Below are 144,179 nucleotides of genomic sequence, written 5' to 3'. Positions count from 1 at the left end.
TTAAATACACATTTTGGGAGCTTAAAGATTTCAATGTGCTGACGACCTTTCTTTTTCTTTTGTGTGCTTTTTTTAGTCCTGCACCGTGTCCCCAACTAGGGTGCAATGTGCACACTATCCTCCCTCTTTGCTTTTATTTGTTGCTTCGTACGATAGTTTCAGAACAATATAAAATGGGCAAAACTAAAATATAAATAAGATTTTACATTATGGATTTAAATCCAACCTCTGTTCTCATCAGCATTTTCCTAATTTTTCATGGCATTTAACTTCAAACTTCCACTTTTATCATCATCATCGCACTTGGAAGCACTGATCTGCCTTACACAGCCTGAACGATGTACAACACAGCAGTACATTAGCGTTTCTTTACCTCCCGGGTCTAATGATGAAACGTACAAATAAAAAAATCAGACCTCATAAGATACACCTTAACCTTCAACTTTCACAAGCTAATATGTTGCTAATGTATACACAGCTCACACACATACAGTTAAACCCATTCAAACTCTGACTCCCCTTTAAAGTCTTGCTCCTGCCTGTAGTATTATGTAGTAGGACATTGCTGTCTCACTGTGTAATGCTGTGCAGCATTGCTGTAGATGGTGATGTCCGACGGTACTCATGATCCTATTTAATCTGACATCTTGTTTGCTTTGGGACTGCAAAAAAAAATAAAACTGCTTAACTAGCATATTGAATGGCAGCTGTCAGTTTAATTAAAGCTTCAAGCATCACATTGTAGCACCAGCGCACCCGACCTTTTCAGTTTGCAGCTTGCTGGGATTGGACTTGTGCCTTGATCCTTATACTGCTGCACTTTTAACACAAACCTGGAGCTCTGAGTCTCTCCCTGCGTTTTACAAGGGCTGAAACACATGGCTTTGTGGCTTGAGAGGGGAAAAAAGTGTGGAAAACACATTTGTGTGGAAAATACTGAAGTCCTTACACCTGGGTTGTGTCTGACACAATGACTATCTGTGTCTCCCACTGCTTTGTACTGCAGGGCAGGGCTCTGGCCCTTTATTAAGTCCAGTATTAGACTGGGATCATAGCTTTAAGGCTCCAATGAGCTTCGAAAAAGTTAATGGGGAAAATAAAAACATCCCGGCGTATCCTACTGCAGCTTAACACAACATATGCTGCAACACACTGCTGTAAAAGGAAAGGTCTTTTAAAAAAAAAAAAGCTGAGGAGTCACCACCTCCAAAGCTTGGTGAACATTCCCTCCCCCTCATTTCCCAACCCTTCCTTCTCTAATGATCTTTAAAACTGGACTGAAGTACCTGCACATGTGTGCAAGTGTGTGAGAGAAACGGAGGCAGATAATTGGATGAAGTGAGGTGTATATATATGTGTTAACCAAAAAGGCAAAGAAATGCCTGTGTTCTTTGACATTTTTAAAGGAACAGGTCGACCTTTGGGAAAATACGTTGGGGTTTTTTGCCCATAGTTGGATGAGAAGAACGATGCAACTCTCATGTTTGCACAGTATATCAACAACTAGAGCCAGCCGGTGGTTAGCTTAGCTTAGCATAAAGACTGAAATCTGAGATGTGACGTGAGCAAAGTTGTAAGTCTTCTGGTAGCTGTGCCAAGAGAAATCTCAGTCATTATCAATCTTGCAGAGACGGAGAGCGTAGGTATATGTAAGGAGATAACATAAGCACAGGCTAATTATTGCTACCTAAAATGCTAGTTAACATTAGTAATTAAACTTAAACCGCTAATGTAAGTCGAAACTGCCTGCAAGCTTATCCTGACTATACTGTAATTCCTCTATTATGTGACAGAAAGTCGCGTGGTTATGACACAATCGTTAGCCTATTTTCACAAAAGCGTCTGCTACGGAGCCATAAGGTGAGATACAAGGTAATGGAGCCTTTTATACATTGTCATGTTTCTTTAGAAATAAACAATGGACAAATAGAGTCTTTAAACGCTTCAGATGTAAAGTTATTCGCTGTCAAAGTGACGCCAAAATGAATGGCAGTCAATGGAATGCTAACAGGAGGTGATGGCTTGTTAGCCTACAATCTCCCCATAGGAGGTACGCTTTCCAGATGCTTGCTTACCCCCTTGGTATTAACATGTACAGTACAGGCCAAAAGTTTGGACACACCTTCACATTCAATGCGTTTCCTTTTTATTTTCATGACTATTTACATTGTAGATTCTCACTGAAGGCATCAAAACTATGAATGAACACATATGGAATTATGTACTTAACAAAAAAGTGTGAAATAACTGAAAACATGTCTTATATTTTAGATTCTTCAAAGTAGCCACCATTTGCCACACACATTGAATGAGAAGGTGTGTCCAAACTTTTGGCCTGTAGTGTATATCTTTTTTGTTTCTACACTGGTTGCCTGGCAACGTCACAGTGATGATAAGACTCCAAGGCCCTCTCTGCACCCGGCCAAGAAATAGTCCTACACTTCTTGTAAAACCACAGTTTTATTTGCGTACAGATGTAATCGGTTAATTAGTAAAATCTTCAGTTACTGGATTTTTTTTATTTCAGTTTGGACAGAGCCAGACTAGCTGATTCCCCCGGACTCCAGTTGTTATGCTAAGCTAAGCTAATGACCTACTAGATTTAGTTTCATATTTACCCCACAGACGCACAAGTGCTATCAATCTTCTCACCTAATTCTCGGCAAGAGAGTAAATACGTGTATTTCCCCAAATCAATTTACTTTGTAGTCCTTGCTATGGTTAACATAGAAAAAGTTATTATTTACAATCTTTCTTACATGTAGTTGATGGTGAGTTCTCACAAGTCTTGTCCAGGTCTAAAAAAAAAAAAATCCTTATTTCTAAATTTAAGTATTGGAATGTCCTGAACCTACCGCTGCAGGTGCTATTTTCACTGCACAGTGACAGGTGTTTGGACTTTTTATTGACAGTGCTCCGTTAGGGATTAAAAGGCGTGTCTGATCTTAAACAAAAGCTGTTTTGCCAACATTTTCTTTATTCAGAAGTGTTCAAATTGACCTTGAATTTAGTTCCGTTCCATGTCCTTAATTTGGAAATGGTGACGTATAGTAGAGCGTGCCAGTTAGGGAAGGCCCTAAAACCCTAAACATCGCCAATTTTTAAAGACAGTTTGAAAGAAAGCAGGCAAGGGCAGAATTCTAGGAAAGCTGACAGTGGATGAGCTGTCTGACATATTCTTACAGTAATTAAAGTGCCATCTGTTCCACTGGGGCTTGAATTAATATAAATCTCTGTGTCCACTGTGAAGGAGCACTCTGTTGAGGGAAAACAATAAGTTTTTGATAGCTGGATTAATTTTATTCACATTGAAGCCTGTCCAGATTCTGGAAGCCAGAGGAGGTGGAAACATTTTCGCTTTATTGCCAACGGTACTAAAATAGACTTTAGGGCTATAATGAAAACACCCCTTCGCCCACGATCTGACGCGTGGTAATGTGTATTACCAGGTAATGATGTGTTCCAGTGTCGGCCTATTTCTTAGTCAGCCCTGTCATTTCCTGACACTGACAGGCAATGAGTTTATTGCCGGTCAGTGGCATTCGGGGCAACTTGAGCCGGCCGGTGTGACAGTCACCATCACACGGGCCAGGAATGTCACGCCAGGTCACCCCACACAGCTGACAGCAGGGGGAATGTGCCCCACATGCGCACACACACACATGCGCAAAAACACACAAAGTTTCTCACTTCTCTTTACACGCACGCACGCACACACACACACACACACACACACACACACACACACACACACACTACACACTTTTGGGACTACAAACATGCCACAAGGAATAACTTGTTACATTCTACTCTGTTAGCAGATCACTTAATCTCTTTTGGTCTGAGATACCAAAGACGGAAGAGTAAAGCTTGTTAGCAGCTCCAAATACCTTCCACGGACGTATTGTCTTAGGCTTTGACAGAAGATGCAGTTAGTTAAAAACTACCCTAAATGGTGTGGCTGGCTTCACGGTTTTACCAAAAAGGGTTGCGCAAACTGGTGATGCATAAAAGGCATGATTTGTGTCGGAGATAAAGCTTCTGAAATGTTAAACTGCTGTTAAAACTAAACACAGCCTCTGGTGCGTTTGTGTGTCCGTTCACGCGCAGGTCTGTGAGTGGTGTGCCCTTTCTCCCTGCGACCATAGGTCAAACGACAACCCTGGAAATAAAAAAACAAAAAGCAAAGCTTGCCTGTTTGTTTTTCTTATCTCAACGTGGAAATCACTGCTAATTCTGGCCTTCCTGTAGTACTGTAGCTGCACTTTGACACAGTCAAACTCTGTTGTGTCGGGAAATAAAGCGTGGCCGTGCTCCAGCTGCTCCCCAGCAACCTTTCATCTAGTCATGGTTGTGTGTGTATGGAAAGTGCATTTACCTTTCGCCCCACTATGTTGTTACAGCTGCTATCACAGTTAAGGCAGTACACATGCAGTTGATGTGTAGCAGAACCGTGGAAGCTTAGGATGCCATGACCTCCGGTATACGTCGTTCATCTTTTGGACTTTACATACATTCCGTGAATTCACAGCTGAAGGCCAGGAGCGATGGTCACCAAAGGGGAAAACGCAGCTAAACTACTACAATGATTTCCAATCGTACAGTATGTCAGGGACATGGGGGTTTCTAATAACTTAAATTTAACCGAGTGGTTTACAGGAGGACAAAAAAAAGCAAGAAATACACAGAATATACACTGAAAAGTTCTAATTTGAACAGCTTTACGGACATTATCCCACACATACTGTATGATGTCAAGGCTTTCCTTTTATAATCGCCAACGTAGCCAATACGACCCTGAATCACAGAGATGCTGATTCGCACAGGACTAATCACGCAATCTCTGCGTTGGTCGAAATATGGTGGGTCATTTGCGGTGGAATTTTCACTTGACAAATTACAGACATGGCAGATTTGCAGGGGATTAAGATAACAGCCAACGTCTGAATTATTACAAATTACTAGAGGTCTCCAGGTAATACTAGTCGCATGCGAAAAGGGCTTAAGACACAGAAAGGTCTGCTGAATCAGTCAGTGACCTAGCTACAGTTTGTGGTGTGAGTTACAGTAGGAGGCAGTCTGCCGGTGTTGGAATAGAGACAGACTGATTGGTGTCAATTTTGGGAAAGCTGAAAGGTCTCTGGAAGAATCTATGTAAATCTGTCAGACACGCAGGACCAGTCCCAGCATCCATCCTGGGAGCAGAGCACAGCGGCCAGTAGCCAGAGTGGCGCCTCCACCAGAAACTCCCCGTCATGCATAGCAGAGACAGAAAAAGATGATGAGGCACTCCGAGTGTGTGGGAGCGCAGGAAGACAGGAAGTAGGGAGACAGAGTGCTGAAATGAAACCGAGACAAATAAGAGATGCACAGCAGAAATTTAGAGGAAGACAAAGCAGAGCTCGAAAGAAGCATTAATCACGTAGCATTGATGAGTTATGTGGCTGATTTCACGCTCAGCAGCAGTTTATGGGACGAGTGTAAGGTGAGATGGGAGGCCTGTTCTCACGGTGGGCCTCTTGACTCCTGCTGAGGGACGTTTTCATGGAGATGGCTTCCAAAACTGTCTCTGCCATGTCAATGACGATACCTTGACACTAGGGATTGACCAATAATGGTTTCTAAAGGCCGATACCGATTTATTAGTAGTTAATGAAACCGATAGCCGCTATTTGGAACCAATATGCATTTACAGTGAAAATGAAAATCTTTGGTGACACTTTACTTGATAGTATCGACATAATCGTGACATGACACTGTCATGAACGTGTTATAAACGTTATAAACAAGTCATAAATGTTTATGACTTCTCTCATGTCTCGTGTCATTTGGTTTTTGTCATGACAAGTTGACATTCTTTGGGTTGTCTTGATTATGACAACTTGACATTAATCAAAGTGACGTTACCAGAAGTTGTTTGGTCATGACAAGTTGACATTAAATTTGTTTGGGATGTCTTTGTAATGACAACTTGACATTAACCGGGATGACATTACCAGAGGATGTCTTTGTCATGACAACTTGACATAATGTCATCCTGTTTAATGTCAAGTTGTCTTAATAAGGACACTCCAAAGACATTTAATGTCAACTTGTCATGACCAAGACAACTTCTGGTAATGTCATCCTGGTTAATGTCAACTTGTCATTACAAAGACATCCCAAACTAATTTAATGTCAACTTGTCATGACCAAGACAACTTCTGGTAATGTCATCCTGGTTAATGTCAACTTGTCATTACAAAGACATCCCAAACTAATTTAATGTCAACTTGTCATGACCAAGACAACTTCTGGTAATGTCACTTTAATGTCAAGTTGTGATAATCAAGACAACCCAAACAATGTCAACTTGTCATGACAAAAACCCGAATGACACTTAATGACAGAAGTCATGAATCTTAATGACTTGTTTATAACACGGTCATGCCAATGTCATGTCATAGTTATGACAGTCTCATGTCACGATTATGTCGAAACCTTCAAGTAAAGTGTTACCAAAAAAAATCTTTTTTAAGATTTTGGAATGCTACAAACTCCAATACAAAACTTTGTTTAAATGCTTTAAGCAATTATTTAATAAATTAGAAATGTTCAACATAATAACTCAGTAAAAGACAGCCAGACAGTGTTGTGGGCGGGACATTTAGTCCGACTCTGTGGTGAGTGAAACCAAAGCAGAGGGACAGACACAGAGCTGTAGCGGACCCAAAGTAGACCACTTTTTAATTCATTAACTTTATCGGTTATCAGGCAAATAACACGCTGATACAGATAATACCAAGCACAAGTGCCGTTCTCCACCAGTAAGAACTGAGTGGTTTGAATGGTGATGAGTGTGTCATGCTTTTCCCTTCAGCTGTTGGTGTTTGTTGTACACACACTGCCTGCTCCGTGTACTTTCCCATCGCTTGGCAAAGTGTTCGCTGGAGGTATTCTGCCTCTCCCTGTAGAAGCACAGCGGGTTTAGTGAGTATCTAATTGAAAGGAAGTGGGTTCCATTTATTAAGTATGCATACCGCTAAGTGTACTCTCAATAATGGGTGGATTTTCCTTTTGTGTGTTCAACTAACACCTATTACTGTTCCTGAGAGAACGAAGAAGACATTATTAAGCATTTACTTTTTTGTTCATGATCTTATTTTCACTGTACTCAACTCGTCTTACTTCTCCTCATGCTGGTTGAGCTCATTCGGGCTTTACAGGGTAAGCACAGCCCCTAGTGGCTCATTGTCCTCATAACAACAAACCGGACAATCCAAAAGAAAAAGAAAAAAAGCACACAAATGGACTTTTGAGGAAAACTATTACGTATAAAAAGCTTTGAGCTAATAGAAATCAAAAATAGGAAGCTTCTGTTTTGTAGCAGGCACATTTTTAAGGTCTGTTTAACTGTAATTATTTTGGGGATTCTTACATCATCTTTTATTCAAAGGGTGGATTAGCCTCCTCTATCTCTCAGTAGCTCAGTCTAAATACAAGGGGAATGACAGCATCTCTCCAGTGATGCTGTTGGTCCAGTTCCAGGACACTGATTCTGTGTGTGTGTGTGTGTGTGTGTGTGTGTGTGTGTGTGTGTGTGTGTGTGTGTGTGTGTGTGTGTGTTTGTGTGTGAAAGCCAATGAGTCAGAGCGTGGGTGGGGGGGACCTTTTGGGACCCAGCTTTGCTCCTTGCCCACTGCCAAAATCTCAAAATCACACCCTCCTTTTCTCCTTTCCGCATATAGAATGTGACTTGGAGCAGAACCTTCCAGTGTCCGCCTCTCTGTTGTTAATATATACAAATCTCAGAACGGGAGGCTGTTTATAGCTGTTTCACGCAACTTGAAGGCCCCCATGGGACCTGGTCTCAGGTCTTTCAGGGTGGAGCATGGGAGGAAACCTGCAGGGGGTCATTTGCTCCGTGCCTCGTTTCCCCCTTTGCCTCAATTCCCAGAATTCCTCACCAGTCTTGCATGTATCAGTATTTTAGGAAAATCGGCTTCCTGCCGAGGTTTTAAACAGCTGCGTGTTTTCCTGTCAACATGGACAGATGATTTTTCAGCTGTGTACGTACAACAGATGGAACTGTTAAAACTTTACAGAAAAATGATCATTTACTAAACTCTGCGATGGTTTAGGTAAACTGAAAGCAAGCTGAAACTACAATGTAAACTTGGCTTGTCTAAAAAAAATAAAATAAATAGTAATACTTTCCCTTCACAGTACATCACATCCCTGATTGTGATCTGTTGTATTCAATCCAGTGGCTTAATTATTCTATCGCAGGCTAACCCAGAGACCGTCTCTCTCGGTGCGGGCGGCTGGTCTCCTGCTGACTGCTGCCCAGGGCCCTAAGCCGGTACATTGGGCCGGAGATTTGAGTGGCTGGGTGACCTCAGACAGATGGAATGTGTTGTCTGGATGTCCACAGCATGGGGCTACCAGTCGGATGTCGACAGAGCAGAGAGAGAGAGGCTATGAAACGCTCGTAGGTAATGAAGAGCATCTAAAAGAAGGGTTGGTAACGGTAGTTTTGTGCAGAACAATAATACCTCACGGCAAAAGAAACAGACAAGATGGAATCATTGCAAATGTTGCAAAACCCTTTAAGCTAGTTTGTATCCTTTCACACAGTTTCTCCCGCTTTTGTTGGCAAGAAACGCAAGCACGCATGCAAGCCTTTGTTTACACTGATCAGCTATGGACTTGCAACATTACTGGGTAGCAAACAAGGCTGGTTCAAATTCATTCAAATTCTCTACATATATTGTACAGTTTCTTAATATTGCCATACATTACATATTGTGTGGAAATATGGGGAAACGCGTACAAAACAATCACTAACCCTATTTTTATATTACAAAAGAGAGCAATAACACTCATTAACAGAGCAGAATACTTTGAACCAGCGTAACGTTATAGTTGACTAGCGTGACATGCAGCGATGCTTCTGTTGACTGTCGGTTTGGGAGCATCAGAGGGCAGCGCAGACATTTAAGTGGCACGAAGTGAGGCACCGAAATCCGCGTTAGATAATGCTCGTTAAGGCACTGGTGCCATATAAACACCGGATTTTAACATGCACCGTTCACGTGAAGTGAAAATTTCGTTGCCTGTATCTTTTCACGGCGACCCTTCATAGAGATTTTTCAGCTTACTTTAAATAACAGTGTTCACCTGATTGTACAGTAGCCTCGGCCACAGTGTATGAATGTCTGTGAATGGTTCCTGTACTATGTAAAAGTGCTTTGAGTAGTCGTTAAGACTAGAAAAGCGCTGTATAAAAACAATTTTTATTGGTTTAATTGGTCCATTTACATTTAAACTTTGCAATTGATCCGCGGTTCACATGCATTCCAAACCGTGGATCAACTACGGTCCGTTACACCACTAATCAACCCTAACAAAGCTACGCCGCTTTTAAAAACATTGCTTCATAGTTCTACCAGTGGTCCAAAACTCAACAGGGTACCTTCAAGTGTGCAACTTTGGTTGCATAATAACAGGTGGTTGTATAGCTGCTTTTGTTTCTGTTAGTTTTCACTCTTTGGTAAATATAGTGCATAATTTCAAATAACTCCACACACACACTTAGCTCTGTGTCTCTGACGCTTCTGAAAAAGGTAATAAAGAGACAGACAGCCAGCATTCTAGTAATCCAGCTGGCATGCCCTGCAGTGATGCACTTATCACGAAACTAGCCAAAGACAGCTTTGACTGTAAGTAAGAGGTTGAGAGAAGATTACCAAAGCAGGCCTTAACAAAGAAACCTCAGCAATTTACAGGCTGCCCGGCCGCTAATAAACTCTTGCGTGGATTGGCAGGTTCCTCCGATCACTCTGCACTGGACTTCCAAACTGCACAGAAGCAAATAACTCCGGCTCAGGCTGGCCTAGCATGACAAAAGCTCTGCTCCTCGTAACTCTCATTCCTCACAAGACCCAGTTATGAAACACTGCTACTGGCTGAAAGATCCATCCCTGTAACCTTGGGCAGCTGGAGAGTTACACTAGTGTTTGACACTGTAAGCTGTGTTTGTTGCAGTATGTAACCATACGATCTGCAGACCAATGGTGTGTTTAACATCTCTGTAAAACATTTAAAAAGCCTGACAGAGGACAGTGTCTGCACATTCCAAATGTCAAGCACACGGTAAAAATGAAATAGGGATTTAAGAAAAACATGCTACATACATAAGCATATTAGGGCTGGGACAATATGCTTTTTTTTTTTTTAAAGATTATTTTTGGGCTTTTCCGCCTTTTAATTGATAGGACAGCTATGTGAGAAAGGGGAGAGAGGGGGAAGACATGCAGGAAATCGTCACAGGTTAGACTCAAACCCTGGACCTCTGCGTCGAGTCATAAAGCCTCTCAGTATATGTGCGCCTGCTCTAACCTCTGAGCCAACCCGGCCACAGGGACGATACGCTTTTGTCCCAGTTTGATTCTTTCACGATGCACAGGTGCCGATTTGATTTGTATTGCAATTTTCATTTATTGCAATTCTAGATGTATTGCAATTTGCTAGTATTGAGTATTGGGATTTTCTTTTCCTTCTTTAACAAAAACAAAAGTTGAAAAATACACTTCTGGAGACAAGAGACATTTCTAAAAAAAAAAATTATTGTTTTCTAAGAAAAATGCACATCCCATGTCAGTCAGTCAGTCTGACATTTATTTCATTTGTAGAAGAAGAAGTACATATCATGGATTTTCTGCATTTTCTGTTTCCGGTTTGTTTCGCTGGAAACAGATATGATGTAGCCGCTTTTGGCAGTACCGTATAAAGAGAAAATATTTAGGTGATTACCAAAAAAAAAAGAAAAGAAAATAATCACAAAAAAAAAAATCACGATACATACAATTTTTCCCCCCACCACTAAACCATATGTTGCCATTTTAGAAAGCAGGTATTCCTTTAGATAATGACAATATTTCTCAGGATCTTCTTCAAGCATTTTACACAATATGTAATCCAATAAATACAGACCGACTGGAGAAATGTGACCAAAATATGCAACCAGACCTCCTTCTGGCTCTGCATCAGACACAGCTTACTCACAGCTTTTTCATCCAGCAATTAAGTCCCACTATTAGATTCCCAGTCTTCCCTCTAAGCGAGGAATTACTCCTGCAATTAGAGGCATTTTTCTGTGATTGAACATCCGGCTGCAGGCGATGTATTAATGCGTACGGTGTTGGCAAATCCGCTACGGCACAGCAGAATAAGTTAAATACTGAACAAGTAAACATGAGTCATGTCTGCAAATAAAACACACAAACATATTGCTCATTTCCTGATTTTGATAAGAGAGTAATTTCCCCCTTTCACGTAATTTAATTTGTTCAACTGAGATTAGTATTCTGACTGAAGCACACACTGTAAGCTTAGCAGCTTTTAAAACACTGATTATCATCACAAATACCTGCTATTAGTATTTCATTAATTTTTTTGTAATTAGATTTTGATGCAGGCCCACATATTTTAGTCTTTTAATCTGTGTTTTAGGGTCTAGTTTTCTTCAGGTTGTTCTTGTCCATTGCAAGGTTAGTGGAAAAGCCACAGTGTATTAGTTTATACCAGACTAATGGTTCCCACAGTGCTTAAGATGTTACCATTCCCAGACTTTTATGTCCGTTCAATCAAAGCTAATCCCACACTAACTAATGCTAGCTGTGTTCTCCATTGCAGAGCAAATGCTGCATATACTTGTTCATTATAAAAACAGGTTACTGTCAGAGTTTTGTTTAAGCTAAAATGTAAAATTGTTCCACTAGTGAACAACCGGGTGAAGATTTGGGTGGTTTTCAGCACACATTTATCCTTATTCTTATCGCTGGGTGGTTTTCAGCACACATTTATCCTTATTCTTATCGCTGGGTGGTTTTCAGCACACATTTATCCTTATTCTTATCGCAACACGAAAGGCAGCTGAGTGAAAGTTACGCCAATGTTTTCTTGATAATGTTACAAAAACATTAGCTGATATTTGCTAAATGTCGGCGTGCTGCCCCTAAATCTCTTGCACTTTTACTTCCGTTTGCTAACACTACTGGCAGAGACGTAACGTCCGAGCGTGCTAGTCAGGCAGCTAGATCAATTTCTGAGGAAGTAATAGTTCTGGGTGTCAGTCAGAAGTATACAACAGCAGACCGCATTGAAACAGTAATTAATGTCCATTCATCTTTCACATTATCATTTAGTTTTCATTCAGTGTGTTCAAATTGTAAAAATGTCATAGTTGGAGTTTCCATAGGTTTTTAGCACACTTACTTTTAGTATTGTTGGAAAAATGTCCTCAATTAATATTTTATTACTTGCCTGAGAAAACAACTCCCTAATTCACAATGATCAGTTTACACTCACCTAAAGGATTATTAGGAACACCATACTAATACCGTGTTTGACCCTATCCTGTCAATATGGGCCAACATTTCTAAAGAATGCTTCCAGCACCTTGTTGAATCAATGACACAAAGAATTAAGGCAGTTCTGAAGGCGAAAGGGGTCCCCCCACACCATTACACCACCACCAACAGCACCAGTCTGCCCAGTGGTAACAAGGCATGACGGATCCATGTTCTCATTCTGTTTACGCCAAATTCTGACTCTACCATCTGAATGTCTCAACAGAAATCGAGACTCATCAGACCAGGCAACATTTTTACAGTCTAACTGTCTAATTTTGGTGAGCTCGTGCAAATTGTAGACTAATTTCCCTATTTTTAGTGGAGATGAGTGGTACCTGGTGGGGTCTTCTGCTGGTGTAGCCCATCCGACTCAAGGTTGTGCGTGTTGTGGCTTCACAAATGCTTTGCTGCATACCTCGGTTGTAACGAGTGGTTATTTGAGTCAAAGTTGATCTTCTATCAGCTGGAATCAGTTGGCCCATTCTCCTCTGACCTCAAGCATCAACAAGGTATTTTTGCCCCCCAGGACTGCAGCATACTGGAGGTTTGTCCTTTTTCAGACCATTCTTTTTAAACCCTAGAAATTGTTGTGGGTGAAAATCCCAGTAACTGAGCAGATCGTGACCGATGTGAACTGACTCAGACCAGCCCGTCTGCCACCAACAACCACGCCACGCTCAAAGTTGCTTAGATCACCTTTCGTTCCCATTCTGACGTTCAGTTTGGAGTTCAAGAGATTGTCTAGACCTGGACCACACCCCACTAAATGCATTGAAGCAGCTGCCATGTGATTGGTTGATTCGATAATTTCCTAATAATCCTTTAGGTGAGTGTATGTATAAAATACTTGTACCGTCTATTGTTAATAATTCAAAATAATTACATATGCTGTATAAATGTCCTTGGTTGCATTGTCTGGCTGTCCTTAATGGAACATGTCACAGAGACAGGAGTCTGGCTTGGAAAGAGAGACGGGCACAGGTCCAGAGGGCTGCTTATGTCAGCCAAAGCAAGTAGACCAACACTTAAACTTACACAAAACACACACTGCCGTGTGTGTGTGTGTGTGTGTGTGTGTGTGTGTGTGTGTGTGTGTGTGTGTGTGTGTGTGTGTGTGTGTGTGTGTGTGTGTGTGTGTGTGTGTGTGTGTGTGTGTATTCTGTCGTGTAAGTATTGTCTGTTGTATAACAATTCCTCAAGAAGTACTCAAAGAGGCTGCCACAAGCTGTACGCTACACACACACGATTGAATTCTCCTTGACTGTGCAGAACAGCTAGACTTCAATTTTCCCTGCTGCCAAAAATGTGTCAGTCATTTCCTGTAGACGTCCTTTATTATGTACAAGAGGCCATGTAAGAGCTGCATTGAATAATAGCTCTGCAACAAGGCCGCCTGCTGTTTGGGCTGAGGGGGAGGCTAACTGATTAATAAAGGATGGAATGGTTGCCATATATTTGCTTAGATTTGGTACATTTTAATCCATTTCCTGTGGCCTGTGCTACTGTGGACAAGCAGCGTTTCCCTGGTGATGACAGGGCTTGAGCAGTGGTTGATGTTAATGCTTACAGTGCCAGCCACTCAGTACAAAAAAAAAGTAGGTTATTGACTAAGGATAGTTTGGGATTTGTTCACCCTAAGCCCAGATTGTTTGTTGACCAAGCCAAGTTTGTCTCTCATCTGAGTTTCATTCTCAAATCAAAAGCTTTTCAGCAGATTTTAGGAAATAATGAATGCTTTCTCTGCATCACATTAGGGGTACTGGAACCACAGTAGAATTTTTAACATACCTACAGATATGAAAATGTAATTCCCCTTCCTTTGGTCCAGCATTGTGGCAAACAAAGTGTTTATATGGCTTCTTATTAGCTTGTGATTGACCGAGCATGTCTGAAATGCCTGTGAAGGTTACGTTTATATTAAAGCTGCTGCTCTTGCTGATGCTTGTTTCCACATTTTTTTTTTTTTTTTTTTTTTTTTTTATCTTTTCACATTCTTTTGTCAAATCCAGTGGCTACAGGCTCCTTGTGCTCGGTCTATATTTTTTGCTCCCCAGAAGGGAAAAACAATCGGCCCAACAATATGCAACCAAGGGCTGAAATGCTAATACAATGCCTGTAGCTAGCTAAAAAGCATTAGATTTAGGCATGCCAAATGATTATTTTAGCAACCTATATCTACCAGAAAAGACAAGTTAGCTGTTAGTTATTTAATGTTAGCTATGTGTTAGCACGCTAATGCAAAACAGAATATTGCATAGCTTTCTGATTGATCCACATTCCACAACAACACCGGTTGTATAGTGTCAAAATGCTTTAACTTAACTTACAGAAATATAGTTAGCCTAAAACTAAAATACATATTTGATATTTAATGATTGTGTATATAGACTAGTGAGCGATGAAGGGTTTTCCCCCACCGGTGTGTGCGGGACTTAAATGTGCTCTGTCTCTATGTCAGTTACTGCCCTGGACTAAGCCTTGGTGCTTACAGTGATGTGGTTAGACGCTCACAGCTGGTAATCAGTGCTAAACTATAGTTTGTTTAGGGATCAGAGAGAGAGAGAGTTGTTGTATCTCCCCGTATGTTTGTGGTCGGTCTGTGGAAGCAGCAGGCTCATCCTGGGAATTACTGCAGGTATCTGGGTGTGGCACTGGAATTTTGTTTCTCTGCATTAACACACACACACACACACACACACACACACACACACACACACACACACACACACACACACACACACACACACACACACACACACACACACACACACAAACACACACAGGCAGCTAAACTGATAGTCTGGCTTTGGAAGATGACAAACTAGTCTACAATAGTGTGACAGTTGTCATTATGGGAGAATGTATGGCTGGCTCTAACTAACACAGGACTTATCCTCTGCTGGTTTTGGATGGAATGGGAATGATTTTGTCATGGTTTGAAAGTCAAGGGAATCGCTCAGTGATTATTCCCTTCCTTGTGTTTTACACTAACTTTGATTTATTTTGACCTAAACTGAATCTATGCTATTGTCAGAAGCAGACATTAGACTATGATTAATACCATTGCAAAGGCATTAGTTGTGCATAAAGTCCAGAAACCCTACGACTGGTGCTTGTGTTCAGTGTTTCAGCATTGAAAGGACCCATTTGAAGACATCTCCTCTCCTCCTCACACACACACACACACACACACACACACACACACACACACTGTCTTTTGCTCAACATATTAGCAGAACTTGCTTCCACCCTTTGCTTCCCATGTATTTTGTATCCTCTACAGACTCCTGATCCTCATAAAGAGAGTAGAGTGATCTATAGTTAATCTACTTTTTTATCCTGATTGGCTGGGATTAGCTGTTTGACTTAGTGACTGGCTGGCTTTGTGTTGCAGTGACTGACTGGAAACCAGTTTTATGTGAAAGAGTAGGTGGAGGAAGACGAGGGAGGAGCTTTGCACTGGGCTGATTCCTGCACACACAAAATGTTTGTGTGTGTGTGAGAGAATGTGGGCGAGTGTGTGTGTGTGTGTGTGTGTGTGTGTGCACATGGTTTATCACAGGAACCAAAACAGAGCAGAGTCCTGGCCAGCAGAGGAGAGAAGTGACCAAAGAGAGACAGAAAAGACTTTGCAGTAGTAACACTTGAGACCCAGGGATCTACTTAGACAAGTCAACACACTCACACCAAAACTGGAAGAAGGCAAAACTATTGAAGCGTCAACATCAACATTTATTTAGTATCATCATTCTTCCCAAGGAGGCCAGACAGTAACTATGGACAAACCCAGGTCTATCCAAAATGAGATCAACTCTCTGAAAGGTAATTTCCATGTTCTGATTTTGATTCTCAGAATGACAGATTTGGGTACTTGACTGTGCGTAATGTGAAATTGATATGACATTAACAGGCCGAACAGCAAAGAATAAAAGGGACATTTTATTGTGTCTGACACAGGCATTGTTTGAAAAGCAGCGGAAGCTCAAAATATCCCCCAGCCAGCGCAGACGCTTTTTACTCAGCTTTCACAATTAAATTTTTTTTTTTAAACAAAAGGTGGATTGTAGGTGGTTAGCGGCTAAAGATACAAATAGAGAATGACATCCTGTTGCCTGTGCAAGACTGGTGTGTTTAATTTCCATCTACAATACCATTGTGCTGCTGACACAGAAACGTGTGTCACTGTATCCCAGCCTGTGTAAGCAGACAAATACTGAAGGAGTGAAGCAGACTGGCATTTGGGTGACCTCACATTTGCTATGCAAAACCCACCATGCAAATTTGTCTTTGTTTCCACCTAAAATTAGCAGTGGAATTGTGCTTAATGAATAGGCAGCCCTGCTGTTACTCATCTCTATGTCTGTGTCAGTGTGTGTCTGTGTGTGTGTGTGTGTGTGTGTGTGTGTGTGTGTGTGTGTGTGTGTGTGTGTGTGTGTGTGTGTGTGTGTGTGTGTGTGTGTGTGTGTGTGTGTGTGTGTGTGTGTGTGTGTGTGTGAGAAAGGAAAGGAGAGATGTATCACGTAAAACAGAGAAAATGTCGTTCCTATAGTTACGTCATTTCATGTGATCCGTCAGGTTGTACCACTCCGAACTAGTTATGCGCACGTTTTTCTGTTCTCTGAAAAAGGATTGCTAAGAAGCAGATTGCGACTGTAAATTGTGAATGGCCTTGGCCCTTTGTTACACTAATGCTGATATGTGACAATGATGACCCAACAGATAAGATAGAGTTGATAATAAAGGCAATGCTAGTTGAGTGTGTAACCTGTATGAGCTACGTACATGAGCAACATATTTTGATTACACCAACAGGCAAAAGGGCCAAAGCAATTCGAGTCAGTTTATTTGTGCAGAACAGTATACGTATGTACAATGTATCGAAGCGCCATACAGGCTTCGCATTACTGGAACAGTTCCCAACCCAGTCCAATCTTTGAATCCACGAAGACATGGAAACATTTCTCAAAACCCTTAGCATTTAAAGCAATGCAAACAGAGATGTTGCCTTCTTAGGCAGCCGGTTGTTCAGACAAAGTGTAGCATTCAGAAGACGCAACCATCCATCAATACTCAACTCAACTTTATTTATATAGCATCTTCTGTGCAAGTATGTAGCCCAAAGTGCTTCACAGATACAAGGAAAAAAGATTGGTAACACTTTACCTGAAGGTATCTACATAAGAGTGACTTGACACTGTCATGAACACATCACACTGTCATGACACATGAACCCTAACCCTAACCCTAACTTGTCATGACAAAAACCGAATGACACTTACTAAAAGAAGCATTATGTCATGAACATTTATGACTTCTTTGTTTATGACATGTTCAATACAGTATCATGTCACTCTAATTTACATACCTTCAAATAAAGTGTAACCAAAAGATTAAGTAAGAAAAAAACAATAAGACCATAACATGTTAAAAGTTAACAAATGACCAATTACTTCATGTCCAATGGTCCTGTGATAAGGTCCAGGAATTTTGGACCGGGATAGATAATAACCTATGTCGCATTGCTGCGACTTGGGTTCCATTCAGGCCAAGATTATTTGTTCTGGGAGATTGATCAATCCTAAACGGAACAGATAAGCACATACGCAGCTGGGTCCAGAGTAGTTTAATGATATCCAGACAGATTATTTTAAGAGGATGGAAGAATGAAGGGGTGCCATCAATCCAGGAGTGGGCTTGTGAGATGGCTATGGTTCTCAAAGAACAGCTTAACTCCAAGTCTTCCAGAAGACCGCTGTTCCCAGCAGCAGCAGCCATAAGCCCGCCCACCGACTCTATACACGATGTGATTGGCCTGACCAGAGTTTGGTTTTTCCAGCTCGCAAGCCAACGGAGAGTGCCTAGACACCCCTGGCTGCAAAATAAATTTGCTGCCACTAGGGTGCGTCTAGATTTCTAGGCTAAGAAAATGGGGAAAGTACGTGAGCTTTCTGGAGGCCTCCTAAGAAGCTTTGTGCTGGGGAGTTTTGCCTGGGTGGGTGGTGATGATGGATGTTATATGTTTTGTATTTTGATTCAATAAAACAGTTGTTAATCACAAAAAAGATAACTTATAAATCCAACAGAGTAAATTAAACACCAGATATAAAAAAAAACAATGATTAACACTTCTAAAATAATGCTATAATATTACTCCAAATTAAAAGCCAGATTAAAAAGATAGGTATTTTGTTTCTTTTTTTAAAATATAGAGAGAGCTTGCCATTCTAATCTCCAGAGGCCGTGAGTTCCACAGTTTATAGGGGCGTAAAAGAAACCGAATGCACTGGGACACGTACTGTAGGGAACATTACAAATAAAAGCAGTGGAGGACCTCAGTGATCTCACTGGAACATGAAATGATCAAGTCACTGACGTATGGAGGAGCGAGGTCAAAAGCATTATAACCTAAGCCCAAAATTAGTGTAATAAATTAAATACCAAATGAAGTCCCAAAAAAGATGTGATGTGATGATATCATGATGCCACTCCCCAGCTCGGAGGCCTTGGGTGGGTCGGTGTTTGTGGCTGTCAGGGTGAAATAATGGTGGAGGATGGAGGTGGTCATATTGATTTCCTGTTGATAAATGAATGTTGAGTTAACAGACACCCCCCCCCCCCCCCCCCCCCCCAAGATGTCACCCACACACTTTTCCAGGAAGTGTGCTCAAAAAGGATTTTGAATATTGAATCACAGAATGAATTAATGAACCGACATGAGAAGGAGCCAAACAGTATTTATGATGAAGACGTCAGAGGTGATTGCATTGATCGAGCTTCTCAGGTCTCATTAGCGTAACCGGAATAACTCTGTGTAATGCAATTCCAGCGGTGTCAACGTCTGACACTTTTCTTGTAGACGGTGAGTGTCAGTCTTCACACATTCATGCTAATAGGAAACTATTTATTGGATCTCACCATGGTGCAGAAGTTGGACAAGGACCTCGGGGGACTTACGTATGTAGAAGGCACCTCAGTGTTTGATGCTCATACGTCAGAGAGCAGGCTTCTTCATGTGCAGGATCATTAGATAAGGCACGGAGGCCAGTGCAAAAGGAGGGTATGATTCCAGGAAGCTGTCAGATGTACATTGTGTGTAATTAATGTGATCTCTCCGGTGGTCTCGCTCTCGCTCAGCCTCTGCCTGTCTGTGTCTCATCCTCGGATCAATTTCAGTCTTGGTTGCACTTCCTGAGGGGAGATCTGCAGCCGTTAAAAATCCCTGAGGCTTTTCCCCTGTTTTACCTCATGACAGGCAGCTACTATATTACAATGGGAGCTTAAGCGTCCCGCTGTCACCCTGCATCCACGTTATATATTATGGCAACTATTGTATAGTTAGCTGGCTTAAGTAGAAGGGAGAAAAACATGCAGCTTTTCTGTATTCATCTCTGATCCGTCTGTTTTGTCGTGTGCGGGCCTAGAGCTGTAACAATTCCAAATTTTGCTGTACAATGAATTCTCTCAAATAGTTGCAATTTAACAATTTGATTGTCTCTTTTGAGTCAAATTTAAAAATATTTATCTATTTATGACTTTTTCAAACAAATTCAAGTTTTGAATGAATCACAGGATACATTTTTGGTAATATCACTGTTATGTGAAGCTGATAATGTAATAACAAAAATGCACAGCCTATGAACTAAACCACAACTCTTTTTTTATCATAAAAAAAGTGAAAGTGAGTGATGGTTATTTCATCAGCGGGTTTGTCGTGCAGATTTCGGGCCAGAAACCATTGACATATAGCCAGAAACACGGGAAAGTTCAATTTCTCAGGGTTTGAGGAAGCTGTCGGTACACGATCCGTTCTGCAAATGTGCAAGATATTACGGTTTACGACCTGCATAATCTGTTCCACGCTAGCCTGTGGCTAGCCTCCACCGGGAAGCTAACGTTAGTTTAGCTAACAGCTAATTCGGCTAACCGCTAGCTGACAGCTAGATTCAGTCTAAAATGACATTAAGTCAAACTTAATGGGAAAAGCAGGCTACAGCTACATTAAGACTTTACAGTAATAACAATAAAGACAAGTATTGAGTGATTGTATTTTAAATGAGCACAAGTAAAGTACAACTGACGTAACAGCTGTTATATATGTTAACGTTTATTTTTACGTTTTATTTTGAGGGTCTTTTTACAGTTATTACATGCTGTCTCAGCTAGCGGTTAGCCGAATTAGCTGTTAGCTAAACTAACATTAGCTTGGCTGTCGACCGGAAGCGTGGAACAGATTGTGCAGTGTCGTAAATCCTCGTACAACAGCGCATGTGCAGAACGGATCGTGCAGGCAGAACGGATCGTGTACCGACAGCTACAGCCCAGGATGTTTGGAGTTGCTATGGCAACAAGTGACAGCTGCCACTAGCATAACTTTAGTTCATCAGTCCGACCAATAATGACTTATATAATTACAATTTAGCATATCTAAGCAAAATTAACAATTGCCATCAACAGTCACACCCCTTAGGACTAATTGCGGTTAAACAAAGAAACCGCGATTCCGTAAAATAATTGACAATTAGAAGTATGTAATAATTGACCCTTCGCTAAGCCCCACCCTCCTTAGTTACTGTTGCTATGCCTGACAAGCTTTCTCGCCCGGCAAGTCTATTTCAGTATGTATGCACCTGTGTCAGACATTCCCAAGGAGATAATTAGTCATTTTTGGCGAAAAGGTGAAATATTCTGAGAGAGAAAGACAAAATGGACTGCAGTATGCATTCGAGGGATATATCCACAACATAATATGCAACCGATTGGAGAATAATTTCATCAAAACTGAAGCTAAAGCCTATAGGTCCCAGTGCAAGCAGCAGCCGCCTCATACGCTGACCATTCAAATGGGAAACACAAACATTGAGGAACAGCTATGTTCATGCACAGCAGGGTAAGTGAAATTTGAAAATAATCTAATAATTATAAATCAAACAGCTTATCAGTAAATCTTGTGGTATAAACAGAAGACATTAGCCCGACCACTTCGAAATGATATGACATTCTCCCCTGATGTTCCCTCCTTAGAAGTAACACCGGGAGAGCCATGATCGGATTGGGGTACTCAGGTGTAGGCCGTTGATTAACAAAATGCTGAAATATATTTGAAAGTATGTCAGTGAAGCCTCCGTCTTCCCTTTAATCATCTTATTTTACATTCAAATATATGCATTATGAACAAAGGACCGTCATTAATGCCAAGCAATGTTGTGCTGAGTTAGCTATCTAGCTAACATTAGCGTGTTCTTGCCTTGGAGCAAACATAGGTGTTTTTGTTAATCCTGTCGACATTTAGTTGTGAATGCCCCCCCCCACACTGCTTGATCCACACCCAGCATTTCTCCCCTTGGGTTTCGGGAAGGGAAACAATTCCACCACCCCGTCCAAACTTTTAGGATACCGCCTATCAGATTTGCACAATCCATACGCACAAAGCTTCGGCATGTTTCCCTGGCTTGAAAGCTTGCCAGACCTCCCGCGCCTAGTTACGTTTGCTAAGCCACGATTGGCCTGTGGCGGTTTTCGGGCGTGGCTTAGCGAAGGGTCAGTTGTTTCAGGCCTATGCATGCCGTGGAGTTGATGTATTACATGTTTCTGAATTGGTCTGATCTTGCAAGCATAGGCGGTGAATTGAATTCCATAACTCATTATGTACCCTCTAAAGTTTAAGGTGAACTGTGTGCTTTAGGACTACATTTAGCATGAAAGGCGTTAAATGGGCAACATTTTTAACAAACTCCGTACATCGCTTTTCTGTCAATGTGGCCAGAACCGTGATTTTCTTTTAGTTTAAGATTTTGAAAGCGGGACACTCTACTTTGTTCACAAATGGCCGCTGTCACTGCATTTTTAACAGGGGGTACAGGTTTGTTTTGTTCACCCGCCACTAGTGAACTGCCCCATGAGCAGCTCTTGTGGTTCTGTATTTTTTCAAACTTCCCTTAGCCAATTAGTTTAGAGAGTATTATAGATTCAAGATGAAACCGACAAAAGGGTGGGATTCAGAGAAAAAGTCGCAGTTACAAATCCGTCTGCTACTTTAGCACCACGGACAGCACCATGGATTTATCACTACTACAGTTAGACTAGACTATCCTGAATAAACCTTAAGTCAATCGAAAGACAGACAGACAGAGAGGCCCTTACATCTATGCAGCCTCCCCTCCACTACTGTCTGAAGGAAATCCCTTTTAAAATGCATGATATGCTCTTTGGATTGTAATGTGTTTGTATTGCAGTACAGCATGTTTGGAAGGAAAATTGGATATCAAGCCAGACTCTATTTGAACATTTGTATCCCAGCCTGCCAAAACACTGCAATGTAAGCTGATATAATATTCATTCTAAAATGAAGTCATTATTTTCTATGCTCCTACCTCAAGTGACCAAAAATCATGATCACCATTGTTAAAGACAATATTATCTTCACAGTGTCCGCATCGAGCTTGCTGTCTGAGTCCCTATAATCAATCACATACACTGCACACACATGTATGCACAGTCAGCACGCTTCGTACCGTACACACACTAATCAGAGTGTGAGGGAATTCCCTGACCCGTTTGTAGGTATTCGGGGACTTTCAGTCTCCTTTCCCCTCTTTCTGTGCCAAAGAATTTCAGCTACTGACCTGCCTGACCGACTGTATGCCCATTTCCCATATGTGGAGCACACTTCAATTTACTGTTTCCTTCTGTCATACTTTACTGCACCTCGGTTTCCTGGCCAGAACAATCCGTGGCAAAGGTGGCATTCTGTACCGTTTGTCATGTCTGATGTGAGGTAATGGTAAACAGAGAGTAGGTGCTATGGCTGGGACCATTTGCTTTTGTCCCGATTCGATTCGTATTGCAATTCTAGAAGTATTGCTGTTCGATAGTATTGAGTGTTGCGATTTTCTGTTCTTCTTTCACAAAAACAAAAGTTGGTGGTTTTTGCCCCCAACGGTGCCTTCCAGGCAGCGCAGCCTGGAGGCACTGGTTATGGTTAGGCTTAGGGTTAACGTTAGGGTTAGGTGCCTTGAGAGCAGTTGGGGGCAAAAAACACCATTGAGCCTTCTAGAGACAATATATCATGAGACATTTCTAAAAACTAATTGTTTTCTAACAAGAATGCACATCACGTATCAGTCAGTCAGTCTGACATTTATTTCATTTGTAAAGTAACTTAACATAGATTTTCTGCATTTTCTGCTTTTGGCCTGTTTTGACTTGTCACATTATCCTGAAATTGCAACTGATGTTTTTTTTTTTTTTTTTTTTTTTTTTTTTTTTGGATTCCTTGCACCCCTTTAAACCACACCAGAAAATATGTACACCATTGTTGTAAGGAACCCAGCACACAAGGTGATGTCGATGGTCTTTTAGGATGTGATTACCCACATAATCACAATTGTTGGGTCAGCATTTAGGTCTGCGTGATCACTCTTTGAAGTGTCTGCCTGTGCTGCCGTCATGGTGCATTCATGTGAGCGATGAGCAGTGCCAGTAACAAACTGGCCGGTCACATTATCACCGGTTTGCTGATTACAGAGAAACACTGTTTGCATTCAGGGCAGTTTGAGGCCTGTGTTTGCTGTCAGACATGAGGAGGCGCCACAGCGTGGGATAATGATGAATGCATACTCATTTGACAACAGAGTGAGAGGCAGTACGTCCTGCAGTATGTGTTTACCTCGCACCGTGGAATTTTATAGCGGCGTCACCAGTGTGTGGATATGTGTGTGAGGGTCTGATGTGTATCTGTGTGCGTGTCAATGTGTGAGAAACATGAAATATTTGATTCTCTAACCCTGCAGTGATATATTCCATCTAGTCATGACTGGGGCCTGGTCCTGATTATTGCCTCATGAGACAAACAGTTAAGTAACACATTTAGGTTGAGATCCAATAGGCTTGGATTGCAACGTGCAAACGTTTTTCCTATCACAGAGGTGTCACATGATTGAAAAATGGTTTAGTCTAAGTATTCTCTATATTCACTAAAGCTCCAAGTCATGTCTTCAAAGATTCGGTTTAAAAGATTTTCGTCAGATTTTGAGAGACTCTAGTCACGCTCATTCGCTCGCCATTTCCGGGTGAGTCCCGACTGCCCTGCCTCCGACTGAACATGTCAGGTCGGCCAAAATGAACGGCGACAGCCCCCCAGACTGACAACGGCACGGGACACACCGAACAGACTCAAGTCACTGACCTCGCCAGATTGTCCAACGGCCGATTATCGGCCCTGTGTGTCCCGGCCTTAATAGTCTGCAGTCATGCAGACTTAGGTAGTCCTTTGAGGTACTGTAAATGTAATGCATGTTAACATGCCAACCATGACAATGCTAACATCTTGATGTAAAATAAGGAATGCTGTTTGTGTTCACCATCTTAATGTTAGCATGCCAACATTACCTCATTAGCACTATACACAAAGCACAGCTAAGACTGTTGGGACTGTCATTTGTTTTGCATAAACCAAAGTATTGCACAAATGGAAATTCCAACATGAAAAAGTAAAGGGTCCTGAAGGGGACCTGACTTTCTGTGCAGCATTGTATGATAATGCATCCAATAGTTGTTGAGACAGTTTACTCAAAACTACAAATGTCAACCTCATGAGAAACCGTCTGGGGATGACCAAAGTCAGTGGGATAGTTCTTGACATCTTTAGTCTGGACCAAAGTGGTGCATGGAATTTAGGCATTTTGGAGATCTTTCCTCCCTTTCACCTTCTGGCATTAGCAGAATTTCAAACACACTTGTGTGTCCCAAGTAGTTACACAGTTCGTTTTGGCAGAAAAGGCTGTGCTCTTTGAGGGAGCTCTTAAAATATCTGAGAAGCAACAAGGAGTGTGTATCTACTGTATATGGCCATGCTGTGCATCTAGTGCATTTACTAGTCGGCTGGTAGCCAAGCAGCTGGTGAAGCTTGAATTATGCAGCTTGATGCTAATTAATTAAAGGACTAACGCTATGCTCCATATCATTAACCATCATTTACAGTAGCTTTAAGTGTGTTTGCAGAACAGTTCCCTCTTTCTGTTTTGTGATGTACAGCAATTTACCAAATCCAAGCCGACAACACAAAGCTACAGGGTAGAGGACTGTAGTTGCTGCCAGTCAGCTTACAAATGTCTTTTGTAAATTTACAGTAATTGCATGTTTCTGTCTAAATGCACGGAAAAAGAATTGACGGTACTGTAAATTACTCAGCTATAGTTTTACAGCCAGTATCTTTAGTGCTCTGTGAATTACATCATTTCCAGATACTGTTGTGAAATTTGCAGTTCAGCTTACTCTCTTTACAAGCAATTGTTTCTTGTAAGTGCTGCTATATTGGATCCATGTCTCAAGTCTTGGATCTGATAGAACTGAAGAAACAGAGAGCACAAAGAAAGGAAGGAAAAGTTGCAAGGGGCTTTTGAAAACTCAGGAAGTTGTAGCTGCTTTAATGGAAACTGTCGCAAAAGACTTAAAACGTGTCTCGAATGTGCTCCTGTGTAGCCATACTCCTTTGTAGTGGTGGAATAAGTACTCTTACTTAGGTAGAAGTAGCAATACCACAGTGCAGACATCCTGTTACAAGTAAAAGTACAAAAGTATTGCCATCAAAATATACGTAAAGTATCAAAAGTACTCAGTATGCATAATTCCCCATTTCAGGAAAATATATTTTATATGATTGGATAATAATTATTGATGCATTAATGTTTCTATCAATGTTGAAGCTGGTAAAAGTCCAGCTTATGTGTTTATATACTGCAGGGTAGTTTATTTTATGATAATACATCAAAATGGGATTGCTGATTATATTAAGTAACCTGAATCTGCAAAGTAAATACAACTTTGTAATAAATGTAGTGAATACAAAGTACAAAATTCCCTTCTGAACTGTAGTAGAGTAGAAGGATAAAGTATCATAAAATGGAAATACTAAAGTAAAGTGCAAGTACCTCAAAACTACTTGAGTCCCATAACTGTAGTGAGTGAATGTACTTAGCACCTTTAGACTACTCCTTATCTGTGATGAAGTGGATGTTTGTTTGTTCAGTATTTCAGTAGCCTGGATGAAATCTGCAGTTCTAAAGGAAGATATAATGTTGCTCTGGAAACACACATTTAGTCTTTGATCAGAGACAGCCAGCTGCCCAAAATGCCAAAAAAAGGCAACAAAATATTTGACAAAAGCCGCATGTCAGAGGAATGGAATGAGACCGAGGTTAATTAAAGCTTGGATGAAAATAAGATACAAATTTGGGAGGACAGTTTAGGATTTGACTCTGAACTTAAAGGAATCATCGGCAGCGAAGTGTGAAGATAAGTCATCATATGGGGCTGGTGTGTGCTTATCTCGCAATCTGCAGCCATGTCAGTGTTTGATTTTCCCATGCTTGGCTGGTGACTCAACAGCAGTTTTGTTAACTTTCGTTCGTTCAGACAGGAAGTGTCTCACTGACCAATCTCTGTTTATTTATTTTAATGTCTTTATCAAAAACAATGTATGATCAACGGATGACTCAACGTCTGATTGTCTACATTTCTGGCAAAATGGAAAGTGTAATGTCCTTGTGAATAATGATCTTCTTCCTGCTACTTAGGATCATGAACACAGAGATGAAATTGGTTATGTATATCAGAACCAGCTAAAAACTAACTCTGCAATGTTGTGGATAGATTGCAATAACTCATTGAATTTACACATTTGCACTCATGTATTTTCTTCTTAAGTTTTCCTTGTATTAAATGATTGGAACCTGCTCTACTGTAAAGAGAAAGAAAATTTGAATGTTGCTTTAAATGTAAATTCTAAGGACTCGTTTGTTGCAATGTTTTAACATGACATCACTTCATCATCTGCGTGTGATGTAATCAAAGGTGTTAAGATAATTGTAAAGATAATTTAAAATATCCAGCAGTGAATGTACAATATGCAGGGCAAATTTCTACCTGTTTTAGCTTGCTTTGGCTCTCGAGTAGAGAGCAACTTTAAAAAAGGAAGTAGGCAACAAAAGTACTTAGTTTGGGTTAGTAAAATATCAGGGTCAGGCTTAAAATGAGTCGCGTAAATGAGAATGTAAAGAGAGGTTATCGCCTAGCAAGAAACTTAATTGTGGGTTGTTATGAGCCGATTGCATAATGGACCTATACGGGTGTTTTCTGCGGGTGAACGAAACGAACAGGGTCCGTCCCCCTTGTTAAAAATAAACAAATTGAGATATAGTAACTAGAAATCCTCTTGGTGCACAAAAAGTGATCATTTCTAGTTGGGGGCATGATACAAAGATGTTCCCTCTCAGATTAAGTTGGATTCATCAACAATTCCTGAAACTCTTCCCAACCCCACCCAGATATTTACAAGTCTTCAGTGAGAATACATTATTCATTTTAGGCACAGGAGTAAAGTGTGATTATTATCAAGCTGTGGAGGTCAGTTGTCTTGGGTGTGGTCTGGTCTGTGTGGTCTATGTTAGAAGATAGGGCAGGACAATGGATTGTGTGACTCTTGTTACTGTTGACTTGTTGAATAGCTCTTCCCCCTGTTTTTCCTGGTAGTCCACCACATGGGAATTACATTAAATTCCTGTGCTGTTTATTCTGTGTTAGGCTTTCTCTAGCGTGTTCCAGCTGTTCTACAACAGCACGGTGTCCTCAACCTCTCCTACCGAGCAGAAGGGCTGTGTAAATATTCACATTTTAATCGTAATTATGATTTCCGCTCCTAACGATGACAAAAACGATGTAATCGGAAAAAAACTAAACAATTTTACACACTACATCTTGCAAATAAACTCCTATTTTATCTTGTGTTCTGAAGGTAAAATCAAAAAGGAAATTTCACAGTTCAAGATGTTTTCACTGTTAATTTTTGTTTAACTGTTTCACTGTTTTTACGTTCAATAAATGCAACATCTTTCCAAAAGTCAATTTGTAATCTTGTCAAATAATCACAATTTCAATAGTGACCAAAAATACCTATACGATTTTTTTTTTCAACAATCCAGCAGGCGGCCGCCCTGCCAAACAGTATACTTTCTGATATATATTGTATTGTATGCACAACTTCCACATTGTTATTCTCACTTCTGTAACCTGGCACATCATCGCCGCTTGTCACCGGCTCTCTATGTATCTGGTTTCACACCCTTGTCCACAGTCCCTTAAGCATTTTCTACACAATTCAGGACATTCCTGTGACCTAGTTATCCCCACATCCCCTGCTAGGAAATGCATCATGGGTAGTTTCCCCTCTCTGTTGTTAAGCTATTTTTGGTGAGACCCAGGGGAAATACCTTACAGTATAGTCAGGCTGATCCACAGCTGGGATTTGACTTAGTGTCTCCCTCATTGCAAACATGACCAGACAGAAACCAAGAGTCACCTTCACTATTCACTTCCTCATGTTGACTGGATTTGCTCAAGAAGTGAATACTGTGTGTGAGCTTGTAGCTTTAGGTCCATAGTGGGTGATGCCATTAGAGTCACAAAAGCAAGAGGGTGGCCAGTTACTAAGCGAGAAAGCATTCATTATATTGGTATCAGAAATTGATTTCTTAAACCTGTAATTATTAATATGTTTGGCCACTTGGGGGTGGCACAACAAGCTCTAAACACAACATTGAAGTATTCACAAACCGTTGCCTGTTAACACATCAAGTAGCCACGCAGCAACATTAGCATTCATTTGGAGTTTTGTTTCTATGGACCTGACAGATAATAATTCCAATTCCTTCTCCTTTTCTGTTTTGTTCCCCACAAACTCCTGAGGTAACTATATGGCTCTAAATAGCGCTAAATGCTACCCTGTGTTCTTCAGCTAGTTGCTAACTTTATCTGTCTGGTGTTTGGCGCTGCAGTTAGTGTAGAGGGGGTTTATCTTAAACCAAAACTCATAAAAACAGTGAGATAGGCCAAAACAGTGAGCTAAAAGATGCTTAGGTTTGTTCATGAGCTTTAAAGGTGCACTATGAGTTCCTGCATGGTTTCAGCGCAATTTTCATTTTTGTCTCAAATTGTGGGCATCTCTCCTTGATCCGCTAGCTGCCTGCCCCCTGAATACAGTGGGAAAAAGCCCGGTCTCGGGAGACAACACAGGGGTCGTAAACGTCAAACACACACAAGGGGCACAGGCTGTGCCCCAAAATACAACAAACCACGTTCCAGCCAATCACCGACAAGATGGTTGGGGGATGGGTGGGGGTTAGTGACAGTAGTCAGTTAGTCGTGACAGTTACGGAAACATGGGGGGAGGGGCGATCTTACTCTGTTTTGTTTTGTATTTAGTTGGAACGTCAACAGAAGTGACGTCATGCAGGAACTCGTAGTGCACCTTTAAGTCGTAATGTGAAAACAACATGGCCGCTACAAAATAAATTAGATTTTAGCGCTCAGAGTGTTTAAACAACACGTTGATAGCTGTTTTCATGACAATGGAAAGCATAGGAAACTGATCAGGGTGAGCCATGGAATACGATCGGAAGTCATTTCTTCAAATTACTCCGACACTACATTAATGCAGCACAAATGCCCTCACAGTGTTAACGAAAGTGGAAAATAATTTGGGTAACCACCCTGTGATTCGAATCAACTCCTAAATGTAATGGGTTCTTCTTTGGCCCATGCTACACCTTTTCACCAAGTTTCATTAATTTTCACGTATCAACTCCTCACAATGTCCAAGGAATCCGGTCCCGCATAGTCTGGAGTTTCCCTTCCATACATGTTGTTCCCAAATTTTTCCATTTAGACATTTCTTTTGCTATCTTCTTGTATATCACCCTTCTTCTTCCTCCTCTGTTTTGCGTGAGCCGCATGAAACATCATTAACACGCCAACTCGCTTGCTGTTAATTATCACACTTTGGGCTCAGTCGGAGATTATAGGGACCAAGTTCTAGAGAGCCGGCAGCGTAAAGACCGGTTGATTTCTGATCCAACTGATTCAGACATTTGCATTCTGAGATAATTTTAGGTTTGCAGTGCATCAGTTAAACAGGCTTTAGTAAAGCTTTATTTATAAAAAATAAAAAATGCTTTAAGCAGATACAGGCAGTAAAATAACACAAGAACAACAAAATAGAATTTAGTTAAGAGTAATATTGGACGGGTGCCCGGATAGCTCAGTTGTTAGAGCAGGCGCCCATATACAGAGGTTTACTCCTCGATAAAGTGGGCCTGGGTTTGATTCCAACCTGTGGTGCTGCATGTCACCCCCCCCCCCTTTCTCTTCCCTTTCATTACTTCAGCTGACTTGTCAATAAAGGCCTAAAAATAATAATAAAAAAAGAGAGTAATGTTGGACAAACAAATAAAAAATAAAATAGAAACAGTTTAGGAGCAAAGACAGCAAAGGCACGGTCAACCCTCATTTTAAATAGGGCTGTGGTTGGTGGACTTGTACCTCAACTCACTGAATGGATACAAAAAAAACACAAGACACAGATACAATGATACTGATACAATGGGAAGTAACACTGTATATACTGTACATGATTAACTGTTGAAGGACATTGATTAGCTGTTGGCTTTCCTTGCATGCTGTAAGTGTGCTGCCTTGTTTTGTCAACGCTCCACAAATGTAAACGTTTTAATGGCTTTCAGAGCAGGATTAGTGGGGCAGGTCAGACTCAGAAGACTTACGAAACAAAGAAAGGTCATCTTAGGACTTCACTTTCATGTCCAATTAAACTACTATTTAAGTAACTACTATTTGGATACAGAAAGAACATTATCAGACAACAAAAAACATAAATTCATCATCTATACTAAAGTGCCTATTAGGAACATAAAGCTATGGTAGTCTCTTGTAACTGAAGCCTTGTCCTTGGGCTTCATTCACAGTTGTCTCTCTTTGATCGACCTGATATCTCCAGGTTGGGTTAATGTGTGTGGCGCTATGATGCAATCTAAGACTATGTGTTAACCATTAACTCTGTCAACAGAACACATTAACACATGCTTGACTAGATAGCTTTTACACGACACCGCCATATACTGCTACAGCTGTTAGTCACACTACATGCAGGATATTATTTATTGTGCATGTTGGACTTTTAGTGGCTGTAATGCACCTGTCTGCACAAGCTTTAACCCTGCAAGCCTGATGAATGTCAGTAGACCTAATTAGATGGCCTGATTCCATTCATATACTATATATATCTTTGACACTCTTTCACTTACTGAGGCTACATCTACACTAATACTTTTTGGTTTAAACACAAATATCTTTTGCTACGTTTACGCCTCGCGTCCACAATACACCGGAGTTTCCGTGCCCCTAAAACAGAGACTTTTAGAAACACTGCTGACCCCCGTGTTGGTTTGAAACCTCTGGGTTTTCTTTGTAGTCTGGACGGGCACAAGCGGAGACCTTTGGAAGCGATGATGCAACTCATTCAGTCTCATCGGTTAGGGTTAAAGTATGTAAGCAGTTCCACCACGTCGTCGGTCCAAGCAAATAAGTGTCTTACCGTGTCTTACTCTTTCGCCAATGCTGTTATTTCTCCAAAGTATTTTCTGTATTTTTTTTTTACTTAAAAGAACCATGATGTTTTAAACGCAGTGTAACGTTAGACAATCTGCACGCCCAGTGAATGCGAATGGTCATGTGATATGCGCTCTCAGACATGCTAATATAGACAGAGATTAGTTTCGCTACTGGAGTTAAAACTCTTGTGTGGACGGAGATTGCTTTTGTCTCAAAACGCCGCTTAAAAATGAACACGTAGTAGTGTAGATGTAGCCTGACACACACAACCTCTCTTTACAGTGTATTACACTATGACTAGTCTCGCATTGCCAGACCTTCGTCCACAGCGCCGCAGAGGAGGGTCTGGCTAGTTTACACAGCATTCCGGGATGGGAGAAAAAAAACCTACTCTGGTTTATTGGCATTTCTTTAAACCAATCACAATCGTCATGGGTGGCGGACAGAGCCTCGGCGCCGTTGCAAAATATCCTCGGGAAGGAACTTGTTTTGGTGGAACGTGTGTACGTTCAAAGGTTGTTTTAGTCGTGCAACAGAAAACTCCGATTGGACAGATAGTCTAGCTAGCTGTCTGAAATTTACCCTGCAGAGATCTGAGGAGCAGTTAACCACAGTCCTCACAAATCCACCGGAGATTAAAATTACAACACAAAGACAGCGGAAGGTAACGGACATCAGGCCGAAAAGAGTCACATCCGGCGGCACCAGAACAGTCCCGGAAGTGGAACGTAGTGGATATAGACTACACTATGCCTATCAGTGATGGCACAAAGGCGTTGGTCCCGTGCATTTAATCGCTGCAGCCCCCTGTGCCTGTGTAATCCTGTTGCCGTTCTGAGCAGAAAAGACTTGTGACTTGTGTCTCTTTGTCTTTCTTGTGTGCAAGACAACTAAACACGCTATCCTGATACATTAAATGGAGAGAATATTTTTTTGTCCTACACAAAGATGCATGGAAACCTTGTGTTTAGCCTCATGCCCTAATGTGACTGTAATTTTTGAATTAAACCTCTCATCTGTTACTTCAGCAGAAACACAGAGTGCTTGTGGCAGATTTTAATTTGATCCTTTCCCTCATGTTCTCTGTTCCCTTTCAACTTCACGCCCTTGTTTGCCTTTGTTGCAGCTATGACATTTTTTTTTTTTTTTTTTTTTTAAACTTCAGCGCGATAAACACATACGCCCCAAACAGAGGTATTATTATGGAGGGCGGATCTGATCTGTGAAGGAGGATGGGCGGGGGGTGGGGGGGGTGTCCCATTCTGTTGATCCAAAGAGTGGGACGTGTGTGAAAGAGTGAGCGGAGAAGGAACTTGATAGTGAGAGAAAGTTATAGATCCGGCGTTACACGCTCAGATCAAAAAGAAGAGAGGGAATTAGCTGTGGAGGAAAGCTGCCTGGGGTGGGTGGGTGGGGGGTCGCTGAAGTGACTCTTGAAGTTCCAAAGGTCTTTACTGTAAATGTTCAGCATGGAGTCCTTCTGCACAAGCAAAGGTAAGCCACGCTGTTGAGTGCACTGCAAGTGAATAGCAGCTGAAAGGAGAGAAAGGAGACCGGTAACGCAGCCAGGAGGTAAAGCGATACAGGTGGAGGGCAGACGGAGAGAGACATTCTGCATGTGGGTCCGACTGTAAAGCAGCAGCAAACACAAAACAGGTGTCCGTCTGAAGCTGTGATTACCTGTCGGTTTGGATAATATGAAGATATACTGTACGCTGTGAGACGATGGGAATGTGTCAGTGGTGAGTTTTCTCCATAGCATTGAAGGCAAGCTATCCCTCAAGTGTGCCTCTGGTTGTAGTGCATGTTGCAGACCAATGAGCAGGATGCTTTATGGCAACATTGGATTTTTTTGGGTCAGTGCAGGACAGTTATTTGCTGTAATTATTGAGTCTGAAACAGACATGCCAATTCAGTTGTTTAATCATTAAAGACTTGTTTTTACAGTTTTTGGAACAGAATCTGGCGATACAATACGTATCACTATACATGGGTATAGGGGCGGTATTACGGGCGTAAGGCGATATATTGGGATTTTTTTAAAGTATAATCTTCGAAAAACTAATATAAAATAAAAGACATGATGTGCATAAAAGTCAGAAAATCAAACTGCCAGTTTGGGATCGTGGTTCAGAGGTTCTTAGTGAGCTAATTTTTATATGTTAAAGTAGGCGAAAGTTCAGCCATAGCTACAGCTTCTTCAAAAAGTCAGGCACTGCTAGGCACTGTTAGGCAAGGACACTAGTGGTGCGTCTCAGCATAGCCATCTAGCGGTAGGGGGTTTGAACACAACATCAAAGTGAACCACTGTCTTACATGAATATTTTTGCACGTAAACTAAAAAATAAAAAATCGATATTGCGTTTTTGAAAATCGAAATATTATTGCTAAATAAAATATCGCGATACTCAAGTGTATTGATTTTTTTCTTACACCCCTAGTTGCAAATTTGTCAGAATACACAAAGCGTATGTTGGAATTGATTCTGTTAACAAAAAAATGACAAAGAGACCCCAACCCGGGGCGCCTGGGTAGCTCACCTTACAGAAGCTCAGTCCTTGCCGCAGCGGCTGCAGGTTTCGATTCTGACCTGGGGCCCTTTGCTGCATATCATTCCCCCTCTCTCTTCCCCTTTCATGTTTTCAGCTGATGTGATAAAGGCCTAAAATTCCCCAAAAATAATAAAAAAATATGTATGTTGGGTCTATGCTTCTGTCAGTGCACCCTTGCCAAAAGGCACTGGCAAAAAGGACTGGAGTTAGTCCCCGGGTGACTGCATCTGCGCACTGCTTATATGTAGGCCTACAGGATGGGTTAAATGCAGAGGACAAATCGTATAATTAGGAATGACAATAAAGGGAACTTTAACATCAGCGGTGGCTAATACAGTTCTGTTGAACTCCACTGAAGTGTCTTCTACAATGAAGAAGACCCGTGAGCCTGAAACATGTCGGCAGTTTGAAACATTCCTTTTCTCCACAGCGTCTGCCTCTGTGGTTGTCACTTGATCAGTGTGTCTTTCACATTTTGTAACCTAGTTGCTTTTTTTCTTGTCTGTGCTTGCAGGCTTTAAAGCTGCTAATGGTTGTGTGTACTGTAGTATAGCGGGCAGAGGGCCCTATTTAAATGATCTAAGCGCACAAATCCACTTTTTGCTAGTTTGACGGCGGAAAAAAGGGTCCGTGCGCTTGAAAGGGTTGTACTTGGTGTCTTCATTAATTCATAGGTGTGTTTTGGGCGTAATAAAACCAATCAGAGTGTCATCTCCCATTCCCTTTAAAAGCCAGGCGCGTTTGGACCTTGGCGCATTGCTATTATGATGGCGGATTTGCACTGTAATATTTGTATTTGTAATCTTTTGCATGTTTGTGTGTGTGTGTGTGTGTGTGTGTGTGTGTGTGTAACAAGCGTAGTATGGGTGCACGAGCCTAGGCAAATTTTACTAAATCGCTGTTAAAATAATAGAAAATGAAATAAATAATGAAATGCTGCGCTACTGACATTAGACCAGGTTTTTGTTGGTCAATGGCGCGATCACTTCCCGCTACCTCAAGATATGCAGGACAAAAACGTCCCCGTGAACACATATCAATAGATTAAAAATATGTGACCATTTCACAAACTGCTGTGAGACTGGGTTGGATAGCAATATGCCAAGAATGCACCTGAACACACTTCCTTGTAAGACCAGCACGCCCATGGGCGCACAGATGGGCGCAGGTGCATTTGCTATTTAAATTACGCGGGTGCTGGACGAGAAATTGACAACTGCGTCGGTCTTAAACTAGCAAAGAGACTCGCGTCGGGCTTTGCGCTGCACCGGGTGCAATGTATGGCCTTAAAGATTTAATGTCCTCATAGCGCTCCTCAAAATATGTCATTTTCCTGGGATCGTCCCACAAACCAGGAAGGATTAAGTTTTAATAAACAAAATTCCACGAATAATCCACTTTGTTTTCTTACAAATATTATAATAATAATTGTATCATTCGGCCGCAGATTGAAAGCAAAGATTGTAAGTCATCCCCTCTGTATTTAATACAAGCTTTAGCATGCAGCACTTGTCCACAAAGGGCCCTGTTAAGGTGTCTAAACTTTTTTTCTGAAACTCTAGCCAGCATATGAACTGTTATCTGTTGAAATGTTGCACACCTCACAGCTTTGATAAAAATAATCAAACAAAATATGATTGTGCAATTATAGGATTTAAGCAAAGGCTATACTGTAAATATGTCAGAGTACAGAAAATCCAACAAAATGATATTGTCCTTTACTCGCTGTTTGACTGGTCTCCTGTGAGTGTGCTACTAAACCAGCACAGACCTAAACACTTGTAAATGACGCGCCACCACTCGCCGTTTCAATGTACTGCATTGACCTCTGATCTCGTAATGCCGCATCAAAGATGGATTAAACCTCTCGAGGTGTAACTCAGTAGTGAATGGATGCTGACTGTGGCCATGTGGGCTGAGAGAGATTTACTGTCTCGTCTTCACTTGCGGCTCCCTAATTTGCCAGTTTATGTCCCCTGTTTCAGCAGCCTGGGCAGTACAGTGTATTACCCCTGCGTTTGCTCTGCTGAGTGCGATGTTGCCGGGCTGCTGACTCTCAGTCCAGAGCCCACAGAGAATGGATTTTTCTCTCGCTCAAAGGGCCTTTTGGTGTCCCACTCGCTGAGATTACCGAGGAAGAATTTCCCACTGAGCTTCCATCGGGCCGCAGCACGATTCAAAGACCACCCACAGAGCGAGAAGAAGAAGAAGAAGAAGAAGAAGAAGTGTACTGTGTGTTACTGTCTGGCAGGGACCGGCGTTCCCAACACTGCGGCGCAACTGAGAGGAAAAGCCAGGGGACGATTTCTGAGGCTGGATTCACTGGTGGAACGTGTGTTAGTTTGTTGTTGTTGGACAGGGGAAGATCGCAGGATTCACCCCTAGAGGGCAACCAGAGTCTAATGCAGTGGCAGCTTTTACTGCAGAATCACACTATAATTGACTAAAAATGACTGAAACAGATCTTTTCATGACTTTCACTCTGGCCTATAATATCAGTGTGGACACACAGTAACCTATCATTTCTCTTTTTGTAGAACTCGGGTTTTTGACAAAATATTAAAGTTTCCCTCTAACTATCAATCCTTCCAGAAAAAGTTTTTTTGTGATTGTTGCGGGCAAAAATCCTTGATTATGCGGCACATTTTCTTAAAAAATGCAATGGAATATGCGGGATATTTATGCAATTTTATGCAATGAAATTGCGGGAACTTGCAAAAATTGCGGGAACTTGCAAAAACTGTGGTTTGATGAAAAAGAGAAAAAAAAGTGATTCCCCCAACACCCTGCTTTTCGATGATGTTCACGTCGCGTTACGTCACTTCATAACGTTCCTATGGCAACAGGGGAAAATGGCTGCTCTCGTGTGAAGTAAACGCAACATTTTTCAACTTTCTGTTAAGATATATGTGACTTTTTTGCAACGAAAGTGCGGGGATTATGAAATCATGCAAGCCCTGCATATTTTGTGCGGAAATCGGCAATTTATGCAGTGTGGCGTATTTGGAAAAAATTCGGCCCCCGCATAAATATGTGGATATATATAATATATGATATGATATATATATGTTCTATTCAGTCTGTGAAAACAATGTGAAATTGTCTTTCTAAAATCTGAGAAGTGAGTCTGATGATGTCACCAGGGTCATTTTGAGTTAAGGCCGTTTTACAGGCTCCACACAGAGCTCTCGCCGTAGCCTACGTAAGTTGTTCTGATGTTTATATTTGTGCGTTGGTGTGTGTGTGTCGAGCCGGCACGTGTGTGTGTGGGGAGTGGGTGATAGATGTTGTTTATGGAGAAAGAGAACCAGGAAATGAGTTAGGGGAAATGCAACGCTACCTAGCCACAGCCGAGCGACGTGTGTTGCTGCGACGTGCAGTTACATTTTTCGAGAGGTGCGTGTCGATTTTACGCACGACTATAAAATGGCCTTTAGGCTTAAAACTTCAAACGCACATTTATCAGAAAACCTGAGTTATAAATTGAGCTTGAACTGTCAAGGGGAAATCTATTTCCTGACTCTAATGAGCTGCATTATGGGAACTGTAGGATCCAGTGTTTAAAAATTTGACAGTAGGGACTTAAAGTCAGGATATCTTGACCTCTGCTTCTATGAATTTAACAACTTCTTTGTATATCTAACTCTGGTTCTTGCAAGTCCTTCAACTTGATACTAAATAGCTGGAGTACCCCTTTACACAAAGTCCACTTACTAGCTTTTTCCAGAGCTTTCAACCACATCTCACAGTCTTTATCAGCAGAAGGAGCTTGCCGTACACACTGCTTGCACACTCTTCATTGACAGACCATCTGAAAAGTAAAATGTGGCCTTAAAATAAAATATGTTTTATATCTAGGAATGATCCAGCCATGTTTCCTTTGACCCTGGCTGGATGCCATCCCATGACAAATGTAATGGCTTTATAAAATAATGCTTCCTTGACCCATGACGATCCTGGATACACATTAATACTGTATGTCACTGTCCGGCAGCAGACTGTCCATCCGGGAAATGTGACCATGGGATGTTCCAGAGGAGAGTCTGACTGCTCTTTCCTCTCACATCCTGTTGTTCTGTGTTTAATATCGATTTGATGAATTCCCAATCCTAAACATGAGACGTGATTATGGCAGCGCATGTCAGTTATCATTGGAGCACATTATACACAAGGCAACTTTTTACTTTTTCTGCAACAAAAGGTAGGCAAGCATTCAAGTAGACTTTTGAAACTGTGTTACCTATAGTGATGTGACATTACTGTATGTCTGTGACTATAGACTTCTCCATACTGAGCAGTAGAGATGCTGATGAGCCATTGTTAGTGTCTCCTGATTTTTTTAAGAGAAGATTTATTTTAGGGACTTTGGTTGTGATGTTTTCTGTCCATGCCATACAAAGCGCCAAAAGATTTCCCATGATGCACTGGGCTGAGTGGCTGCCTGTAGAGGGTCGATGCTGGAGGATTTGGCGTCACCTTTATTTTTTTTTGTCACTTCTGTGCACCAATTTCCCGAGATACAAACTACTTAATGTTGCATCTGTGGTTTGACATATTTATGGAAATACAATAGGAGATACAGTTATTGACTGATTAATTGATAAATAAAATTGTTAGTTGCAGCCAGGGCTTCAAATGAACTATTTTGATCACAAGTCAACATGGATAATAGATTTTTAAAGTTACCAGCCAATCAGATTTTCCACTAGCCAAATTTTACTTATTTTCCCCTCGTATTTCATCTTCATTGTCACCCGTGCCTTCCTCTTTAACTCTTCTGGTTTCTTAACTCCCGAAAAATATTTCCACTTTTTTAATTAATTTCAGCTCCTCCTGGTTTGTTCCGCGCTGTTCTGAACATCTTCTCCGTTTCAGCGTAGCTTGCAACCAACACCACACAGGCTGTAAGACACATCACAACATAGTGTTCATGGGAAATGTAGGATTAGTACTACAAGCAGTGTTGCCAGATAAAGAGTATGTCTCCAAGCAAAACACACAAAAAAGCCCAAATTTCTAAGCGGAAAACAGACCAATCTGGTTTTCTGGAGCCTGCTGATTCATACAAAGTCAAGTTTTTTTTCTTTTTCGTTTCATTAATCACCGGCTAAATTGACCAGTAACTTTACAATGTTACCTGCCAAAGGTCATTTTTATCTGCATTTGTCTGGTTGGCGGGTGTCTATTTAAAGCCCTGGTTGCAGCCCTATGCTTCATCATCGGCTGTGATTTCAACTGAAAATATTTGGCACTTTCACTTAAATATGGGTCTAGAATAGTTTTAAATATCTATATTCAAACCCCTTCCTTATTGTCCTATCTTCTTTTTCATTTTGTATGTTATTGGTCATATAGTATGTCTGGAATTACGTAGTTAGGTAATTGGATTCTTGTTTATCCAGGTGTAAAACCCTGCTAAGAAGACATAACGTTTTAAAATAAGTCAGAGAATTTAAAGCATTTATCAACAAGGGATAAAAAAATAATGTCAATCAATAAAACCTTAAAACCTGCCCACTAAAAGGTTATTATCCTCACGGTAACCCAATAATTCATGTATGATATTTACCATAAATATTCAACATAAACACTTGTGACAGTCAGCTGTTGAAATCCACTAGCAACAGTTAGACGGGTCCTTTTTGGAGCGTAATATTTCCAGACTGTCGTGAGGTGATGATTTAACCGCGTGTTGCTTACACATAAGAAACACTAGCGGGGCTGATGGTTGGTAGCCGGTGTTCACAGGAAACTACTTGTGCTTATGTGGGGCGTGTCCTACACAGTAGCGGGGCGATGTGGGTGGCCGAGTGGAAAGACCCCAGGGTGAAGGACAGCTGTAAAATCTGATCCTTTCATCTGAAATGCTTCCCTCACTGAAGAGGCCGGGACATATTTAACCCTTGTGTTGCTTTCACGATCGTCTGAACCTGGCATTCTGGGTCAGAATTGAAAATTGCGCTTTTTTTTATGCTTTTGGTGCTTTTTTTAACATTTTTGTCCCTCTTTTCAACGCTTTTTTAATTCATGGTAAAAAAAACCTAATGTAAATGACACTAGACCTAATTTTTGAGTTTGAAAAAAAAGCAGATATGAATTATTTTGACTAATATAATAGTTAAGATCAGAGGACGTTGAGTGAATCACAGTCTGGTTTATGTCAAAGTTTGGTCAGGATGCTGTCCATTTAAAACCATTTAAAAAAAAAAAAAATATCTTTTTTTCAAATGCTATGAAATTAAATAAATCAACCAAAATTCAGTGAATGTAATCATTCATTTTACCTGCAAAGAACATGGATGCATGTATGTATATGTTGTATGGGTTCCAGGGGGGAGCACCAGACCCTGGGCCCTATGCATAGGCAGTCCTGATATGCCCCCATGTTCCTCAACATATTGCTAATTATAGACATTATAGCCTATTAATTTAAAATTAATCATGTTTTAAATTAGGCTATTACAATGGTGTGTTATATGCAAACAGCATTGCTAGTGTAGTTTATTTATTTAGCCTTTACCTCAGATTACATGTATAACCAAATTATCATTTGAAAGTGTATGTTCTGCTCTTTATATGGGTTGTCTCAGTCTGTTTTTAGCACTAGCAGTTTAGCACCATGGATTTAATTTTTTTAGTTTGTGCTCACCTTAGAGATGTTCCGATACCAATACCAGTATCGGTATCGGCTCCGATACTGCCTAAAACGCTGGTATCGGTATCGGGAAGTACTGGAGTTTATGCACCGATCCGATACCACGTAATAAAGCCTTAAAGAAAATCTACATTAAAAGTAGTTTATTTTTGTTCTTTTTCCGTTATAACTGACTGTCAAACTGGAGAATAAAAGAAAGTTCTGTGGCATTCATTGTTTGTGTTTGTTCATGTTTCACAAAGAGTTTAACCTGAGCCAGACCAACAACAAAGATAGAAATCATATCACATCCATACAGGGATAGTAGTATACAGCTGTTAAAACATAATAAAATATATGACACACTGGTATCGGATCGGTACTCGGTATCGGCCGATACACAAGTTCAGGTATCGGAATTGGTATCGGGAAGCAAAAAAGTGGTATCGGGCCATCTCTAGCTCACCTTTCTTTGAAAAGAAGTCAGTTACCAATTGTTTCCCCTCATTTAGTTTTCTCTCCTTCTCCTGTCTTTCCTTTCTTTTTGGTAGCATGACTTGACTTTCTTTGCGAAAGACATTTCTACAGCAGAAGTTTGCGCTCCACCAGACGCTCAAGCGTGCAGATGGACTAAACCATTTGGTGCTTAGCAAGGGGTGGGTGATACCTTAGTCCTTTTTCTCTATACAAGATGTAGTCAGTCAATCAACCAAGTTTTTCAGCCAATACACTAACTTTACATTTCATCTGACATGCATTATGAAATTTAATTAGGAAATGAAAATATCCAGGTGAAATAAATATATTACAGACTTTTCAAGGGCCCTCTCTGCCCTTGGGCCCTGGTAATCAGTATCGGTTTTACCCCCAGTCCGACGCCCCTGATGGGTTCCATACAAGTTATTTTGGGGCAATTTGGTTGTAAGAAACCCATATTTCTCTTTATGAGTCTTTATATTCTGAATGTACAGTACACTTTGAGTTGTTTATCATGCTGTAATTGTTTCATGTGTGTACTATGTATTGCAACTGTATATTATATATGAATTACTATGTTCAGTCATTTTATATGTATTGCAGTTTTATATGCCATGCAATCAGGGCATCATTGGAAATGAGAGCTTGCTCTTAATCTTGTCAATGTGATGATGAAAAGCAAATATGGCAACTTCTAAAATAATCCGTTTAAACACCAGATCAGGTTTGGAATTTTCAGGACCAATTCTCCCTTAACACATATAGTGAGCCTGTGTTTGAGGAACCAGACACTGGCCAAACGATTATGATGTCCTGCAAATTATCAGTCATTGTCTCAGTTTGTCCACATGGATTATTGTGTATACCATAAATGAGTATGGACGATTTGGAAGGCAAGGAATTTGAAAATAGCATGGAGTATGGTGAGCACTTTATAATGGGCCGTCAAACTGGCTTTTGTTCCACTTGTCCAGCAGATGGTGATATTAGCCAGTTAACTTGAGCTCGCCTCCTGGATGTCTTCTTCATAGCCGGGGATTTTACTTGCTTAATCCTCCATGCAACAGGATTCACAAGATCACAATCTCTCTCTCTATCTCTCTCTCTCTCTCTCTGTCTCTCTCTCTCTGTCTCTCTCTCTCTCTCTCTCTCTCTCTCTCTCTCTCTCTCTCTCTCTCTCTCTCTCTCTCACTCTTGTGCAGACTTCAGCAGACATAAACTTAATGATGAATTTGTAACTCAGCTCTTTGGCAGACAGCGATTAATAGCGAGTGTTTCATCATGTGGAGAAAAATGCCCTCTGTCTCTGCTAATGCAACACACTTGGTTGGACCAGTTTCTCTTTTGTCTATTATTTAACCCTCCTTTGTCTATAAGAGATGTAATGGAGCATGAACTTCACCGATTTTTACATTTTGTTATGTAATGTGTAGCTTACTTAGATTTTTTTTTTTATATTATATACTGATTATACTAATTCTTTGTCTCTCTGTCTGTTTCTTCAGGTGAGTGCCTCTTCTTCTCTGGTGTCATTGTTGGAAGATGGTCTGGAACACCTGCTGATCCGAACCAATAAGTACTGCATGAATTAAAGCCTTTATGAAAAAGATGGCTGTTGAATGTTTGAGCTTGAGTGTCACATCTGTCCAAGTGGCTCGAGTGTCACATCTGTCCAAGTGTGTGTGTGTTTTTGCGGTCTTGAAAGAGATCTCATAAATCGGAGGGTCAAGACCTGCCCTCATAGGCCTTCCTCGTTTTCCTCACCGGTACATCTGGAACCCCTTTACACCCTGTTTGATAAAACCAGTGGAGGGGCTGGAACACCTGGCTGTAGCTTGGCCCCCATAACAGAGCAGGTCACTTCACAGTTTTGCTTTAGGTCTAGAACTCATGTGTCACAGAATGGATGGCCAGAGGCTGGCCCATTATTGTTCATTGTTAAAAGGATCCACCATTAGCTGTCACCAAAGTGGGACAAGCTAGCCTTCCTGGGCTCCATTAAGGGAACGTATGTTTTCTCACCGTGCTTAAAGAGTCGTTGAGACTCTGTTGGGGGGCTACTTACAGTATGTGGATATCTGCTGTGTGGTAAATGTAGAGTGAAAACAGTTGATAAGAGGAGAAATGCCATAAAGTGTTGCTGAAATGAATGTGTGGGGGTGTGTGTGTGATGAAAGGGTGGGGCGGGGCCAAACAATGCTAGCTCAGTTACTCTGAACTTTACTCTAAAAGCAAAAATGCCAATAACTGTGTGTGTCTGTGTGTGTGCGTGTGCGTCTGTGTGTATGTGTGTGTGCGTGCTTGTGTCTGTGTGTGCGTGTGTGTGTGTCTGTGTGTGTGTGTGTGTGTGTGGCGGTGGGGTGTGGGGAGAACAAAGACTAATGGCTAAAGGCTTATGTGATAGTAAAGACATCTCCCCGCCCTAGCTTTTCGGGCTCCACTAGTTCAAATTTCTTCACCCGAGGGTGAGTAATTACTACCGCCGAGACCTTGTCACACCTTTACAAAGCGAGCTAGATCATTGTTAAAGGTGATCCTGGCTGGTTTGCTTTTCTTATTCAAAGGACATGCCTACATTAAATTCATTTGATACCCTAATATGTCTAATTTCCTTGCAGCGCGTGCGTTTCTGGGAAGCAGGCTTCAGAATATCCAGAAGAGTGTACGGTTAAAGTGCCCCCCCCATGTTCCAAGTAGTAACCTGATATTCTGCTGTTTTTTATTCTGCTGTTTTTTTCCCCCCACATGGGCCACATGTCAGTAGGAAAAACTGTTAATATACTCTCTCCATGCCTGTTCTGTGGCCTTTCATATAAGAGTTCTTTGAGGATTTTTTTTGTGTGCCAGTAGTGGTAAATGACTGCACTGTACTGTACTGTTCAGTGTTGGAGCAGCTCCCGTCCCGCTCACTGGTTTTTATTACACTATTTACACTAAAGGGAAGCTGCCCCATTGTTTGGACTGTTATTTTCTCTTTAAAGGAAGCAGTTTTAGTTGTAGGTGTCACAGTGGGAAAAACAGGATGTGGAGCCAGTCCAGCCATGCTGATAAGAATAAGCAATAAGGAAAGCAAAATGCCATCTCTTGCAGCAGTGAGGACACTTGCTATTGTGGGTGGGGTTGTAACCCGGCACATGGAAAGCCTTTATAAAATAAGATTAGCTGATATCACGAGTTAAAGAGAAACTCAATCATGTGGCTTAGCGTGGGTGTTTATTATTTCTTCCAGTGTATTGTACTTTAAACATGCACCGTAATGGTGAACACTTGATATTTTATTAATCCGGCAGCGCTGGGTGTGGTGTAGTATTTCCCAGCGTTGGTGTCTCGGACTCCTTCCAGTCTCACAGACAATGATGTGCGACAAAACAACAACCCTGTGGGCATTATTAGAACTTAATATAAGGGAATGATGCAAAGTAATCCCATCTCAAATCTCACTCTAATCTCACTGGGGGAAGCTTTGTACCTGCGTGATAAATGATATCTTGTGTTGTTATTGTGGTTCAGTCTCATGCACAGCCTCACTATCATGCCATAGAAGTTGTTTAGCAGCTGTTACGTCCTCACAGCCTGAACCTGCTGCTGCTACGGCAGTGGACAAAAAGGAGGAGGAGGAGGAGGAAGACATTTCATTTTAAGACTTAGGTGCAGCACCTAAGCTGAATGAATGAAAAATCAATGCGTGCATAACAATAGACTAAATGGCCCCAGTCATTTAGTTAGGTCCCCAGTAGTCAAATATCTGCACCTAAGTCCACAAACCTAGGGAAAACACTGCACATAGGTGCATATTTATGTCACATTGTTGCATGAAAGGACATGCTGGGAACACGTTTTAGTGTTTTCTACACTCTAATAATTATACTCTACTTCTGAGGTGCTGTCATTTAGACAGCCACAGCATTCCTGAAGTGCACGGAGTACACAGTTGTTAGAAAGAGAAAAAGAAATCTCACAGGGAATGTGTTGATGACTTAAGTGACAGTTGGTCACATTCATGTTCTGATTGTGGTTGACTTCATACCTGTCTGCTAGGGCGGTTTCGGCCTCTTGGCGCATGGAATAACAGGATTTCAGGAAGTGAAGTCTTGCTTTTTCTGCATCCGATAAAACACACTTCAGACTCCCCAAAGGCCGAGTCTTGATACTTTCTAGCGAATGAAAATTCTTTTCTTTCAGAACTACAGTCAAAAATGCCATGGCTGTTGTGATTCTACCTGTGAGTTACAAGAGCCCTCTGGTGGGTGGTTCAGCTCAGTGAAACGCCGGTTTATGAAAAGTTACAGAGAACAATGACGATGATGAGTCACCGCTGTCTGAAACTAGACTTTAAAGCCGTGGGAGAATAGGCTTTTTCTGTCCACAGCCACAAACACACTAAGTAAGTTTACAGCAAGGCTTTCTTTTGTGAAAGGAGCAGCCCATGCAGTCGTTATTTTCTCTCCACTCTGAGGAAAGAAAGAATGCAAGTGATTCATTCTCTCCAGATGGAGGGGTTTTATAGGTGGAGGATAATAAATCACGTGTGTGTTTGTGTGTGTGTCTCTGTGTGTCTGTCTGTCTGCATGAGAAGTCACCTGTATTGTGTTTGCCTGTGTATGCTATTAGAGGCTGATCGTCAGGATGCCTATCTAAAAATAAAGCTCAGCCTCTTCAGGTTCCGCACATTGTGGCAGCCGGTCAGGAAAGCCAGAGTCCGGATCCCGTGTCAAGTTTAGTTGTTGTTTGATAGCTGGTTGCCCGTGGCAGCAGCAGTAAGCCCACGTTCTTCCCGAGACCTCAACCGTGGACAGCACATGGTATTTGCCTAACCTGTGGGCTGCGTCGCTACAGCAACCAAAGCCCAGCATGGCCACACCCATGTGTGGTTTGCAGACGCTGACTCATCGGGCAGATATTCAAACATTTTTTTTTTTTTTTTTTTTTTTTTCATTCCTTAAAATGTGACATTGTTCGTGACATTTTCATATTTGTGCAGCTGTTTCCTCTATTGTGTGTTTTTATTTTTTATACAAACACAGTTAAAGAGGAATGAACCAGATTTCCCATTCATGGCATAAGTCTGTGTCTCTGTGTGGCACAAACCGGCTGGTCCCTGCTAGCACTGCCTGGCCTGGCCGCTCCCTACAGCCATTTTATACCCTCCCCGCCAGCCAGACTGGACCTCCATTTTGTGAGGGTCGACTTTCATTTAAACGTGATTTCAAATCACCGGTTCTTAAAAAATAGGTTGACAGTTTTTCAAGTTTGTCATCATACAATATTCACATGCCTGTAAGGACATTGAAAATAGTCTTTTGGGTGGCTGGGTTGGATCAGTGGGTAGAGCGGGCACACATATACAGAGAGGTTTATGCCTTGATGCAGAGGTCCAGGTTTCAAATCCGACCAGTAACATTTTCCTGCATGTCTTCTTCCCTTTTTCTCACCTAGCTGTCCTGTCAAAATTAAAGGTGTAAAATTAATTATTCCTGGCCATGAAAAAGTCCTTTTAATGTGAGAAGTGGGACATAGTGTAACTTCCATAGTCCTCATTCAAAGCATGCAAAGATTACATTTAAATGTATCTATCTATACGAGTCAGGGTTAGCCAAATAAAGTTGGCATCTGAAGTCTTTATCTCATAATGTTTCCTGGACAGTGTTTATTTGTGGAATCTCGAATAAAAAGTCAGTCGTTTTGGGAGATACTTAAGAGTTTCAGCTGCACTCGCTGCATGCAGTTGTGCATAGAATGAAGACTGTGGATTTTGTCCCTCATCTCTTGCATTGGAATCACATAAAAAAAAAAAGGGCGCCTGGGTAGCTCACCTGGTACAACGCGCGCCCATATACAGAGATACATATACAGACGCAGCGGCTGCGGTTCCAACTCCAACCTGTGGCACTTTGCTGCATGTCATTCCCCCTCTCTCTCTCCCCTTTCACGTCTTCAGCTGTCCTATAAATAAAGGCCTAAAATGCCCAAAAAAATATCTTAAAAAAAAAAAACCGGTCTCTTCATGGCCAATATGGACAGGGGGAATCATTACAGCAAACAATAACTCTTGCAAAAGTACATATAATCAAGCAAGTATTGTATTAAGAAAGACTTACGTGTGAACCTAACCTTTAAGACAATGGTGTGTGTGTGTGTGTGTGTGTGTGTGTGTGTGTGTGTGTGTGTGTGTGTGTGTGTGTGTGTGTGTATGTATGTGTGTATGTGTGTATGTGTCTTGATTATCTTGTCATGTATGTCAAGACTCCTTAGGTCAAGGATGAAAAAAGGGTCATCTGTGTCATTTTTCACACAGCCATCAACAATGTATTGAAAGAAGGATTACGTTCTGACAGGTGACCAAGTGCTGCGGTGTATGCCTGTTCAGTCTTAGCTTTATCTCTTGGTCGTACCGTTCAGGGCCAACTGCACTGATGGGAAACAAGCCACATCTGATAAAGACCCAGCAGTATTAGTTGTTGTCTATAATCTCACAGCTCTTGATATGTGGTTGCACATTGAAAGGAAATTTGCATTGGATCTCTACTTCTGTTGTTTGCAGTTCACTAATACTTTGCTCCAGCTCTAAGATGAACTTGCACTTCTTTTACAACTTACAAAAAGCTTAATTGCTCCCCATAAAACCGAGGAATAAGTATGCAAGAGACAAAGCCGGAGTTGTTGTTGGGTTTCTTTTGGATGCCTTGGCAGTGCTTTTGGAAGGCCGGCTCTTAGTTCTTTTGTCTTCTGTCTTTCTCTATCTACTTTTCTTGTCCTCCCCCTTTTTTTTTTTTTTTTTTTTTTTTGCTGTCCACCCTTCATCTTAATCTCTGGGGCTGTAATTTGCGATGTTTCTTGAACAAGACGTCCACTGTGTATCTCCCAGTTAGCTGTTGGGGAAAAAAAAAAGTGTGGGCGCCTTTTTGAATGTATGGGACATGGAGCAGGGTATCCGGGGCAGCAGAAGAGGATGTGTCCAGCCTGGCAAGGCCCTCAGATTTATGGTGTAGATGTTCCTCTGCATGTATGGGCCAGAGATGAAAAGATTCCCTTGTTCTTTTCTCACAAAACACCCTCCCTACCCTGAATGTACCCCTCCAATCCCATTCCTTCTCTCTTTTAGACCCATTGTGTATGCCATGTTGTTCCGCTGGATTGGCAGTGGGTCTCACAAGAGGGAAAATAAAGGAGTAGCGGTGTGGTTTTGACTGGGTGGTGTAAGCAGAAAGGTGTTGTGTTTTGTTGTAGCCACTGAGTCCTTTTGTGAAGTGTATCAGATCAAAGCAGCATGGACAGAGGAGACCCTCTTGGAGATCGATTCTGGCTCAGTCCGAAAAAAGGTAAGTGGCGTATATGGATTGATCACGATGTCATACAGGAAAAGGAGGCAGGATGCTTGCCAGCATTGGTCAGATGAATGTTCCTGTCATGAAGAGGTGTGGCCGCATACGGTTTTTTTACACTATCGGGAGAGTTAAATTGGGCGTCTTACGTATCATGGAACGTTGCGCAACGTTGTATGCATAGTTAAGCTTTTTCTAGCTTCTAATTGGTGTAATACATCTATTGCATGCTGATTCTAAACCTGGCTGCCGTTTAGCTGAGCTGGCTCTCAACAGGAGAAAGAACAAGAGAGTCGAGGGCTGGTTTGAATTTTCCGTCCAGATCTCACTGCTGGAACTTGTTTAGAACACAAAGCGGTTTTGTAGTGATTGGCTGTTTGCAGAACTCCCACAAAAACCTGATTTCTATTACTCTAGTCAGAATGGCAAGAAACATATTGTGCTTTTTGGACTGCAGGAATGTACTGGTCTGTATATATCCGTGTCAGGAAGTGCTGGATAATAGGTGTAGAATGTTGGAGTGAGGAATACTTTGGCATCCTCTGCATCAATCATAAGGAACATTATCTGTCATCAGAGGTGTCAAAAGTATTCACATTCATTACTCAAGTAGAAGTATAGATACTAGGGTTTGAAAAGACTTTTGTAGAAGTTGAAGTATCAATTCAAGCTTTTTACTTAAGTAAAAGTGTAAAAGTACTGGTTTCAAAACTACTTAAAGTATAAAAGTAAAAGTAATGTAAGGCAGAGATCTTCAACAAGGGGTCCTCAAAGTCATTGCAGGGGCCCTCCAAATTATTGTAAATTTTTGAGTCTTTTTATTATCTTTGAGTCTTTTAAAATTAAAATGCCTTAACATAATTCCAACATATTATTAGCAAACATAAATTCCCACTGATGCTTACTGGCCTATAGGTAAGGTAGTCCCTAAGATATCAGCCCACAGATACAGTTAATCCTAGATTTACTGTGCCACATACAGTATGTCACATACAGTATGTAACATTAAAATATGATTTATAAAATCATGCCAACAATTAATATTTTAATAGCTTATGAAAAAAGGGTATGTAAGAACGCTTTAGGTTGCCCTAACTGTTATTGTAGGCCCAGTTTAATATGCAACTTAATTTCATACAATATGTAGTAGGGGGTCCCTGCTACATCTCACTTTAAGTAAAGGGGTCCTTGGCTTAAAAAACGTTGAAGACCCCTGATGTAAGGGGGAAACAATGCCATTAAGGACAACAGCTTAACCCCAAAACGTTAGGACAAAATCATATGACTATAATAATGTTATATTAAAATCATACTTGCAAACTCAGAAGGGCTGAAAAAGGTGACACATCTCTGTGTCTGTGTTTTTCAGACAACGGCAGCTACAGGCTGGTGTTACAATCCTCTCCAGTGAAATACAGACACACTTTACACCGTTTAGCTCTCAGCATTTTAACCGTGTTTACTCCAGCTGCTAGCTAACCGTAGGCTAACGTTAGCTGCTGCCAACTGTAGTGTTAACTAGCGTCCCGTGCGGCGATGTTCAGTTCTCTCTAATGTCAGTTTTCGGAGCATCAGAGAGAAGCGCAAGCATCTAAGTGGCACCTAAATAAGGCACCGAAATCCGCGTTGTTATTCGGTCCAGTAAATAACGGTCGTTAAAGCACCGGTGGCGTATTAGTACCGGGTCTGTGCAGGTTTGATGGATCGCGTACAAACCAATAGGGTGTCGGAATGACTATGTTTATACTTCTCATCCAACCACAATCAAATTCACTCTCTCCGGATGGAGCGATCTGGATAGGGTTTTTTGTGTGTGTTTTTTTTTAACGATGACGAGCCGGAATGAAAACAAGCCGAACTGAAATATGAGTAACGAGGCTATTTTTAAAATATAAGGAGTAGAAAGTACAGATAATTCCGTGAAAATGTAAGGAGTAGAAGTAAAAAGTATGCTGTAAAATAATTACTCCAGTAAAGTATAGATACCCAAAATTTCTACTTAAGTAAGGTAACAAAGTATTTGTACTTCGTTACTCGACACCTCTGTCCATCATTATCCACGGCCGATGCTGTTGCTAGTGTTCGTCCTAGCAACAGCACTTTGGCAAATCCGTGACATTGCTGCTGCTGCTGCTCGTCCTTGTTTACCCCCTCATGGTTGGGCTCCATTTCAAGTCTGAGAGGCTGCAGGGGGCGTTGTAAGGCTGGACACATACAGTAGAGACCCCAACACTAACACATGACCGACAGCTTGTTGGAGAGAGAGTGAGTAAGAATGAATGGGACTTGGCAGTCTTTTTAGGTGCTCCTGCTTATTTTTGGTCGGTAAAGAGGGTGAAGGGAGGCATACTCTGTGACTTCATGTCTTTCCACTCTGGAAAAGGAGAAGTCAGTGTGATTAGTGACTCGTGGAGTTGAGAACACAAGCAGGGCCTGTCATTTTTACCTCAAGCACACATCAGTTTATAGAGTTTCCTTGTACATTTATACTTATACTGTTGAGACAAAAGCCAAGAGTTGGCTTTTTTTCCCGCTCAAACAGTAGGCTATTCTACTTGTGACGTCGGTACAGTTTTATGTTACTTAGCTTAAGCTTCCCCCCCCAAAAAAAAACAATTTTTTCTCCACTTTTAAACAGTTCCACGGACTTGATTTTTATAAAACAAAGGATTTTACTGAGCCATATATAACTCCAAAGATAATTATAGGGCAAGAAATGTTTGTGTTGGCAAAGCAACACAAGTTCCTAAAGTGTCTTGATTGATTTCAGACCATTACTTTGTATATTGTTCTTGCCCCTCAGCTCTGAACACAGCAAAAACAATTCTTCCTTCTACTGTAAGTTGCCCATTGTTTTTACCTCAGTCCTCCTAGAACAGTTGATTATTTATTTTTGCAGCAGTGTGAGGAATGCCAAAGACACCTCTCAGTCTCCCTCCATGCCCAGCAGCTCCTAACACACAGTGCTTCTTTGTCTGAAGTCATTCTGTGGTTTAACACACTTCTGTGGGTTTTTGTTTGGCGGGATAGTATATAGAGTATGTTTTTGTACTGGCCCCCCCTCAAATTATCTCTAGTCCCTTTGGCTATCCATTGGACTCAGAGTTCCCTACAAATCATCAATCCTTAACCCCAGTGAGTCATCGCAGTTACGCCAAGAGTGGCCAGGGACTAGTCAGTGCCAGGGGTTAATCCTTGCAGCTTGATCCCTCTTGCATTTCAAAGGCTACTTTCTTTGCATTTACAAGCACGTATTGACACTGTTGTTCATGCTGTCACATACAAATATCAGTCAAGGTTGTCGGAGGCAGGGATTAAGGCCTCACATGCCGTCAGTCAGCATGTTACAATTGTCAAGTCAACAAGTCATGTTTATATTTAGCCCAAAACAAAAAAAAAAAATCTTTACCAAAGGGTTTTACAGTCGGTAAAATATGTGACACCCTAAATCTTTAGGCCCTGGACAACTATACATCTGAAATGATTATGTGAAAATAAAATCAGAAGAATATGACAAATCTAGCCATGCTAGCAGCTCTGTGAGGCTGTACTCAGGCACAGTGGCGCTTTGAGCTAAATGCTAATCACAGAAAATGTGTTAGTTAAGGTGGTAGGGTTGGGGGGGTTTGCCGTCAGACCGGGGGGTGCATTACAAACACCATACAAACTATACATATATCAACAGGCAGCAGCTAGCAGGTGAAGAACTCAAACAACAAAATCACCAGCTAAGCTTACTTTAAATTTGCAAGAACTATAGACTAATACAATAACAGGCTTAAATAAACCCAAAACGTAAGTTATACGACTTACAGTTCTCAGTTCTCACACACGCACGATATCAACTGGCTAGCTATCCTCTTACTCTCATTTTGGCCACGTCCGCACTACTCCGAGATGCACTTGATGGCCTTTTGTTTTGCTGCGGGAAACACTGCTAATGTCAACATGCTTCAGTAATATGATTATAGTGACAAGCTGCTGATGTTTAGTACAATGTTTACCATGTTAATTAATTTTGTGTTTTAGCATGCTAACATTGGCTAATTAGCAGTAAACACAAAGCAGCATAGGCAAATGGGAAATGTCTTTGAGCCCCCAGCCAGTTAACCTACTGGTGGCACCAGAGGAAAAGTCAAGGGGTCACATAAGTCAGGAAGCTTCATCCCTCCTCCGTACAAAATCCATCCCGCTGTTAAGATATTTCAGTTTCGACCAAAGGGATTGAACAACCAACTCTACAGCTGCCCAAAACGCAGACAGATCGTAAGCCCCACAGACCTAGCATGGCTAGAAAAACATGAACATGTTTTACTATTTCAGTTAATATACATTTTTAAAATGATGCGTTTCACATTTGGTTCACATATGATAGATATGTTGTCCGATCTTATATCAGCTCCAGAAAACTGTCTGTCTTAACTGTTATATTTACATTACATTTCATTTAGCCTACGCTTTTATCCAAATAATTTTTATCCTTGCAGACTAAAACCTGCAAACTGATATCAATACAAATGTATGTATGATTTCTTAAAGTGAACAGAGAAAATGTGAATCTCTCTTTTAACACGTAGTCATTTTTATTTCCCGTCGTAGTGCTCTTAACGGCTATGGAGGCACTTTCACTCTGTTTTGCAGTGTTTTTTATTACTTTTACTGTTACTGTTCAATGTAATCAATTGCTTTATAATTAGTTAAAGCAATTACAATTGACAACTGGGAAAGCCTATACTTATTGTGGTGACAACCCCCACCGCTATATGAAGCTGTTTACAACTAACTCCGTCAGGGGTCACAGCTGTCCCCGACTGAGGGGGTCACTCGCCTAACTATACCCAGCCAGGGGACAAGCGTCTCAAATAAAAATAGGTTTGTCGTCCAGATAAAAAGGGAGCTCTCATGCATTGCAGAATGCTTAGTCACAAGTACAAAAGTGCAAGTCATGACTTTTTCTAGACTAAGGGCCTCCCTTCCATTCATGATGTTTCTGCGTCTGTTTTATCCACATCCTGTGCTTTCACAGTAGGTGCTTCACTTTTTGAAATGTATATTCAGAGCAGCATGTAGCGCTTTATAGCAATGTGCGAAGATTTGTTCCAGTTACTACTGCTCACCCACAATCAGTCAGTGGCTGACAGATGGCAGATATTGCATTTGTCCCTGCTTTAAAAGCTAAATTAAACCCTAATGTTAACCGTGATAACTTGATTGTCATGTATGAAGCTAACCTGTACACTAGAATTACATGTGTCATTCGTTGGATGACCCATCATTCTAACATGTTATTAAGTTTCGACAGGTTTGACTTCACACTAACTTCTAAAGCACAGACATTAGTGGTTAAGAAAGGCTCTGCTGACCTTTGCTTTCCCTGGAAGTGGCTGGAGTGGCTCGGATCTGATATCAGAATGGAGGGCACGTGTGCACGCCCCACAGACCCCAGGGCAGCAGGCCTTTACAGTGGGCCAGTCGCCAGCCACCATCCGTTGGTGGTGACAAGTCTATTCTGGGACTTGAGGAGCTCTGAAACATTGTAGCAGAAGTGGACTCCCAACCAGGAAACTATTTCGATACTCTTTCCCCAAAGTCTTAATACTCCTTTATCTGCTTCAATCAATCAAATCATGTTTCCATTTACAGCTGTCTGCTGCATCTGTTTATAGATGGAATGAAATTAGAAGCCATTAGTTTTATCGTGAGCGTTCCCTTTTGAGAGTCTATTTCGGATCAGTTATTATGTTCATAATGTCACCGTAAACCTTCACACAGCTATTGTAACCATCAGGTCACAGTAAAAAACAGCAACGCCATGTTCATTTCCAGGATTTTGTCAGGCCCCGCGATACAGTATTTCTCTTGGAGCGGGTATATTTGATATTTGGATGGTTGAAGGGGACCGGGCCTCAAGCCAGAATAAGGTCACTGTGAGAAGTTTGAAGTTCACTGAACACTTTGTGCTTAAACAGTGCATGAAATCACACTGATTTGCGGCCAGGAGAGCAAAGCACCATGCATGGTGATGCATATTTCCCGAAAATGAGACAGCTCCAGGCTTGAATTTTAACACATTGTTAACTGACATGTCATTGGGTTGATTGGCAATGTATTTGGGTGTTTCTGTTTGAACACTTCCTTACAGTATATGTTGTTTTCATGACCTCTTAACTGCCAACTAGACATTCAGCAGTGTACCACAAAATACCAAATAGGTTGAGTAATACAATGCTTCAGAATCCTCTTCATCTCAGTACACACTAACACACACTTACACATACACTTACTTAAACCTGAGCGTGCAGATTCCCACATGCACATACACAGCCAGCTTTAACCTGCTGCCACCACCCTCATCAGGCAAACTGCAGCATGTTAAAGAAAAATCATTTGTTTCGTAATACAGAGGAATGCCGTTCTTGTACAATGCACGTGAGTATTCCTTTTTTCCTCCACTGAAAAGCCTAGGCTGAATCTTTAACTCAACATGCACCACTAAAGACAATAGAACACCATTAGGGATGTTTTAGAGCATATCTGCTGTAGGTGGAGTACACACATGGCCTTTGGCAACATCTCCTAGTCTGAGATGTCAAAGAATTGTTGCGGGACAGGTATTGTTTTGATGACAGCATTAGTGAAAACATAAGTGAGGTTAACTATTGCCAGAAATGATTTTTAACTTGTTCATATTAATGTTTGCTTTGGGCTTTAAGCACATAACACTTATCATTTTGCTCTGAGATTATTTTAAAAATGTTCTCGATTGGTGGTGAAAGCTTGACAATGTGCTAATGGTTTGTTCGGATTGCAGAGTGTCTTTGCAAATAATGGTCTGATAAATGACAGTGTAGTCCAGCTGTCCAGGACAACAGATTTATGGTCTGCTGCTCCACTGCAGCCCTGAAAACGGATATGTGGCTCACTCAGAACTGGCTTACTTCATTTGACTGTTGCCATGGCAAATAAAATAAAACTGTGTGTGGTTTCAAACAGCAGGCGGAAACCATCATTTTGTCGCTGCTATTATTTCGCAACTGGATCCGTGTGTTCCAGCACAGTACCGTGTTCTTACTCTACTCTACTCTTTTCCTCTGCTCTATCCAACCGTGGTCACTCTTCCTTCCAGTTTGACTTGAACACCAGCTGTGAGTGGACACTCTCACTGACACAGTGAGACGAACAGGAGACAGATGTACAGAAGAGAGAAGTGATCTAGGGATAGAAATCTGATATCATGTTCCTGGGAGCGCGGAAAAGGTTAGCTATAATGCACAGCTCTTTATATAGTTGTGCAAGACAGATTCTTGGTTGCCAGCTAAATAGAGGCATGCAGCCCAAATGTTAGCAGCAGCACAACTTTAAGGTGCATTTACAGTCTGTTGCATCACTTTAATGAGCTGGGAAACACTTATTAGTTTAGGTCATTTCCTTTACTTGGTGACTTGGTGACCATCCAACAAACACAGACATGAATAGAATTGAACTAATTTTGTCTCTCTCTCTCTCTCTCTGTCGCATCAATCTACCAGTGTGTGAGTTAAACTGTCATGCCAGTTTTGTCTTTTCCATATCTTGGAGACCATTTATGGTGATTTATGTATTCTTTCTTCACATGTCACCTTTGCTTTACACATTTACAAGACTATATGACATGACATCCGAAAGGCACACCTTGCGAAACTCCTTAGTGATACCTGATCGGGAAATGTGTGGAACTAGACACCTTGTACTTGATGCCCAGGGCAGGATAGATGTATGCCAACTGGTTGACCCTCTTTCTTCTCTAAACTAATACCTGTTTAGAACAGCTCATTGGCTGGGCCAGTATGTGTGTAACACGCCTAAGGGTGTGTATCTGCCAGTCGGTAGTTTAGAGGTGTGAGTGTACATTATATGGGAGGCGTGTGCTTTCGTGTATGGGTGGGTGTCTCCATAATAAGTCACAGAGCTACAGAGGATGTGTTCAAACGCACTTCATAGGTGTGTTGCTCCAGTAATTTGACTTTTTATTTCAATCAATTTATTGCATACGCCATTATTCTCTTACTTCCTACTTCCCGCTGTACTGTTTGCTTTAGTGAGGATTTTTTTCCATGCCGTTTTTTCCTAAGAAATAGAGAGAGAAGGTAGGAGGAGCCGTACTGAGAAGTGTGCCTCACTCTCTCTCTCTCACACTCTCTCACACACGCTCCCTCTCTTCCATTCTGTCATTGCCATCTCGGCAGAACGGAGACTGTTCATTCCCAGCCACGCTGAAACTAGCGGGGGAGACAGTACAATTTTGACTTTGTTTAAGTCAGATTTCACAGAGGAATACTCTTTTTCTTCACGATATCTAAAGGATCAGCAAGAACAAGAGGAAAAGAAAGTAAGAAACAGAGCTTACAAGTATTTTTTCTTCAGTTTTCTTTCTAATTGAATTGAGAAGCACGTGACAGCCGGTTTTGCCACTGGATTCTTTCACACAACAAGACGTGAGCTTGCCTTATTTATCTTTCTTTGATATTGTTTAATTTCAGTTTCAATTTGAGAGTATACTGACATAAAGAACAATGGTTGCTGGAATGCTAATGCCCCTGCGGGAACTGAGGGCCATCTATGAGGTCCTGTTTAAAGATGGTGTCATGGTGGCCAAGAAGGACAAGAGGCCTCAGACCAAGCACCCTGAGATAGAAGGTGTGAGCAACCTGCAAGTAATCCGTGCCATGGGGTCTCTTAAGTCTCGGGGCTATGTGAAGGAGACATTTGCCTGGAGACATTTCTATTGGTACCTGACCAATGAGGGCATTGTTTACCTGCGGGACTACCTGCACCTGCCCCCTGAGATTGTTCCTGCATCCCTGCAGAGGATCAGGAAGCCAGCTGCCACCCTGGTCGTTGCCCACCGTACACGGGTCCAAACTGTGGAAGGTCCTACATCTTATGTCCCTAAGCCAGGACGCAGGGGTGAATCGGAGAGCCAAGAGTCTCTGTCCGAGCGTCAAGGTTACCGCCATAGGATGATGGATCCCGGAGAAAAAGAGAGCTACACTGATAGGACACCCAGGTTTAGGGGTCGTCCGCGGGCTGCAGAACCACTCCGACCAAAAGCCGGATGGGAAATTGAGGACCAACCTCAGCCTTTGTCTAGGAGGGGGGACAACTTCAGAAGTGAGGCAGCGATGATGGAGGAGAGCAGGCTAAAACGAGTCTCTCGTCAACAGCCTGATGTGAGCAGTGAGAAGCCAGTGACAACATCACAGGAAAGAAGAGTATCTGAAGTCCAAAAGCAGAAGGCACCAATATCTGTCCAGAGTCAGACAGCAGCTTGGAAACAGGATGTGTCACAAACCACTGTGACATCAAAGTCCTCCAAAACAGACCTACCATTAACTGTGGCTGCTGTCGCTACGGCTACAGGTGCTGCGACATCAAAGATTCAAGCTGAACCCTCTAGTCCCAAAACGAATAAAGAGAAGCTCAAGATTGGTGATGAAAAAGCTTCCATGAAGCCACGCAAAATGGTAACAAGCAATTCAGCGATCACAACACTTCCTGCTACAGAGCTCAAAGAGGAGAAGACGCAAAAGGTGATCGTGGCTCCAATTAAATCTGCAGAGGTCAAGGCTACAGCTGAAAGAACACCCGATATCAGGAAGGCCCAGGCAGTTATCACAGTGGCTGCTGCTCAGGAAACCTCCAAACTCCTTACTGACACTGACACCTCCACCCCTGCCATCCCAAAACCTGCCAATAAAGATGTAAAGGAAGAGAAGACACAAAAGGTGATTGTGGATGCGGTTAGATCTGCAGACGTAAAGCCAGCTAAAACGGCAACTGATAACATGAAGGACCAGGCAGTTCTCACAGTGGAAACCTCCAAACTCCTGACCGACACTTCCACCACTGTCATCACTGTCCGTAAAGATGTCAAGGAAGAGAAGATTAAGACAGCAAAGGTGAATGGGGAGTCAGTTAAACCTGTGGAGGTGAAGACCCAGGTTGAATCCAAAATAGATCATGAGAAGGACAAGAAAACTGCCAAAGGAACTGTCACTAAGGAGACCACCAAACCCCTACTCGGCAGCACCACCGGCGAACCAGTATTGTCCACTGATGGGGTAAAGGAGATCTGTAAAGTTAAGGTGACTCAGAAGCCCATTGATGCTAAAGTGACCTCAGTGAATCTCTCAGCAAAGCCCAAAACTGATGAAGCGCCCCCGAAAACTAGTATGGTGGAGTCCTCAATACTTGAAGTTAAAACTAGTATTACTACCACGACTCTCTCAGCACCTATGACCAATGCTGAAGATGCAAAACCCGTCAAGGCGGGAGCTACAGTTACAGAGACAATTAAAAAACAGGAGATAACAGAGATTATTACAAAACAGGAGCAAAGTAATATTAAGGTGACTGCTCATGTTAAGAAAGATGAGAAAAAAGTGCCAGAAGAGGTCCTTAACGTCTCAGAAAAGGGCTCCACATTAGCACAGAACGACTCCTCGTCACCTCAGCTCAATCAAAAAGTTGCGGCCACAGAGGAGGCTATGGAAACCAAACAAGTGGTTGAGGGAAGCTCTAAATCCAAACGGAAGAAAAAGAAATCCCCAGGTGAGATACCCAAAAGTATCAATGCCGAGGAACTACCTGACTCTAAGTCGGAGAAGGAGAAACCCTGTAAAGACAAGCCCCCTGAGGAGGTGGCTGAAAAAACCCTCCAACCCACACCAGTGATTACCTCAGAGCCTTTGACCGTGTGCACCAGCATGAAGACTGAGGGACCTGTAGAGGGAAATAAGACTGAGGCCAAAATAGCTATTGATGGGGGAAAAATAAAGAAACAAACTCATGAAAAGCCAATAATGGAAATCCCTAAACAAACTGAGGACCAGAGAATTTCTGAAGTAGCATCACTACAATTAGATCAGATCCCAGCAGTGCCCCCGGTGGAGCTTCCAGAAGATGCACAAGTAAAAGCCAAGCTAGAGGAAAGCAATGTCAGCAAAATAACACATGGACCAATTTGCTCCAAGGACAAGTTAAATGCTAAATTGCCCCACACGGAGCTAGTGGAATCTGAGGAAATGACTAAAGTGGAAACAGTGACGGTGCAGAAAATAACTCAAGTGGAACTCATACAAGCAAGTCCAAAACCTGAAGGGAAAAGCCCTGCGTCAGCGCCAGAATCTCAGAACCCCACAGTTGAGACTAAATCCCCAACAAACAAAGGGCAAGCTGCAGAGGAATCTTCAAAGGGCAAGAAGAAAGGAAGGGGGAAGAAACATGCAGCAGCGTTAGACACCGTACACACAAAGCCTGAAGCAGAGGCATTACCGTCCACTAACGTGACAGCATTGCCCAAGGCTGCAGTTAAAGACAGCTGTGTCACGACCTCTGAAGTGCTAGAACTGAATGTTTCTCCAAAGATGACTGCTGAAAGAATGTGCAGTGAGGAAACCAGGCAGGCAGCAGCTGTGCTCTGTGAGGCCCCTGCAGACAAAGGGGAGGTGGAGCCAGCACTACCCTTTGCAGAAAAAATCAAGCGGGAGGTTCCGAAACCAAAAACATCCTCCACTGCGAGGGAAGCACCCGCAGCCGAAGAATCGGCGTCAGCAGCAGCAGCAGCAGCAGCAGCAGCACAGGCAGCTGTAGCTCCGGCACAGGCCAGCCCCCTCGACAAGCAAGAGGAGCCTCCCAGAGTTGCACAACATTCAGCCAGTCAGGCAGCAGAGCGCAGCACAGAGAAAAGGCTCTCTGTTTCTGAGGCCTCAAAGCAGAAGGAAGAGAAGAAGAGGGACTTGGAGGAGGACACACCCTCTGCCACTGCCACACCTGCCACTGCCCAGCCTGACCAGCTTCACCTGGGGGACACCTGTGAGTCTGTAAGCCCCGACACAGACGAGGCCGCCATGAAGAGGAAAATTGTAGTGGTGGAAGAGATAGTTGAGGTGAAGCAGGTTATTAGTCCCGAGGCGACTGGGGCACAGTCCCCTCCGCCGCCTGTACAACGTGAGGAGGAAGGAGAGGAACTGGACCTGGACGTTCTGGAACAAATCGCCTTAGAGCGGGCACTTTTGTCAGGGCTGTCCCGGGCCAGGGTGGAAGGAGCCTCACCTGAGGAGGAGTGGGACCACTCACTGGAGGAGCCAGAGGAGAAGTTGTGGCCTAACTTCATCGAAGGTATGTTTTGAATGTGTGCCAATACTCCATACTTCCTACCTCGTCCTACTCCCACCGTGCATGTGATGCAATTGCTCTCGGATCTAGACTCCCACCTTTCTTTGAAGCGTGGGAGGTCTTAGTTGAAGTATTTGATGACAGCTCAACATTGTCATGCTGTTAAAGTAATGCATGCTCCAAAGAACGTTGACATACTGTAATTGTCTGTCTCTGGCGTCTCTGCCAAAGTGTTATTTGGGGTGATTTGATTACAGTTTATGGCTTAAAGATACATGTTATAGAGCCCGGCCTTTTATTTATATATTTTGTGATGTGGACAAGAGGCAGTTTCTCTTTAGGAACAGTTTCAGTGAGCTGGTGAGAAGAGTCAGTTCAGATATGGCTGTGATTTAATTATCTGTGTGTTAAAATAGATTAAGTATTAGTAACACTGTCATAGCACACCCTTTCAGCTTTCACACAGGCATTATGATACACAGAAGCACATGTAAAAGTTATACTTATAGATATGTAAAAAAAAAAAATATATATATATATATATATATATATATATATATATATATATATATATATATATATATATATATATATATATATATATATATATGCTATACTTTAGCATTAAGTAAATCTTAGCTATAATTCACCAGGCTGTTTACATGCAGAACATGTGGCAATGGCAATGATTATTACATTAAACAAACCCAAAAATCACACCTTTTTTTTTTTTTTTTTTTTTTGGGTGGGGAATTCCATGCTTAAAAATGAATGTGAGTTTTTTTAAATGTGTCCGTGAAAACGGTAATCTCTGGAGCCATCTCTTACTGTGTAGTGTTTGCCAAATGAGATTCTGCAGACCTGCAGTCATTCCAACAAGGTGGGGCTGTTTGCTGAGATGCAGCCTCGCCTGCTCCCTACAGAGATAGTTGTGCGTAAGTTAAAGCCAGACTTACTGGAGGTGTGGCGCTTTTGGGAGCATTTCTCCTCTTTGCTCCACTAAGACTGTGTGTTCTTGGCGCCGATTTCGGGTTCTGTGGGTGTTTTCTTCGTTCTCTTCTCAGCCTGTCTTGTAAAGGAGATAAGCATGCCCCTTGCATACCATTATGTGCTGGTATGTGTAGGATATGGGAGTTATGTATGTGATAACAGTAGCATATGCTGGCCTTCTTTGCTGGATCTGGGAGAAAAAAAAAAAAAAACGTTCCAGTAAAAAACTGCACTGAAAAAAAGGTGCCATTTGATGCTGTGGTTGGTTCTGCTGAAGTGAAACAAATGAGTCATGATGCTGAAGTATGTTCATGTGACTCTAGATTTTCGGTGATATCTAATTTTTCACAACTTTCAAAAGTGTGTGTGTGTATATATATATATATATATATATATATATATATATATATATATATATATATATAAAAGAAATGTATCATGTGCATTTGGGTGTATAGCAAGGACTACACATCATGGGCGTTGTCTTTTGTGGGTGTGAGCAACGAACAGCGAGTCAGGAAGTTGGAATAGCTTGCTCACAGTGCACAGGGTGTGTTTGTTTGGTTCCACACGTGACAGCAGATCTGGATTCAATAAGCAGCGTGGTTCCTGCATTTAATCTGTGCTACTCATCAGGAAAACAAGTCCCTTTTGCACTTTGATACAACATAATTTATGACTCACGTATACATTAAACAGCATATGCAACCAATCATAAACAGAGCTTCTATTAAATGTATTGCTGTAAACTTTGAAATAAAAAAAAAAGCTGATAATTGGAATTGGGAACATTCACAACTATTTTGATTCTGCTTTTAATTATGGAGTTCTGTGACGCTATCCGATATAGAGACAGCAGTGTTTCAGATGACCACAGTGTTTGGGTGACCCCCTGCTGACATCTGCTGTCCGTTACCAACCATTGTCATCTGTCACACACACCCTCAAGCAACTATAGTCAGTTTTGATAAACTCCAAGTGTGATGGACAAGCCTTGTTTTGTTTTTGGTTATTAACCTTTGCAGGAGCAGGATTTATCCACAGTTGCCAAAGCTGTTAGCCAGCTTTATGCACTGTTGCCAAAGCAGTTGACTTTAAATTCCACCTCAGTATAGTAGTGTTAAGAGAGGGTAGTGGTTTACAGAGATACAATTTTCAGTGCTGTAAACCCACTGAGTGTGGTATTCTTGGTATGTTAGCTAATCAAATAGCTGTCAGCAGACTCAGTTACACCCTGGCATGTAGTTGCAGTTAGGTATGTCTGCTTTTGTCTGTCTGTCTTTCATTGCATCAGTGATGTGGAAACCAGGAAGAAGGAAAGTGTTTGGAAAATGCACTTACGCCACAAAAATGTCGCTTTCAAAACAAGGCCTCCTTATGCGGGTTTAGATTGCAAGGGAAGATTTTGACATTGCGTGTGCCACTTTTGATTTCTTGAATGGAGGGTGCCGTACGTGCTTGTACACAATGGACACTCTCGAGAGGCTGTTGCAACTCTGCCGACACATGGCGGCACCAGGGGCAATTAAGGCTAAATCACATCCCAGACATTGCACTGAGGCCCGCTCCATGTTTTTCATCTCTGAAATCATGCCCGATGCATACTTGTGTGATTTGGTTAAATGAAGAGCCACAGTACGCTGCAGCGTTGTGCCTTTCATTATGGTGGCACATCATTTTGATGTGATGACTCATCCGGACAAAATCTGAGAGCTTGAGTTATGAGCCTGACCTTTTTGAGGAGAGAAAGGGGAAAAAAAAAAAGAATAGGGCGCCACAACGAAATGTTCAATCTCACGCCATCTATCAATAGCCCAGTGTCGTGAGTTGGCAGCTTAAGTCTGCTGCTGCTGGTTCGGCTTGTAGACCACCAACGATGTTTTGCTCAAAACAGAGTCAATGTCCTTAGCTGCCGCGCCCTATCGTTTACTGCTCACTCCATCTGTGAATTCACTCCTAAGGATTGCATTGAATTGCACTCATGGGTGTCAGAACGAATCGGCCTACCTTTCATAAATTGACCAAACGTTTTGACAATGAAGACATGTCTGTGCCAGGGCTGAAAATACAGAGTCCCAGTGAAACTGTAGCAAGTCTTTTTGTTAAGTCATGATTTAAATATTAAACAAGTATCAGTCATTTCTACCTTTGTGGTATCAGTTTAAAACTGTGACATATTTTTAAAAATCTAATGATGCAGATGTGATTACACAGTATAATAAACAACCAATACATATCCTCTTTTTTAATGGGCCACGTGTGGGTTGATCCTCCCTCACAGGAGTTGGAGTTTCCAGTTTGAAGTTGCGCGTTGGCAAGCGTTTCATATCAAATTCAATAGCACTCCATTGCAACATAATGAGGCTGGACAGTGACGCAGAATCAGAAGTCTGTTCTAGCTGTATAACAGTTAACTAACTAAAGACCAAACCCCAGAAACAGAGGGATTGATACCATGTGGAATATATTGAGGGTTTGGCTGAGATGGTTATGATGTTAGTCATTTCCCAGGTTACATGTTGGACCTTATTACAGCGGCTCATGAGTCATGACTGACTTAACTTCAATTTTGCGAGTGAGTTAGGGGTGTTTTTAGCCTTATTTTAAATTTGACCTTCATGCTTACTTCATGCAGTGTTTTCTCAAGAGAGACCCTACCACCTGCTTAGTCAAAATTATATATTTAAATAGAGGAGAACAGTGTTTACAAAATGGAGCTTCATAAGTGCAGGGCTGTAGATTGACATAAGACGAATTCCCCCTCTGGACGCGAGCTTTGAATACCTGTCGGCTGTGTGTCCTAACATGAAAGATGCGTGCGTGAGGCTCAGTCTGTTTAGGCACATTAGGATGTTCATGGAGGAATTCCTTGCGATCCTCTCTAAGGACCCTACATGGTTTCTCAGTATAGCTGTCTTCGTTTCACACAGGGCATCCATCTATAGTGTGCATGAGAGAAGACAATCCCAGCTCTACTCTCCAGGCACTGGGTGGAATTGCTTTCAGCATTACGAAAAAGAGAAATGGAACCAGTTGTCAACACGGCAATTGACAAAGCCTTATGCATATATTAGGAGCTACTATATTTAGAGAATGTTGAGCATTGCTGTGATCCCAAAAGCTATAGGGGAAGAACATTAAGAGCTAAACTGGCTAACAATCTGTCCATCAGTAAACTCTGTGTGGCTATATGATTTAATAATTATTACATCAGTCTCTCAGTTTTCTTATTTACTGGTTTTGTTGCTATTTCTGTCCACTTAGTGTAACTGCCAGTGCTTTTTCCCATAATAAGATATCGAGCTCAACCCATCTCATTTACAGTTTAAATGTCAGACATTGAGTAAACACTCGTTATAAGTAGGGCTGGGCATCGCCAATGATTTCCCAAAACCATTTGATTCTGATTAACAAGTTCCCTGATTCGATATTAATTAGGTTAAGGAAATTTCAGTTGTAAGACCAATTTTGCTTAGATATGAAATAGATTTTCAGAGAACTTATGCTGTAAATTGTACAAGCAAGAAGCAGCCCTCAAATGTTTTAGTAACGCACCATGTTCATTTTTAAATTAAGAATTGACCCCCAACCATATTTTTAAAGTACTTTTTGCATACATCCATTATAAAAAGGCACATCGATAAAAGATCGATGCATCGATATCAGATCACTCGAACAAAAAAGCGATTTTTAAATGCAGAATCGATTATTTTAAGCCAGCCCTAGTTAGAAGTATTGCATCATGAGAGGAAATTCCTAGATCACCAGAAATTAGGAGTGCTGAAATCAGCATAAAAGTTAGACAATAAGAAATAGTTTTTTAGAGATGTATGACTGCATCACATTACTTCACATGTTGTATTGTGTTTCGTCATTATTGAGTAAACCATACTGTATGAGCACCAGTGCTTCTTGTCGTATAAAATTGTTGAGTCTAGTGCTGACAATGTTATGTCCAAATGATGCCTCTAGCATATGTTGAGATCAGTTTGTTTTTTGGCTGAGAGCTGTGACATAATATCACGAAATAAGCCTCATCATCATCATCATCATCATCAAAGAGAGCGGTAGGGAGAGAGAGAGAGAGAGAGAGAGGCTTGTGTTTGTACCGGGTGTCTCTAGGGGCCGAGTGTAGCCAAGTGTCCTGCCACGGCTCTTCCATCAGTTTCTAACTGTGACACTGTGTGATCATCTGGCTCTGGTGGATATTTATAACCCTCAGTCAGCTCCAGCCTGCTCCCCCCCTTTACCCCACACGGCCACCCACCCCTCTCAGCCCTCTCTCGCCCCCTGCCTTGGTGTGTCGTCCCTCCTCCCCTGCCCACGGGAGAGCAGGCTGACGGATCCGAGCAGCAGGCGCATGCCTGTCAAAATTCAACACAAGGGAGAAACAAGGCAGTTCAGAGCAAACAACGAACGGGAGCTTCTCCTGTCCTCTTCGTTGCCGCTCTGTACGGTAAAGCACTCTTCTTCTTCGCCCTCGTCCTCTATCTTCCGCCCTGTACCGTCTCTTTAGATGAAGATCATACCTGGTAGGTCCACCGAGTGGGGTTGCTGTGGCGTGTCTGTCTGTCTGTGTCTTACTGCATTTGTCTGTCTGTCTGTCTGGCTGCTGACCGTCAGTGAGTTTTTGGCAAACGCACCGTGTGAAATGTCGTTGCGTTTCCCCGATCGGTGCTCATACTCAAACAGACGCACACATTTAGAGTAACCTTCAGCTACTGCCGCGCGGATTGTAGTCCACATTTAAACCTGTCTACGACGTGACTGATTGAATTCGGGGTGAGGTCGGCTGCCTTGTATATTTCCCTTTATTTGACGGTATGTAGATAGAAGTGGCTGAGGCCAGGGGTTGAGTAGTGAAATGTCACCCCGCCCTCCCCGTTCACTTCCTACAGGAGGTGTCTCTCCTCTCAATCATGACATCTGATGGATGTCAACAAGCAGAGCAGACTAAAGAGTGTATTTTATTTAAAAACCTTTTAGTTTGTCTGCGTGTGAGAGACAACCGTGTGTGTCTGTCTCGGCTATTTCAGATTGCCGCAAAACCGCAACCACCTGCTATCGTAGCTATCCCAATGCATCTGCTGATGTGCGTTTGTTATTGTTGTCAAAAATAAAGATAGGGCTTTTTAAGTTTGTAGTTTGTATTACCTTATTGCTGTGTTCTTTTTTTTTATGTCATACATAGCTGCAAAGATGAATCAATTAATAGATACAAGGTCAACTATTAAATTAATCGTCAACTATTTTGATAATCGATTAATCGGTTTGAGTCATTACAAATTCTCTGATTCCAGCTTCTTAAAGGTGGATATTTTCCAGTTTCTTCACTCCTCTGAGACAGTAAACTGAATATCTTTGAGTTGTGGAAAAAAAAACATTTGAGACATTTGGGAATGTCGTCTTGGGCTTTGGAAAACCCTGATCGACATTTTCTGACATTTTACAGGCCCGACAACCGATCGATTAATCGAGAAAATAAATGAACGTATCAAATGACAATGAACATAATTGTAAGTTGCAGCCCTACTCGACACGGTCATCATTTGCTGCTTCAAGATATTTAATAGTAACACTGTTGAAGGGTGTTGTGATAACCGCAGAGGTGCTCTCAGATAGACTGTATCAAACAGAAGAGAAGAAAGTTGGACAAACGTGAGTATATTAATGCCTGTGATTGCTTCACTGGGTTAAAAACTATTCTCCAGAAATGAGTTATCTGCCAAGAATGCAAATAACGAGCCCATCCTACGTGACAACATCAAGGAGATGTTGCGGTTAGATGGGATAAGTCACAAAGGTGCATCAGATAACACAATAGTGCTTTTTCTTCCTGCTTAATTGACACAGAAAGATGCCTAACTTAATGGATGGAGATATCTATAACCTGGAATAACTGCAAACACTTGGATCAAGAAAATACCTACAAGATCATTTGTTCTTTTAATGCTGGGCTTTGGAAAAGAAACCCACATATTTTGTAATGCGACAAGTAGTCTGATTGTATAGAATACATCAGACAGGCATGTGTTTGAAAGCAGCCAATCAAATCAGGAGAAGCGGACCAGGAGTCTTTCAGTAATAGCTTTAGGCAGGAATTTCTGCTCGGGACGTCCTTTTTTTAAAAATGTCCCTGCCACACCCACACCAGCACACTGCCCCCTGCCCCCTCCCTGTAAAGGCCCACCTGTCACCACAGCCCGGACTCATCCCCTCATCCCCTCTACCTAATTTCTATCTGTCCCAAGTCCAACAAATGCCTTCCAGCCCCCTAGGACCCACTTTCCCCGCCCTGGTGGTTTTGGGGCACTTAGTCACTCTGATTGTGTTCTGGCGCTTGAGAAAACACAAGAGTCTAGGTAAGGCAGCTGCACGTTGCAGGATATTGAACCAGGGTGGTTTTGTGAAGGCTAAAAAAGCAACATCAAAGTCTCAGATTAGCTGGATGCTAGAAGCTAAATGCTGATTTAAGTGCTTATACTGTCTTAGCGGATAGGGATAGAGGATATGTTTGAATATATGGGATTTTTATTCTTTAATCTTATTTATTATGTTGATGTGTATGTGATATTACCAGGGATTCTGCAGAATTGTCCGCAGATTTTACACACATTCTGAATGCAAAGTCAGAATATTACCACATCTCCACCCCAAGCAGAAAAACAGTCCGCTAAAATCTTCAGATTTTCATTATGGATCACCGCTGTAAACAGTCAAAAGAAATCTGCAGATACCATGTGGGTCTGCATATTACTATAAACTCTGCGAGGTCACACACGGCTTCACGTGTGGTGTGTTAGCCCTGTGTATTAGTCACATCCATGTGTAACCTTGAAACCTGCTAGCCGTTGCCCACTGTGACCGGTCGAAGGTGCCACCGAGCCTTTCCGTGCCAGTTTCACAAAGTGGCTGTTCTTACCCTAACCCTAACCCTAACCCTGTTCTTACTTTGCAGAGGCACAGAGATTAGCCCTCATTTCTCATTGCTCCGACAGCGTTGGAGGCCTTCTATTTGGCCGACGGTCTGACATGTCACAGTGTTTTTATCCAAACCAGTCCAGGCTCCACCGAAGCTGAACTTGGCTCACATTCTGTGCTGCAGAAAGGCTGATTAGTGCAGTTGGAACAATGCCTTACTAGGTCCTCCCAAACCTGTCTAGGCAAGTTTGATTATGGATCAAAGGCCTGTCTGTGTGGGTGTGTGGGTGTGTATGTGTGTTCTTGCTTGAGGGTGTCCTAGTCTCTTCAGTACCATTCCCTAAACTGGCGGCCTGCCTTTGAATCAACAGACAGCTTTACAAAAGATATGCTTCCATGCGTCTGTTCAATAGCAAGACTTTGATGACTTCATCTTGGGTTATCCCTGGAGAAACATACAATGTACAGAACTCCCTTCCAACAAACGGTACATAAACAATAAGCTGCTTGTTCCTACTGTATGACTTCACATAAGTCTTTGATTGTAACAGAGTTTGATGTATCACTCACAAGGTTCTCAGTGGCTCAGTCTGTCTGCTGCTCAGCCCACTGCCTTGTTACAGACTGAAATATCTCAACAACTGTTTGATCGATTGCCATGGAATTTTTTGCAGACATTCGTGTTTCACAGAGGATGAATCCTACTGACGTTGGTGATCCCCTGACTTCTCCTCTCGCGCTGTCTTTAGGTCAAACTCCACATTTGACCAATGTGTTAGCATGCTAACACATGAAAACTAAGATGCTGAATGTGCTTAACATTATGCTTGCTAAAATCAGAGTGTTAGCATTGTCATTGTGAGCATTAATGTACAGTACAGACACACACACATACAGTATATAAAAAGAAAAGGGGTGTCACTTAGAGAAAGCATTGGTATGTTCTTACCTCAGATAGCTGCAATTAAAAGGAAGTTGACTGTGGTGAGGGATATGATTGGGCATCGTTTACATTTGAACAATTCTGATTCTTCCTTTTGATTCCGGTTCTTCTCGATTCCGATTCTTTGAGTGGTGGAGTTGAAACGGGTCACATGCTTATTTCACAAATAAGAGGAAAGTTTTATTTTGATTCAAAGGTGGGTTGCAGTTTGATGGGGCTTTTTTCAATGTAAAATAAAGCCACACTAGAGCACCGCTTACTGTGCTCCATGGCTGCAACACAACAAGTGCCTGGCCGCTACGGAAACCAAAACTTGCGCATGTTAAATTTGGAACCCATGATCAGATTTGAAACCAAATCCTCCAAACGATTCCAATAAAGAAACGATTCCGATGGAATCGTAATTTTTAAAAGTAGGAATCGGTTCTCGATGCCCAACCCTAGTGAGGGACTATGTATGAGGAAACTGGGCTAAGGCATAGTTTGTGTAACTCAGCTCAACTCAACTATTTTTGATAGACGTTTGGCAGTCTGTGTAAAGGCAATGATATGATCAGTGCTGACCGAAAATAGGAAGATATTGCTGTAGATGCGTTTTGACCCAGTTGAAATGATACTACGGGCAACGTTTACTATAAAGTGTACAGGACATCGTGCCATTTGATATTTTGCACACACATTTTTCCTAAAATGTCCACATTGAATCGCCCTGATATTCTAATCATCAGTCTAATCTGTGATGACTTACATTGGCTCCATATTAGCTGATGTACTGTTGTTTACATGACCCTGACATTGTCATGTTCTGTCCGCAAATGTTTTATTGCCCGAGATACTGAAGATTATAGTCAGCTGCCGTGCCTGGTGGTGATCTGTGCTCTTCCTGGGGCTTTCTGGTCTTAGCTGTCCCCTTTCCACTGGCATCCGTTCTGCATGATAACAACGCTGCCCTCTAGTTAGCTCCTCAGCTCGAGCTGTCACTTGTTAGAGCAGTGAGAGCCGCTCCAGCTTCTAGGCAGATGCACCACGCTGTGCTGTGCCTGCAGAGGTGGGAACACGGATCTTAACATACTCCTCCGACCATGTTGGAATTAAGTCCGTTCAAAGGTCACGAGAAAGGGGCCATGGTTGAGTTAGACTGTAAATACTCCCTCTAGGCAGACATACCAAATCATATTTTCGTACTCAATCTCACAGTCGTCAGTTCAAGTGTTACAGTGACACCATATCTGACTTCACATTCATATTAATTAATATTAATATATTAAGTGAAGGATGTTCAAGAACTCTGGGTTTTTCCCAGGCTGTTAATGGGGCGTTGCATTGCTTTGCATAATCCGTTGGGGAAGAATATCCATAGCCGGTTATCTCGGGCACAACAGGATGAACAGGTGGCTCTTTTATTTGAACTAAGATCACACTCTATTTCTCTTGTACAGGAGCTGAGAGTTTAGAATGGCCATTTAATCACACACATTGCCAAAAAAAAAAACTTATTTGAGAGATGAATGTAAGACACACACACACACAGAGCTGTGTAGGTTGTGGTGGTTGAGCTCTGGCTCTTCGGCGTGTTTGGTGGAAAAGCCAGCATTCTTCCTGGAAACTACAGCTACTCCCACTTTGAAACAATCCAGCTACTTCACTGTACACCAGAGTGTGTGTGTGTGTGTGTGTGTGTGTGTGTGTGTGTGTGTGTGTGTGTGTGTGTGTGTGTGTGTGTGTGTGTGTGTGTGTGTGTGTGTGTGTGTGTGTGTGTGTGTGTGTGTGTGTGTGTGTGTGTGTGTGTGTGTGTGTGTGCGTGTGTGCGTGCGTGCGTGCGTGCGTGTGTGTGCGTGCGTGCGTGTCTTTTTCCAGGACTCCTGAGTGTATAAAACAGCCTAGATAGCCCACACCACTGTGACTGCCATTGGTAGACCATGTGGACATGAGTCATAACATAAACAGTGAACTTGTGTCTTAAGGGCTCCAAGAAACCCAAAGGGACTTTTGATACAATTTGTACATCCTCTGGGAATAGTAAACAAACCCCTATGAGAGGAAAAAGACACATGGAGCCCATTTCATTTACTGGGACTGTGGAAACACATCCGGTCCTGTCCTGGGAGTTTATTTATACCCCTTGTGACCTCCGTGAGGGATTTCTCAACACTCCTTGGGCCGCATAGTATACAGTGACATCAGCAGTTTACCTAAAGATGCTGATGTATCTTATGCAAGTGTCACTTTGTGACTATAGTCTTTGTATGAAGTTCTCCTAATGAATAAACCACAGGAAACATCAGTTCTGAGTCAAATAAACAAAGTGTGATTGCAGTTACATGGCAAGGTTTCTTGAGTCATTTTTTTATGACTCCGTTTTTTTTTTGGTTCAGACTGTGTCTCAATCCAGTTTTCCTTTCTCTAGTCTAGAGCAGTGTTTCTCAAATGGGGGTACGTGTACCCCTAGGGGTACTTTAGAGAACTGCAGGGGGTACGTGACATTTTTTGCGAAATGTTTTTCAGTTACAAGGCTGTAGTTACTTGTACTGTCCAAGTTTGTCGCTTTTTTCAAAGTTTTTGTCGCTGTTTTTGAAGTCTGTCACCTTTTTTTGAAGGTTTTGTCGTTTGTTTTGACCTCTTCTTGCCTTTCTTCCTTACTTTTTTCTACTGTCTTTTTCTCTTCGAAGTTTTTGTCTCTTTTTTTCAAAGTTTTTGTCACTTTTTTCGAAGTTTGTCCCTTTTGGGAATTTTTTTTGTCGCCCTAGTGTTTCCTACTTTTTTTTAAGTTTGGGTCTCTGTTTTTTCAAAGTTTTTGTTACTATTTTCGACCTATTCTTGCCTTACTTCCTTCTTTCTACCGCCTTTTTTCGCCTTTTTCCACTAGCATTTAAATGTTTTCCAGGTACAAGGCTGTTGTTTAGTAAATCTATCGTTGACAAAAATTATTTGCGCTGGTTAGTGGGTACATGGCTTAAAAAAACTGTTCAAAGGGGGTACATTATTGAAAAAAGCTTGAGAACCACTGGTCTAGAGGACCAATCGGGTCAGTTCTGTTCAGTTACTGCTGTCAACAAATCATCATTCTGACTACAGTACAGCTTTGGTACAAAAACTCAAAGTAATATTTTGACATTTTGGGAAATTTGCTTATACACTTTGCTTGCTGAGAATTAGAGAAGAAGAAATTACTCGTACGCTCATATCTGTTCTTTCATTATAAAGCTACAGCCAGTTAGGTTAAGGTAGCATAAAGACTGGAAACTGGGTCAAACCGATAGCCTGGCTCTGTCCAAAGGAAATAAAATCTTGGCGGGCACAGTGTTTTTCTTCAGTGTCACCATGAGGCTGTAACCAGCAGAGACTGCAGACATAGTCGCTGCGCCTGGCCAAAGAAAAGTCCGGCACGTGGCCCTCTTGTGGAACAAACTATATCTAATGTTAATTAATGAGCTTTAGAGATGCTGGTAGGCTGATTGTGTTAACTTTGGACAGAACCAGGAAGTCCCTTCATATTAAACTGACAGATAGGAAAGCATATCAATCTTTGTGTCTAGCGCTCAGCAAGAAAGAAAATAAGCATATTTGGTAACACTTTACTTGAAGGTATCTACGGAAGAGTGACATGACACTGTCATGAACACGACACTGTCGTGACACATTCATGACACATGAACCCTAACTCTAACCCGAATGACTTATGACTTATCAATGACTTAATGACAGAAGCATTATGTCATAAACGTTTATGACTGGTATATAATGTTTATGACCCGTTCATGACCGTGTCAGAAACATTATAGTCACTCTTATGTAGATACCTTCAAGTAAATCATTTGATCATTTAAAAACTTCCTTCTATTTATTTTTAAAGTTTAAAGGAAATCAAGTGGCTCACATATATTCTAGATGAACTGAGAGTGGTAGAAAATATGATATATACTGTACCGTGAGACAATATGAATTTGTTAACCATCAGAGACTTTGGTATGGTTTATAGTTTTGCAGCTTTATTATCTATGGTTGTATTAGGCTATAATGGCGATATTGCAGTACAATAGGACTTTGTGACTGTACTTTGACTTTTGGGTTAAGGATCTTTTGTTTGCCATGTATTCAGCTCAGCTCACATTTGAAATTTCAAATATGAACATCAAACTTCAGCTCTGTCCATTTTGAGGTTGCATGGATTTGATGCCAATTTGAGTCCTGGCACTATTTAATACAGTGTCGCAAAGTCTTAAATGTGGCATTTTTTTTTTAACTCAACATGTATTGCATCAACAACCAAATTGTGTTAACTTTGAGTCCAAAAGGGTGATATTTGCTGTAAAAAAAAAAGAGTCCAAGCATCCAAAAGTGTAAGTGATTGTGGTCAGCGCAACATGTAAGGAGATCAGAGAGCATTCTGTCCGGCCCTGGGTCAGAGGGCAGTGTCCTGTAAGAAGAGAACGCAGCATATTTAGGTCAGCTGTGCCCTGTCGTAAACTGTCACATGCTAAAGTTGACTGGCGTCAGTAGGTGCATGCGCCAGCTGGAGCTGACTGCTCCTTGGACCGCTCAGAAAATCATTACTTGGTGATATTACCACAGTCAGGGTTTATTGTTTGTGGGTTTTATTGCAAACATATACTTCCTCATGCAAGTAGTACGGCGGAGAGTATGTTATGCTTGTAGATTTTTTATTTGGTTCCATAAAAAGCCCAGAGGAAAAAAAGAAATTATAATTATAATATCATAGGTGACTTGTCTATGTTGCTTCATGGCAGTCACGTAAACCAACACACCCCGAGCATCTCAAACACCTCCCTTTTATACAGCTTACTGCAAGAAAACCTGATTTTAACACCGACTCAGACAAATGATACAGGTCCAGGCGACAGAAACTATAAAAAGATTCTAATAACTGGAAAATAACCTTATTTTTGTTCATTCAGAGTCCAGTTTTAAATTGTAAATTAGTGAATGTAGAACAGGTATGCATCATTGGTTTAATGGTTTAAAATAAATATACTTTTGAAAATATGTAAGAATTAAAAATCAACAAGCTTCCTGTGTATGGATGGTCGAGTATGGAGGTTGATGCATTTTTTTTTAAATTTTTGGCCTTTATTTGTATAGGACAGCTGAAGATGTAAGCGGGTGAGAGAGGGGGAATGACATGCAGCAAAGGGCCGCAGGTCGGAATCGAACCTGCGGCCGCTGTGTCGGGGAGAAAACCTCTATATTTGGGCGCGCGCTCTACCAGGTGAGCTGCCCAGGCGCCCGGAGGATGATACTGTCGCCGTGAATGTATCAAAGGACAAAGAGCACGGGTCAAGTGAAACGAATGTTGAATTACCTGTCTGTTGTTTTTCCCATTAAGGAAACGAAACCCAGATAGTTGGCCCCGCCTCACCTCTAAAGGTGAGGCGGGGCCAACAATATGGCTTTCGTCTGTTAGAAAGTGGTTCCTGTTTCCTCACACCAGCTGGCAGCTGGTGTCTGGAACACAGAGGGCACAGTGAGGTTCTTCCCTCAGGCTCATAATGTCTGCATCATGGAATCATGAGCAAGAGAATTATCTGCATGAGATGGGCTCATATGGAGAAAGAATCAGATATTTGTACAGTAAGATGTGTTGTGCAGGTGAGTGGAGAACCCTGACGTGTACTGTATGGACCGGGTGCGGAGGACTTGGTGTGATGTTCTGTAGTGTGTTTAGCATAGTGCAACCACATGTTACTACCCGAGCCTTTGCACAGCACAGAGACACTGAACAGAGGGTATAAAAGAAATAGTTATAATCTGGTATATTTTATAATTAATATATTTTATCTTAGTAAACATGCAAACAAATGTTTCCTTTATAGCATTCATTCAATATATAGATACATATGACTGGCTTTATATTGAATTACTTTCAGCTATTCATGTCAGGGTACATTACATGCACCATCTCTCATTTATCTCTCTTTCTCTCTCTTTCTATTTGATGGTTCAGTAGAAATATGGTTTTAAAAATACAAGATTCATTTGTACAGATATTCCTACTTGTACCATGATCATGTTGTTTTATGAAAGAGGAATGAATGAACTGATTAGGTGGACGGAGAGGATGTCCATATTTGTGTGTGTCTGTCGTTGCGTTACCTTGGCTGTCATTGTCAAATATTTACAATACTTATGCATTAATACTTAAGCATTAACATTGGCAAACTGAATCAGACAGTCCATTCCATACCCGTGGAAGACGGAAAAAGAGATATAAAACAACACAGCTAATTGTTAGGTTAATACACTTTTACACACACTCAAACTCACGCATGTAAACACACAGAGAGCTTCTTTTTATACTTTATTTTAGTCCTGAGGGGGGTGCTCTCTCACCAGTTATATATAAAAAAAAAAACTGGTTGAATTCAGATATAGGGAATATGATAATGTTTCAAATGAAATAGAGAGGAATACTTTGAGAACTCGGAAGTTATGTCTAAAGTGCAAATTAAAGCGACAGAACTTCTTTCCTTGGAAAATGTTGCAATAGAAAGAGATGCAAAGAGATTTGCCTCCAGCTGCTGTTGCAATAAATCCAACAACAAATCAAACATGAGTCAAGAAGACGTGTCTCATGCAAGCATACATTACGACCATCATCAAGCACTTGGGCACGCTTGGGTTGTGATGGAGGGGAGACAACATACCTATGGGAACTATGGCTTTGAGGTGTTGTAACGTGTGTCTGAAGATAATAAAAAGTAGGTGTCATGTCAAAGAAAGGCAGTCCGTTAGATTGGCTAGAGGTAGCAGTTGTTCGATGAACCTCATAGTATTGTCTTGTTGTAAAAAAACTACAATTGCTATGAAGTGGCCGTTGAAGTGAGCATTATCTTTATTATGTAGTTGAAAAGCAACATCTCCACCCTGATAGTGTCAGCTTTTATCTAAGAAATGTTGATAACACTTTACTTTCTTCAAAGTACCCACCCTTTGCTTTTTTATTAATAAGGGAACAAATTATTAACGCTGACAAATAATTAACGCTGACAAAGCTCACCTGTGAAGTGAAAACCATTTCAGGTGACTACCTCATGAAGCTCATTGAGAGAACACCAAGGGTTTGCAGAGTTATCAAAAAGAGCAAAGGGTGGCTACTTTGAATAATCTAAATGTTTTCAGTTATTTCACACTTTTTTGTTAAGTACATAATTCCATATGTATTCATTCATAGTTTTGATGCCTTCAGTGAGAATCTACAATGTAAATAGTCATGAAAATAAAGAAACACATTGAATGAGAAGGTGTGTCCAAACTTTTGGCCTGTACTATATATATATATATATATGTGTATGTGTATGTGTGTATATATGTATATATATGTATATGTGTGTGTGTGTGTGTGTGTGTATATATATATATACATATATGTATATATATATATATATATATATATATATATATATATATATATATATATATATATATGTATGTATGTATGTATGTATGTATGTATGTATGTATGTATGTATGTATGTATGTATGTATGTGTGTGTGTGTGTGTGTGTGTGTGTGTGTGTGTGTGTGTGTGTATATGTGTGTGTGTATATATATATATATATATATATATATATATATATATATATATATATATATATATATATATATATATATATATATAAAAGTTTCCTTCCAGATTCTTATCTGGACATTGTTCTTCCGCATTGTTCACACACTAGCTTCATAGTTGCAGCATCCGCTGGGGGAAGAAGTTAGGGCGTGGTTGTGCTCTGGCTCCATCTAGTTGTGAGGACAGTGTATTCCTCTCTGGCAGAGGGAGAGAGCAGCATGTTGGGTGGAGGACGGTGTTTTCCTTTCCACGTCGAATCAGTCAGTAAGGGGAGACTGTTGTTGGAATTGTTGGGGCTTTGTAAATTATAGAGTGTGGTCTAGACCTACTCTATCTGTAAAGTGTCTCGAGATAACATATGTTATGATTTGATACTATAAATAAAATTTAATTGAATTGAATTGAATTGAGACTCCGCTGTCTGTGCGTCTAAAAATACAGCCATGAGTAAGAGTCACTCACAGCTACCCACTGCACATGTTTCTGTGTGTTTATAGCTGCTGTCATAGAAACATTGCTCAAGTTCTCATTTCCGCATTTCGGGTAACTTGGAAATACCAAATTTAACAATAATGGATTAAATCAAACACAAGATGAAAGGGGAGCCTACAATATGAGTTTATTATAAGGGCTGATGTTCCTTATAGTTGTCGTTACAGTTGAAGACCATCCAGATGTGTCTGTGCAGTTTGTCAGTCCTAAAGGTTGGAAGCAACACATTGCTCTTGTGACTGAAATTGAGTGGCTTTTTGTGCACTTTTACTCATTCCTTTTCTCTTTTTAAGATCAGTGTTGAAGTTGTATTTAAAGTAGTAAGAGCTAGTTGATTAATTGATAAGTCAATTTACAGAAAAGTATTTGATTAAACTATTTCGTTACTTGATTAATCGTCATTTTCAAGCAAAAATGACTTTATTAAAAACAATCATGGCCTCGTTACAGCTTCTCCGCTGTCAGGAGGTGCTTTGATGTATATGAAAACCTTTTTCGGGGTTTCCAGTTTGTTTGGAATAGGAGAAGAAGAGCGGTAATAGCCCACGGCTGAACAGCACAGCAGGGTTCAAACACACAGCAATGAGCCGTGAAGAAGGAGCCTTTGGTTTTTTTTTTTTATACATATTAGTTAGTATATATTATTATATATTCACTATGGAGTGGACTAAACAAGGCATTATCGGTAACAAACTTCCAGTTATGGCTATTTCAGTTTTATTGCTCTCGCTGAAAATGCCGTTTTGAGTATGACACCAGATCTGTTTACTAAACACCACTCATACAGTTCTTTTTTATTTATTTTTTTTAAGATAATTTTTTTGGCATATTAGGTCTTTATTTGATTGGACAGCTTAGACATGAAAGGGGAAAGAGAGGGGGAATGACATGCAGCAAAAGGCTGCAGGTCGGGATTGAACCCACGGCCGCTGTGGCGAGGACTGAGCCTCTGAACATGGGGCGCACGCTCTACCAGCGCACGCTACCCAGGCACCCACCCACCCCCCCCGCTAATACAGTCTTAAGTATTTGCTGACTCACACTTTATTTAGGCACGTCCCCTTGTAAACTGCTGATAAAAACCTATTGTTACAACTTCGGCTCTCATTCAAAGAAATAATAAAAAAACATAATGCGTGTTTTTTTTATTCAAAAAACAATGAGCTGACTTTTCCTGTTGCATGAGCTGAATTTATTTGACGTCTGCGTTTTCAGGAAAGCGACCGAGCTTAAACACATTTCTTCACTCTCACCTGCAGAGGGGGACACATGCGGCTTTAAGCGTTCTCCTCTGTGCCATCCAAACTGCAGCAGCTATTTCCCCATGGCCCTGTTGCATTTGAATCCACCAACTTCAACATTATCGGACACAATCCCAGATGTTGGGCTTTCCTCAGAGGCTTCTAGAGCTCCGCGCAGAGCTATTACCTGATCTGCTAAACGCAGTTGTCAGCCCAGCTTAACACAATTATATTTAAGAACAGCCTTTGTGCTTTCATTAGCTCTGCTTTAATGAAAAACAGGACATTCTTGACAGTGTATTTCCAGGGAGTGTTTTCTTCTGTTTTTTTTTTTTTTTATAATTTTTTTTTATCCAGGTCACATTTAAAAAAAGGCTTAAACATGTTTAAAAAGTGGTGCGCTACATGATGAAGTCTTAAGTCATGCTGAAGCTTGGATAATACTGCTTATGGTCTTAATGAACCCTTACTTTCAAAAGGACGTGTTGTCGTGTTGCCGTGCTATCTCTCCTTACAGGGCTAGAGTTTTTTATTTTATTTTTTTTTTCCAGTGGGCTCTGTATGCTAAGCACAGCAGAAATCTGATCCGTCAGCACTGTGACTCAGGTGGCAGCTATCCTGCCTCCTCCTCCTCCTCCTCCTCTTCCTCCTCCTCCTCCTCTTTACGGAAGCACTGAGGTGTTAATCCAAGGTGCGTTTATAGGCTGCTCCTTCTTTTATCAGCATTCCTTTCCGGTGTGGTGGCCAGATATTGCAGGAAATAATCACACTTTCACCTAGACTTGACCATGAAAGACTATGGGGTTAATGGGAGGGATGAATGCAAATGAGAGAAAGAGAGGTATAGAGCAAAATCCTCTCTGCAGCTTTTTCATCCTCTACAATGTAATGTGTTGTCCATCCTCCCTCCGTGTAAACCCTTGAAATTGCTCTGCGGCTCGGCACTTTCAAAAACCATAATTACATATTCTTAGAACTCTTTTGTGCTGTAATGTGTTTGCTTCGTTTGGAAATAGAGTCCCCAGCGTTTAAATGCAGGTTGTTCTATAGCCGGGAATGGCTGCAAGCTCAACAATGTGTTTGTCAGTATTAAAGGCTTTATGTAGCTGTAGTTTGATGCTACAGGATAGAGTCAAAACTCATTGGTTTTAGCTTTTGTTACTGCCAGTTCCATATTCTCTGCATAATAAGTGCGGACTGGATTTTTGTTTTTTCTACTCTACCTTTTCTGCAGTAGGCTATTAGCAATAAAGAAGTTGGTGGACATCATGTCATAGGCAGAAATTAGTGATTAGAAATACAGTTGTTGTAGATACATGTGAGATTACTTTTAGACCTTTATAGGATCTCTAAAAACAACTTTTTGGCACAAAAAATAAATAAATAACAAGAGAAGACAGCAAAATGGTTTATGGGGAAAATTTTTTATTGGTAAATATTTTTCTAAATCTTTTTTTTTTTTATTGAGCTACAGAGTATTGTACAGACAATGAATTAGTCAAATCAGTGCTCATTCATTTTTTCTAGAACAGTGAAAGTAAGATTACAATTATTAATCTGTATGCATAAAATATTCGTTACAGAAAATCACAGTTAAAGCATACCATGTAAATCCAGAAAAGAACTACTAACGAATAAAGGTAGAGATAAAAATAAAAATAAAAAATAGTGCATATAAGAGAGTTTCGTTCTTCTGTACCCTACCCAATCCCAATCTGGGAAATGTGGTTTTTCGGACCACAAGCGCTGGTGTGGGATAGAACCAAGCCATGATGTTGGTGGTCAGATATGCTTATGGTAATTACAGCAAACTATTTCTCACAATGATACAGTATCTCATTTTTTAACAAGAGTCTCCGGCCACACTAGCTGCTCTGTGGGGCTGCATTAATGCACAGCGGTGCTTTGAGCTAAAAGCTAACGTTAGCAAGCTAACATGCTCGCAAAGAAGGCGCTAACACGCCGATGTTTAGCAGGTATGTTGTTTAGCTTAGCATTTTGCTAGTTAGCAATACACTAGAGGTGAGGCTGATGGGAATGTCTTCAGTTTTATATCCATCTGAATATGACTAGAAATTCTAAGATGTGATCGTTTGATTTCTGAGGAGGAAGGAGAGGCTTCCTCAAATGAAATCCCTCCTTATTGGTCAGATGTCTTCAAAAGAAAAGGTGTTCCTTCCCAATCCATGTGTCTTGAGGCCACACCCGGTCACAGGACCTTACCAAGTCGGTGTCAATTGTTTCCAAACTACAGGAATACTCATTCTTTGTCTTAATCAAGTCTGGCTCAACAATGGATGGCTCTCAAAGCTGTTTAAACAATAGGTCTCTTTGTGTGGGGACAAGGAGCTTTCTACCTTTATGCTAAATAACAGACATGATCTAATTCATTTTTTAGAAGCTAGGTTTTGGGTGATGCAATCAAATGCTGATTAGGCTCAATCAGTAGTGAAACAATCATTTTCGGCTCAGTTTCAGTGTCCCTCAGTCTCACAGCAGTTTACATAAAATAAGTAACATTTTTGACCTAAAAGTATATTGCTCTAAAACATCACCAATGTTTTAACTTTTTTTAACTTCAACACTAGCAAGCATTCGGCATGTAAATAGATAGTAGCCTAATGCTACTATACAGTCCATTGTATCATAGTCCAAATGTCTGCTGGGTAATGCGACATCACTGTGGGAAGAAGAAACCCAACTTCCCTTTCGCTTCCATCATGAAGAAATGATCAAACCTCAAACTTTTTGAAAATACTTTCTCCCTTTTTATTTTCACCAAGCCGTCTCTGCTCGTATAAAAAGCCCAACGTGTTCCATCTGGTTTTAATGAAGCCAAATGAGGGAGCAGTGTAATAAGCATGTTGAGACCTCAATGATATGTCTCCTTTTCGGTTGGAAAGATCTCATGACTAAGATGTTCCACACTTTCTGCATCCTCCTCCCTTCTTCCCACTTGGGTCCCCCTGCTTGGGTTTCCCATGAGGTTTAGAAATCCAGCTCTAGTGGGCGTCAGTGAATGTTCCACTGCCAGAACGCCACCGAGTTCTCAGTTACCGTCTACTGTTGCTTCTGCATCTCAGATAACCTGGAAAACCATTAGTATCTTGTTCGATGACATTACAATATATCCTATTCTATGCTGTATATTGTTAAAGAAAACCTTTTAGAAATTCTTTAAGACCTTTTTGCTTTTCTCATTCTGTAAAGCCTGATATGTTCCATCTGTTTGAATCCAACTACTGTCTGTATAAATCCAGGCTGTATGGATAAATGGACATTTTTCAGTCCTTTAGAATAAATTCTGCATTTGTTATGATTCCTTTCCTTTTTCTGAGTTAATTGCCTACCCGAATACCACTCCTTAATTCCTCCGCTTGCCCAGACATTGTATGGAACTATAAAGGTGTGTCTCGTATTTGCTAACGTGGCTTGAAAATGACTCAACACTCTGACACACCCACACAAACACACTTACACTGATACATTAAGTACCTTCATGTTCATACAGGTCGTGTTGAATAAATACCCAGCACTCTGGAAGGAAAAGTGGGTTTAGATGTCTGATAAAGTGAAGTCAGTCAGGGTGGGGAAATGAGATGTATACTCTATATTAGGGCTAGAGGGGCAGGATTTAGCACAGGTAGGACACAACCCTGTTCTCCAGCTTCGTTGTCAGCACTTTCTAGCCACATAGGGACCATTATGGAGGGACATTGTGTAAATAAGCCCCAAACTCTTTGGATAAACTCTAAATACGTCACATAATGTGGGCTAGATCTTTAAAGCAAGAATATAGAATTAACACAATCTTTATTTTACAAAAGAAAAGTTAAAGTCATCATAAGCAATACAAATGCACCATGCTGCTACAGCCTCTCTTGGTCTGGTTAGCACTGTACTGGCTGCATGACTCCTTTCTAATCGTGCTATTCATTCAGCATTCATTTGGATTTAATGACTGACGATAACTTTTTTAAGGATCCAGGGTGTGATCATATTTATAAATGATCCTAAACGGTGTTCAGGTAATGCCTGTTGTATAGCATTTGCTGTTCTAAACACGGTCTGCCTGCCTGCACCTCCCTGGCAAAATCCTCTGGGTAACAGGATGCATTTGACAGTCTCCCAATTTGTTAGGATTACATACCACAGAGCAGCAAATGTGTAGCTATAGGCTGAGAAACAAGTGACTGTACAGCCAAAGAAAGGAATTCTGGCAAAAGGTTCCTTAAACTTTATCAAAGTGCAAAAGATCGTACAGAACTGGACATTAAAAAGTGCTAAATGCTTTGCAACAATAACAACTTCAACACAGCTGTAGACAGAAATCACAGTCACAGTGCTTCAGCGTCTGTATTCATTTCAGTCATGTCTTTAAACGCAAAGCACACGATCATTCTCAAACATCCGATCCAAGCTATATCTCTCAGTACATCAGTGATGTTCAGGGTGTGGTCATTCGTCACTGTCTGGAACCCACAGCAGCCCTTCCCAAAACTATCTCACCCCCCAATCTCTTCTCTTTTTCAGTCACAGTGAGTAACTCCTAAGGTGTAATGTCTGAGGAATGCTGTTAATAAGTAATGATTAACGATGCGGATGTGTGTTTGTGTGCATGTGATTCGGAAGAGTTTGACCTTTATAGGCTCTTGTTGGATATCTGTTACTTCTGGGTTCAATTGGATATTGTCCATTAAAGTTCTATTCAGTGCAATACGGTATTAAAAAAAATAACCCATACAGCCTTTTATGACGTTTCATTATCCCCAGTGACTAAGCTTGGGTGTTGTGCAAATGAAGCAATTAAGTGATAGTGCATGAAGGATACCACACCTCGTCCTTCCTCGCCTCAGCGAGGCACAGCATGTTGAGAGAGGAAAGGGGTGTGTTCAGAGCCCTGCCCACCATGTCGTCCACTAAATACACACTCGCTCATCACACACAAGGACAGGCCCAGACTTCAGCGCCCACAGGCACCAGTTTTCTATGAAAGGAATAGAGTGAGCGGCAGTAAAAAAAGAAAAAAGGAGAGAGAAAAAAAAACATCAGGAGGAGGAAATAGAAAGGCAGAGTCAAGCCCAGTGAGGGAGTGAGAAGAAGGGGAGAGAGATCATAGGTTTGTGAAGTGGATTGTGGCCGCAGGACTGCATACTCTGGGACGAACCGAGGGCCAGAGGGAGAGGTAGACGCGAGAAAAGCAGAAGTTGCTATCAAGGGGAGAAACTCGCCAAGGATTATTATTCTGTGCACGGACAAACGGTGACAATGAATTCTCAGCAGCAGAGGTACAGGAATTTCTCCTCTGACAGCGTGGGCAGAGTTAGGACGCCCTCAGACGAAGCCTATTACCAGGGGATGCTGAAGGCTACCGACGGCAGAAAAGGTACCAGTATGGTGGCAGTCGATGGGCAAGAATTAAGTGTTTTTCCAGGAAGATGAGAGAGCAGCGCTTAAAGTCATTCCAGCGTTTTGAAATTGTTCAGGTTGTAAGCTTTTCTGCCTGTTAGAGCTCTAAGAAGTGTATGTGGTGAGGCTTGATGGGTTAGCGTGTCTACAATGCATGATTTTGTACATCGCTCGTCAAGTTTGAATAACATAACCTGCAGCCATCTGACATATTTACAGACATGAAGCTATCCTAAATGCACTGTACTGTCCAGTGTGTCTGCTCTCTGTGACTTAAAGGAGGATACTCCCCTTTTCGAATGCATCAGCAGCTTCCTCACTTCGTATTGGTCAGCAAAGCACATTCACAATTCCTGTTGTGTAGCATGCATGTGTTTTGGGGTGAGTGAGTCACTATATAGCTGCAGTCTATTTGCCTTTAGTTGTGCTGTAGCCAGGGTGAATGGTGTGTTACAGTTTCTTCTTTCTTTTTTTCCTAAAAAGTATAATGCCCTGCTTTAACATGCAGCGGTATACAGGAGATGACTTCATCAACACAAATAGAATCTGTCATTGTGATTGTGTGTTTGCTCTTCCAGCCTGAAGAACTACTGATCAATAATTGTGGTGGACAAAGGTTAAATATTTATTTAGGTTAAATAGGTATTCTACCCAAAATGTACCTTATCATGCAGGGAAAATGAGCTTAAAGTTGGAGCTAATTTTAACAAGACTGTTGCATCATTTCATTGAAAACATTGGATCACATTTTATATGTTAATAATGTTTTTTGCATGTAAAATCTTAGGCAAGTAGTAACTAGAGCTCAGATAAATGTAGTGGAGTAAAACGTACAATATAAGTAATGTAGTATTGTAAATGGGTTGAAGTATAAGTATAAAGTAGCATAAAATGTAAAATGAAGAGTACAAGTACCAAGTAAGTAAATGTTCCTGGGTACACCGGTAACCAGTGTTTGGGCTGTAAATTCCACACCTCAGTGAAACGTATTTGTTTTCGTTCACTCATCCCCTTATCCACTTGCACGCCCGTCTCTAAAAAGAGCAATGGGTCCACAAAGAGCTGCAGTGGTTGAACCCGGATTAGGTTACATGTTGTTGACAGAATGCAGAGACCCAACAGGTCAAAGTTCAACACCTCTGGGAAACTGCTTTGTGTGTGTGTGTGTGTGTGTGTGTGTGTGTGTGTGTGTGTGTGTGTCTTGTTTAATTATATTCATGGGGTCCAAAAACTGGGAGTCCATTATACTTGTGGGTTCCCGACAGCTTTGTGGGGCCAAAATGCTGGACCACACAAGTTTAAAGGGCTGTTTGAGGGTTGAGATTTAGTTTTTGGATTGGGGATAGAATTAGGTTATGGTTAGGGTGAGGGTGAGGGTAAGGGTTAAGGTTAGGCATTTAGTTGTGATGGTTAAGGTTAGGGTAAGGGGCTAGGGAATGCATCATTATGTCAATGATGGGTCCCCACAAAGATAGTGCCACAGACCTGTGTGTGTGTCTGGTGTGTGTGTGTGTGTGTGTGTGTGTGGGTGGGTGGGTGGGTGTGTGTGTGTGTGTGTGTGTGTGTGTGGGTTTGTGTGTGTGTCACCAATCATCATGCTTCCACTCGGTGACATGTTGCCCCCTTGGCAGGAAGTAGAACCACAGAGGTTACGTATTAAAGCTTGGTCCCCTGTTGGTTTGAATGATATGAATGATTGAATGAGGAAGTTAAAGGTCTGTGGTGTCTATATATATATATATATATATATATATATATATATATATATATATATATATATATATATATATATATATATATATATGAGTTTCCATGGAAACATACAAACATACAGTAGTTGCATATACTGTAGCACATTTGCAGAAGTCGTTGCTCACTCCCTCCTGAGAAAACATGAACCTCTGGGCGCCTATTTTGTTTTAGCGTTGAATCACAGCACACGCTGGGTGTGTCACTATAGAGTTAGATCACTCCTTTAAAGCTGATAAGACGCATGACTCTTTGTTGATGTCCATAGTTCCCTCGACAGAACGATCCATTCCTTGTATTCAATGCAAATGAGGCTAAGAGTGTCATATCTGTTAAAGTTGGAGCTAATTTTAATCAAGACTGTTGCATCATTTCATGGAAAACATTGGATCACATTTCATACGTTAATCGTGTGTTTTGCATGTCAAATCTTAGGCAAGTAGTAACTAGAGCTCAGATAAATGTAGTGGGGTAAACAGTACAATATAAGTAATATAGTATTATAAATGGGTTGAAGTAGAAGTATAAAGTAGCATAACATGTGCCACACCTTGTGGGTGCATGCAGGTTTGTTTTCTTAGTGTGTGTTGCCAAGATCTTGTAGCTTCTTGTTGGGAAAATTGTTCTAATAGTTATGCCATGGCTTGTGCTAATCCTGCAGAGTATCTTCACACTTAAAGAGCATTTGGCCTTTACGGTGGAATCCTTTTTATGAATGTTTCTGTCCAAGAGCACAGATGGCAGTGGTGTCATATAGAGAGAGACTCGACCTCGACCAATACAAAGTGTCCTAGACAATAATGGCGCATCTGTGCACAATGAATGTGCCCTGATACGCCCTGACTCAGTGGCAGGTGTGAACAGTCGAGAGGCTTTTTTTTTTTTTAACCCAGTGATGAATCCGTTTGTCCTACAGATATCAAACAAGTCTGGTATCTTGGGGATTTCCTCTTTTATGTCAACTAAATGGAACTTGTAATTGCTATTCTGAAGATCCATCAAATGCTGTTATTTTAAACGACACCACGTGTGTTAAATGTTTAAAAATCGATTCCAATTTGTCCTTTTCATACGTATCTGACGCTAAACTGTGGCTTCTCTATGTTGCAGATGAACGAGATCGAGTGCAGAAGAAGACCTTTACAAAATGGGTCAACAAGCACCTGATAAAGGTAAGGACCCATCCTTGACTTTCACTGTTTCGTATTGTACTCTAAAGGCACATTCCTGCTCACGCATGCCTACAGTGTCGTCGTCCATTTTCATTTACACACGAACAAGGCACACTAAAATAATAAAATGTTCACCAAAAAGTGTTCACAAATGTCACTTTCTCTGAACAACATGAACATGTGGGTGACTGCTTTCTTACGTAGAAGCCACAGTGCATATCAAAAAGTAAAAGTCCCTAAAATGTGTGGTCCAGGACTGAACAATACTGTACAAGTGGCAAGTAGCAGATGTTCTCTCAGCCAATCATCACACTGATTTGCCATCAGCCACAGGAGGCTATGTGGAGTTTTTGGTAAATCAGTTGCTTTTAGATGTTACTTATGGATGGAATTAATGTGAAAATAAATTATTCTCTCTTTTGCTGGGGACCCCCTGAAAACCCTTTTAAGGACCCCTGGGGGGTCCCCGGACCCTAGTTTGGGAACTACTGTAATAAATGTTGCAAGTCCAATGGGCGATAAAACGATAACGATATGTATCGCGATAGACACATAATCAATATCAATAGAAAATGCGGTCGATAAAACGTTCGATAACTTGTTTTTCTTCATCAGAAGAAACCAGAGGTTGTGAATCAAGTTTGGTTGCATGAACAAAGGCCATCACTCTCTGGCAACCTAGCAACGTGGGGAGTGACACTCTAACAGCCAATCATGTAACAGTATCATGTTTGGTTGCGCCACATCGCTGTCTCGTGTTCTTCAATAACAGAACCGGCGTGGAGTGGAAAGTGAGTGCCGCAGCGAGCGAGGAAATCGTTGATTAAACAGGAAATGTCAGTCATGGCAGTTTTGGGGATTTTATAAGTCTGACCGTAGTCAGACCAATGTCGTCAGACCAACACTGGTAATACCATAAACTTGTTTTACCACTTTAGCCGCGCTCACACTTTGGAGCACAGCCGTATTCGCCATCAACGTCCAACAACATCTGCAGCTGCAACACGGCACAAGCAGCAGACCGCCATGGAGAGTAGGGCTGGGCAATATATCAATATTATATCGATACCGTGATATGAGACTAGGTATCGTCTCAGATTTGGGATATTGTCATATCGTGATATGACATAAGAGTTGTCTTTTCCTGGTTTTAAAGGCTGCATTACAGTAAAGTGATGTCCTTTTCTGAACTTACCAGACTGTTCTAGCTGTTCCATTATTTGCCTTTTCCCCACTTAGTCATTATATCCACATTACTGATGATTATTTATCTAAAATGTAAGTGTGAAGATATTTTGTTAAAGCACCAATTGTCAACCCTAGAATATCGCTGCAATACTGATATCGAGGTATTTGGTCAAGAATATCGTTATATCTGATTTTCTCGATATCGCCCAGCCCTAAAGGAGAGGTACTCTTCATCAGCGCCTTACTAAACGCTACAAAGAAATAACGAAGGCAGACATGCTGAGGACTGTCCAGAAGCCAGGTTACCAACCTAGCACTAAACCTGCAGAAAATAGTTCCTTCTCAGGTTTCTTATATTTAGCTAACACTTTGCACTATTTTATGACACTTTATTAAGCATTTCTTACTTATTCTTTAATTTTGCACCTTAATGTTAAGAGATAATTGTTAAGTGTTCATTGTGATTTTAGACCGGTTTACATTTTAATTATTTGAGTGTTTTCCATGGTTGTGTTGACATTTCTGCTTTTATAACTGAGGGGATTATAATGTCAGATTAAATATCAAATGCCCTGAGGACCTCTAATGGAACGTTTATTGTATGCGTGCGACGCACTTTTATGACCGTGGACTCGGATGTCCCATCAGATTCCCAGAATGCAATGCTATGTTGTGGATTATTTTAAATGACAGGCCATCATTAAAAATCTAAAATGTAATTTCCCCTCACCCCCTCCCCCACTCTCTCACAAAAACAAACATCAGCCAGTCGGTTATTGTCTCACACTTGGTCTCTATCATTGCACCGTTATGGGGAGGCTTACCAGAAGTCCAGTCTGTCATCAGCTGTGAGTCTGTGTGAACCATCCGTCAGCACACGTCCACCCTCACCTACCTCACTCTATTCTCAAACTAGGACCTGAAAGCCCTCCTGCATCACACCGTCAGAGGGGTAAACCGATGGATGGATGGATGGGGGTAAAGTCAACCACGCCATACTCCTCACTCTGGAGTTTCTCATTAGGAATGAAAAATGACTTCTTTTTTTTTTCCTTCCAGGAAAATCTCATTTACAGCCTTTATGACATTCAGTTGTTCCACATTATTTTGTATAACATTCATTCCACAGACACAGGGCCATTCATTTTTTTTTTTTTTTTTTTTTTTTAAGAAATGGAACAAGAAGGAAAAAGTAAGCACAACCAATGTTTTCCTTTCCATGAATGTGCAGTGCTAACCTATTCTGCTACCACAGTATGAGAACACACTGTAGTTTCTCTTAAGTGTTCGCTGTGATGTTTGGAGGGTGAGTCACAGACATCTGGACTCACTTAGCTCCTTCTGAGAAGGCAAATTCGGGTCTCGGCCCGGAGCCCATGGTGGTTAAGGCCAACGGTAGCACACGTGCTGCACCAGACTCCTGGGTCTGGGTGGCTACCTGCGTTCATGCACGGCCTAAACTGACGGGCATGCATTGATGCATGGGAAGTTTTGCACGTCAATATCCGTATCAAAAATGGATCTTTTAACTAAGAGGAGCATCACATAACAAGAAAAGGAACATCACCTCCACCTACAGTCACCTATTGAAAAAGTTCATCGAAGAAAAAAGGCACACGTTTGGTTGGGAAAGTGTTAACTCCGTGGCTGAATTCGCAAGACTAAGGTTAAACTGTTGTTAAAGTGATTTATTGGCTTAATGGTTGGCTTGACAAGGCCAGACTATAGGTGGGGTGCAGCCATGAAAAGCCGTAATGGCCCATAGAGTGGTTTCCCCGGCTCAGTAAATCTTTTTATACTTTACAACGTCAGAACAGCTGCAGAACAAAAATCGGTTTTCTAGTAGGATCTTACATTTGATTAGATTAAACATTTTAGGTCACTTAACGTAAACCCCGGTTCTTTGATAACAGTTGGTCACGCCGGGGCGATTCCCATAGTGAAACACCGAACGGAGTTAGAAAAAGAACTACAATTAGTGCAGATGGAATGTCAGTAGAGCTGCGAAGATCCATCAATTAATCACTGCACGTATTGTATAATCGCTGTACATATTGTAAAAGCCCTCCAACACTGTATAGTTATCTATTCTGTATTGCCATAGTTATAGCCTGTCCATACCTGTGGTAATAGACACTCATATAGACACATATGTATATATGTATATATCATTTATACCTTGCACTCTGTATATACTGTAGCATATGTTATTTATTCATACTGTAGCACGTTATTTAATATGTATTTGATCCCTGCTTAAGTACTTCTGGTAAGACACTAACTACATTTCGTTGCTCCGTACTTGTGACGTGCAGTGACAATAACGTTGAATCTAATCTAATCTAATCGATTAGTTGTCAACTATTGAATTCATTTTGATAATGGATGAATCGGTTTGAGTCATTTTGTATGGATTTATATGTAAAGATTCTCCGATTCCAGCTTCTTAAATCTGAATCTTGTCTAGTTTCTTCACTCCTCTGTGACAGTAAGCTGAACATGTTTTGAGTTGTGGACATAACAAGACATTTGAGGACGTCATCTTGGGCTTTTTGGAAAACACTGATCCACACGTTTCCCCCCCTTGTTCTGACATTTCTATAGACCAAGCGAGTAACCGATTAACCCGAGAAAATAATAGACAGGTGAATCAACAACGAAAATAATCATACCTTGCAGCCCTGTGTCAGATTATACCGGACTATTCATTTAAAGGATCACTTTGAGAGTTTAGAGGGAACGCACAACATTACGTTAAACCCAAAGCATGTTAAGTGTTTTGTTTCCAGGCAGTGGAACAGAAGCCGGCCGAGGGGCTGTCAGCCATCTGCGCTAATGACTTCCACTTTGAAAAGTTTACACAGCAGCTCTTTTAAACTCTGAGAGGGCAATTTGTCGCATAACGCCTACCTTTCAGCTGCAACAGCGTGGCGGATCAGCCTCCGAGACCACAGCCTCTTCAATACAAAGTAATTAAGGGGTGGCGATAGATGGAGTACACACTCAGGAGATACACTACAAGATAAGCACACAATTCAACATTTAAAAGGAAATGCGCAGTCAAAAATATGGTTAATATGTTTAAAGTTGTATTTAATTGTGTGCAACTCAAGAATGCAGATATGTCTAATACATATAGGGTTGTGCAATTAATCGACATTCGAGCATATATGATTTGGGCTCCTAATGATCACAAAAACAGATAATTTTGCACATGGATTGGGTTTTTTTTATTTATGTTTTTAAGTTCAACAATTGCAACATCTTTCCAAAATGAGTTAAATAATCGTGATTTCAACATTGACCAGAATAATCGTGATTATATGGAACGTTTTTTCCATATTCGAGCAGCCCTGACAGTACACAATGAAAGTTGAACTAGACCACACAACACACCCTCCTGAGGATGTTTTAAATGTGTAGACAGCGAGCCCTAGTGGTGGCAGTGTTGGTTACCTTGACTACACTCAGATCGCCACTGTGCTGTGCGTCTTCGCTCTGCAGGAAGGGAGGAGCATACAGTATGTCTAACGTTTGGATAACTGGGTTTGAAATTCTTGCCAACATAAATGAGACACTGTTGTAACTTGCAAAAGAAATGTGCTTTCATTCCATTTGAGGGCCATGGCCTCCTTCACCCACATGACCAAACACACACACACACACGCACAGACACACACACACACACACACACACACACACACACACACACACACACACACACACACACACACACACACACACACACACACACACACACACGGAGGACAGATGCGTGAACTGGATTTTGTTGAATTAATGAATCTGTTTTATCCTTTTTTGTCTCTAACCCTAACCCTACCATCATGTCCGTCCTCTAACTTTCCATTTCATCCAAATCACTGCTCTTCATTTCATTGTCCTCCTCTCCTCTCTTCTTTGTTTCCACTCTTTCCGTTTCTCCATTACTCATCCATCCGTTTTCTCTTTTTTTTTCTCCACCTTTCGTCCCTCATCACCCAGAATCAGAGGGCAGAGGTAGGTACTGGCACGTCCCAGCAGGACTGTACTAAATGTCTGGTCATGGGCGCTTTTTTTTTTTTTTTTTTTTGCATGGACACCTTTCTCTTATTTGTTTTTCTGTTTTCCTCCTCGTATCTTATCATCTGTTTCACTGGCATCACCACAACATCTTCCCTCACTGTCTGGGTGCAAGTACACCACACCACCGTCATATACTGTAAACATGAAGTATATATTAAGTTTTAGTTGATTTTATGATCCCCAGCACATCTTTTTTTTCTGTCTTTTTTTTTTTACCTCACTGATGTGGCTGTTATTCGTTCCCATCTATCACTTTTCAGGGATGACAGCTGACATTTGGCATCTGCATTAGGAGCCAAGTTTGGTTGCTCACGGCTATGCATTCCTGACCTGTGTAGAGTTGTACCAGCGGAGAGAACGCTCTGAGCACTGTCAAAAAAAACTAACCAACGCTGCTGGGTAGCAGTCTCAAAATTGGAATAAAACACGTCTGTTACTGAAAGCTGAACTAGTCAAAGTCCTCTTTCGCCATCATCTTTGACAGCTCATTAGCAGGGCCACACGAAATCCGCGGGCGCAGATTTTAATAAATAAATAAATCGGAATGTTAATTACATCTCCACCTCAAGCTGAAAATCAGCCAGCTAAATTTCATATTTTTTTTCATTTTTATTATGGATCACCGCTGACAAAATGTCCACAGATTCCGTGTGGGGCTGCTCATTAGGTTTCACAAAAAAAACAAACTGCACCACACGTTGATGCCGTTGATTTTTAATAAAATGCTTCTGAGAGCTTTTGTCACATAGAGACCAGCGGCAACAACGTTCATCAAAGAACCATGTGTGTCGACAACTAAACTGAATTAAATAGCGCAGCACTGCTTTTGTGTTCTGCTTCGGTTAGTACTAAAACAAATGCACCAGCTGTCAGTCCTGTATAGCTGTCCTGTGTATATAATATGGTTGTTTGTGTAAACCATGGTGCACTGCTCGCATCTTGAATCTTTGTGCCGTATCTTTCCTCTGTGACATGGCGTTTTTTTCCCTTTTGTCCCGGCAGTCGCAGCGTCACGTCACAGACCTGTATGAAGACCTCCGCGATGGACATAACCTGATCTCGCTGTTGGAGGTCCTCTCCGGCGAATCACTGGTGAGTATCGCCGCCGCGGTGTCTGATTTCTGACCCAACTCTGCTTCTTTTACCTGAGTCCATATCCACGCCGTTCCACCTCCGAAGTTGCCGCAGGAAATTCCGCCGGATGCGTGTATTTTCGCTGATGTCCGTTACCTTCCTCTTTCTTTGTGTTGTAATTTTAAACTCTGGTGGATTTCTGAGGACTGTGGTTAACTGCTCCTCAGATCTCTGCAGGGTAAATCCAGACCGCTAGCTAGACTATCTGTCCAATCGGAGTTTTCTGTTGCACGACTAAAACAACTTTTGAACGTACACGTTCCACAGTGTTGTAGTCTAGTTTTTTGTAGTGAGTATAGAGTAATTTTTTCCCCTCCCAGCATTAGACTCGCCCGTCCCAGAGCAACACGTTCCAAAGCGACAACCCCATACGTTTTTTGTAACGTTACCGCATAAAGCATCAGCCTCATCTGGCTCATTTTCTGTAGGCTAACGTTAAAGGAACACGCCGACTTGTTGGGACTTTAGTCACCGTAACCCCCAGAGTTAGACAAGTCCATACATACCCTTCTCATGAGATGAAAAGGGTATGTATGGACTTGTCTAACTCTGGGGGGTCCCAATAAGTTGGCGTGTTCCTTTTAACATCTGCTGCAGTGTCACTCGAAGCAGCAGTAGCTTCAGGGGCCGGCATACCAAAACACTGCAAGAGTGTAGTTTCAATTTGCTTTCATTTCATATCTGCTTGAGTAATTCACATTAGTTAATTTCAAATTTGCGCAGAGAATGATGGCCAATCAACTGTGTTGTTGTTCCCAGGCGATTCGTATCAAAGACAGTTAGGTAACGTTATCCTTGCATTTTTGTAAGTGGGTATACAGAAATCCTTGACCTTTCCTAGTGGGTATACTCTGTATACCTGCGTATCACGTAGACTACACCACTGACGTTCAACCAAAACCACTTCCTTCCCGAGGCTGTTTTGCAGCGGCTCCGTGCGGAGCTTAGCTCCGCCCATGACGATTGTGATTGGTTTAAAGAAACGCCAATAAACCAGAGCACGTTTTTCTGCCATCCTGGAATGCTGCCATCCAGACCCTCCTCCGCTCCGCAGTGTGTGGATGGTCTGGCAAAGCGAGAAAACACTTTTACCTCCACCATCCATCAAAACCAAAACCTTATCCAGACTATTTACACGAGGAGTACTTATCTTGAGTCAGCCTGGAATATCATCCCCGTGGCAACAAGCTGTAACCAATCGCTGCCAAGTTGTCCGTCAAAGGCTTAATCACCCTGAGCTGAACTCTGCTAAACAAAGACTTGTTATTTACTGACTTTGGCAGCTCTTGAGTCTTTGAATCCATATTTCTCCGTCTCAACTATCTATGAAACTTTCATTTATTTGTTTTTTAGATTTTTTTAATCAAATGTTTAATATTTTTTTATTTAGAGCATGTCAAATTCAACAAAACAGCAGTTGTTGAAAACATATCCAACACAATAGAAAAAAAAGGTCAAAAGGGGAAGAGATAACATAATTAGTTCCATTAGCGAATTCCCTTAATTTACATTTACACACGAAAAGGAGTAGGAAGAAGTATAAACTAATTTGATCCTACCTCTTAATAATTAAATCCGTAATGTGACTTCTCATACAACCTTTCTATGGCTTTAACCCTCCTGTTGTCTTCGGGTCAAATTTGACCCGTTTTCAAAGTTTCTGTATCAGAAATATGGTCTTTCTTTTAACCAAATTACCCAAAAATAACATGGATGGTTCCATCCACGCTCTTCGCATGTAAAATTTGGAAAAAATGGTTTCAAAACAGTATATCCCGACTAAACATTGACATACCAGTGATTGTCCACTCGGCATCCTCTGATCTTAACTATTTGTTGTCATAATTTCAGTTTTTTTTAACTCACAATTTAGACATAATATTATATAAATGACATTTATTGACCATGAATTTCAAAAATAAGTGTAAAACTAGTGGTCATAAGCTGGTGTTAGTGGTATATATGCTGGTGGTAGTGAGGGGAAAAATGTAAGAAGCGACAAAAATGTCTAAAAAAAAAAAGGATCAAAAACTTGGAAAAAGGCAACAAAAAATGTTAATAAAAAGTGTTCATTTTCTATTTTGACAAGTTGCATAGTAGATGGTAAGACATAACTGAGCCAGCGTTGTTTATTTGACACCCCGGGGCTTCAGATCTCCATACAGAAGCTTCTCTGCTGCTGTAGCTCATTGCTCCCTCCACCAGCTCGGCTCATCTTCTCCATAGCCTTGACACATTACCGTCACTGTGGCCTGTGTGTGCATGTGTGTGTGAACTATATTTCCTATCTGATGTACGGTTCTTCTTCTCTGCTGCTTCTCTTCCTCGCCTCTTATTTTCCTTCCTATTACCTTGGTCTGTGTGTGCTGATCTTTGGCCCACGGCCTCGGCCTCCTCCCTCTGCTCTGTCCGGGGCTAGCTGAGGGAGAGAGACGTGGGCAGGAGCGCTCGGTTGGTGAGTGGCTCCATAACTTCCAGTAGACATCTTTTTCTTTTTTCTTTTCTAAATTTTTTTTCTTTTTAGTTCATCCGCGCTTTCTCCGTGATCTGGCTGTGCATGGTATCCAGATTAAGCATGGGCCCGTGTGAAATTCTGACGGGATGATAGCCTTCAGCAAAAAAAACATCACGGTATCGCAGTATTGCGGTATTGCAATTACAGCTTTAAAATGTCTTATTTTGAAATGTCTGGGTAAAACAACAACAACTTTTTTTTTCTCCATTGAACACAATGTATTTTCTTTTTTAAACCCGCACTGGCAGGGAGAGGGATTTCTAAACTGCACTTTCTGCCCTTGACTCAAAAAAAAAACCCAGCTCACACCACAGGAAAGGTATGACGGAACATTTTAGTGGTTTTAAAACCGGGACTTTTTCAAACCGCTGTATCCCTTAAAACAGGTAACCGGACCATGCCTAATCCAGATCTCCATGGCTTGTCAAGTGTTTTGTTGCCTTTTTTCTTTTTCTCAATCAGTACGTTTACATGCACACCAATATTCCACTATTATTCAGAATATGACAATATTTCAAATTTGATACAGGTCATGTAAACAGCATATTCCGGTTGGATATTCCAAATAAGGCCTTTTTCCGAATATAGCATTTTCCCATTAAGACGTGGGATATTCTGGTATTATTCAGGTTTTGGAGGCATTCTTTGGACATGTATACAGCGCATTCGGAATATGCGTCTCAATCTGTGTTTTTACGGCCTCTTGCCTGTTTACGGCTTACGGTCAGATCTGAGCGTTGCTATGGTTGCTGTACACAAATCAACCAGCCATCAGTTTGCAAGGCTTGAGAGTTGATAAGAAGGAGAAACACAGCTACTTTTAAACATTATCAAAGACTTGGATATCAACAGGTTTGCATGTAAACGGGAATATTAGTGGAATACTCACTTTCATTAGCCATGTAAACAGCTTAGTCGGAATATCGTCTTTTTCGGAATTAGGGAAAAAAAACTGAATATTGTGGCTTTCTTTAGGCATGTACTGTAGCTGCTGGATATTTACACAAATATCCAGGCATCAATATGTGCCGCTGACACTTACAGGACCCTTTTGATAAGCTTGGCAGTTTTTGGTGCAAGCAGTACTTGATTGTTTGTATTTGTTAAGGAACTCTTTTTTTCTTTTAGTTCAGCATTTGCAATTCAAAGGACACGGCATTATGCATCATGAGGCTCTTCTTAGCTTGCTGTCCGATGACTTGAATTATACAAAACCGTGGCTCAGCCACTGCTAATTTCCTGCTGTAATTAGTATTATAAAGGATTTATTATTATTTCCAAAAAATATCACCCTTTTGTCCCCTTATGTGTCAGATAGTGGCGAACAATCGGTCTGAGGCAAAGAAAGCAGTAACCTGTTAGATCAAATATTCAGCACGGTATCTCTGTGGGCGTACTTTAAATGAAAAGACATGCCCACCAGAGTGAATTCCTTGAAAAACTATCCAAGATTCACCGGATATTACTACATTTATTCTATTCTGTTAAATGTCTTGCCACCTGATTTTTCAGTTGTCCTTTGCATTCATTATTGTGTTTGGATTGAATGCTTTCCTTCTCCTTCACCATGAGTCTACCAAAAGGGTCGTCTCTGACGGTCGAGTGTGTGTATATGTGTGTGTCATGTAACTAAACACGTCTCTGTCTCTTCCCTCTCCACCTCAGCCCAGAGAGAAAGGCCGCATGCGATTCCACAAACTGCAGAATGTACAGATCGCGCTGGACTTCCTCAGACACCGGCAGGTAGGACACCTAAAATCATACCTTGAACCTTAGGCCTGAAACAATTTTTACATAATCTCCCTTTCTTTGCTTAACTGCAATTGATTGCTAACATTAGCTAAGGTCCTAAGGGGTATGACTGTTGATGGTAATTGTCAGTTTTGTGTTCATTTAAGAAGAAAAAATACAACGTGTAATGTTAATAAAGAGGCGTGGTTCACTTCATAGGCTGATCTGGGTCACATAAAAGTGATATACAGTATTTCAAAAGATGTCATCCGGAATTCATTCAAAACTTTGTTTGCAAAAATAATACACCATACATTTTTTTTGTTTTGTTATTTGACTGACGGAGACAATTGCATTTTTAATCGCAATTATTTCTGAGACAATAAATTGTTCAGAACAATTTGGAGTCGTTACAGCTCTTCAAACAATGGCGATGCCTTGTCTCGCTGTGTCTGTGTATTCACGCGATGCTGTGGTCATTCAGGATCACATTACCGTTTTTTTTTTTTCTCAGGTCAAGCTGGTGAACATCCGAAACGACGACATAGCAGACGGGAACCCCAAGCTGACCCTCGGGTTAATATGGACCATCATCCTCCATTTCCAGGTCTCCTTCTCTGTCAGTGTTGTGTTTTATTATATTATCGCTCCATACCTCTGTCTCTGGGATCTGCACCTATCAGCTGATGTTTCTCATCTCCCTGGAACCAATCAGAATCGACGCTGCTCTTCAAAAAAATTAATTTAATTTCTAATCAAAAATCAAAATGAGGATACTTCTTAACCTATTTCTGGAAGCATTCACAGCTATCATAACACACTTATCACTGCAGTCAAGTTTTTTATGAATTTATGAACAGTATAAAGACCTATGCACCAGCAGGGTGTGTAAGTATGAGTCACTTCCTCGCTGACTCCCAAGAGGAGGGTGGGTCAGGCCGAGTGAACAACATGCTGTAAAGCTACACTCCCAACCGTGTCCCGGATAGCCAGGCCTTTTCCTGTGTATGCCAAGAGCTGCCAGGCAGAAATAGGCAGGGTCACACCTTCTAATATCAGATGTTTCAGGTTCGGGTTGCAAAAAGCTAAAGCCGAACATGGGAAATAAAGGAGACATTTAGTGGTGATATGGTGAAGGTGCCATTGTGCCCTGTAGATATAAACACTGTTCCCAGACTCTTTATACTTGTATATAATAGAGGGGATAATAGCTGGGTTGTGGTTGCTAGTGAGTCATAGAGATCAAAGTGGAGAGGAAAAACTCCCTCTTAATATGTAATTTAGTGTTCAATCTCACAATGTGATTATCCTAAATTCATTTAATTGACAGAGAAAAAAAGATTGAGTGTGCTCTGAAGTAAAAAAAAAAAAAAAAAAAAAGTGCATGTAGGATCTATATTTAACTAGTTGCTCTAGAATATTGTATGCTCGGTAAAAAAAAAATCGGCAGGAGGGGTGACATAACTCCATTTGTTTTCAATTAAGGATGTATCTAAACAGTACTCCTCGTTTAAAATTTTTTTGAAGATTTGCAGGGCAGAGGCGTGAGAAGAAGTGAATTTGAATGGCACGCACACTCGTTTGTACAGGCACACACAAAATGGATAACCTGATGCCTATGACTAATCTTTCCTAACCCCCAAAATCTCAAAATGAAAAGTGATCTGGATGCCACAGACGCAGCGGCATTTTTCCCAGACAGAAATCCTTCTGCATCCTGTGAGCCAAGTCCTAAACAATAACACTCCAGTCTACTGAACTCCTAAAAAAAATATGTGGCGTGCTAATAGACAGCCAGGAAAGATATTAAGTCAAGGAGTGATAAAGGTGTTAATCAGGACTAATGATGATGATTGACGTTTTTTAATTTGAAATTAACCACGGGTGTCATTTGATTCCGATCAAAATTGCATTTTATGGTTTCCACTGACAACTGATTTCCTCCACATTCCTTCAAAATAGATTCTTCTGTGATCCACCTTTCTGACACTGTATTTATAAATAACATCCCAGATCTCAGATATTCAGATCAACGGCCTGTCGGAAGACATGACGGCCAAGGAGAAGCTGCTGCTCTGGTCCCAGAGGATGACCGAAGGCTACCAGAACATCCGCTGTGATAACTTCACCACCAGCTGGAGGGACGGGAAGCTTTTCAACGCCGTCATACACAAACACCAGTGAGTGGGGCATTTATTGCTGATTAACTGTGTGATTGGGAAATGATAACAGCACTATAAAACAGGAGCAAAGAGTATATTGAAGTTATTGAGTTAGAGTGCACAAAGACGATGTCAAATATTAACCATTTAGAAAAATGCAGGGCTGTAATCTGTAATACGACCAGAGATGCTGGGTCTTGTCACGCCACATTATTGTCTTTGAGTTTTATTAAATATAAAGTGCACTGGCAGGGCCGATTCCAGGGCTTTTTTAAGTGGGGTGGCACAGAGGGGGACGGCATTTTATCAGAATACAGCATAGAAAATCTGCTAAGAAATATTGGATAGGTTAGAACAACATAATGTAATTCTGCTAAATAAAACATCACATGCACAGGCAGCCAAGTGACAGTACTCTGATCCAATGGAAATCACAATTGTCCGATTGTCAGCACTCTAGCTCAATGGTTTGGGGGCAGGGGGGAAATCATATTTGAGGGGGGGGCCGGTGCCACCCTGTGCCCCACTTCTAGCCCCTCGCACCCTGTGCACTGGAGAAGGAGCGGGACCTTGGCACACTTTCAAATGTCAAATTACACTCCATGATGCCAGTCTTAACCTGCTCTGTAATTAAATCCCACTCTTTTCTAGTCTAAATCATTTTAGACATAATAACCGTGGCATGGCTTTTTTTTCATCGGTCTTCTGCATCGTATTATGATTTATTTTAATGGAAAGACAATAAGATTTAATAGTGACAGCCTCCATATAGTTGCACTCGCAGTGCTCAAATTAATTTATGCACTCTTGTCTGTTTAATCATGTTTTAAAGCCTGATATTTTTGCTTTACTCTTACCATAAGGTCTCCTATTTTCTACTTGCTGCAGTTGCTGACAGTACTGCTGCTTTAATAAAAGCTGTATTAATGCATCTACATGAACATTTCAGGCCTTCAGGCTAGGCATACCAAAGGCAGGCGTTGGCCATGAGTATTGTACCACCTTAAGATGATAATTCCTTCAAACATGATTAGCTTATTAGATTGTTTGGGAACCTGGTGAATTTGATCCAGTCGCTGTTGACCACCAAATATGCTAATTCCCCTAAAGTTGTGGTGTGTATTTATAGTAGACTTAGTGGTTAAGGATCGCTTTGTGTGGTGGCATCCTGGGAAATGAATGGGCATTTATTTCTCAGGAAGATTTGTCAATACAATTAATTTCTTTTAAGATATTTTGACAAAGGGGTTCGTGCAGAGGAGTCCAGACAGCAAACCAAAGAAAAGTGGTATTAGATGAGACAAAGTTAATGTAGCTCTTTAATGCCATTCTGTATTGAAAGAAAGAGACGCCTGCATGGGCACGTTTCCTCTAACTTGAGCGTGTTCCTGAAACACATTTCATTTTTTTTTTTTATCTCTTCGCTCTCTGTTTTGGAGACACCTGAGGCTGGATTAGGGCTGCCTTTTCATAAAGGGCAGGGGTGTGGTGTGTGGGCGTAACTGTTGCACACTTTGGCTTCAACATGAAAACTGTGGCATTACTTAGTGCCTAGGCGTAGTTCAGGGCATCCAGAGAATCCTAGACTGTCCAGGGTTTATGTAGGTGTGTGGACTTCAAATCGACTTCACAGAGCTTCGGTCGAATGTAGGTTTCATGTGGCGAAGCGTGATGAAGGAGCAGTGACTTGGCTGTACCAGTAGGAGGCTTTTTCATCTCAGCAACCCTGCAAAAGGATAAAGGGGATCTTCACATGATGATTAACCCCTGAGACGATGCATTGGATGGATTTACATGCAACCATCGAGCCAATAAGAGATTTGTTAGCAAGAAACCGTAAGGCCAAGCACTAAAGTAGAACCTTTTTACTTGCTACTGGGACAAGGACCGTTAAGATGCTCAGTTTAAGGAAGAAGTCAGCGAAGAAGAAGGGAAGCCTCGGCTTCAGCGGTGGATCTAACAGCGACGTGGGCGACCGGGTGGTCATGTTCTGTGACGATATCCCATCCGAGGGATCCTCCTGGGACTCGGGGTGGGGTTCCCAAAGCTCAGGGGCTCAGGGCTCCAGCAGTGATGAACCGGGCCACAGTTGGAGGTCCCGTAGCTTTCATGGAAGAGAGGGACAGAGCCCGAGCAGCACCTCCAGGCCAACGAAGCAGTACTCTGTTGGAGAAATCCGCCATGTGGAGGCTCCTTCTGTTAATGCGCAGAATGGGGGCCGTTCTGTACGCATCACAGAGCTGTATGAAGATGCTCCTCCTTGCTTTGTGCACATATTGTATTTGCTTGCAGGGATATGCATTGCACGTTTGAATGAGTGGATTTGTGCATTTAAGACATGATATTATGACTGAAAGGATCTGTTATAGTCGAGTATGCATGCATTATAGATAGACAAGGTTTCTGTGGTATATTCAATCACGCTGCTCTGCACACTGAACTTTTCTGAAGTTGTGAGTGGCTGCCAACTTAAAAGATATCAGCTTTGATTAAGTCATTTGCTTTATAAATTACATTCCACCTTTAGGTGCTCTGACATCTGCCAGAGAGAGTCAAACGCCCAGAGGACAAAAAGGCAGGTGCTGTACAGGTCTGTCAGAAAGTGAACAGGTGGACTTTTTCATAGCATTTAGCCATTGGCAGAATGTTTTAAAAAAGCCCAGCCAGCGCTGCTACTATATTTAGTGTCATACCATATGAGAGAGCAGACCTGTACAGACTGCATTGATTATGTATATCTATTAATGTTATTGGCATTTAGCATTACATCCCATCCCAATTCTCAAGTTTTAACTTTGATTTCTGAGGCTGAAAATACAAAACAACATGCAGATAGTTACAAGGGCGTATTAAGGCTCTTGTAGGTGAAAACAAATATGGAGCTGTGGGAAAGGGGGTAATATTCTGAGATTAAAGTTGTAATCTCTGAGAAAAAACTTAAATATTCTCTGAGATTATGAAGTCCTACATTTAGTTCCTGATGCACACAAGCTATCCCGTCATCCAAAATCCGTAGTTGTTTTCTTCTAAATAGGCTCAGTTCATAGCAATGCCTCTTCAAAATCAGGGTAGTTATGATAATGGATATTCTGTGCTAAAATCACGAGTATTTACTTATTGCTAAATCTGATTCCAAAGTATAATTTGATTATTACAGCCACTGCAGGAATAATTCATGGCAAGTGGTCTGTGGTTTGATGAGGTTGATCCAAACTTGCAAAGTGAAGCAATGTGGCTCTTTCACAAAAAAAAAAGTTTTCAGTTGTAGCTTTACAATTGCACTTATACATTGCTATCAAATGTATAATGACAGTGTTGTTATGGAAACTCTAAATGTATGTCCCTACACTGCAGGTTGTAGTCAGTCATACTATCAAACTCTCATGATACGTTTCATTAGACCACCCCTGAAGATTTACCTGGACCCTGTTGGGGATTAATTGTGTATTTTTGTGCTCCCCTAGTCCCAGACTCATCGACATGGGCAGAGTATACCAACAGACCAACCTGGAGAACCTGGAACAGGCCTTCCATGTGGCAGAGAGAGACCTGGGAGTGACACGCCTACTGGACCCAGAGGGTAAGACTCATTTAATCTGAACCACCAGACTTGTTTTTGATAATAGATTAATTCAGTATTTTGCATTGTTTTTTGCAAGTTATTATTGGTTGTTGCAAATAATAATAACATGGCATATAATGCAAATAATTTGACCTTATCCTTTCAGATGTCGATGTCCCACACCCTGATGAGAAGTCCATCATCACTTACGTGTCATCCCTGTATGATGTCATGCCCCGGGTCGATGTCCATGATGGCAGAGCTAATGTGAGCAGAACAATGCGTCTTGGTTAATGCATGCCCTTTAGCTATAAATAAATGTCAAGTCTAGTCAAGTCAACTTTATTGTCAATTCTGCAATATGTGCCAGACATATTGCAGCATTGTGCTGCTCGTAACGAAAGTTTGCTTTAATTTGATCTGATAGAATGCTTGATCAGATTTAATCAAACCTGAAGAGGCTTGTGACTCCGCTTATAAATTTCTTTTTGTTTTCAGTCTTGTGCAATGCGTCCCGACGTTCAAAAAGAAATAGAAATCTTGTGAAACCAAGTATCACAGGAAATTAGCAACCTGTGGTGTTTACACCGCGTAAGCCAAAGGGACAGGCTCATATGCAGGGTGCGATTTGTGGAAAAAGCAGAGGGGGTATATACACACTCGTTATACTAATAGTATGCTGGGACATTTAATGTCCTGTATAAACCAAATCCCAATCTTAAACTCAACTAACGTAAAGGTGGATACTGATACATCTTTTCTAATAAATGTCTTTATAAACATGGGTACAACTGCACACACTAACTCTGGGAAAACTGAAGAAAAGAATATGCTTCTGTCTGTCTCCCACCATTGTTTATCCTCCCCCACTGTCTCCTCCACCTCTGCGCCCTTCATCAACCCTGTCTCCACTCTCTGCCTCCTTGTCCGCTCACACAAGACCTGGATTGTTCGGTTGCCTAATTGAGTTTAGCGTGGTGTGTGAGTGATGGATCATAGCGACGCAGTAGAAGAATCGCCCTCCTGTCTGTCTGTTGTTAAACCTCTTCTTTTTCTGCTGCGTTGGTTGCAGGAGCTGGAGCTACGCTGGCAGGAGTACTACGAGCTGGTGACTCTTCTGCTCCAGTGGATCCGCCACCATGTCGTGATCTTCGAGGAGAGGAAGTTCCCTGCCAGCTACGAGGAGATCGAGGTGAGCCGATATGCTGATGATATGTTGATATTATGCCTGTGTGCCAGATATTTGTCTTTGTTATGGGTATGTTCTAGTTGAGCAGCACTAAAGAGCACTAATATATAAAAACAAATGTTTTGCTTAATGCTCGCCATGAAAGTATTGTGAAAAAGAGTATTCCATTGTTAGATCAAAGAACATGCTTACATAATGTCTAGCTGTGGGCAGGAAGAAACAACTGTATTCACACACATTGTTGTACTGTAGGTGGGGCAGTGCTGCTGCTACATATACAGCCAAAAGTCATGGGAATAAACAAATAATACTAAAGAGGACAGCTGCAGCCCACATACAGACTTTTAGAACTGTGGCATGATCTGTTACCTAATGTACTTATCCTATTTAGGAAAATTAGGATTTCTAATTAATTTAACTGATTCAAGTGCATAGCAAGTCAAGCTCTAGCCATTTGTTCTGTAAAGGCTGATGCTGACTATTTTTGTCTTGGAACAAAAGTACATTTTTGAGAAGAAGAAAAAAATGAGGACATATAAAGAAAAAAAATATAAATTGCTAATTCAAACTTTTTTTTTGTGTAATTTTGCTTTAGCTTCTTTGGCGCCAGTTCTTGAAGTTCAAAGAGACAGAGCTGCCAGTGAGAGAGACAGACAAGAACCGGTCCAAACACATCTACCAGTCCTTTGAGGCAAGCTAACCCTCATTTTCTATTCTTTTGTATTTTATTGTATTCTGTTCTATTGAGTTATGACTTACGCATTCTGTTCCCGTCTGCCCACAGAGTGCCGTGCATGCTGGTCAGGTGAAGGTCCCCCCAGGCTACCATCCCATTGATGTGGAGAAAGAATGGGGTCGACTTCACGTGGCCATCCTGGAAAGAGAACGGCTGCTCAGGATAGAGTTTGAGAGGTTAGGAGGACACATATTCCTTTTTGATGGATCAGATTTGTAATAAACTAGTTAGTAACTAAAGGAGTGTAGTGGTAACAAGACAGAACAGTATAGTAATACATAAGTCAGCATCTAATATTATTAAGCTAATAACTGAAAAATGCCAACTAGCTAGTAGCGTAGTGGTAAGACAGAGAAAAGGATCACTTCTGTTTGGTGGTGGTTGAAAAAAAAATCACCCGGAAGAAGGCCTGCATGGGTGCCTTTTTTTACTCTTTGCTATGCATTAGCCATATCAATAAAGGCTTTTTAACTTTTTCTTCAACAAGAGTGCCTTGGTTTTCACACTGTTCTGTAGCTAGTAGCCTAGCTTTAGCCCTAAGGCCAGTGAGTTAGCTAGCCTGTTAACCTTCCAGCTTCACCAAAGCTGTGCTCACAACGGTATGACAAATTTGCCAAACATTGCCAATTACATTTTGACTAACGTTGCTTCAGTGTCAAACAACTCTGACAGTTATTTCACCATCATAGATTTTTAGTTGCCGTCTTATTGCTTCTTGTTTCGGTAGAAGATTCTTCTTAAAGTCTGTTATGTTTGTATCAAAAACGAGAGAGATATGTCCCTCATACTTGGACACGTAATAAATAAATAATTAAGTGTAATGAAATAGGATGAGACATTGGTAATTTTCTGAGAGTAGCGTGCCTGGAAAATGGAATGTCTCCATGTCACGAGATTGTCCGGTCAGCAGTCTGATAGCATTGTTTATGGTTTTGAGACGTGGAATGACTGAATGCACAGACTGGATGTCTTTGTCTCACTCTGCGCTGCTACGTGGCACCGTATTTCTTTAAGACACAATGGGAGTGTGAGAAGAACAGACTTTCTCGTAGCTGGAACTGTCATCTTTATAAAAGAGTTAAGGCATGGCATTTGTGAGTGACCCTCATAAATTGGAGTATTTGCTGCAGCGCAGGTGGCCGTAAGTTGTGATCTTTAGTCTAAATGCAGTGTGGCTGTCTAACACGGGTTTCTAGGCCTACAAATGTAAAGGAGGGAGTTGATACTGTGGAAGTGGGACTGGGATTGTCACAATTTGACTTTAGTTTATTGATCTTATTTTTCTTTATCGATCTTATCCAGACTCGAGAGGCTCCAGAGGATTGTCAGTAAAGTCCAGATGGAGTCAGTGTCGTGCGATGGGAAACTCAGCCACCTGGAGACCCTGCTGCAGACGGTGAGTCCTACTCAAGTCTTACATTAGAAATACTAAATTCTGGTGTGTGTTCACAAAAAAGAAAGCATACAAAGAATCCAGAAGATGATTATTTAGACCATTAGACTTTTGTTAATTTTATTGTGACCGAAGAGTTTGGGATTTAATTTTTTTCCCCCAAAGCTTTTTAAATACTAAATCCATCTTTAAAAATAATTCAGCAGTCTGGAGCAAGATATGGCTGCTGACATCCGCATACATAGCACTCATATGGTCTTATTCAGTTCAAAGTACAGACTTCTAAGCCTTTTTCCGGCAATTATTTCAAATCAATTGTCTCAATCACTGTAACACGCCTTTATTTTCCTTTCTAATTTTGTTTGCATTTAAAAAAAGAAGATGAGAATTTATATTTTCATTGGCTTTCATCCCTTCAGGACATTCGTCTGCTGAATGCAGGGAAACCAGCTCAGCACACAGCAGAGCTGGAAACTGAGCTGGACAAGGCAGACAACATGATCCGCCTGCTCTTCAACGATGTGCAGATACTCAAGGATGGGCGCCACCCTCAGGCTGAAGAGATGTACCGCAGGTGGGTGCGACTGGTATTGCATTCAAGTGAACGTGTAACCCTGTTACGAAACAGTTCTGAATACAAAAAAAGCAGCAGTAAAAAAGTACTGTGTTTCTTTTCTCCACAGGATTTACCGCCTGCATGAGCGCCTGGTGAACTTGCGCACCGATTACAACCTTCGCCTGAAGTCCTCTGGGACCACCATCAAGTTTACCCAGACGCAGGTCTCCCAGCAGTCCACCATGAAAGGTCGGCCTGAGAAAGATGATGTAACCCTTCGCTATGTCAAAGACCTCCTGGCCTGGGTGGAGGAGAACCAGCTTCGCATCGATGGAGCAGAGTGGGGCTCTGATCTGCCCTCTGTGGAGTCCCAGCTGGGCAGCCACAGAGGCCTGCACCAAACGGTGGAGGACTTCCGCTCCAAGATTGAACGGGCCAGGGCTGACGAGGTAGCAGCCTTATCAGAACCACTGGATTGGATTACATACTGTCCGACGTTGTGCTGTCGATTTTAAAAGTAACCTCTGTTGCATCTTTTGTTTTCTGCAGAACCAGATATCTCCTGTCAGCAAGGGCTCGTACAGAGAATACATGGGCAAACTGGACCTTCAGTACGGCAAACTACTGGTAAATATTTCTAGATTTCAAACTGCGCTGAATGGGAAAGCTTTACGTTGTAGGTGTGGGTATCTTCGTGCTGATTTTTTTTTTTATCAACTGTTCAACTTTCCTCTTTCAGAACACTTCCAAGTCCCGTCTCAGGAACTTGGATTCCCTCCACGCCTTCGTCAGCGCTGCCACTAAAGAGCTGATGTGGTTGAACGACAAAGAAGAGGAGGAGGTCAACTTCGACTGGAGCGACAGGAACACCAACATGACGGCTAAGAAAGACAACTACTCGGTGCGTTTTAGAAGAAGATGTTTAGATAAATTAATTAAATGAATGCACATGGTTTTTTTTCCCCCCAAGATTGCCATTAACTGTTTCATGATTCAAATGTTCAGGGTCTCATGAGAGAGCTGGAACTGAGGGAGAAGAAAGTCAATGATCTCCAGGTCATGGGGGACAAACTGGTCAGGGATGCACATCCTGGCAAGAAGACCGTTGAGGTAATTACTCTAGTCAACCCGAGCTGAGCAGTAAACGTCCACGTACTGTATAAAAGCTACTGAGTGAGCCGTCAACTAATGTCATCATCATCGTCACGTCTCTTGCAGGCTTTCACAGCCGCCATGCAGACTCAGTGGAGCTGGATCCTCCAGCTGTGCTGCTGTATTGAGGCTCATCTCAAAGAAAACACAGCCTATTACCAGGTATGGAACATATTATATAGTGATATTAATGAAAAATTATCTGTGGAATTCCAATTACCAGGGTACAAAATTAGCCCCATCCACCATCCAAATGCTGGTAAAATATGCACGTGGCCGGTAGATTTGATTCGCTTGCCAGCACCAAAAAAAAAATTCGCTAGCCATTTGGCTGTTGGACAAAAAATTTAATTTTGCACCCTGACAATAACCCTACAATAAACATCCTCCAATGTTCATAGAGCACAGATTCAAATGTTCTGTCCCCCATGGTGTCCTTTCCTCGCAGTTCTTTGCTGACGTGAAAGAGGCTCAGGACAAGATGAATAAAATGCAAGAGAACATGAAAAAGAAGTACAGCTGTGATCGCTCCACCACGGCCACGCGCCTGGAGGATCTGCTGCAGGATGCTGTGGTGAGTGAAGACTATGCACATGGCTATATCCAGCTGCACATGCACTTAATGATGCCAGATGAGAATAAGAAAGAAATTCAATTTTTCATATTCAAAAACTGGGAATTATTTTATTCTCTTGTTTGTGTTATTTTGGTTTTCATCAGGAGGAGAGAGAACAGCTGAATGAATTCAAGAACCTTGCGACCGGCCTGAACAAGAGAGCCAAGTCCATCTGCCAGCTGAAACCACGCAACCCCACCAGCTCCATCAAAGGCAAACTGCCCATTCAGGCTGTCTGTGACTTCAAGCAACAGGAGGTGAGTGATTTGGGATTCGTTCGCAGCCCAGAGTGGCCATACGCGTCGCAGAACCTCAGTATCTCTTCTTTTAATGTGTGTATTTATCAAATCGTGGATTGTCTTTCAGATCACCGTCCATAAAGGAGACGAGTGTGCGCTCCTCAACAACTCGCAGCCTTTCAAGTGGAAGGTCCTGAACCACTCTGGACACGAGGCGCTGGTGCCTTCCGTCTGCTTCATGGTGCCTCCAGTCAACAAGGATGCCATGGACAGTGTGTCCAGGTGGGAAAAAAAATGAGTCACCTATGTGGCAGCCGTGTATATACGTAAACTGAGTAATGTAGCAACTTAGCCACACGCTGGCTCTTAAACGCCACTTCTTTTCTTATACAGTGTCAAGAAACACTGAACCCAATAGTGAGCTTAATTCATACGGAAAATCATTCACAGATGTTATTGACAGTGGTAGTGTTAACTAGGGCTGGGGTCAAATAATTGATTCTCCAAGGTAAAATTGATCTTTGGTGGAGTGATCAGATATTGATTCATAAAATCCAGAAATCAATTTGTTTTTAATATATGCCTTTTCACCATGGTTGTATAAGTAAAAAGTACTTCAAACATAAACTCTTTGTGGGACAATTTTTAATGTAAACATTAACCCGGTGCATTGTAAAAACTATTTGAGTGTTGCTTCTTGCTTGTAAAATATACAGCATCAATTCAATATTGTAACTGAAATTTCCCTAACCTAATTGATATCGAATCAAAATGGGAAATGTCATCGAATCAGACTTTGTGACTCGAATCGATTTGGGAAATCATTGGCGATACCCAGCCCTAGAGGTAACCACATTTTTATATGTGTCTCGAAGCAGCAGGGTTTTTTTAGTGTGGGGGGAATATGTAATGCTACAGATAACTTTTAACTGGTAACCAATTCAAGAATGCAATTATGTTTGTGTCAACCAATCCAATCTCTGATACATGAAACCAAGTACCTAGGGGTTTAATACTTTGTAAATAGCAAGGTATAATCTCTAGAGTACTGCCTGTTTCTTAATTCTTGCCCTGTCTGCGTTCCTCTCCTACTCCAGTCTGGATGCAGGTCATCAGCAGATGGTGTCTATGTGGCAGACGCTCCATATAGACATGAAGAGCTTGCTGTCATGGCAGTATCTGATGAGAGACTTCACACAGATACGCTCCTGGAACATCACCATGGTGAGCGTTAACACTTTGATGCAAAAAAAAAAGAAAGAAGAAGAAGCCACTATTAATCTCAAGCTAACCTGTGTGTGGAAGATAAAAGAACGATACAAAAAGCGTAGTATTTCATTTTTTTATGTATTATTGAACAACATACAATCTTAAGCCAACTGTACTTATTAGAAAATAAGACCAAACCTTCCATTAGCTGTAAATAACTAATCAAGGTTTTGTCTGTGCTTTAATGATTCTGTACATTTTGGTCCATGAAATAAACCTCTGAACCAAAACTACATCGTTAAATCAAATTAGAGCATCAAGCTTTTCAGAATTCGCACTGGAGCCCCGCCTCCTAATCCCTCCCCCATTCTTCTCCCCCCTGAGCAGTTCAAATCCATGAAACCAGAGGAGTACAGGCTGCTGATGAGGAACCTGGAGCTCCACTACCAGGACTACATGCGTGACAGCCAGGACTCGCAGCTCTTTGGCCCTGCCGACCGCATGCAGGTCGAGGAGGACTACACCAAGTCCACCCAGCATTTCGACAACCTGATTCGCTCCATGGAGAAAGGTAAAGCAAATGTCTCTCAATAACAAACTGGCCTTTTCATAATTCAGGGATATATAAAGGGAACATACAATAAGCGAATAGCAGCCTTACAGTATATATAATTGTTGTTCACCTTTCAGGACTAAAGGTTGTTAGGCTCAAAGGTGAGTGATAGCAAGCCAGTCAAAGCTACGGCTCACCGAGATAGTGTGTGTGTGTGTGTGTGTGTGTGTGTGTGTGTGTGTGTGTGTCGGTGTGTACACGGTTTTCACCCTTGTGTTGTCTTCGGGTCAAATTTGACCCGTTTTCTGAATTTATATTTTAGAAATATGGATTTCTACCTACTTTTATTTACCCAAAAATAACACAGATGGATGATTCCTTTACAACGCCCTTCGCAAGTACAACAAGAGATAGGAGCTCTACTTTTAATGGATTTTGGGTGTTTTGTTAAATTTTTTAGCATTTGAAAAAGAAATGGAAATGTTTTTGAAACAGTATCCTCTCTGAACGTTCATATAACTTAGGTTGATTGACCATGAATTCCAAAAATAAGTGTAAAACTAATAATAAGTGTTGTTTATACATAGTACTGAAGTAGTGAAAAGAAGCTTTTAACGGCAAAAAAAAGTTACAAAAACATTGAAAAAAGGGACAAAAGTGTTGAAAAAAAGGACAAAAACGTCAGAAAAAGTGTTGATTTTCAGTTTTGACCCGGGAGGACCTACTTGCATGGTAAAATGGAAGACAACACAAGGGTTAAGCGTTGGATGAGATGTTCAAAGATAACCATTAGTGTTAGAGTAGAGTTCTGAGTGACTGCATGTTGTTTTGGTTCCCACGTTGCTTTTCTTTTCTTTTGCAGCTCTGCGCAAATCCATATTTTGTGCGTTAGGCTACGTTAGGTTTGTTGTGCTTTTTGTCATGCACCTATATCATCTCATGGTGTGGTTACTTAGGTGGAACTTACTTGCTATGTCCTTAATTCCCTAAAAAAATAATAATTTTGTTTTTTGTTCTAAGTCTAAACAAAATAGACATATAGTATCACTACAGAAATACGTCAGTTCTTTACATCATCCCGAGTGGATGCAATCCTCGGAGTCGGCAGGGATGTAAAAGTCAGCAGCACTTTCATGCATTGTACCTTCTGTCATCTAAATTATTCTAACAAAATACAATGTCTGCCATAAGCCTTGCGTGGAAATATTTCAAAAGATTGCACCAGCAGCTTCTGAACGCTAAAATAATATGGAATCTGTCTCAGCTTAATAGAATGGCTTTTAAAACGCCAAATGACTTGCTTTAGCAAATTGTGTTTGTTTATACAATGACAAATTGTCAAATATCACTTCCATGAGGCTGATCACAGACAATGAATTTGGCATTTTATATTCCTCGCAGCTATTGCGAAGTTCAAGCTGCATGCAGAGTATATGTTATGTATATTCTAATGTTGATTAACAAAAATAGTGTTTTGCCTTAATAATTATTAATACCAGCAATGCGGTAAGGTTAGAAACCCTTAGGTTTATTCCCAGGAGAGTGTACCTCTGCTCTCGGGACAGAAAATGTTAAGCCCTACTATATACTGTATGCTATAACAGTAGTGTATATGGAGCTGCGTGTGTTTGTGTCACAACACACAAAGAGCTGCATGTATGACCATGCTTACGTGCACAGCAAATATGTCGTCGATGTCTAAAGTCTAAGATGGCTAAGGTGTTTGATAGTATTTCTTAATCTATTCTATAATCTTAATCTAAAATCCCTCCAAACCTTGCCTTTAGTCTTCATACATAGTTTATTCGTCTGTTTTAAACTAAGACATATGCTGCTCCACAGGTCAACAGGATGAGTCTCTGTGTAAGAACTACATCTCTGAGATCAAGGACCTGCGAGTGCGTATAGAGGACTGTGAGGCTGGGACTGTGGCTCGCATACGCAGACCCATGGACAAGGAAGCTCTGAAAGAATGTGTTCAGAAGACAACAGAGCAACAGGTACTGAACATCGCAACGTGGCCATATTAATTACACTACATTACCATATTAATTAGACATTAGCAACCATAGGGAAACTGCTACTACCCGTCTCTGTATTTGACTCTATATTGTGTGCCACTAGGCTTGAATCAGATGGAAAGTTCAGAGAGAGTTGCAGATAATTAAAATTATAAAGGTGCCTTGTAACACCTTTTTTTGGAAACAATACCAGTTTGGTTGGGATTTCTCCAGTCATTTTTTTATTTTTTTTACTCTCATGTCTTTGACTTCACATGTTGCTAACTCTTGTTGTCTTCTTCTGCTGTACAGAAAGTCCATGTGACGCTTGAGGGCCTAAAGAAGGACCTTGGTAAGGTATCTGTGAAGACACAGGAGGTGTTGGCCTCCCCTCAGCAGTCTGCGTCAGCTCCTGTCCTGCGCTCAGAGCTTGACCTCACTGTGCAGAAGATGGATCATACCTACATGCTCTCCTCGGTTTATCTCGAGAAGTGAGTCCCCGGCCGATCGCTCTTGAGAGTTCAGAGAAAACGCACTAATGACCCTACTGTATGCCTTGCTATTTTATTTACTTTTTGTTTCTTGCCCCAGGCTGAAGACTGTGGAAATGGTCATCCGTAACACTCAAGGTGCTGAGGGAGTTCTCAAGCAGTACGAGGATTGTCTGCGCGATGTTCACACCGTGCCCAGCGACGTCAAGGAAGTAGAGACTTACAGAACAACGCTTAAGGTAAACATAGAATTATTTTAATCGGTGTTTCGGTTCAGGAATACAACATCTGTTAGAGGAGATCTTTAGAGGAGTCCCCTAGGACGAGCCTGAAATTATAACAGGGTTGGGGGGGGCATGGCGACACTAAATATTAATAAATAATGCATGGTTCTGCTGCAGAGCTAGAAAAGCATGGACACGTTTGTGAAAGGACTGCCAGGTAAACGTAAGGCAGACGAAGCTACTCCAAACACCACTACTACCAATTCTGAGGCAAGAAAATATTTACACAATTCAATCTAAGGAGCCTGATTCGACAGTATATCTACCTGTCAAATCGCATTGGGTCTCGTTGACTATCCTATCGTGGGAAAAACATGTGATTGTTGCGTACCTCTCTCTCTCTCGCCCCTTCACGGAGAAACAGCTGATTTCAATTCAAAGGCGCTTTATAGGCATGGGAAACAGATGTTTTAAGTATAGCTAATATATACATATAGGCCTACAACATGATGGCAAAAGTTTGGGAACGACTATAGCAGTGGTTGCATACGAAGAAAGAAAATACAAATCGTCCCATAAACCAATTGGGAATTGTTTCCATTAAGTATTACCATTGTAGTCACTGTTCCATTATCTTTGTTGTGACTATTACGACACTGTTCATCATAACCCCAACCGGCCCCGTCAGACACCGCCTACCAAGAGTCTGAGTCTGCCGAGGTTTCTTCCTAAAAGGGAGTTTCTCCTCGCCACTGTTGCAATAGCCACTGCTAATGCTTGCTCTTGGGGGAATTATTGGAATTGTTGGGTCTAGACCTACTCTATCTAACTGAATTGAATTGAAGTAGTTCAGCCTGGTGTTAACTGGTGATTTTGACCTCGTTTGTTGACTGCTGACTGGCTTTTTTCTTTTATTTTTATGAAATGTGCAGAAAATGCGAGCTGAGGCAGAAGGTGAACAGCCAGTGTTTGATTCTCTGGAAGAGGAGCTTAAGAAGGCGACTACGGTGAGCGACAAGATGTCACGTGTGCACAGCGAGCGTGACACCGAGCTGGACCACTTCCGCCAGCTCCGGTCCAGTCTCCAGGACCGCTGGAGGGCCGTGTTCGCCCAGATGGACATTCGCCAGAGAGAGCTAGAGCAGCTCGGCCGCCAGCTAGGCTACTATCGTGAGAGCTACGACTGGCTGATCTGCTGGATTTCTGACGCCAAGCAAAGGCAGGAGAAGATCCAGGCGGTGACCATCAATGACAGCAAAACTCTCAAAGAACAACTGGCCCAGGAGAAGGTATATCTTGTGTAGCGCTTCATATTACCAGCATTCTTACTTCCTCGGCATTTATGTCCTTCCAATGTTCACGTTAACAAGTTAGCTTAGCTTTTAATTTAAACCTTTTTTCAAACAGAAACTGCTGGAGGAGATTGAGAATAACAAAGACAAAGTCGATGAGTGTCAAAAATATGCTAAAGGCTACATTGACACTATTAAGGTGAGCATTCAACGTCACTAGTTTGCATGAATTATTGTAAATATTGTAATGTCTTTATTTTCATTGTTTCACAACAACAAAACACGGTTTAGCAGCTCTTAATGTGAATATAAAATTGAAATAGTAACATTTAGTAAAATATAAAATAACAAGGACTCGGAGCATTTAGAGAAAGCATTTGTGGCATAACTGATGTGTGGAAGATGTTCTTTTTTTTTCCAAATAGGACTATGAACTCCAGTTGGTCGCCTACAAAGCTCAGGTTGATCCGCTCGCTTCTCCCTTGAAGAAATCCAAACTGGATTCTGCTTCTGACAACATCATTCAGGAGGTTTGTTTGTTAGAACCCGTGTCGGATACAGCTTCGAGAAAATAGTGAACATTCTGATAAAGGACAACTTAACCATGAACTGATTTCACTGTGAAAGACACGTGCATGGAGCTGAAAGTGACACAAGTGTTTTTGTTGTTTCTCCCTGTATCAGTATGTAACACTGAGGACCCGCTATAGCGAGCTGATGACTCTGACTAGTCAGTACATCAAGTTCATCACCGACACACAGCGCCGCCTGGAGGACGAGGAGGTGCGTGACAACTGGCTGTGGATCCCAAACAAACTAAATTTTAACATTAACCTAACCAACCAACCAAATATTCAACCAAACGAGATTGTCCGCCGATTATGCATGCAGGCACTGTGTGTCACACACACACACAGACACACACCCACGCAGACACACATTACATTAATGTACGGGTGACAAAAAGCTCCTTCGCACTGGTTACGCTTGAAACATTGGCATGCTGTAGCTGATCTATTAGCCAAAGAAACCCATATTTTGTGGCTTTTAGTAGATTATATCAGATTATATTAAGACAAAGGATTAGTGAAACAGTGAGAAAAACATCACTAATATAAGAGTTGCAAACAAATGATGAATGAGGTTTGAGTGTGTTTACATTCAAGTGAATGCAGCGTTTAAATAGATTATTAATTAGGAAGCTACATTGAGGCCATACTTCCCAATGTCAATCTAAAACTATACTAAACAAATACAGTACACTGTGTGTTTGCAGTACCTACTCCATCTCCATTCATTGTGTGCGGTGTGGCGTTGTAGATTTAGAAGGAGGGGTTCTTTCTTTCACTACGATTTTCCTTTCCTTTCTTATCCATATGGCCACTTCATTTCCTGAGGTTAAAATCAAAGTGGAGACTCTGTTTCGGTCTGCTTATCGTGGTCTTCAGCTCTCCTTTTTCCCCCAAATTAACCAAGTTTAAAGTTTTACATTCTTTTCTAACCCTAATGTTTTGTTTGTTTCTTTGCTCCTCTTAACTGCTTGCCAGTGCTTTGCCATGATGAATGCTTAACTTGTTTGAGCATTAAAGAGGTAAATTGTTCACAGTGTTTCAAATACCTACTGTAACGTATACTCTCCGTTTCCCTCTGTCATGCTAACACCTATGTTCTTCTCAAACTGCATTTTGGCTTTTCATGGTATATTTATTTTTTTGCTTTCACTGCAGCTTTTAATAGAATTACAGTATCCGCACATTGTTACACTATGTACTCAATATTCTTTTTTTTTTATCCCTTTTCAACTTTCTGACACTTCCTGGAGTCATAAACTGGTTTCCTAATTTTACGGTCACATCTGAACCTCTTATCCTTGACTTTGCCTTTGCTTTCCCTTCCATTTTGTAGCAAATAGTGATTTAAAGAACCCCCATGGGATGAGATACAGTACAAGCTAGTCTAAGTGAATAGTGTGAATAATACTGTAACATGAAGCATTCAGACTTTATTTTCAGAAAGAAATCCCACACTGGACACAGACAGTTTAAATAAAAATAAAAAAACATTTTCTATGTGAAATATTTCAACAGAACCCAACCTTAAACAACTGGACATTTACATCAAACATAGCAATATGTTAATATAATATGTCTTTATCAAATAAATGTGTGGGAAATACTCACATATCGTATACATGACAATATGAATTGTCCTGCCACTTATGCTATTCAAAATTGAAATCTACATTTCAACAAATTATTTTCAACAATTTGATCATAATTAAAAGTTAAATTGTAGTATATATATTATTATTGGAATCACATGAATGATGCAGTTTTTGAAAGTTAGTGCTACAGCTACAGTTGCATGCCATATGATTTGATGCTGTGTTGTGAAGTGATATTTTGTTTCCATACATTTATTCATTCATCCCTATCATCCATTTCTTTTCCTGAATTGTCTTGTCATTAATTATTTTAATTGCATCGTGAAATTAACATCACTTTGATGAATGTGCATCTAATTTACGTCTAGTGATTGATCTTTGAGCTAACATTAACATTGCCTGGGTAATACAGTACATTAAATTGCTCTTATTCCAGTGTGATTAGGCTGTGATTACTACAGTAATTACAATTGTAATCGACACGGTTTTGAGCTAGTTAATGTAAAGTGCTACCTTTTAACATATCATGCTTGATTATAATCCTTTCTTTACTATTTGCTTCCACTAATGTAGAAAACTGCAGAGAAACTCAAAGCGGAAGAGCAGAAAAAAATGGCCGAGATGCAGGCTGAGTTAGACAAACAAAAGCAGTTAGCTGCTGCTCACGCAAAGGCCATTGCCAAAGCTGAGAAAGAGGCTCAAGAGCTGAAGCTCAGAATGCAGGAAGAAGTTAGCAAGAGAGAGGTTGCTGCTGTGGATGCAGAAAAGCAAAAGCACAACATCCAGCTGGAACTGCAGGAGCTCAAAAACCTCTCCGAGCAGCAGATCAAGAACAAAAGTCATCAGGTGGATGAGGCTCTTTACAGCAGGACCAAGATTGAGGAGGAAATCCACATCATCAGAATCCAACTTGAGACGACATTAAAACAAAAGTCTACTGCCGAATCGGAGCTACAGGAACTTCGTAACAGAGCAGCTGAAGCTGAGAGACTCCGAAAGGCCGCCCAGGAAGAAGCTGAGAAGCTCCACAAACAAGTCAATGAAGAGACCCAGAAAAAGCGCATGGCAGAGGAAGAACTCAAACGCAAATCTCAGGCAGAGAAAGAAGCTGCTAAGCAAAAGCAGAAAGCTCTGGAAGACCTTGAAAACCTCAAGATGCAGGCCGAGGAGGCTGAAAGGCAAGTGAAGCAAGCGGAGTTAGAAAAGGAGAGGCAAATCAAGGTTGCTCAAGTGGCGGCCCAGAAGAGTGCCGCAGCTGAACTCCAGAGCAAACACATGTCCTTTGCAGAAAAGACCTCGAAGTTGGAAGAATCCCTCAAACAAGAGCATGGTGCTGTCCTTCAGCTGCAACAAGAAGCAGAACATCTCAAGAAACAACAGGAGGATGCTATAAAAGCCAGAGAAGAGGCAGAAAAAGAGCTTGAGAAATGGAGGCAAAAAGCTAATGAGGCCCTCCGTCTTAGACTCCAGGCTGAGGAAGAAGCCCACAAAAAGAGCCTTGCTCAAGAAGAAGCTGAGAAACAAAAGGAGGAGGCTGAGCGTGAGGCTAAAAAGAGAGCCAAGGCTGAAGACTCCGCTCTGAAGCAAAAAGATATGGCAGAGAAAGAACTTGACCGGCAAAGAAAGGTAGCGGAGAGCACGGCTCAGCAGAAACTCACCGCCGAACAGGAACTGATTCGACTTAGGGCAGACTTTGACAACGCAGAACAGCAGAGATCCCTTCTTGAAGATGAACTTTACCGCCTGAAGAATGAAGTCATTGCAGCGCAACAACAACGGAAACAGCTGGAGGATGAACTGGCCAAAGTGAGGAGTGAAATGGATATACTCATTCAGCTTAAGTCCAAGGCAGAAAAGGAGACCATGTCCAACACAGAGAAGAGCAAACAACTTCTTGAGGCAGAAGCCGCCAGGATGAGGGACGTGGCTGAGGAAGCAAGCAAGCTTCGAGCCATCGCAGAGGAGGCCAAGCTTCAGAGGCAAGTTGCTGAGGAAGAGGCAGCTCGCCAGAGAGCAGAGGCTGAGAGGATTCTCAAAGAGAAGCTGGCTGCCATCAGCGAAGCCACTCGTTTAAAAACAGAGGCTGAAATTGCGTTGAAAGAGAAGGAAGCCGAAAACGAAAGACTCCGGCGGCAAGCTGAGGACGATGCTTACCAGAGAAAAGCTCTTGAAGATCAGGCCAACCAACACAAGCTCGAGATTGATGAAAAGATCCTCCTACTCAAAAAATCATCTGAGGCGGAAATGGAAAGACAAAAGGCAATAGTGGATGACACACTGAAACAGAGGCGAGTTGTCGAAGAAGAAATCCGAATTCTTAAGCTCAACTTTGAAAAGGCTTCATCTGGGAAACTTGATCTGGAGCTAGAACTGAACAAACTGAAAAACATTGCAGAGGAAACTCAACAAAGCAAACTGAGGGCAGAGGAGGAGGCCGAAAAACAAAGAAAGCTTGCCCTCGAGGAGCAGAAGAAGAGGAGGGAAGCAGAGGACAAGGTTAAGAAGATCACTGCTGCAGAGGAAGAGGCGGCCAGACAGCGCAAGGTCGCCCAAGAAGAGCTTGATCGTCTGAAGAAGAAAGCAGAAGAAGCCCGAAAGCAGAAAGAAGAAGCTGACGTCGAAGCCGAAAAACAGATCGTTGCAGCGCAACAAGCAGCCCTGAAATGCAATACTGCTGAGCAGCAAGTCCAAAGTGTCCTCGCCCAACAGAAGGAAGATAGCATCATGCAGAAGAAGCTTAAGGAAGAGTATGAGAAAGCCAAGAAGCTTGCCAAAGAGGCAGAGGCTGCTAAGGAGAAGGCAGAGAGGGAGGCAGCTCTCCTTCGTCAACAAGCAGAGGAAGCAGAACGGCAAAGGGCAGCTGCCGAGCAAGAAGCTGCAATCCAAGCCAAAGCTCAGGAGGATGCCGTGAGGTTGCGGAAGGATGCTGAGTTTGAAGCTGCTAAACGAGCACAAGCCGAAAATTCAGCCCTCAAGCAGAAGGAACAGGCCGATGCCGACATGGCGAAGCACAAAAAACTGGCAGAGCAAACACTGAAACAGAAGTTCCAAGTGGAGCAAGAGCTCACAAAGGTCAAACTGAAACTTGAGGATACCGATAACCAGAAATCTCTCCTGGATGAAGAGCTGCAGCGCTTGAAGGACGAGGTTGATGATGCTGTCAAACAAAGGGGCCAGGTGGAAGAGGAGCTGTTCAAAGTCAAGGTTCAGATGGAGGAGCTACTCAAACTGAAAATCAGAATTGAGGAAGAAAATCAACGCCTCATCAAGAAAGACAAAGACAACACACAGAAATTCCTCGCCGAGGAGGCTGAAAATATGAAAAGGCTCGCCGAGGACGCTGCTAGACTTAGTGTAGAATCCCAAGAGGCTGCACGCTTGAGACAGATTGCAGAAGACGACCTCAATCATCAACGAGCTCTTGCAGATAAAATGCTTAAAGAGAAAATGCAGGCCATACAAGAGGCATCTAGGCTTAAAGCAGAAGCAGAAATGCTCCAACGACAGAAAGACTTGGCTCAGGAGCAGGCACAAAAGCTGCTGGAGGATAAACAAGTAATGCAACGGCGTCTGGAAGAGGAAACTGAGGAATACCAGAAGTCACTTGAAGCAGAGAGGAAAAGGCAATTGGAGATCATAGCCGAATCCGAAAAACTCAAACTTCAGGTTTCGCAGCTCAGTGAAGCCCAGGCCAAAGCTGAGGAGGAGGCAAAAAAATTCAAGAAACAAGCTGATAACATTGCTGCCCGTCTTCATGAGACTGAAATAGCCACCCAAGAAAAAATGAATGTGGTGAAAAAACTGGAATACGAGAGACTCAATACCAGCAAAGAGGCTAGCGATTTACGCAACGCAATCGCAGACCTTGAGAAGGAGAAGTCTAGACTGAAAAAGGAGGCAGCAGAACTTCAAAATAAGTCTAAAGAGGTATTGTGTCAAAATGGCATAACAGAGCAGCTTATGCCATTGTTAACTCTATCTTAAAACTAACACAATTCTTTCTTTAAATTTCCTCTATTCTTTTCTTCAACTAAACTAATCATGAAACCATATCTGTGATTTAAAATATGATTTTGATTTTATGTTTGTGCACTGTGCTTATGCAGATCACACCCTGAATGGCCCCTCATATCCTGGAATGTTTCTTCATTTTGAGACATGCTTCATATTTCTTTCCATTTCAAAACTCAGTTGCAACTCAGCTCCAAAATAAATCGCATCATTTGAAGTCAGATTGAAATTATTAAAATTACGATATTTCATTAGCAATTTAGCCAAAATGTTTATCTTTAGTGCAATTAGAGAGATAGCCTTGCATTACAATACATGCACCCACAGATTTTCTAGAACCACTAAATCATGAATGTTGGCTGTATTTGCAGGATCCAAAAAAACATTCAAACTCACCCATCAGCTGCTAAGAAAAAGACATTCTACCAACAATCACTCTCCTATTTGTAACAATCCCCAGTATTCGTTGTGAATGCTGTATTAAGATATGCAGACACCTCCACCAAAAAGGCTTCCACCTCACCAGATATATGTATTCATATTTGTCAGGCATGCAAAACTCTGTCTTCATCATCCACAGGCTAAAACATTTTCCAGAAGATGTGTATGTCGCCATACCTATCAATACCTATCTGACATGACCATGACATACACAAGTGTACATCAATTGACACAAAAGGCATGCAACAGACCTTACTTCCTTGTTGACAAGTGTATGTTGCCTTTATCCACAACCCCCAACACCCTAGTGGAAGAGGAGATAATTGCTATAGTATATACCATGCATTAAAATTGAGAGTATGGTTGGTATGATCATCTTCTATTAGACTAAACGGGTAAAGTTGAAAACAGTGGATTGTTTCTTTAATGTTTAATTATTTGAAAAGGTACCACTATGCAGATCTGAGGGTATTATCCCTCTTAAACTTAAGCATTACATTATGTGTTTTCCTCAATCATGCCCCTTGCAATTTTAAATAATAAACACATTACATGTATCTGTTGTAACACTTTAGACTGTAACTAATACATCAAAATACAATTACTATTATCCAATAATTAGCATCAACTTCTTCTGCAACAAAATTGCTCCACTGTTGCAACACCTTAAATAACATAACAAATGGTTCAATCCAAACAAGTGACAGCCAGCAAAATAGCATTTTGGTAAACAGCAATTCTCAATTTATTGACAGTTTGTAAAAGCTTTCACATTTATATTAAAACTATAGACTTTGTCGAATCTAGATCATCATAATCCAGATGAACACTTCTATGCTGAGTACTGCGGTGGACCTGAGCGCTCAATGCACTGCAAATGCATTAAACATAGCCGGATAGACAAAACACAAGCAAATTAAGAAGATGCACCGCTTTTAGAAGAGAAAACACAACCAAATATGGAAACAGACTGCAATTACAGAAAACAACCAAATACAGAAACACACTGCAAATAGTACAGAAAACAAAAAAAAAGTTCACATTTATTTTAACATTTTGATCGCATTATTCAAACAGTACTGCAAATATCTGCTGCGTGCACCTAAGGTTAGCCTTTTGTTATTATGTGCTTGCCATAGTGTTAATTTCGTCAGACGAGACTAAATATGTTCGTCAATGATCTTTTTTTCCATGACTAAGACGAGACAATGACGAGACTGCACCAATGTCCAAAAACGCTGACTAAGACTAAATTATCATGCATTATTGTTGATGAAAAAAGACGAGACTAAAATGTTTTGCATAAAATAAAAACTAAGATAAAATCTCTCTTCATTTTCGTCTACAATCGTCTCTACTTTTCCAACATGAGATAGAATATTCAGCTGTTACTAGGGTTGGGTACAGAGACCCAGTGCTAATACAGCACCAACCAGAGCCTTAATGACCGTTATGTACCGGACCGAGAAAAGTGGGTTTCGGTGCCACTTAAATGCCTGCGCTTCTCTCTGATGCTCCTAAATGGACATTAGAGGCAACCGAAACATCGCTGCACGGGACGCTAGTTAACACTATACTTGGCAGCAGGTAACGTTAGCCTACTATTAGCTAGTAGCTGAAGTAAACACGGTTAAAATGCTGACAGCTAAATGGTGTAAAAATGTGTCTGTATTTCACTGTAGAGGATTCCAACGGGGACCTACGACAGTCTGCAGCTGCCGTTGTCTGAAAAACAACACATAGGTTGCGTTCATTTCAAACTCGCCTCGCCAGCCTCGTGCGACATTCAATGTTATTGTAAAATACCCTTTTCCTATTCCGGTTGTTTTTGTCGTTTAACAGGAATTTACTGGTGAAATAAGGAAGAGGCTCGATATTTATATAACTTTATATAATTTATTTTTATAAAACTATTTGACTGAAATGGTTATCAGAAATAATCTCAGAAATAATTTGTTATTTAAAAAAAGACTAAAATGTTTTGACTAAAACTTAAAAGATATATTGAGTTCTTTTTTGACTAAAACTAGACTAAAATGACGAGACTTTTAGTTGACTAAAACTTGACTAACAAAAAAAGATATGTGAATGACTAAATAAGACTAAAACTAACAAGGATAGACAAAGACTAAACTAAAAATAGGTGATAAAATTAACACTAGCTTGCCATTTAAATAATCTGACAATATACACACAATTATTTGTGAAACATGCTATGATAGTTGGGTAAAGTTACCTTCAGACATTTTTTTAATAAATTGCAAATTGTTTAATGATTTAAAACAAAGCAAAATAAGTTACATTTATTGGCTTAATTTGCAATGTTTTGTGCAATTAGGGCCACTGTAAATTACCCTAATTTTTACACAAATTGTTAGGATCCTTTTTAATTCTATTTCAGTCCAGTGGGACCTCTTGATAAGCAACATATTACTCATTACAAATAGAAATGTATTATTTTGAACTCACTTATATTTACTTAGTTTTTTAGATGTAGTACATTATATAAGGTAACACAATCCATTCCAAGTAGCAATACATTTCTTGGAGCATGGTTATTTTAATTATCATGGTTGTTCTGGACTTTATAATGTCTGCAAAAATACAAAGAATGACATCAATACGACAACTTATTATCCCGAATCTGGAAACAAGGATCCTAGAGAATGAGTACATTTATTAAACAAAATACTGCACAGTCAGTTTTGTAATCTTTTTCTAAAAATGTAGAAAAACACTTATATATCTTCAATTAGGGATTATTGTTATCTCCATAAGCAGAGTGCATTGTACAAATGTTATCCATTACACATTAAATAAACAAAATAAACAATTTGGATGAACAAAATATCTATATATGGGCCTCACTTATAAACATATTGTAACTTGTTTTCTATATTTTTCTCTCAGATGGCTGATGCACAGCAGAAACAAATCGAACATGAGAAGACAGTGCTCCAGCAGACATTCCTGACAGAAAAGGAGATGCTTTTGAAGAAGGAGAAGATAATTGAAGATGAGAAAAAGAAGCTAGAGAGTCAGTTTGATGAGGAAGTCAAAAAGGCCAAAGCTCTCAAAGATGAACAGGAACGCCAGAGACAACAGATGGAGGAGGAGAAGAAGAAACTCTATGCTACTATGGATGCGGCCCTCAATAAACAAAAAGAGGCTGAGAAAGAAATGCTTAACAAACAAAAAGAAATGCAGGAACTGGAGAAGAAGAGACTCGACCAGGAAAGGTTACTCGCAGAAGAGAACCAGAAATTGCGCGACAAGCTGCAGCAGCTTGAGGAAGCACAAAAAGAAGTCCCTGACAAAGATCAAATCCATGTTACAATGGTTGAGACAACAAAGAAGGTTTACAATGGTCAAACTGCCAGTGATACGGTAGACAGTGCGGAGAAGAGACCAGATCCCTTGGCTTTTGATGGCATCCGTGATAAGGTACCTGCAAGCAGACTTCATGCTGTGGGCCTTTTATCCAAGAAGGAGTTTGACAAGCTAAAAAAAGGCAAAACCACTGTTCAAGAGCTTGGGGAGACTGAAAAACTGAAACCAATTCTTAAAGGAAAGAACTGCATTGCTGGTGTTTTGACACCATCTAATCAAAAAATGTCAATCTATGAAGCATCAAAAGACAAGAAGATTACTCCAGGCACAGCCATCATCCTTCTTGAAGCCCAAGCAGCCACAGGTTACATTGTAGACCCAATTAAGAACCAGAAACTTTCTGTTAATGAGGCTGTCAAGGAAGGCTTGATTGGCCCTGAACTGCACAACAAAATGCTTTCAGCAGAGAGGGCAGTTGTTGGCTACAAAGATCCATACACTGGTGGGAGGACTTCTGTCTTTGAAGCTATGAAGAAGGGTCTGATAGAACATGACCATGCCATAAGAGTCCTTGAGGCTCAGCTTGCAACTGGTGGCATTGTCGACCCAATTAATAGTCACCGTGTACCCAATGAAACAGCCTACAAAGAGGGACTATATGATGTTGAAATGAACAAGATTATGGAAAAACCGTCAGATGACACAAAGGCATACTTTGACCCCAGCACTCAGGAACCTTTGACATATTCTGAGCTGATGGCAAGATGTACCACTGACCCTGAAACCGGTCTGCTTCTCCTGCCAATCACAGACAAAGCTGCTCAGTGCTCAAGTATATACACAGAGGAGGAGACCAAGGATGTGTTCAGCAAAACAACTGTGTCTGTGCCATTTGGGCGTTTCAAGGGAAAGACTGTCACCATTTGGGAAATAATCAATTCTGAGTACTTCACTGAGGACCAAAAGAAGGACCTCCTCCGTCAATACAAGACAGGCAAAATCACAATCGAAAAAATCATTAAGATTGTGATTACTGTGGCAGAGGAAAAAGAAAAGAAGAATGAGATTACCTTTGATGGTCTGAGAGCACCTGTCCCTGCCACAGAACTCCTGGAATCCAAAATCATTGATAAAGACATATACAACAAATTGCACAAGGGCAATAAGACAGTCAAAGAGGTGTCTGAAATAGAGCCTGTCCACAAAGCACTGAAGGGAACAAACTGCATTGCAGGTGTGGTTATCAATTCATCCAAGGAGACAATGTCCTTCTATCAAGCTATGAAGAAAGACATGATGAGAGCAGGGCCTGCTTCGAATATGCTGGAAGCCCAAGCAGGAACAGGCTATGTGGTTGACCCTGTTCATAATCAGAAGTACACTGTTGATGAAGCTGTCAAAGCAGGTGTTGTGGGTCCTGAGCTGCATGAAAAACTGCTGTCTGCAGAGCGAGCTGTTACAGGATACAAAGATCCTTACACTGGAAAGACTGTATCTCTGTTCCAGGCAATGAAAAAAGATCTCATACCTAGAGAACAAGGAATCCGACTGCTTGATGCCCAAATGACCACCGGTGGCATCATTGATCCAGTAAATAGCTATCACATTCCTCATGATGTGGCCTGCAAGAGAAACTATTTTGATGATGAAATCAAACAGATTCTTAACAGTCCCACTGATGAAACTAAATGCTTCTTAGACCCCAACACAAAAGAAAATGTCACGTACGCACAGCTTTTTAAGAGATGTGTCACTGACAAGAAAACTGGTCTCCAGCTTCTGCCTCTTTCTGATGAAGCAATCAATGCAAAAGAGGAGCCAACATACAATGATGCCCAGACAAAGGAGGCTATGACTCAGGCAACTGTGGAACTTGACTCTGGACCATTTAAGGGCAGGAAGATGACCATCTGGGAAATCATCAACTCTGAATATCTCACTGAAGAACAACGGCTTGACCTGCTCAGACAGTTTAGGTCAGGAAAGATTACAATTGAAAAGATGATCAAGATTGTCATCACATTTGTAAATGAGAAAGAGGCCAAGAAACAAGAACAGTCCAGCTTCAAGGGACTCAGAGCTCCTGTCCCAGCAGGCTCTCTGTATGATTCCAAAATCATTGACAAACCAACTTTTGACCTCCTTCAACAAGGCAAAACAACACCTAGAGAAGTCAGTCAGAATCCAAATGTCAATAAATACCTCCAGGGCTCTGATAGCATTGCTGGTATCTACCTGGAGCCAACCAAAGAGAAAATTAGCATTTATCAGGCAATGAAGAAAAAACTCCTCAGACACAACACAGGTCTTTCACTTCTTGAGGCCCAGGCTGCCACTGGGTTCCTTGTAGATCCAGTGAGGAACCAGTGCCTGACTGTAGATGAAGCAGTGAAGTCAGGTCTTGTTGGTCCAGAGCTACATGAAAAACTTTTCTCTGCAGAAAAAGCTGTTACTGGCTACAAAGATCCATTCACGGGCAACAAAATCTCCCTCTTTGAAGCAGTGCAAAAAGACCTCATCCTGAAAGAGCATGCCATGCCACTGATAGAGGCACAGATGGTTAGTGGTGGAATCATTGACCCTGTAAACAGCCACCGTGTCCCAACTGATGTTGCATATCAGAAGAACATTTTGAGTAAAGAAATTGCCAAGACCCTATCTGAACCATCTGATGATAACAAGGCTTTCTCAGACCCAGAAACCGATGTTAATGTTACCTACAGACAGCTTAAAGACAAGTGCCAAAAAGATCCAGAGACAGGCCTATATATCCTTCCACTCTCCAAACCTCAGTCTCCAACTGTTGTGGAAAAGACATACCTTTACACAGAGGAACAAACACAAAGTGACCTGACCAGCACACAGATTGACATTCCAATCGAGGGGCTTGCTGATAAACCACTGAACCTTTGGGAAATCATGAACTCCAATTTGCTTCCCGAGCAAGAGAGGCAGAAGCTCATGGATGAATATCGCTCTGGTAAAATAACGAAAGAGCGGATGATCATCATTATTATTGAGATCATGGAGCAGAGAGAGATCATTAGAAATGATAGTCCACTGTCATATAAGACTATAAGGAGAAGGATAACTATTGAGGAGCTCTACAGTGCCCGCATAATTGACCTAGAGACATACAACCTCCTTAAACAGGGCAAGAGGAACATCCATGACATAATGGAGATGACCAGTGTGAAACAGTATCTCTATGGCACAGGCTGTGTTGCTGGGGTCACAACAGACTCAAGCTCCAAGATAAGCATATACCAAGCAATGAAGAGAGGATTTATTAAACCTGAACTAGCCCTCAGCCTCTTAGAAGCACAAGCTGCTACAGGATTCATTGTCGATCCAGTTAAAAATGAAACCCTGACGGTTGACGAAGCTGTTCGTAAGGGAGTTGTCGGCCCTGAGATCCATGATAAACTTCTGTCAGCTGAAAGAGCAGTCACAGGATACAAAGATCCATACAGTGGGAAAACCATATCTCTTTTCCAGGCCATGAAAAAGGATCTTGTTCCAGAGGATTATGCTCTGAAAATGTTAGAGGCACAAACTGCCACTGGTGGTATTATTGATCCTGAATTCCAGTTCCACCTGCCAGCCGACATTGCCATGCAAAGAGGTTACATCAACAAGGAAACCAACGAGAGGCTGACTGACAAAGTTAAAGGATTTACTGACCCTGTCACCAACGAGGACCTGTCATATGCACAGCTGCTCAAGAGATGCAAGTTAGACGGTGGGTTGCGCCTACTCTCCCTGGGAGACAAGAGGCTGATGTTCAAAGGTCTGAGGAAAGAGATCACAATGGAGGAGCTGATCCGCTCACAAATTATTGACCAGCAGACTGTCACTGAACTGAATGAAGGTCTTACTACAATGGAGGAGGTTAGCAAGAAACTATCAAGGTACCTTGAGGGCACAAGTTGTATTGCTGGTGTATTCTTAGAGTCCACAAAGGAGCGTCTATCAATTTACCAGGCCATGAAGAAGAACATGATTAGGCCAGGCACAGCATTTGAACTCCTTGAGGCACAGGCATCCACAGGATATGTCATTGATCCCATCAAAAACCTCAAACTGACTGTCAATGAAGCAGTGAGAATGGGAATTGTAGGACCTGAATTCAAAGACAAGCTCCTTTCTGCAGAACGTGCAGTGACAGGATATAGAGATCCTTATTCAGGCAAGACAATCTCCCTGTTCCAGGCCATGAAAAAGGGGCTCATCTTGAAAGATCATGGTATCCGTCTCCTGGAAGCCCAGATTGCCACTGGTGGAATCATTGACCCAGAGGAAAGTCACCGCCTGCCAGTTGAGGTGGCCTACAAACGTGGCTTCTTTGATGAGGAAATGAATGAGATCTTGACAGATCCATCTGATGACACTAAAGGCTTCTTTGATCCCAACACTGAGGAAAACCTAACCTATCTTGGGCTGATGGAGAGGTGCATCACCGATCCTGACACTGGCCTGGTGCTCCTGCTCCTGAAAGAAAAGAAGCGGGAAAGTAAGACCTCCTCCAAATCCTCAGTTCGTAAACGCAGAGTTGTCATTGTAGACCCTGAGAGTGGCAAAGAAATGACTGTGTATGAGGCCTACAGAAAGGGACTCATTGACCACCAAACATACCTGGAGCTTGCTGAGCAGGAGTGTGAATGGGAAGAGATCACAATAACCTCCTCTGATGGTACTGTCAAATCCGTTATCATTGACAGGAGGTCAGGGAGACAGTATGATGTTCATGACGCTCTTTCACGTGGCCTCATTGACCAGACTGCCCTTGATACGTACCGATCTGGAAACCTATCCATCACAGAATTTGCTGACATGCTTTCTGGAAGCATGGGAGGCTTCCGCTCACGCTCATCCTCCATTGGTTCCACCACTGGCTCCACCTACTCCTCTCCCATGAGCCCCATACCCACCATTAAACCACCTGCAGTCATATGGAATGACCCAGCAGAGGAAACTGGCCCCATAGCTGGAATATTGGACATAGACACACTGGAGAAGGTGTCTATCACTGAGGCCATACACAGAAACCTGGTAGACAACATCACTGGCCAAAGATTGTTGGAAGCCCAAGCATGCACAGGAGGAATAATTGACCCCACAACTGGAGAGAGATTCACAGTCATTGAGGCTACAGAAAAAGGCCTTGTGGATAAAAGCGTGGTTGATCGCCTCAGCCTGGCTCAAAAAGCATTCAATGGATTTGAAGACCCAAGAACTAAAGTAAAGATGTCCGCATCCCAGGCGCTAAAGAAAGGCTGGTTGTATTATGAGGCTGGGCAGCGTTTCCTTGAGGTCCAATATTTGACTGGTGGACTTATTGAGCCTGATGTCGAGAGCAGAGTGTCACTAGATGAATCTATCAAGAAGGGCACAATCGATGCCCGCACTGCCCAGAAACTGAGAGACGTCGGTTCTTATACTAAATACATAACATGTCCTAAAACCAAACTCAAAATCTCCTATAAAGATGTCATGGACAAAAGCATGGTCGAGGAAGGATCTGGCCTAAGGCTTCTGGAGGCCTCCTCACAATCCAGCAAAGGCCTCTACAGTCCCTACAATGTCAGTAACCCTGGATCTGCCTATGGCTCCCGGACTGGCTCAAGGACCGGATCCCGAACAGGCTCCAGGAGAGGCAGCATTGATGCTGGCTCTGGCTTCAGCATGAACTTCTCATCCTCCTCCTTCACATCCTCTTCAACTGGCTACAGCCGCAGATTCTGATTAGCTAGTTCTGTTCCTAAGAAAAGCCCAAGTGTCTAAGAACCAACAATAACAGTGCACTTTACAGTTGCATTTTTCACAGGAAAAATAGTTACAATAACAGAGAAAATATAATTTATTCATTCTGCCCTGCATGTGGTAACATCAAGAATTGCCAAGGCTATTGATTTGTTTCCTTATATAACAGATGTCTAAACATGTGCCTCATATATGGAGACATAACCAAGGATTGCTAGATATTACCTTATTTTCCTTACTACTAATTACCGAGTCCAATTATATTTTTCAAAGCAAAGCATGACATTTCTGCTGTTTTTTTTTTTAAGTGACTTTATAGTCATTTCATTTTACACAAAGTTGTACACTTGTGCTTTCTGAAACTAATATATACTGTATGTATGTCAAAGAGATATTTTTTCAATATTCCTTTGAAATTCAAGGATATTTGTCTATTTTTTATCTTTTTTCGACAGTACTTAATGAGATATCTACTGTATGTCAACTTAGTTGTAATGTTTTTAACAGATTCTAAAATACATAGATGCCTTCACATTTCTGAAAATTTGTATAGAGTATGGACAGATTTTTTTATGTTTGTATGTTAAATGTTGCCTGGGTAACTCTATAACACCCAATAAGAATACACCTGTTAGACACTACAAAATGAGACACTACAGGAATACAACACTGAGATGTGCCAGAATTAAAATTACGCAGACCATTCTGAAACCAATTTCACATCTGTCATTATTTTGTACTTAATGCCCATTTATATTTAGTGGACTTTTACTTCCTTTGGGTTTACTATTGTTTTACACACTCCCAAGTTTTAGATTCTTTATATTCACCATCATTCAAGTGTTCCTGGTTAATCCCAAGATGATGTCAGAGTTGATCCTGCTCACCCATACGGAACTGCGTCCTGTTATTTTGGTTCTTGTAAGTTGAAATTAGTTTTTTCTATTTTGTTTTGCTGTCTGTTTTCTTCAGTTGACATTGGTCACATCTCAGGGCTTGGATTATGCCATTTTCCCCTACCCCACACACTACCATGATGATATCACTAGTAAACGATTTCTATAAAAAAAAAAAAATTGATTGTCAGTTTTTATATGTTTTTTTGCAGCAGCCCATCAGAATCCAACATATCAGCAAAGATACTCAGATGGCCGGAGCATACGATCCCCTCAACTTGGATGGATTTGTGAGTCCATGTCATCCTCACGCAGTTTTACAGGTACAGTGTATGTAACTGTTTTTAAAAACATCATGTCATGATCATTTCATTTGCCAAAGATTAAGCATCATGATTTGTTTTGCAGGTTTTATTTAAGTTGTATTTTTTTCTCGCTGCATGGTTTGGTTTATTTTGATTTTAACGCATAGTTATTTTCTTTTATTTCTAGATCTACCATTGAGTATTTCCTTTCTTCCATTGCACATCACATTTGAAGAAAGCTGAGGCTGAGTCTACCTGACACCATCTTGGGATACCTTTCTTGGAACACTCTTCATTCATTACTTTTTTTTCATATATTTATTACTTGAACCCTAATAGTGTTGTAATGTTTTAGAGAACACTCCCCAATCATACACAAGTCTGCATGTGTATTCTTCCATTTAAATTGGCATTAACTGTGGTGGTAGAGCAGCACATCTTCCTTTAGCTGCTCTTAAAAGTCCTCTCAGTATATTTTTGTATTATCTCTCTGTAAATTCAGTCCTACCAAAGTGCTAAAATGATACATTTGGATAAGATATATTTGATACAGCACCACATTGCATGAATGTATGTATTATATCAAATTAAATCATTTCAGTTGACATTTTGCCACATATTTTCTTTTGCAAACTGAAAAAGAGCTTAACGATTTATTTTGCTTTATTTTTCTGCATTAAGTATTTCTGTTATGTATCTCTAATGTGTTTTACCTCTGTAAATGTTTTTATTTTGTTTTCATCAAGTTTTTGATATATAATGAATTTGCCTTGCATGTTTCACTAACTTTACAAACAAGTTTTTTGGGGGAAAATGGTGATGTAAAATATAAACAACTGCAGTTGTAACTCTGCTGATTTTAAGTTTAAGAATATATCAGTTCACAAACTAACTGGTTTGTTTTGCTTATGGGGCAGATTTTGCTTTGATGTGGTGAGTGGATTCTGTTTTATCTGAACACTATTTTGTAAATAAATATGCTCTGAAAAGGCCCTATTGTCATTCATACGTCAATACACATACAACTGAAGCAAATTTAAGAGTGGAATGTTTTTTAGTGCTGCTTTCTTAAATTAAATAGGAACACTAATGACAATGAAAATAAGGCACTTCACATAATCCCTATTTTCCATCTCTCCATGTTAAAGCACAATGGAAGAACAGTTGTAGAGCTAGTTCTATATTTTAATATATGAGAAATATAGAAATATAAGTAATAGCTGAATGTCTTGCACATAGTGTATATGAAGGGTGATACCATTATTTTACAATGTTTACCTTCTTTACCACTGCCTCTGTCGCTATTGATTAAATAGTGTTAATCATGCTTTGTGGTTTTAATCTTCCCTCTGGAAAAAAACAGCAGTTGGCCACATGAGGGCAGTGTTATTCTGACGTACACTCATTCACAAGAAAGCAAGTTAATCAGGTGAAACACAGCTACTTAGTCCAACAGCTGCTCTACAAGTGATAATGTTATGAACCCACTGAGGTCTATGCTTGCTATTATGATTCAGTATTTGTAGATCAATGAGGGTGTGGCTAGGTATTTGAAGGCTGATGATTATAGAATACTATCTACTTAATACATGTTTTAGGTCCCCTTAAAAAATGGCCTTATGAGGGTGTAAAATACCCTGAATCACTATTTAGATCATTAGAACTCGCCTCTCCATTGAACATTACTTGTATGCTTGTGAATTGACACCCCGTTCCTTCGTACCAGCGATGCATATTTTTGCTCTATGTGCCAACATTAGCCACTAGGTTTAATGGAGGAGCCTGCCAACAGAAGAAACGGGGCATTCACCTCCCAGAATTCTTCACTCAGCTCCCTTGACTACTCTGATCTGACCCTTTCCCTCCCAGCTCTCCCCGCAGAGGCTGTAAACAGGGAGGTAAGACCACAGAGAAGAGAGGTTACAAACACATCACCATATCCTTCAGTAATGAACTGTTGATTAAACACTCAGCTCAAGCATCTGAAATGCTAAATACAAGTCGGAAAAACACAAGAACAGATCTCTTTTTTTTTTTTTTTCTTCTTCCAATGGTCTATTGCAGGATCAAGGAAGTTCTTTGTTTGAATCACCAACACCTACATCACAGGATCAGAGATATGGGTATGCTAATGTTTAAGATTATCATTCATTCTTCTTGACTTAACTTGTGTCTTTAAAAAAGTGCTAAATTATAACATTTGTACAAGTTAAATACTCAACCTTAAAGAAATATTAAGAGCAGTTTTGGATTATGACCAATGTAAGCACTAAAGGTTCATCACACATCTAGATATTTTTGAATTGAACTTATTTTATATTTGAAGCAAATACTGTAATCCAAGTGAGACCTGTCTGATTGAAAGTGGCCACCAACAGTCAGATTAAAAGGAAACACACAGCCTGTGACGGCAGTTGCTCAATTGTATCAGCTTTGTAGACCGGTGCGTCTGCATTTGCCAGCAACACAAAGACAGAGCTTTGAATTGTGAAGTGAGCACACAGTGTAAAACATCTAATTGAAACATACTGAAACAACAAAAACTAAGGTTGCAGCCCAGCGGCCAGAGAGAGAGAGAGAGCACACATGCCTCTCTAATGAGATATTTGTCTATGCTCTGGTTATATTGTCCTTTGATAAGAACAGTACTTATTGAAGGCTTTGTTTGACCTCTTCCTGCTGTTGTACAGGTCATGACTTTGCTTTTGTGCCTGTTCCCACCATTATCTGCTTCCTGTCATCACAAGCATTCCAATTTCAACAGTAAAGTAGGCATTTGTCCTACAGAGTCCTACAGTTATTTCATAAATGCACCGTATCATTGAATGCAATCTTAATAATATAACTCAGCGCTATGCTGCCCATGATATGGCACAACTAACCAAATGCTTCAGACAGTACAAAAATATATAGATACATTCCAGCAAAACATATTACCGATTAATCTCTATACAAACAAATTAATAATACGGCAGCAATTAACATTTCACTGAATATACGTTTAAGATATTGGATTGTAAAAGAGGATTCCTATAACTCTTTACACTTCACATTGCTCCTCTCTGTTTTAGGAGGGATGTGGGGGACTTGAGTCAATGGCAGTGTGAGTTCAGGGGCCAAATCATAGCACTGAGACAGTGGCTGAAGAGCATGGAGATGCGGCTGCCTCCTCCGGACCCCAGGGTTAGTTGGGTTTACTGTCTGTCTGACTTCTGTTGTCTCTTTACCTTTTTCTGTTTCACTATATCCCATGTTAAAGTTGTCAGAGAAGCACAGCATGTCTTTCATCAGATCCTCCACCTGAGGTGACATTACTTTGTTTTTCCCACAGCAAATGTTTAAGTTACTGAATATTATAAGGCATCTGTCACTTCAGTCTAAAAACATCAGAATTAGAAAAACAGAAGTTTTTTCTTTATCATATTTTCTTATTATATTGTATTTTTTCTTGTACAATGTGTAGCATACAAAGGCAGTTTTACACTGTGCATCCTGCCAAGCTAGTCTATGTGAAAAGAAATCCATCTGTCATGTCACTGCTCTTTATCTCTCTCTCTCTCTCTGTCCTTCAACCACAGTTGTTCTGATGGCTACAAAGACACTTTTGGGGCCCTATGTTCTCATCACACTGGGAAACAATGCAACAATATTGCATTATCATCTAGGCCTCTTAAGCAAAGCTAGTGGCTCTCTACTTTGGCACAGCCGTGCTTAAAGCTGAATGCTAACGTCAGCATGCTAACATGTTTCCACTTACAATGCTAGCATGCTGATGCTAAACAGGTGTTATGTTTACTATGTTCACCATCTTAGTTTAGTGAGTTAGCATGCTAATATAAATATATATCAAGTAAAGTGTTAGAAAAATCAAATATTGACTTGAAAATGGTGCTAGAAAAGTGTATCATGTGCAGAACATAAATGCCTACAAAATTTCATGGCAATATAGTTGTAAGACATTGCACTCAAAAACTGCAAATGTCAACCTCATGGTAGCGCTATTTGATCAGGGATCAACAAAATCAGTGTTCATCCTCATCCTCTGGGGACCATGGGGCAAGTCATCTAGGCTACTAGTTGTTGAGATATTCCCTTCTGGGCCAAAGTGGTAGACTAACGAAAGACCCAAAGGCCCACATTGCTAGCATAGCTAAAAAAAGCACAAAAGGATTACAATGGCCCATTGTGAGGTAAGACAGTGAACAAACAGACTGAAAATGCTCCACTTGAAGATGGTTTAAATCTTGCACAGTGAAAAGAACGCGCACTAACACATGTTGGTTCAACTATTGCGTGGGCTGTGAGGAACCTGAATGTGACTCCAAATATAGTCAGTGAGTTGTGTTCAATGTCATTCATATAATCCACCGTTCCCATGGTGCAGGGCAAGCATGCGTAACAGAGATGCTTTAGAATCCATGTCCTGGGAGAAAAATGCTGTCTAATGCTTTATCTTACATATGATTTACTGTACCTGTGATGGAATTACTGCATCTACGAAAATGCGTATTAACCATAAACATTTGAATAGTTTTTTCTTCTAATGTTTGTCTTATGAAGTCTCTCTGTACCTACAGCACGCGTGTATTGTATTAGCTACTGCAACAGCCTACTTTCCCGGTGGAGATCAGTGCAGATTGAGATCTTATCTCATTTTAATAGTAACTGGCACCTGTAAAGAATATCTGAAATGTTCTGATAAAAGAGCAAAGAGGAAAATGAACCAATGAGTCATGCTAGTGAGTATAAAACCACTGAAGTTAATTGAGCATTATGGGAAAGAGGAAAGGGATTGTGGAGTCTGACATACTCAGACGGATACTGAGGTGGTCCTCCACTCCTGCCGAGAAACTTCTTTAGGCCACAGGGAGACAGAGGGGTTGGGGAATCAGGCTCCATTGTGCCTGGCCTGGACAGCCAGGCTAGAGAAGTGCTTGGCACTGGAGGCCCTCTGCACACATGAGCACACATGCTGAAAAGACATTAGACTCAGATGGGAGGAAGGGGCAAGGGGACAGAAAAAAAGAAAAGCAGGATCTTTATGGTAAGAGCACTCAGATCTGACTATGGAGGCATTTATTGAACACCAACTGTAGATTTTGCCATACAACCATTTATACCAATATTTGTACAGTGATTTGTCAGTCAAAGCTGCAGCCAGTTGGGTTAAAAATCTCTGGGCAATTTTGTGCTGAGTACTTTGTTGAATGACAAGCATGAATAGCAAATACAACTTTGATCAAAATAGTATTTTGATTTATGCAAATTTGTGGTCACAGTAGGTCAACTAACAAGCTAACCTTAGCACTAGCATTGCTAACGTCAACTACTTCATCTCCCCATGGCCCTTTTCCTATCAGTCTAATTAGTCATTAAACCTGTTGTGCTTAGGTTCCTCCCATCATGTCTAACTCAACCAATCAGATTAATCTCCAAAGCAGCTCCGTCTGTGATAAATGTTTGCGTCACTAAATCTCTGATTTTGATGATTGGAAATTGTTAATTTATACAATGGACCAATTCAGCCTTTAGATAAGAAACATTTCCATTGAGCTTATTTACATAATGAAGCTCCGTAGTGCAGTGAGATGGTGAGGTAATCATTTATTTAAATAACCTTAGTGAAGGGTAACTGCACCTTCTTCAATGAACTGTGAATCAATTACACAAAGGGATTGAAAGGGTTTGTTGTTTGTATTGTTATAGTAAAAATAGTTTTTGGCTGATTTAGTTTTATGGTTATTGAAGTAGATGTGTTCCATAGTCCTGACTGAATGTTTGAGCCACTAATTGGTTGTATGGTCAAAATGGCCAATGAGACAAAATACGATCCGTGTTTGAACCCGAATGACCCCTTTGCAGGAACTTTCTGACTACCATCTACCGTGTTACTGAGAAAACCTTCTTCAACGTAAGACGCTCTTAGTTAAAAAATATTTTTCCATGTTACATTTTCCATTTGAATACATCCACTGTTTCCCTGGGGACTGACGTGTGAGATGCACAGGCATGTCTTATCACGTCATGAAAGCCCAAACGCTTTGGAGAGCTGTAGTGTGACCCCCAATGAGAGTTTGTAAAGTAAGGGGGTGTTTTTTTTTTTTTTACCTCTGCAATGCCTTTATCATACTGCATCCGACCACAGACCTTTGTCATGGTAATGCTGTTAGTCTACTGCACTGCTGGTTTAAGTCTGGGCCTGAGGGACTCGTTAGTTAGCTGGATGAATAAGGGCAGCCCCCCACATACAGACCTTCTACAATACACAGGAGAGAGACACACACACCTGCTCCTTAACACAAGGCATGCACTGGCACATCTTAAACTGTTTTTCCCATAAACACTGGGATACACCTTACGGACCAGGAAAGCCTAAATATGAAAAGAGATTATTAATAGACCAAGAACTCAAAGAACAAATCATCAGTTCACTAAATTTTTGGGTTTCAATAATTTGCTACAAAAAACGTTGAAGTTAGCTAATACAAACAAATGTTAAAATAGACTACATCAGATCAGGATACTTGGATTACACTTGACATTTCATCTGATATCACAGTTAGCGATTCCACAAGGTCTATTCAGTAGCTGCTCTGAAGCTTTCAATCGTATCACACAATCTGCTTCCTCAGCAGATGGAGTTGCCCTTTAGGATTTATTTAACAAAGGACCAACTTACGGAAGATTGGGCGATACAATCAAAAGCTCCAAAACAGCTACAAAAGATTTTATTCAGCTATTTTTCTCAGACAAAGTCACTTGAAATCACCTAGTCACTGTGTAATATTTGTAAAACCCACCGACAGACGTAAAGGGTGACCAATAGCAATGATTTACTATAGCCACAACCAATTCACTATCCAACCCGTTCTCACTCCCAACTCTTAAAATACTGATCAGCGTCAGATTCCGACGAAAAAAAATCACCCTTTAGCGTCTGTACAACAGCAGCTCGACTGCGGCGCCGTAAGATGACGTAGTATAAAGAGTGACAACGGTAGCGAGTAGTATGAACGACCAAACATTTGTAAATTGAGGTTGGCCGGGGTGGTGGATGGGTCAAACAACACATGACTTTCACAGACAGGACCGGGTTTCATGTCTCGCTCGTGTCCCGGGTGTCACCGAAAAGTACATTTTGTAACCTCACCCACGATCTTTTCCTAACTCTTAGGCTACGTTCACACCGCAAGTCTTAATGCCTGATTCAGATTTTTTGCTCAGATCCGATTTTTTGTTTGGCTGTTCACATGACCTTTTAAAATGTGGCCTATATCAGATTCCAGTGTGAACTGTTCGCATGCGCAAAAGAACAATAACAATTACATCAGACGCAGCACGCTGTTGCGCTAAAGTTACGGAGGTTATGGAGGAAGTCAGCATTTTTATTTATTATTCAGCTTTTATTTTTTTATTTTGTATTAAAATTTTTGTGTAATGGCAGCCATAACATTAATGCGCAGGTGCTGAGGAGGAGAAGACTGAAGAGAAAGAGAGACAAATTTGCTGCAGCTTCACTACAGAGGTCTGTGTGACCGGACGGCCAATTTGCACGTCAGGACCTCTACGGGCCTCCACCACTCTGGCTTCGCCCCCTCGCACACGCTCCACCTCCCCGGCGGTGCAGCGACTCGGGCCGGTGGTGCGCCCGACCCCGAGGGACCGGGATCCCACCTCAGCCGGCGCACGCCGGCTTTCACTTTCATTGCACCACGGGGCGACCCCGACTTGCGAGCGCGTTAAACTCCTTGGTCCGTGTTTACAGGCGGGTCGGGGGGGTTGCTGACATCACCTTTTTACGTGAGCCGATCCCCGCCCTGGCGATGCGACGCACGGTTGGGTAACAATGAGGACAGTCCGCCCCGGTTAACAGCCGCACTGGAAGCAGGGGGCCCCGCCCCTCCCCGCGGGGAGAGTGGGCGCAGCGAGGGTTATTGAGGTAAAAGTCACATCAAATCCGCCTTGGCTGTTCACACTGCGGTCGCATTGAAAAAAATCAGATCTGGGTCGGATTCAGGACCACATGTGGAAGTGGCCTGAATCTGATCTGAAAAAAATCAGATCTGGGCTAGATTTGAGTGTTCACACTACTTCTGAAGAAGCCTGACCTGGTCACTTGACCCCAAACTCGGATTTGGGCCACTTTGGCCTGCAGTCTGAACGTAGCCTTAGTGTCTCGTTCTTGTGCCGCATGTGAGTTTAACTTACGTCCTGAACCAGTGTCAAAAAGTGACGCTGACCCAGAGCGTCATGAAGTGACGCCAAGAGTCCCAAACGAGCGCGTCAAAAGTCGACGCCAAGGGGCTAGCTGCTACAGGAGCTGCTCTTTGCGTCAGCAACAAACGCCAAAGGCACCTGACCAAGCGTTGCTTTTTGACGCGCCGGGAGTGAGAATGTGTTGCACTACCAGCTACGACGAGCCAAGTGGTATTGATACAAATGCAAACTTGATCAGAGACAGGCAGTATTGTGCGCATCAAATCCTTACACATCTGAGTAATAGGGAAATTAGGATGTCTTTTGATAGCAATTTTAACTTCCTTTTTGCATTGTGTTAAAATATTATGACAATGACAAGTCAAAATGACATCTCTTCACTTTAGGTTAAGGTCAAAATATCTTTCTGCTTCCTTGCCCCCCTGCTAGTGAGGCTCTTCTGGATAAAGGCTCTCTGTTGAGGTTTCTGCTGCATCCCAAATACGACTTGTACACACACGTTATAAACAGGCCCCAGGAAGAGGGGGGGAGAGATCACAGCCTATTATCCTCTCCTCTCTGTTTCTGACAGCCAGCAAACACCATCCCTGCTCTCTGACGCTGTCATAAGCTTAAGGGACAAAAAAGTGGGGCTTGTTTTTGTTGCTGTGAATCACCTACAAGACAAATGAATAATGCCTACATGGCGGTAAAGTAAACGCGTTTATTCTACAGAGTTGAGTTAAATGTTATATCCAGTTGAGTTTTCCTCTATCTTGGCGTGTCAAATTGATTTTCATCTTATAGCACTTTAGGTAATCTCTCCCATAAGAGATTCTTTAATTCACACACTTTATCAGGGTTAATGGCAATGTGGGGCCTCTTCCTTTATTGCCCCTGTTTTCGGAAAATGTGGACTCATGGCTGTAAATCCTCTCTTCCTGGGAGTCGTTGAATCGAATGCAGAGCTGATGATGAGTTGAGCTCTTCTATCCCAAAGTGGCTAAATCTTGTCTCACACATGGCTGTGATTTCCAGCATCCAGGCAGCCCAGCAGGGTCCAGGCAACCCAGTGGGGAAGCCCTTCAGCCTTTCATCCGCTTTTCTTGGAAGCAACCTCTGTTGGTGATAAATGACAGTGTGCATGCTGAATGGTGCTTCTGGTTTGACCCTTAAAAGGGACCCCCTCTTTTTTCATTTCTCATGAAGAGGGCTAATTACCATGTTCTGTAGAGGAGCCATTCGATTTGAAGGCAGCAGAGGTTGCGATAGCAGAGGAGGGGGAAAACAAGCCTGTAAAATTCATCATTTCCATCCATGATCAAATGTAGGCTCCAATTGGACGCTAATTTGGAATTACATTAGTTTTGGAAACTCACTTTATTCCATCTCCCAACCGTTGTCCACTCCATTAACGCATGCATTTTGGAAGGATGAGGGCTGCTGACGGAAAGATGAGCTTTCTTTCTTGCAGCCAGTAGCAGCTTATTGCATCACTGCATAGCTCAGCGTGCCAGCTGCTCTTTAACCACATCAGCTCGTCTTTTTAAGAACTGTGTGCAAGACTGTGCACCTGCCATGAAATGGAGAGGAGAGATTTTTGGCAAAATCATTTAATTAGTACAGAGGCGACTGGAGGATGCTGAAAGCTGGGATCAGGTGTCATGGTTTGACAACAATGTCTTCCTGGAAAAAGTAGTGCCTCATCACTGCCAGCTCCTTTCAGACAAAGAAAGGGGGGTCGGAGAATGTGGGCCTTACTTGCTCATTAAACAGCTAAAGACATTAGCTCTCCAAGTGACCCAAAGAAACAGCTATGTGTGAGTGTGTGCATTTTTTTTTTTTATACAGTTTACCAGTCTGAGCTGTTTCTTTTCAGCTAACAGGGTTTATAATGTATGCCTGAATTGTTTTTTGTACTACTGTACATCTCCAAGGTTGTGAGATACAGGATATCTTTTGTAGCATAATCAAGGGGAGACTGGGAACTCTTACATCAGCACTAGAGTACTCAGGGGTTAAATAACTTGACCCCACAGGTGTCATTCTATTTAATTCACCCTCTCTCTCTCTTTCTTTCTCTCTCTCTCTCTCTCTCTCTCTCGACCACAGTGACAGGCATTTTCAGTTTTCTTTTTTCTTCTTTTTTTATCAGTATTTGCATGAATTAAGGCTGGAGGAGGGTGGGGGTAAAAAAATGGGACAGTAATGTAAGGAGCTGAGGATAGCTCTGAAAACCTGAATCAGCTTCAAAGCAACATTAATAGCCTAATTTCACCACCAGCATTATCCTTAGTGCCCATTCATTGATGTTTTGAATGTTATTGAATGAACAGGGACACTAAAATTATACTGTTTTAAAAGACTAGAACTAGGTAATATTGATTGTCAGTCATTAGTTGGGCACTTTGTGTGACAACTGGTAGAAAATGTTCTCAACACCCACATGTCATTATTAAAATCTGAACTTTGACTAATCATAGCTGAGCCTCGTCACATCCACATTCAACTGACTAAGAAAAAGTACCTTGTTTTATGATTGTTTTATAACAATAGCAGCATGTTTGTAGGGTAGGCATTATGATCCAGACTGAAATATCTAAATAACTATTGGATGGGTTGTCATACAAACTTTGTTCATACATTTGTATTCCCCAGAGGATCAACCACTTTGCTCCGACTGATCTCATGAATTGGCGTATGTATGACACACCAATTTGTATGCCGTTATTGGCGTGTTATCAAGACGCATACTCGTTTTTTAGCGTGTTTATCAACGCCATTTGGCCTCCATTGACTTACATTACCTTTGGATTGCATGTGAATTGATGCCGTAGCAAGTAGTGTGAAAGGGCGACTTTTACCCAGGAGAGCAGGGATCAAGTCCCGCGTTTGACTTTGTGTCCTGAGTGTGATTTTTCCTTTCCACGTTTGTTGTTTTCCTAAACCCAACCGGTTCTTCTTTTCCTAAACCCAACCCGCGTGTGACGTTTCCTAAACCCAACCCCGTTCTTCTTTTCCTAATCCTAACCCGCATGTGACGTTTCCTAAACCTAACCCCATTCTTCTTTTCCTAATCCCAACCAGTTCTTTTTTCCTAAACCCAACCCGCGTGTGACATTCCTAAACGTTCTAATGACTATGGGCCTAAATTTGAATTTCCCTATTATGACCCAATGTAGTAGAGTACATGCAAATCGAATGACATTCCCATCAGCTGTACGTTGTGTTTGACGCTAAATAACAAATGTTAGCATGCTAATTAAGGACTAAACTAAGATGGTGAACATGGTAAATATCACTGCTAAAGATCTGCATGTTAGCATTTAGCTCAGATCACCACTGTGCCTAAGAACTAGCATGGCTGTCTTCGTATTGTTTAGTGACACAACCTTCAATATTCAATTGTCTTTACCAACAAAACTTAATTTAACTACATTATGTGTTATTTTCTGAAAGGCACAAACCCTGCATGGAGCTCCTGCAGAATATTCTGGACTTAAGTCTTTGTTAATGGTTACATTGCCATACATGATCCTGTGGCCCAAACCA

The 144,179-nt window shown here is 41.3% G+C and overlaps 2 protein-coding genes across 8 annotated transcripts; both read left to right on the top strand.

Annotated features, from left to right (window-relative positions):
• Positions 1-57,402: 57,402 nt before the first annotated feature.
• Positions 57,403-59,867, top strand: LOC114557377 (uncharacterized). Its single transcript, XM_028580807.1, has 2 exons — positions 57,403-59,809; positions 59,851-59,867. Exons 1-2 carry the CDS (start codon positions 57,403-57,405, stop codon positions 59,865-59,867), a joined length of 2,424 nt encoding a protein of 807 aa, XP_028436608.1.
• Positions 59,866-133,423, top strand: plecb (plectin b). 7 transcript variants are annotated; one of them, XM_028579726.1, is made up of 36 exons: positions 59,866-60,997; positions 87,435-87,496; positions 92,687-92,701; positions 93,770-93,859; positions 98,082-98,159; positions 98,662-98,754; positions 100,161-100,327; positions 103,774-103,889; positions 104,038-104,138; positions 104,944-105,063; positions 105,656-105,751; positions 105,845-105,972; positions 107,099-107,192; positions 107,609-107,763; positions 107,873-108,194; positions 108,295-108,372; positions 108,485-108,646; positions 108,751-108,855; positions 108,964-109,059; positions 109,346-109,471; positions 109,618-109,770; positions 109,880-110,034; positions 110,850-110,976; positions 111,349-111,532; positions 111,652-111,675; positions 113,357-113,514; positions 113,827-114,005; positions 114,106-114,244; positions 115,162-115,518; positions 115,637-115,720; positions 115,947-116,051; positions 116,206-116,304; positions 118,259-121,612; positions 125,048-132,151; positions 132,339-132,449; positions 132,619-133,423. In XM_028579726.1, exons 1-34 carry the CDS (start codon positions 59,902-59,904, stop codon positions 131,210-131,212), a joined length of 14,583 nt encoding a protein of 4,860 aa, XP_028435527.1. In that variant the 5' UTR covers positions 59,866-59,901; the 3' UTR covers positions 131,213-132,151; positions 132,339-132,449; positions 132,619-133,423. The 7 variants fall into 7 exon arrangements, with proteins under 7 accessions (XP_028435527.1, XP_028435528.1, XP_028435529.1 ...); XM_028579731.1 differs by lacking the exon at positions 59,866-60,997 and adding an exon at positions 66,379-66,516; XM_028579727.1 differs by lacking the exon at positions 92,687-92,701.
• The last annotated feature ends 10,756 nt before the right edge of the window (positions 133,424-144,179 follow it).

The sequence above is a fragment of the Perca flavescens genome, chromosome 6, assembly GCF_004354835.1.
Source record: "Perca flavescens isolate YP-PL-M2 chromosome 6, PFLA_1.0, whole genome shotgun sequence".
NCBI classification, from domain to species: domain Eukaryota; kingdom Metazoa; phylum Chordata; class Actinopteri; order Perciformes; family Percidae; genus Perca; species Perca flavescens.
The sequence above is the reverse complement of the archived record's forward strand: the minus strand, read 5'-3'. Positions and strand labels throughout refer to the sequence as shown.

Coding starts and splice junctions, on each gene's coding strand:
- LOC114557377 (XM_028580807.1), top strand. CDS start 57,403: ATGCTAATGCCCCTGCGGGAACTGAGGGCCATCTATGAGGTCCTGTTT.
- plecb (XM_028579726.1), top strand. CDS start 59,902: ATGACTAAAGTGGAAACAGTGACGGTGCAGAAAATAACTCAAGTGGAA. Junction 114,006..114,105: donor TCCTCGGTTTATCTCGAGAA/GTGAGTCCCCGG, acceptor TTCTTGCCCCAG/GCTGAAGACTGTGGAAATGG. Junction 121,613..125,047: donor TTCAAAATAAGTCTAAAGAG/GTATTGTGTCAA, acceptor TTTTTCTCTCAG/ATGGCTGATGCACAGCAGAA.